General features: G+C 36.1%; 7 protein-coding genes and 1 non-coding gene across 24 annotated transcripts in view; 3 read left to right on the forward strand and 5 right to left on the reverse strand.

Annotated features, from left to right (window-relative positions):
* Window positions 1-1,413: 1,413 nt before the first annotated feature.
* On the reverse strand, window positions 1,414-16,517 carry exoc3 (exocyst complex component 3). The gene is given in 14 exon segments (XM_051911803.1): window positions 1,414-2,314; window positions 2,316-2,460; window positions 3,001-3,122; window positions 5,799-5,960; window positions 6,589-6,711; window positions 6,805-6,946; window positions 8,885-8,995; window positions 9,104-9,204; window positions 9,301-9,426; window positions 9,817-9,934; window positions 12,886-13,567; window positions 14,966-15,185; window positions 15,268-15,444; window positions 16,342-16,517. Coding segments are annotated over 13 exon segments (2,247 nt in total). The 5' UTR covers window positions 15,412-15,444; window positions 16,342-16,517; the 3' UTR covers window positions 1,414-2,263.
* A 739-nt stretch (window positions 16,518-17,256) lies between these two features.
* Window positions 17,257-39,892, reverse strand: ahrrb (aryl-hydrocarbon receptor repressor b). 3 transcript variants are annotated; one of them, XM_051911825.1, is made up of 9 exons: window positions 39,764-39,892; window positions 39,482-39,603; window positions 38,496-38,677; window positions 26,750-26,847; window positions 26,465-26,554; window positions 22,748-22,853; window positions 22,362-22,495; window positions 20,803-20,987; window positions 17,257-19,501 (listed from the first exon to the last, which is right to left on the reverse strand). In XM_051911825.1, the coding sequence occupies exons 2-9, from the start codon at window positions 39,541-39,543 to the stop codon at window positions 18,598-18,600; spliced, it is 1,761 nt and encodes a 586-aa protein (XP_051767785.1). In that variant the 5' UTR covers window positions 39,544-39,603; window positions 39,764-39,892; the 3' UTR covers window positions 17,257-18,597. The 3 variants fall into 3 exon arrangements, with proteins under 3 accessions (XP_051767785.1, XP_051767776.1, XP_051767794.1); XM_051911816.1 differs by having other exon boundaries at window positions 22,362-22,498; window positions 39,764-39,891; XM_051911834.1 differs by lacking the exons at window positions 38,496-38,677; window positions 39,482-39,603; window positions 39,764-39,892 and adding an exon at window positions 27,402-28,172 and having other exon boundaries at window positions 22,362-22,498.
* On the forward strand, window positions 25,764-25,837 carry trnam-cau (transfer RNA methionine (anticodon CAU)). The gene has a single exon. It is a non-coding gene; the product is annotated as a tRNA-Met (tRNA).
* Window positions 39,893-41,035: 1,143 nt separating the features above from the next.
* Window positions 41,036-52,398, reverse strand: mcm6l (MCM6 minichromosome maintenance deficient 6, like). Its single transcript, XM_051863503.1, has 17 exons — window positions 52,243-52,398; window positions 52,019-52,165; window positions 51,439-51,549; window positions 50,913-51,162; window positions 49,141-49,306; window positions 48,823-48,968; window positions 46,314-46,464; window positions 45,657-45,798; window positions 45,409-45,550; window positions 44,418-44,525; window positions 44,171-44,326; window positions 43,424-43,552; window positions 43,041-43,202; window positions 42,357-42,468; window positions 41,852-42,052; window positions 41,399-41,538; window positions 41,036-41,293 (listed from the first exon to the last, which is right to left on the reverse strand). The coding sequence occupies exons 1-17, from the start codon at window positions 52,335-52,337 to the stop codon at window positions 41,171-41,173; spliced, it is 2,481 nt and encodes an 826-aa protein (XP_051719463.1). The 5' UTR covers window positions 52,338-52,398; the 3' UTR covers window positions 41,036-41,170.
* A 1,100-nt stretch (window positions 52,399-53,498) lies between these two features.
* cul1a (cullin 1a) lies at window positions 53,499-70,767 on the reverse strand. Of its 3 annotated transcripts, none has more exons than XM_051863532.1 (22): window positions 70,513-70,767; window positions 68,023-68,325; window positions 67,757-67,934; window positions 65,678-65,845; window positions 65,516-65,566; window positions 65,041-65,131; window positions 62,878-63,041; window positions 61,919-62,081; window positions 61,703-61,833; window positions 61,155-61,262; window positions 60,199-60,305; window positions 60,068-60,116; window positions 59,847-59,978; window positions 58,139-58,256; window positions 57,983-58,059; window positions 57,761-57,892; window positions 57,050-57,142; window positions 56,895-56,942; window positions 56,508-56,590; window positions 56,276-56,381; window positions 54,264-54,377; window positions 53,499-54,179 (listed from the first exon to the last, which is right to left on the reverse strand). In XM_051863532.1, the coding sequence occupies exons 2-22, from the start codon at window positions 68,160-68,162 to the stop codon at window positions 54,099-54,101; spliced, it is 2,334 nt and encodes a 777-aa protein (XP_051719492.1). In that variant the 5' UTR covers window positions 68,163-68,325; window positions 70,513-70,767; the 3' UTR covers window positions 53,499-54,098. The 3 variants fall into 3 exon arrangements, with proteins under 3 accessions (XP_051719492.1, XP_051719474.1, XP_051719481.1); XM_051863514.1 differs by having other exon boundaries at window positions 65,516-65,575; window positions 65,675-65,845; XM_051863521.1 differs by lacking the exon at window positions 70,513-70,767 and adding an exon at window positions 69,858-70,480 and having other exon boundaries at window positions 65,516-65,575; window positions 65,675-65,845.
* A 645-nt stretch (window positions 70,768-71,412) lies between these two features.
* Window positions 71,413-113,978, reverse strand: cntnap2b (contactin associated protein 2b). The gene is made up of 25 exons (XM_051875118.1): window positions 113,598-113,978; window positions 100,159-100,269; window positions 98,785-98,978; window positions 97,470-97,617; window positions 96,858-97,061; window positions 95,810-95,994; window positions 94,591-94,734; window positions 92,530-92,788; window positions 90,974-91,123; window positions 90,403-90,565; window positions 88,529-88,635; window positions 87,929-88,048; window positions 85,562-85,665; window positions 85,370-85,454; window positions 85,123-85,279; window positions 84,679-84,806; window positions 83,107-83,277; window positions 82,473-82,691; window positions 81,518-81,754; window positions 81,094-81,321; window positions 80,446-80,579; window positions 80,237-80,330; window positions 78,007-78,237; window positions 76,000-76,074; window positions 71,413-73,962 (listed from the first exon to the last, which is right to left on the reverse strand). Exons 1-25 carry the CDS (start codon window positions 113,674-113,676, stop codon window positions 73,763-73,765), a joined length of 3,927 nt encoding a protein of 1,308 aa, XP_051731078.1. The 5' UTR covers window positions 113,677-113,978; the 3' UTR covers window positions 71,413-73,762.
* Window positions 113,979-123,543: 9,565 nt separating this feature from the next.
* Window positions 123,544-133,621, forward strand: viml (vimentin like). Its single transcript, XM_051875932.1, has 9 exons — window positions 123,544-124,135; window positions 126,794-126,854; window positions 129,844-129,939; window positions 130,678-130,839; window positions 131,144-131,269; window positions 132,421-132,641; window positions 132,747-132,790; window positions 132,877-132,962; window positions 133,331-133,621. Exons 1-9 carry the CDS (start codon window positions 123,633-123,635, stop codon window positions 133,370-133,372), a joined length of 1,341 nt encoding a protein of 446 aa, XP_051731892.1. The 5' UTR covers window positions 123,544-123,632; the 3' UTR covers window positions 133,373-133,621.
* A 1,844-nt stretch (window positions 133,622-135,465) lies between these two features.
* Window positions 135,466-144,179, forward strand: part of pde1cb (phosphodiesterase 1C, calmodulin-dependent b) — a 211,398-nt gene continuing 202,684 nt past the window's right edge. For 4 of the 13 annotated variants that reach the window (XM_051866002.1, XM_051865956.1, XM_051865962.1 and 1 more), the window contains exon 1: window positions 135,466-135,960. In XM_051866002.1, coding sequence (XP_051721962.1) covers window positions 135,762-135,960 — 199 coding nt within the window. In that variant the 5' untranslated portion in view covers window positions 135,466-135,761. The remainder of the gene's footprint in view (window positions 135,961-144,179) is intronic. The other 9 variants (XM_051865968.1, XM_051865949.1, XM_051866036.1 and 6 more) reach the window with 5 other exon arrangements.

Genomic DNA, 144,179 nt, shown 5'->3' on the forward strand with positions numbered 1-144,179 from the left:
CCGACCGTTGTTGAAATCTTATAACAGAACAAAATTGACCATCATTGAAATTTCATAACGGAACAAAACCGACCATTATTGAAACGTAGTAATGGAACAAAAGGTTGTCACTGAAATCTTGTAAAGTAACAAAACCAACAATCGTTGAGATCTCGTAACGAAACAAAACTGACTGTCTTTGAAATCTCATAGCAGAAGAAAACCGACAGTCATTAAAATCTTGTAAAGGAACAAACCTGACTGTCATTGAGATCTTGCAAAGGAACAAAACCGACCGTCATTTAAATCTTGTAATGAAACTAAACTGACAGTCATTAAGATCACGTAAAGGAACGAAACTGACTTCTATTGAGATCTTGTAAAGGAACAAATTGACATTGAAATCTCGTAGCAAAATGAAACCAACTGAGATCTGGCAACTGAACAAAATCGACCGTCACTAAAATGATATAATGAAACAAAACCGATCAGAAGATTAAAAAACACAACAATTATTCTAAGATGACACACAAAGACATCAAGAATCAGCACATGAATCTCAACAATGGTGACAATCAAAAGTGTCATGTCGCAATGCATGCTGGGAACAGTAGTTCAATACTCCCAGAAACTTCCAGCATCACAACTACCACATGCATAAATTGACTATCAAAATAAGGATGAAGTTGTGTCTTTTTTATTGGTTAAAATGGATGGAGAATATCTCGTGTTTTTCCGTGGCTGCTCGAGCCCTCAGGATCGGCGCTTATGGTTTTATAATCAAGGACCAGTTCTACACTGGATTTACAGATCTTTTGAGACTGAAAGATGGAGCGGTCACAGCGGTAATGATCCCGGTCATGAGTCGGAACCACAGGTGGTGAGTAAAACTGCTTCAAATGTCTGTTTTGTTGACAATAGGTGCCTAAGTGCATATAATGTAAACAACATGAATGCAGTTAATTCATAAATTCATTATTCATCATTCACTATATGCTATATTCATTATAGTATATTTCTGGAAACAACAACAATAGTGATTATGAACATTTTTACTGACAAACGTTGACATTTTTTAAACAAAACAAGGAAACACTTTACAGTATTTGTTACTATTAGTTAACTACATTACTTAACATGAACTAACAATGAACAGTACATATATAGCATTTATTAATCTTGATTAATGTTAATCTTATCATTTACTAATAGCCTACATAAAGAACAAAAGATGTATCTGTTAGTCGAAGGTACTGTGAACTTTTTACTGTATAAAAAAGGTTAATAAATGCTATAAAAAAATATTTTGTTCATTCATTGTTTACAATTAATGTTTACAAATGAGATCATATTGTAAAGTCTTGCCGATTTAAAATACAAAAAAATAATTTAACCGGGCACCACTGCCTTAATTAAACATACTTGACAGCAAAGTGGGTATTTGAACTGTTTATTGCATACTGCATAATGTGACAAATTCATTCTTAATGTAAAATAGGAAGCAGTATGCTACACAGTGTGTAATCAAAATTGTATTAATTACATGAAGATTTCAATAATTCATGTCATCCTGCACGTCTCTCCTCACCCATTAGGAACCCTCAGAGCTCCTCCCCCATCCTATACATGCATGAGCCCAGCCAATGAGAAGAGAGCGATGATTCAAAATTTGAATAGTCACGCAAGCTGCCTGCACGCTGCACCAGCACCTCATAAACTGACATATCCAGGTCATGTGTGTGTGTGTGTGTATAAACAGTTGACCTGTAGTTTAATCCAACATCATACATCATTCTGTGTGGATCACTTAGGATTAATCGAGATTTTATTGAAATGAAAACTGAAGTGATGAATTCAGTGGTTTGTTACAGTTCATGATAACACGCTTATAAAGTGTTGCACTCTAGTGAAAAAGAAATTAAACGGCGACTATACATTATCCATGAGAATGAATGAATGAGCTGAATGCATATGACACCTCTTAATTTGTTAGAACTTATTTTTTGGGTGATCTATTCCTTTAATTCATCTTTTAACCATTTACAAAGGGCAGTCTCAAAAAAAAAAAAAAAAATCCTGGAAATGTTTCTGTACATCAAGTAATCATAAATCATCAAAGCCGTCTGCAGAAACAGCAACCTCCTCATGAGCTGCTGCCATTCAAACACACAACATCATCTATTGTATTTCATCTAATGTATTTCCAAAGTGCATTAGTGGAGTCTCTTAGCCATTCTTTGGCCTGTTTGTGGCTTAGTAAAGGCTCCAGGGGTCAAAGGTCAGATTATTTCAGCAGTTTAGGTACAGTCATAGAGGTCATGGCGGTCATGGTCATAGGATGGCACAGTGATTTCTTTGAAGACCGGCTGATATGCAGGGGAAGAGGATGGTTTGTTCTGGTTCAGAGTCTCTATGATCATCTGTCTCATTTCTCGACTGGCATCACCACGGACAGCTAACAGGGCTACAATGTGGTCCTCTCTAATGAAAGAGGAAGAGAGAGAAAAGTGGTTTTGAGTTGAAGACCTTGTTTAAATGTAATACTCCATTCAAATTACTGGTAATGATAGAGTTACGTAAAGAGAAATTATTTGAGCTCTTCACATATTTTGACAGGTGAACTTGAAGACATTTCACCACAAAATCAAAAGAAAGAAATGAGTAACTATATTTTGCTGAAAGACAATGGGCATTACATTTTTTTTTTTTTTTTCACTGACATTTTCATGACAATTTAAGTCCATTTTCCCTCCAATTTCAAATTACTGCAATGTTTCTGAATTTTTATCATTATTTTTACATTTATTACTCTAATGCAGTAATGTAATTACAGTGCAGTAATAAATGGTAATGATTGATAATTGTCAAAGAAACATCATCCCAATGCTAAAAATCTTGGCTAACTTAATTAAAATAAAAAAACACAAAATAATTTCATTTTTTTCCCCTAGTAATTTTAGGGTGAAATATGATTATTTTTTTTTTTGCAATGTTTTAATGTGAAGAAGTCTGAAGTCTGACCTGATGTCAGGATATTTGGACACCAGGGTGGACACCTCCAGGTAGAGCAGCGCAGGATCGGTCAGTTTGAAGACCTCAGCGATCGCACTGATGGAATCACACAGCCGGTCTGAGTCCTCTCCCTGAGCACACACAAATATGCTTCAAAACAAGCTCTTTAAAAAGTTGCTGAGATCAGTAGCGGTTCTGGAAACCTTATTTGGTGCCCTAGGTGAAATCAAACATGTTGCCCCCCAAAAATATATGTAACAACATTACATCGGCTATGTTGATGTACTGTAGAACTATATATATACAAAAAAACACTTAAATAAAGTAGTTAAGAAATAGGCTACCTATTTACAATAAGTATTTAACTGAAATAACTATTAAATAAAAAAATAAACTAGATAAAGTTTGTCAAGATGAAATTTGATGTTGGCTTGAGAAAGCCTTACCAGAAAGTTTGAAAAAGTTTTAAAAGTATACAGGTTTTCGGTTTGAAGTAGTTTTAAGTTTAAAGTAGTTTTAAAGTTTGAAGGTTTTGAAGGCAATACAGTCTATCAGAAAACAGATAGATAGATAGATAGATAAAACTTATTTTAACATGTTTTAACACATTGCTAACATGATTTAACATGTTACTAGCATGTTTTAGCACATTGTTAACATGTTTTAGCATGTTGCTAGCATGAATTAGCACATTGATAACATGTTTTAGCAGGTTTTTTAGCATGAATTAGCACATTGCTAACATGTTTTAGCACATTACTAGCATGAATTAGCAAGTTGTTAACCTGAATTAGCACATTGCTGACATGTTTTAACACATTGCTAGTATGAATTAACGTTGCTACCATGTTTTAACATGGCAGTTAAATAGAGTTACTGTATAAAAGTTTTGAGCCCCTGAATGAAAGCAAAGACTATAGATATAGAAAGACAGTTCACTCCTATTAGTTATGAATCGGAGAAACTGCAATGCACAATATGGCGGAATACGTTTCGCCTTCTAAATAAACGAGCCAATCGCTGATTGATAAAGTCATTGCGTCACTGCAGCTGCCGTTAGAGGCTCTGGTTCCCCTGGAAACCTGAGACTCGCACATAGGACTGCACATGTATATGTATAATTATGTATAATTGTATTTTTTTCCACATTTATTTATGCATTTATTTACTTCCACATTTATTTATGTATATATGTATTTATTTCTACAATTATTTATTTCCACATTCTTTGTCTGTATGCTAATAAGGAGGGCGTGTTTTACCTCAGACATCAGTAATCGAGCCATAAGTCTGAAGGTCTGACCTGATTTTGGTGGTCTAGCTTGAAAGCCCAAAAGTTATGAGCCATTCACACAGAATGCGTTTTTCCATTCCACTGCACAACTTTTTCATTATTATTCAATGTAAATGTGCTAGACGGACGCCTTTAACCGTTGCGTCTTCTGCAGAGTCTCGCGCATGATACAGCATTCTAAAAATGCGCCTCACGATTTTTAACAGCAAAATCGCATTCTGTGTGAACCGGCCTTTAGACTTTTTAGTCTCAGAAGAAAAATATTAAGTTTAAATAGCATTTCAGTATGTTGGCTTTCTCAAGCCAACATCATAACGAGAATTGGCTAACTAAAATCAGCTTGAAAATGCTACTGAAATTTGTAGGCTACATGGAATTTTTTGACATTCAAAGATGAATCCTTAATTTCTTTAAAATTTAAAGGCTAAGCTATTTAATTGTCAACTGTGGAAGTCTATTCTGATAACTTCTGGCAACATTATCAGGAGAGAATAGAACTCTAGAGAAAAAGCACACATCCAACAAATTTATGAGGGAGAGCAGAGACAATTCATAAGAGAACATGGTATATGAGAGTGTGCGTCATTATTTGAGTGAGAGTGAATTTGAAGCGAATCTGCCTGTGTGCTGAGAAATTTGCACATTATTAACTATAAAGAAGAGAAGAAAGTGCTATAATGCTGTATCAGATATGTACAATAACAATTGTAGAAAACACATTACGATGTCCAGAAATCAATTTCAACAGTACATTGAGAACTCATGTTTAATGTGATAGTTTCATAATACAATATATTGTTAGTTCCGAGATTCTTCAATTTAGTGAATAAATAAATAGATCCACAATGAACAATTACATTTCCTAGTAGTCTAGTTGTAGACCTTTTGTTAACAGTATTAAAGGTTGCATGTTCTAATCCGCCCTCACATAGTTTTTTTTTTTTCTCATTAAAGATGTCCATTAATGGTTGTATATCAAGAGCAGGGACAGGTTTGTGTGCATTTGTTTTGTGATTTTACCAGAAAAATAGAACCTCCGCAACGACGTTAAGCGATCGATTGACGTGCTCATCTGTGTTGTGAAGACAGTGCATGAGCAAAAAGAGAACATAAACCCTGCCTACTTTTTATTTGATTGGCCATCTTAATCATTTTGACACTGACGAGCGTTCTTAGACTGCTGAGGCAGACCAGACTAAAAATGTAACTTTTAAACCTTTTTGTCATCCTAACAACATGCAGAGTGCTGTAATGAATTGCAGTAGAGCAGTGCAAGAATTTCAAATATTGTGGGGGACGATTTGACCATTTCTAATTATTGGGGGGGACTTGTCCCCCTCAATGTCTATGGTGGTTACGGCCCTGGCCTATATTGCCAGGATCCGCCACTGACAGTGATGCAAAAAAAAAAAAAAAAACACTTTGTGATACATTACAACACTGATTCACTTCTTGGATTATAGTAGAATGTTCTAGAGACATCGCTCAGTGTCTTTGTTGTAGTGAGACTTACAGCAGAAAGTTTCCTGAAAAGGAATTTGAACTGATCCGCTTCTTTCATCATCCGGTCTGCTCCCTCCTTCCTCTCTTCAGCATTCTTAAACGAGATGCGCTTCTGCATGATGGCTTTCAGATACTCCACCACCACCCGCCGATGAGCCTTACTCGTCATTTCCTGTTTAACACACACAGAAGTAAATCACAACAGTAAAATCACATTAATACTACTATATACGGTGTGTACCGCTCAAAAGTTTAGGTTTAGTAAGATTTTTAAAAAAATTAATTAACACTTTTATTCAGCAAGGATACATTAAATTGATCAAAAGTGACAGTAAAGACATTTATAATGTTAAAACAGATTTCAAATAAATTCTGTTCTTTTGAACTTTCTATTCATCAAAGAATCCTGAAAACAATTTACCATGGTTTCCACTAAAATGTTAAGCAGCACAACTGTTTTCAACATTGATAGTAACAAGAAATTTTTCATGAGCAGCAAATCAGCATATTAGAATGATTTCTGAAGGACCATGATTCAGCTTTGCATCACAAGAATTACATTTTAAAATATATTCAAATAGAAAACAGTTATTTTAAATCCTAATAATATTTCACAATATAATATTATTGATCAAATAAACAAGAGAATTCTTTCAAAAATATGAAAAATAATCCTCAAACTTTTGAACAGTAATGATACGTGATTGTACGGAACAGCTCTTTGATCTTATAAAAAACATTATAACAAAACTCATCTACTATAAGAGGACACATATTCTGATAAGTTTTAGTGTGCAAACCTTATTATACGGCTTTTTAATTTTGGCAAAGTCGTTAAAGTAGTCTTCCACGGTCACACAGATGGTGTCTACAGCATGAGAGCCCGTCAACCACTTCCGGGTCAGCAGCTCACTAAGATGATGCTGTCGAGAGACCAAGAAACAGTCAAAATTTAGTATGTTTATCCCAGTCACTAAACCTTAACAACTGACCGTACATGACATGAGCGCATTTACCTCCAAATCCAGGAAGACTTCATCTAGCAGGAACTGGCAGCCCTCTCCGGCCACATCATCCAGGAGCTTATCTATGGTGGCGTCGTTCTGAGTGGTTTCAGTTGACTGAGAGTACTTCCTTTTCAGGCTATTTATAGACTCCCTGACAACAAACATATTGACATTAATTAAAACATTACTTTGGTTCATTAGCAGTCCATTACTGATGGTAAAAATATGTAAGGAATTGACGACAGGCTGTTGAATACTTGAATTATTAGAAAATAATAGACACCCAAGGTGGTAATGAGGCCACAACACGAAGTGAAGGGTGTGCATTATTTTCTGTCATCGATAGCAGACTAATACAGTTATTAATGCAGTTATGAGATAGAGATATTAAGCGTGTGTGAATTACCTGAGTGTGAGCGTCTCTCAACAGTATTCGGCAGCAGAGTCTCTACTAATAGCAAAACTGTAAGTGTATCTGCTTCAATAACAGCGCCGCTATTACCTCGCTAGTGAGAAATGTTGTGTAGTTTTTAAGTTGTTAAACTATTGTACTTATGGAATCGCCAGAGAGGTGCTGACAACATGTTTCTGTGTGATTATGTGTCCATCCGTACTGTTTTGCTGATGTAGGCTGTAGGATCTTTAAAATAACTGAAATTAAGACCTGCGTGGAACTACTTTAGCTGTGCGTTTCCCTGAAAATAATTGCACACCTTAGAACGTTCGTCAACCAATCAGATTCAAGTATTCAACAGCCCTGTAGTATAAGCAAAAATAATGTATTACTTTCCAGAAAAAGTATATTGTAAAACAAACAGCAGGGTATCCGAAGATCTTAAAATCAAATTTAAAGGGGTCATGAATTGAGAAATCAACTTTTCCTTGAGCTTTTGATAAGAGGTCATCATACTATAAGAATATCCTGTAAGTTTCAGAACTGAAAACTTCCTTGTTAGTCCAATAAAAGCTTTTATTGACACCAGGCCCATTGAATAACTGATCCTGGAATGTGCAGCAACATCTAAGTAACTGTGTTAATTCTAATGCCTGATCTGATCTGTAATGATTCATGTACAGTCAGATGTTCTTTGTCTATGTGTCAGTAAATCAAACCAGTGACTAAATGGACATCGTTTCTCTTAGTAGGATGAAAATAATCTGTTATTTAAACGGTGATTTAATTATATAAAGAAAGCGATCAAAGAAAGCTCCCTTTGCAAGCGTTGGAGCTGTTAATCAAACCGCGCACGCTCGTTGGAGCTGTCAATCAAACAGCGCAAGTTTATCAGTGACTGGGTTTTGGACACGTGCCAAATCTCCCGTTTTATTCAACGAATCTCTTAGTTATATCTTGTTTGCACTGTTAGTGACAATTAAAGCATTAGTTAGTGTGTTGCAATCATGAGATCACTGCTTTCATGCTCTTCTGTTCATCACTGCAGCCTTTCATGCCACAATCTAAATATAATGCCATAGATGTAATGCAGCACTTTTCACGATTAGTTAACCTTGAGAGCTGTTACAGTAAAAACTCGCTAAAAGAGAGAGTAATACTTTCAAATGGAAATACGTCCCCAAATTTAAGACATCTTAAAATGATAATTAAGATATACCATTTAAAACACCATATTAAAGACTTTTTGGACCTTAAAGGGACAGTTCACCCAAAAATGAACTGTTCGTCTGCCGGAAGCTAGTTATTTTAGTTTTTAAAATTTTAAATATGAATATTTTTCTTACACAACACATCGCTTCACTTCAGAAGGCCTTTATTAACCCCCTGGAGCTGTGTGGATATCTTTTATGATGGATGGTTGCATTTTTTTGGGCTTCAAAATCTCATCCTCTTTTTACTGCCATTATAAAGCTTGGAAGAGCCAGGACATTATTTAATATAACTCTGATTGTATTCGTCTGAAAGAAGAAAGTCATATACACCTAGGATGGCTTGAGGGTGAGTAAATCATGGGGTAGTTTTCATTTTTGGGTGAACTAACCCTTTAAATTTGAATTTAAAACTTCTTAAGGACTCGCTGTGTCTGAATTGGGAGTATGGAATATGTAATGTTACTTAAAAAAAGACACTCACTTGAATGTTTGACAGTTGTTGATGATGGCAATCATGTACTGAACGTAGCACTGTGGAAGCTGACGATCTTTCATATGTTCCTCCTTATAGGCGATCGCCTCCTCTCTGTACCTGCATACACGTATGAAGGGTGAAAGTGTGCCTGTTACTGAGCTAACATCTTTAATAACGAATGGTGGGGAAAAACAAAAGGAAATGGGCAGTTTGAGATCACAATACCTTACTAGGAACGAGTTCATCTGCTTCAGACAGACTTTCAGCACCTGCTCTTTAAAGGTCTCGTTGATCTGCGCAGCCACCTGGAGATTCTGCTCAAACATCTGAGGATGAAGAGGGACATTTGAATTAAAGGAAGATCTCATATCGAATAAGATAAAGCATGCATAAAGTACGAGGCCAGATTGAAGTTGTTGTACCTGGAAGACAATAGCAGGTAAGGTGGTCTGGTAGTAGCCATCCTGGTCAGCCTCAGGCTCCGTCTCCTTCTGCCAGTCTTTCTTATCTGTTTCCAGAGCTTTGCGCAGCCAGCCTGTGATGTTTGACTGGAGAGAATTGGAAAACATTAAAGACTTGCTGAACTGACAATGCTTGTGCACACACAATATTCAGTGCTGGGTAGATTACTTACAAATTGTAGTCTATTAATGAATACAAGTAACGTAATCTATTACATTACACATTTTAGGTAATATAATCTGACTACTTTCTGATTACTTTTAGATTACTTTTTAGCCTTAACTTGTTTATCACATAGATTTTAATAGGATAATCTTTTACAAGTACATAATTTTTGGAATCTGGTTACGTACGTAATCCAGATTACATATAATCAATTACTACCCAGCACCAACTATATTTCAAAAGTAAACACTAAAATTAAAGGCTGATATATTTTTATTTTTAAGCCAGTGCTGCAGACTTGAGGGACTCACAGTGAACGTCTTGAGGTATTTGCCCAGCAAATCATCCACCACATTTTCGGGCAACAGCGGCTCCAACTTCTTGACGTCACACTCGGGCTGCAGATCAGGATGACCCATCATATCCACACTGACAGAGACAGAATCAGACGTCACACTCACACGAATACACAAGAATTACACCTGTTTCTGTTCTTTGTCAATACCAGAAAAATGTCTTTACCCCATTTCGGTGTTCGTGCGCTATCTGAAATGCGCCTCTCTGTGTGTGGTGCGCACTTTGAGCGTGTGCGGTTTTGCGCACAGATAACAGCGTGCGAATACCGAATTGAGTTCTCTTTCGCCTCTTCTTGCGCTGAAACAGTTTAAAATTGCTTGAATGTGTAAATTGCCAAGACAAAACACGTGCAAATGATAAACTTTGCAATTAATTTGCGTATCACATGCGACCTGGTCCGTATGGATCACAGATCAATTGTGATCCGTTCCACCCCTACTGCAAATAACTGTTGATTTTGGAATTGAAGTTAGGTGAGAATGTGCAGGGAAAATGTACTTCCAGTAATTGTCATGAAAATAATGTCACAATGCCCAACATTTCTGGTACTAAAATAAGCTTCATTTAAATATAGTTTCTTATTTCTTCCTTTTTTGGTGTGAAATATGATGAGGATAAGATCTTTATAGCATAAAATCACAACTATTCATATGGACGGACATTTTGTTATTGATAACTATTAAACTATTAATACTAAAAATCGTTAAAGCTGAAAAAAATTATAAATGACATGAAAAATAAACTAATTATTTAAAAACTAAACTAAACTAAAGACTAAACTGAAATAAAAATAATTAAAAAGCTAAACAGAAATACAAAAAAGTTATAGAAATAACAAAACCCCATAACATAATTACTAAAACTTAACTAACTCAACTAAAATTACAATGAAAACTGAAAATACAAAATTTAAGCTCATTCAAAATAATAGTAAATACTATATAGTATATAAATATAAAATAAAACTTAAGGATGCAAAGAAAAAAAAAAAAAAAATAAAAAATGCAATGCCTAGTCCATAATGCATCCCAACATGTCCTACTACCTTACTTTAGCATGTAAAACAGCACCAAAGGCAGAACTGCCTGCTGTCTGTCTCTCGCTCCTGCACATCAGTGCATTAATCTTCCTGACTCCAATCCTGTGAGCGCACGCAACGTGATGGTCTGTTTTGAGTCCATCAGTCAGATTAAGCACCCAAAGCTGTGCTGCTGCTCTGCTCTGCTTTAAACATTGAGCTAATTGCTCACTGCTGCGCTTTGACAGACTGATCTGCCACTGAAGAATGCAGTGTTGAGTTAGGACAGTAACTACTACAACATCATGAAGGGTAGCTTTCCATACAAATATTTTCTTTACAAGGAAAATCTACTAGGTTTATTATTTGCAACAGCTGGAAATAATACAGCTATACATTTATAAACATTTTTTGCTGGAAAATGATGGTATATAATGCAATTATCAAAGTCTTTCTTGCTATTACTGGTGACATTTAAATCAGCTTAATTTGCAACAACAATATTATATTACTATATAATATAAGCAGTATCAACAGAATAAAACACACTATCTTAGAAACATGATAATAATAATAATAATAATAATAATAAAATATTATTATTTATAATTATATTATTAATAGTTATCATTAGTAGTATTTTTATTATTATTATTATGTAAATAAAAATTGCTAAATTACAAAAAAATATTGTTTGGGAAAATAACCTGTGAATATGCAACAGATCTCATTTTTAATCAGGTATCTCTGCCAAATGACAGACTGATTGGTAAAACTCAATTAAGATATCATTTTGATCCTGTAAATTAATTGTGCAACTATGAGTTTACTTCACCTCATGAAGCATAAAGCCTCAATTTGCAACAACGATATTCAAAGTATAAAAAAAAAAACCATATTTAAGTTGTGTAATCTGTCACTGCCATAATACAATGTCCTTATACAGTTATAGTCTCAACTTTAAAGGGGTACTTCACTGCTGGCAAAATGGGCTTTCATTAAAACTTGCCTGCCAATACAGTAGAAAGCAAAGAATTTTGTTGAAATCGGTGCTACCTGACTAGAGAAAACACAGAAAAAAGGCTTTTGTGTTCCCTTTTGCTAAATAGGTAGGAAAACTTCAACACCCATAATGCACTGGGCATGATGCGGTCCAAGGCCACTCCCACCAGTCTGCTATGGATACGCTTGACAAGAGTCAAATACTGCCTTGCTTTAGTAGGAAATACTTCTTAGCAAACTTTTAGTCATAATGGTGTCGAGTTCTATTGTTCCCGGGTACAAGAATTCAAAGAGTAAACGTTTAGCGGGAGAGAGTTAATTACAGTTTCCAGTGATTGATCTAGCGCATTGTAGGCAGCTGCTAAAGGCTGCAGAGAATCATAAATACGGAGAGAATGTAGTGACGAAAATCTGGAAAAACCTCCATATTTAGTCAACATTTCAAACTGGATGACCATGAACACAGTGTTTTAGGCCATCAGTTCTGCCTGAAGCAAAACGCCGTCGCATACAGGTAATAAAGCTGTTGCCACAGTGTTCCATTTTTTACTATAACACTGTTTAAAGAGCAGACACAGTATGATACAATTCTCAGTGATAAACCTACTCTTACAATGATTGTTCTGTTAATAACCCTCTGTCAATCCGACTGTCCGTGGGCAGGGATACAAAAATGCAGAAGTACAATCTGTAGTTTTCTTTAAGGCCCTGGAGTGTTTTGTGTCATCCGGTGGACTTTGACTGATAAATAAATGGGAATTGTCAGTCCAGGTAATACTGAGAAAGAGTAAACATTATTCATTTACATAAACTGCCGACATTGTAACAATACAAAGTGGGTTGAAAATCGGCGAAGTTACACTTTAAATAATTGTACTGTAAGATATCACACAATGTGCCATTACAAATATTAATTTAAAAGTAATTATTAATTTTTCACAATGATTGCTGTCACTTCAGAGCACTCAAGTACTATGATAAATGCAGTCCACTTGTATCTTACCTTTTATACGTGTTGAGGACCCATGTGAGAAGAGACACGATCTCATTGGCTTCTAGATCCTCTGCTGCAAGCTCCTGCACCCGCGCTGACACCGACTTATGATAGAGGTCGAAGAACACCTGGAAGGTGTTGTAGTGTGGAGGGAAGCATTGTACCATCATGTTCTTCACCACGATCAGGTCGTCCAGTACATACTTCCTAGTGATCTCCAGCAACCTCACCAACCACATTTTGTCAGACTCACGTGTTTCTGACTGCGTGCTCTCGATGCGACCGCTCACGGTGCCCTCTAGGACTTCATTCATGCGGTTTTTCCAGCATTTGGGCCTCCCGGGTGGGATGAACCCAGTCTGCTTCTTACGGTCCAGCATCTTGCGGTCGATCTTCTCTTCACGCTCGATGATTCGAACCACAGACACCAGCATGGTGGGGTCGCGGCGGACGGTGACCATGGCACGTTGGAGGACCATCCAGAGTTGTTTGGAGAGTTCCTCCGACAGGCCCTGCACCTGGCCAAAATAGCTACGAATGAGGTTCATGTCATGGACGTTCTTGCTGTCCATGCGGTACTGCTCGTACATGAGGTCGTCGCGGGAGCACTCCAGGTCCATTAGCTTGCGGTGAGCTTGAAGCAGCTCACTCTGTTCGATCAGTTCATGGGTCTCTCGTACAATCTCAGGTACTGTGAAGAGAGATAAAATGTGGGTGCAGTGTCAACAAATGCAAATCATACCAATATAGCATCTAGCATCAATTCTAAAATAAAAATGTATCAAAAAATAAAATGCAGTAAAATAAAATATAAAATAAAATAAATAATTATTGGAGAAAGACATGCAAATGTGCAATCAACTGAAATCAGCTAATAAATATTTTTTAAAATAAATAAGTAAACAAATAAATATACATTCAAGTAGTAAATATGACTAAAATATTTGTTTTGAAAAACAACCTATAAATGTGCAATCACGAGAAAAGGGCTAATAAATAGTAAAAATAATCATAATAATAATAATAATAATAATAATAATTAACTAACTAAAAATAAAAATGTTTATATTTTTAAATATGTTTATATGTTAAATATGTTAGTCATATTTTCAAAAATATATTTAATATTTTTGGAAAAACAACATGTAAATGTGCAGTCAACTCAAAAATAAACGGCAAATAAATATATTTTTTAAAATTAACTAGCTAAATAAATACATTAGTAAAACTGACTAAAATATTGTTGGAGAAAACAACCTGTAAATGTGCAATCACCTGATAAATAGCTAAGAACTTTTTATTTTATATATTAAATAAATAATTATTTTATAAATAAAATGAAAATAAATACACAGTAATTATATATTAAAAATAGAAAAACAACATGTGAATGTACAATCAAACAAAACAGCTAACAAATATTAAAAATAAATAAATACAAATATTGTTGGAGAAAAATAATCTTAAAGTGTTATCTACATACAAAAACAGACACGATCTTAGACAAATAATAACAATATAATTAAGTAAAAAAAAAAATATGCTAAATGACTAAAAATTGTGGAAAACAAACTGTTAATTTGCAATTAAATAAAAAACAACCTGTAAATGTGCAATCACCTGATACATAGCTAATACATTTAATTTTTTATATTAAAATAAATAATTATTTAAATTATTTAAATAAAAAATAAATAAATACATATTAATTCATATATTAAAAACAGAAAAACAACATGTGAATGCATAATCACACAAAAAACAGCAAATACATTTTAAAAATAAATAAATACATACATACATAGTAGAAATAAATACAAATATTGTTGGAGAAAAATGAACTGTTGTCTACATTTAAAAAAACAGACACCATCTTAGAAAAATACCAATATTATTATTATTATTATTATTAAGTTAATAAATATGCTAAATTATTAAAAATTGGGAAAAACAAACTTGTTAATCTGCACTTAACTGAAAAACAGATCCTAGTTTTTTAATCTCTACTAAATGATCGACCAACTAGTGAAACCTAACTACTGATACTATTTTGATACTGTACATTAATTGTGCAAGCATAAGTCCTCACCTGAGAAAATGTTTTTGAGGTTCTCCACGGCTGAAGCCAGCTGACTGTGCTGAACCACAGCGTCTTTCACGTCCTTCAGATTCTCGATGGTGTTGATGCTCTGCCTCCAGTCTTTACTGACGTCTGCCAGAGAGTTCTGGATGTCTTTCACATCACACAGAGCATTATGGAGCTGCGTGAGGCCTGTTCGTACCCCATCCAACTGAGACTGAATGGCAGCCTGATGAAGAGCATGGTTTGGTTTAATGAACTGATAAAAGCATTCCTCAAATCAGCAGAGGGTTAAATAGAAATAGCGTCACCTTTAATCTTGCTTCCACAGAGGCTTTCTTCCGCGCCTCTCTCCGTCTGTACTGCTCCACTTTGTCCAGCTGGTCAGAGCGCTGCAGCATCCCAGCAACCCTCTGCACCGCCGTGGCAACGGCCTCTCTGTTCGTCTCCTCCATAGTAACCGATCCCAAATGGCAGGGTTGAAGGTACTAAAATAACAAAAACTGCAAGGGTTAAGAGTGCTGAAAATGACCCGACCCAAACAACAAAGGTTAACTGTACTCAAAGTGATTAAAATAGCAACTTAAATGACCCAGCAACAGCAAGTATAATAATATTTAATAACAATGCAGTGTTATTTTAGGATACTATTATAGCTTTTATTAACATTTAGAATTAGTTTTTATTTTATATTCCTTTTTATATATATTTTTCCATTATTTTCATTTCAATTTTAGCTGAAGATTTACTAATTGGGTTGTTTTTACCACGTTTTGTTTATTTGTTTGTCTATATAGTTTTAATAATTTTTGTTCAGTGTTAGTTTTAGTTATTTTAATACATCAAGTTAAACTGAATGACAACGGTAAAAAATAATATAAAAAATAAGACAAATAATAAGTTTAAGTTTTGTTATACTTTATGTTATTTCAGTTAACTTTAATTTATTTTAAATAACATTTTTTAATGATTTTATTTAACTATAATAACTCCAATGCACTGAAATTGTACTTGTTTTTTGAATACATGCGGTGTACGTATTTTAAATATTTGGTGTGTTTTGTTACTCATATTCATATATTTGTGCATTTGTATACCTGTGTTTGTATATGTTTGCAGCTGGTTAAACATGCAGTAACCAGGCTAACACAAACAGATAAAGATAGTTACGTACACCTGCTCGAAATGGGTATGGTTTAGGGAAAAGACCAATAAAACTGTAATCTGTTTAATTTATTGTAATAATCGCATACATCGCGCTGAATTTCTGTGCAGAAAGGCCAACAGTGACAGAAGCTACCTGGCTAACTACATTAGCATTCAGAGGTCTGCGCTTCGTCCATGTATATATCGTTAAATTCTCGAGGTCATGTGAATGTACTTACCCGGACGTGGTGTTCGTTTTGCGAGCTGTGAGATGTTATAATCCGTTCATTGATATTTTATTTTCATGTATGTTTATTTTGTTCATCTACTGTCATAACAGCTGCGTCTTCCTGGTGCCGCCCAACACTCACACATCAGTCAGATGACGGCCGCAGCTCACTGCGCCTGTGCCGAGAGCATCAACTGTGCGCAAGCTTTACGCAAATAACATTTCACAGATCATGAGGGGCAACACGAGCAGATGTAGACAATTTATTTATTTTCCCATTGTGTCTTTTTCTGCAATATTCAGTTGGTACAATATATATTTGAAAGTTATACATTTAAAATTCAAACATTTATTGTTTAGATTAGGAGCTGTATAAAATCAAACTAAAATATGAGCGAAATTTAGAGACAAAAGTATTTTTAAACGCAAACAGGGCATAAAAAATGCTGCCCAATAAATAAATTGCAATTAAAATATTAACAGGAGCTTTACATGCACAAATAAAGTGTTGAAACTGTGGAAACACTACAAGGAAATAATTTATTAGAATATTAAGATAAATTATTTCAACAATACAATGCTTTGATCAACAATAGTTTTGCAGTCTGATAGCAGATAAAGTGAATTTCCTCTGGGATAGATAAAGCATGTTTATCTATATCTATAAATCTATATACTCTGTAGGGGTTAGTTTAGCATAAAATTGTGTAACAAATTTTTAAACAATCGTAAAATTCGGTATGAGAATGTGACAACAGGCTGTACAAAACAAAGCTCCTTCCACGTAGCATGAATGCAATTTTTTTTTTTTTTTTTTTTTTTGTGGGAAAAAAAAACAAGATTAATATGAATGAATATTTCTATGATATAAATGAAAATGCATGTTTATTCACTTAGGGGGGGAAAAAAAACACAAAAAAAAATCTAAAATGCAATATGATCTTTATTTGTCTGTACACACTTTTACCACATGAATATGACATATGTAAGTCCAAAATCTGTACCTAAAAGTGACAAAATTCAAAACATCTTCTCAAAAATGTATCTGAAGACAACCCAAGTATTTTATTTGATTAAACAATCTGGTTAAATTGTCTAATAACTTTTCTAACTAGTTTTGTATGTCCTGAGGGAAATACCAGTGCTTGCAAAGCAGAAAAAGAACAGGTTTAGGTTCAGGATTTTGTATTAATAAAATGCTGCTATAGAGCTGCTTTGTTGTTGTCATGACACTTGTCTTGATTTCTGGTGAGAAATCACAGTTTGGCATGCAAATATGACAATGACATCATCCCTGCGGGTAGATTTTAAATGCAAAACATTCTTTCAAAAAAAAAAAAAAAAAGCAAGGAAGGAAGAGGCTATAAAAGAGTACAAAACAGACACACCTACTCGAACACACTTACACACACTTACACACACTTACACACACACACAAATGAACTGGTGTGGCTGTAACAATATGGTAAAATTGAGCCAAAAGACTCAAATAAGAGGTTGAAAGATCAGATCAGACCCAGATTTATTAAGCTGTAATAAAACACACCTGTTCATTTTTGTTACATTTTTATTTAATTGTGATGAGCAAAATGTCCTCCTCTGTGTTCAGGGTCGATTGTAGTAAAATTAATGCAAAAACAGACACTTCAAATCAACATAAAAAAAAAAAATACTTAAAAATAAGTATTTATGACTAAAAACCATTAGAGAATTTATAAGCCACTTTATATAAAACTATAGGAATCTACTGGTTACACCATGACATTACACAAGTTTTTCTTTTTTACTCCCACCAGATGGCACTAATCTACCTTCAAAAAATTGGATTTTAAATGCCTTGTCTCTATTTAACATGGAATACTGCTTTAATTGAAAAAATAATTTAAAAATATATTAGAAAACAATTGTGTATTATTTTCAATGGGGAAAAATAGCTAATAAAAATTGTATAAATATTGCATAGTATCATAAAATATCCTCAATTTTAAATAATAATTAAAAAATATTATTGAACAAAAATCACCGATCTGAGACTGCTGGCCTGGCACTGCTGTTACGTATGGTTCTGCGGTTCTACAGTTGGTTATTATTGGGTTTTGGATAAGAATAAAACTCATGCCTGCACCAAAGACTGAAATGATCTACAAAAAGTTAAGCAGTTTGGACTGAATGAATAGCAGAAATCTGTGGATAAGAAAAAAAAAATAGAAAAAAAGATATCTATACACCTTGCAAGCACTGTAACTGATAAGCAATGTTGACTTGATCACTGCATGTAAACATATGGGTTTGCTTTGTGTAGACTAGCATTCACAGTGCAAGTTGAAGTAATATTTTGTTGCACATGCTCTTGACTAACATCATGACACCAAGGTGGAGAGTCGTCGGGTTCCCGTTTTATCGTGTGCAGCAGGTTGCGACTCCTGAACTCATAAGTCAGCCGGATATCATGCTGCATGTAGCTTTTATGATCCGTGGAGGCATTTGCAAATGCATGTGTGTCCTGACTGCCGATCGGCACGTCAGAGTGATTCAGGTCTTTGTTCAGGACACACTTAAGAGGTCTGCTGACTCCTGCACACAGATACTTGTGTCCATTGATAGGAGCACTGATGGCAGCCTTGCCATTTTGATATGAAGTACAATATTCATTGTAATCAGCCTCGGTTTTCACCTGTGCATATTCAGGGCGCCAGAGCGTCCCGTATGGGTTACACCCATTTTCAGAGTCAGAATCTTGTTCGGTCTTAATTGCCACTTCAGGAAGCATATTAAAACATTCATTCTGCATCATGCACCTTCTCTCCACCTTCCCATCGATGCAATAACCTCCCACCTTCTGCAATTCTGTGTTGCAACCAATTCGTAATTTTCCAGAATGGCCCTGTTTATAGAAGCTTCCAGGTAGCAGGTAGTTTTCACTGGAGTCCGTGCGTAAGGCAACAGGAGAGCGGGTGTCCCAAGAAGCATCAACAGTCTGCAACCTACAGACACCCAGAGGGGAAACACAGTAGTTGAGCGGCTGATCTTGGGTTTTGCAGCCCTCTCCTCTGTACCTTTTGTTGGCCAGGGCTGACCATGAACCATCATGACCCGATGTGTTTGTCCAGTTAACACTGAGCACGTCTTCACTGTCAAATGAGCCACAGGAAACTCGTTGCCTTTTATCACTGAAGATGGTACAAGTTAAACTGATTAAAAGGCAGTTTATACTCACAAATTACATTTTGTGTACATCTTTATGTCCTTCACAAAGTACCATGTTTTTAGATATACTATGATTGAATACTGTGTAAAAACCATAGTACATCAATATGGTAATCATACAGTACCGCTGTACACTACCGTCCAAAAGTTTGGGGTCGGTAAGATTTTTTTGTTTTCGAAAGAAGTCTCTTATGCTAACCAAGACTGCATTTATTTGATCAAAAATACAGTAAAAACAGTAATATTGTGAAATATTATTACAATTTAAAAGAAGGGTTTTTTTATGTGAATATATTTTAAAATGTAATTTATTCCTGTGATCAAAGCTGAATTTTCAGCATCATTACTCCAGTCTTTAGTCACATGATCCTTCAGAAATCATTCTAATATGCTGATTTTCTGCTCAAGAAACATTTGTTATTATTATCAGTGTTGAAAACGGTCATGGTGCTATATTTTTGTGGAAACAGTGATACATTTTGATGAATAGAAAGTTCAAAAAAACAACATTTATTTGAAAAATAAATCTTTTGTAACATTATAAATGTCTGTCACTTTTCACATCTTTGCAGAATAAAAGTATTAATTTCTTACTGAGCCCAAACTCTTGAATGGTAAAAAGTATCATCTGTGACCATTACTTAACTATGGTACTAATATTGTACTTTTATAAAGTACCCTGGCACTATAAGTCAAAATTGACCCTATTTACTTTCTTACTGTGCACAATTCATTACAAAAATAATTGTTCTCAAAATCTTTCATCAAAATTTAATACTTCCAGGTGGATATAATATATAACAAGTTCTCTTGTTTAATATCCTGTTTTACCTGTTTTAATTAAAATGGGTTATGAATTCAGTTTCATATGGAAGCTTGTTTCCGCCACTAAATACAAAAATGTAAAAGGTGGTAATAGTGACTTTTTATCTCGCAATTCTGACTTTTTTCCCTCAGTTGCGAGTTTATATCTCCCAATTCTGAGGAAAAAAAAATTCAGAATTGTGAAATAAAAAGTCGCAATTACCTTTTTATTTTTATTTCATGGCGGAAACAAGCTTTCGTAGTTTTATCATCATTTTAATTTCTTCAATTTTTTTTCTGCATTAAAATTGTTTAAATTAAAAACAATCGAATGCAATTTAAATGCAGAAATTTACTTATTAGGAAAAAAATGACTAATTTAACCAGAAAAATAATAAAAAGTAAGTAATTCTATGCAAAAATGCAGATGCAAACAGCAGCAGACAGACAGAATGTGTACCTGCTGCCATAGCTTTTGTGTTTGCCTTTCATCATCATACTCTTCATCTTTAGCTCCGTGACAGAGGGGAGTACTAGAGGAACAGCCACACAAAACAGAGCAAGCTGGGGTGGCAGCAGAGCTCCAGCGTCCGTCTTCCTCCTCTGACCCTGCAGGAACCTCAGGCTGCCCTGAAACTGCATGTTCTACAGGAGACGAGAGCAAATCAGAGCGAGACAGACTGAGTGTATGGCAACATGTACATTTGGGAAGGTCTGATGCCTCTAATTAAAGCTTGGCAACCTTAAAGTTGGCATGAAACAGAAGTTGCAATTGGCTTTTGTGAAGTATATCCGAGTGAAACGGCTTCTTGAACAAGAAAAAAAAAAGTAGGGCGGGACTTGTTTTTGTCCATGGGGAATTGATTGGATGGTTATTGTTTGCTATTGGTCAATCTCATGTGAGTGACAGGTTGTCCTGCCCTCGCGCCAGTAAACATGTACTCAGAGAAGAGATGAGATGTCACTGTGAGAGGGAGGGGCAGATATTTTGAGTAAAGATTATGAGGGCACATTAATTAAAAAAAAAAACAGTGATGCGCACAGATATATAATGTATAATACTGCAATATTTCATAAAAAAAACAAGAATTGACAATTTTGATTTCATGCTGACTTCAGAATTAAAATGTCCTGATAATTTACTCACCCCCATGTCATCCAAGATGTTTATGTCTTTCTTTCTTCAGTTGAAAAGAAAGTAAGGTTTTTCAGGAAAACATTCCAGGATTTTCCTCCATATAGTGGACTTCAACAGTTACCAACGGGTTGAAGGTCCAAATGCCAGTTTCAGTGCAGCTTCAAAGGGCTCTATACGATCCCAGCCGAGGAATAAGGGTCTTATCTAGCGAAATGATTGGTCATTTTCTAAAAAATTTTTTTTTTAAAAATGATATACTTTTTAACCACAAATGCTCATCTTGCACTAGCACTGCGACGCGCCACGCATTACGTAATCATGCTGGAAAGGTCAAGCGTGACGTGGTGGAAGTACCGATCCAGTGTCTACAAAGTGAACGTGCAAAGACTAAGTCAAATGCCCTTTACCAAAAAAAAAGATAAAACAAAGATGTTGGACGATTTTGAGGTTTTTTTCCGCCCTACTGCGGTACTTCACGAGTGACCTTTCCAACGTGACTACGTAATGCGTGGCGCATTGCAGAGCTAGTGCAAGACGAGCATTTGTGGTTAAAAGATTAGATAAGACCCTTATTCCTCAGCTGGGATCGTATAGAGCCCTTTGAAGCTGCACTGAAACTGCAATTTGGACCTTCAACCCATTGGTAACTGTTGAAGTCCACTATATGGAGAAAAGTCCTGGAATGTTTTCCTCAAAAACCTTTATTTCTTTTCGACTGAAGACAGAAAGACCTTGGATGACATGCGGGTGAGTAAAATTATCAGGAAATTTTAATTCTGATGTAAACAAATCCTTTAATTAGACATTTCAGATCAGAGTTTAAACTAAAACAGGTCATTAAACCTCTGAGGTTGAATATTTTGAGTGATTTCATGACTGACCAGAAAGCCGGAGGTGCTGTCCAGCAGGCAGCGTACGCGAGCGATGAAGCACCGCGTAAGGAACGGAGACAGTTCAGGAAGAACACCGTCAGGCTCTTCAGCGCTATACAGATGACCCATCACAACATCCTCAACTACTAGAACACACACATACACAAGACATAGTTCAGAAACACATGACTCGAGCGAGTATTGACAGATGCATGCAGTGAAATTTACTGTAGTCTTTTCCATGCAATTATAATGAGACAGCTGGAGCTTATAAGCTTCAAAATAGATGCAAAAGCACCATAAAAATGTTATAAAAATAGTATTGTGCAATATTCCAGGTCTTCTAAAGTCATATGCAGTGTATTATATAGTGTTAATTGTAATTATACACACACCAGTGTCTTGCTGGCCAGGGTTCATCGCCCAGTGGAGCTGCCTCTGAAACTCCTGTCGCTCCGCCACATGGATATAATCAAAGACCTTCTGATGCATCACGTCTGTCTGCCAGAAAAGATCATGCACACCAACACAAAACCAGAACATTTTATTAAGAGTTTTAGCTCCCACATCAGTGTGTTTTCTGTTATTGACTGCTGCATTGACCTGTACACTTGTATGAGCCACACACAATGCAATGACCAAATGTCTCACAGTCAACACCAAAAGTCTAATTCAGTTTTATGTTAAACCACATTAGAAACATTACTCATCAAAATTTATTTTGTGGAGCCTTTTCTGTCCCTTCAACTGCTGGTAAAACATTTTTCATAAGCATTTTAGATCATGAGGTTCCTGGCAGATAGTCGAATGAGTTAATAATTCATGCAATTATTCTTGTGCATTTGCTTCGGTTACTATTAATAAGCAGTCAGATGTCAGAGCTGTGGACAGAGAGTAGTGTAAGAGCTGTTGTCCTTGTAGGAGTCCAACCTAGGTCATGTCGCCAGTAGCAGCCTTTGCTATGTTTCACCCACTTCACTTAAAATGGGCCTTGCAACAGAAGGTGCCTCCCTCCCCTTGCTCTCCCACCATCATGGAAATTAATGGGGGCTTGGGACAAAAATGGCCCCCAAAAATCAAGATATATGGGGCAAAAAATGTCCCTGTGTGAGTTCTTGTTTTTACCATTTATAACGAGACATAGAGTGCTGTTTTCCCAAATATCAGCACGATTGAGCCTATTGATTTTATACAACAGTTACTATCATATGACTTTTATTTTAGACTTGTCTGTTTTTGATCTATTTTGCAACAAATCCACAACAGAACCATTGCGCGTCTCTGAGCAACTGAATGAGTCTGCGTTTTGAAGGAATCATTTGACTGAATGACTGAATGACTCCCTCGTTAAGACAATGATTTGCTTCTAACTACTGGGAATTTTAGTTTCATTTCATTTTTTCCATTGTTTCATTTTCTATATTTAAATTTTGCGCCTGTGGCTGATAAAAATCATACCTGCGGTCCACCATGTCAACTGAACATGACGTTATGAGATTGCTGGATAAGGATAAACTTAAGCTTTTGCAGTAATATGTTATTGGGAAGTCAAAATCGGTGTAAAACATTTCCTCTTGATGTAGCTTATTTGTATTCATATTGTATTAAATCACTAATCTAATCCCTGTTCTCTGATTTTTATTTCTTTGCTCTCATGGTCTGGTCATTATGCTGCCCAAGGTACTTGCTGAGGGGCTGAGAGAGTGTCGAAGACTGAATGTTGATTTTGTTTTCAGTCATTATTGTAATGCATTTATAGTCGTACATAGAATGAACTATCCCTGTACTGCCCAATCAGTACATTATCCTATCTAATAAAGGCCAATAAAATGAAAAACTATAAAATAATAATAATAATTAAACATTTTTTAAATTAAATTAGCTCTCAGAATCTTCTAACTGCAAATCCCAAATTTCACAGCCCCATGTGTTTGTTGCGTGACACCAGGGCTGCTTGCATGCGGACAGACGTGTCTCTACACTGAAGAACAATAAAACAAATGCCTGAATTACCAGCCCACACGACCATACCCACTGTTCATAAACAACAAACTCTGCCTAAAATATTCAACCTTCCCTTTACTTTCCATTGTGGGACATGCATGGCTTTCAGCACACTTTGATGACTAACCATCTCATGACAAACTATCACAGTTTCAATGAGGATCCAATCAAATGTCCTTCTTGGAAATGAAGGTTTGTTTGCTGAAGAACCCTGACCCTTTGAAGGCTGTGAGAAAGTCTTAAATTAGCCAAGGAGTGAAAAAATCTTAACTATTTTTCCACATTCTGGTGGAGAAGGCCTATAACATGACATTTTTCTGCACAGATGGCGGGGTTATTTACGCAACCACACAAGATTTTTGTTTAGATTTCTCTGATGATACAGGAGAACTGTTTTTAAAAGGTAAAATGGATAACATACTGGATCGTCGTGCATGAAAGCTAAATACACATACAATTTACCCTCCCTTTTAAATAATAAATTAATGAAATCTTTTAAAAATATATTAGCATCACATCTAACATTTTAATATAATATAATATAATATAATATAATATAATATAATTAGTGCTGTAAATCGATTAAAAAAATGTAACTATTAAAAGCACATTTTTTTCTGTAATTAATCACAATTAAAAACATTGGACTTTTTAATATTTTTATATTATAATAATTTCAGTTACTCTCCAAATTTGTGTAGAAACAACTTAAAGACAGTATATTTTGCATATTTGTTTAATGGCATCTTTTTATGAATGAAGGCCACTGATCCTGATATCTTTATGAGATTAATTTTTGTACATTAAGTATAACTAAAAGCTATCAATTTCAACAATTTTTAGGCTTTAAAAAATAACTTTTAATTTAAGCAAACTTAAAACAATCTTCACATAATGGTGTGTCCTACAGGTAGGTAGGAAATATACAGAAATTGAATAAAGTTATCAAACACTTCACAGTCTTCACTGCATAAATTATAAATTAAATATAGATGAATCCTTATTAAAGCTACAATTTTCTCTGTTACCTTTGTTCTTTGTTTAACATTAATGGCTGACATCACAGCAACTGGTTTATTAGGCTGCTGTGACTTTAAGAGCTGCCGTTGCCGAACATGGCGCAGATCTAACGCGCATCTCATTTTTTCACAACTCTTTAAGTTAATTTAAGATGTTAATTAATACTAATGTGAACTGAAATGCCGTGCTTTGTCAACATGAATGTATTACTGGGTCAACTTGCCAGAGGGTTAAAGACTCTAGCTTGAGCCCACAACCAAAGGTTATGTTTGTCAGAAGTGGGATTCGAACCCACGCCTCCAGGGGAAACTGCGACCTGAACGCAGCTCCTTAGACGGCTCGGTTATCCTGATACAACAGCTGAGGGTGAGCGGTATTTTTGGACATGCCTCGTTGGCGCAGTTAGGCAGCGTGTCAGTCTCATAATCTGAAGGTCGTGAGTTCGAGCCTCACACGGGGCAGGGTGGTGCCTTTTGGGGAACGAGAGCGTTTAGACGAAAGAGCGGGGTTCTTTATTCCCTTTCATGTGACCATGTAAAGATCACATGATGCTGGTCAGTGTTACTGTAACATTTCATTAACTCATTTAAGTTAAGACAGTTCTTATGAGGATACGTGACAAAACGGGCATTTTGGCATAATTCTGTGTTAGTGTTTGTGCAAGCGCGAAACTTGATACTGGTGCGCGTCTTTATGTGCACATTCACAGACAGTGTGTTCTTTGTTTGTCTTGTGGCGCTTGAACAGTTTAAAAGCATATGCATGAATAAGAGCGTGATCATATAATGTAATGCTAGCCAAATTCTGACGGAAAAGCGGATTCTGTGTTAATTGCGTTTAATATTTTTAATGTGTTAAATTGAAAAAAATGAGCTGCATGTGTTAACATGCTAATTTTGACAGCACTAAATTAATATAATATAATAATAAAAAAATTATAAAATAAAAAATAAAAATAATACATAAAGAAAAAAGAAAAAATAAATTAAAAAAAATATATAAATGTGAGCATTTGGACAAGTTACATGCTATTTTAGATCATAACCATTTCATTATTTCTAGAGTATAGGTTTTCATTTGATGATTACCTGATGAAATCCCAGGTAGTCAACAATAGTGGAAGATGCATAGAAAATAACACCATCTGAGCTCACGACCAGTGCAAATCCAGAGAGAGACTACAAGACACAAAATAACTGATTATTGTGGGAAATGTGTAAATATGGAATGTCAATAATTTGCACAATGTTAGTTACATGACTAAACCTATGTAGAATTTTTAGGCTTCAGAAGACAAACAATATCTTTGACAATTAAACAATTTCTGAACTTTAGTGAAAGACGTTTAGAGTAGAACTAAACGGCTAACGCACCTGTAGGAGAAGGTCACTCTCTACAACATGGGACAGAATCTCTTTCGTGTGCTCGGGGATCGAGGCATCACTTCTGTGATTTTCTTTCTCTTGGACCGCTGTGAGGAACAAGAGCACATAAGACAAAGAACCATGGGGAAATATAAATATAAACCTGTGCATAAACATTTCTGATATCAAATCATGCTAATAAAGACATTAATTGAACATTTTACAGTGAATTTTTGAAATATTTTAAACAAAGATTGTTAATAGGAAACCCTTCTGTCTCACAAATAAAGAAAACCAAGACAATCACTGCTTCATAAAAACAAATCCCACTGTAACACTTACAATAAGGTCACATTTGTTAACATTAGTTAATGTATTAACTAACATGAACTAACAATGAGCAATATATATGTTACAGTATTTATTAATCTTTGTTAACATTAGTAAAAATTCAACTGTTCATCGTTTGTTCATGTTAGTACACAGTGCATTAACTAATGTTAACAAATACAACTCTTGATTTTAATAATGTATTAGTAAATGTTGAAATTAACATTAACCAAGATTAATAAATGCTATATAAGTGCAGTTCATTCTTAGCCCATGTTAACTAATGTAGTTAACTAATGTTAACAAATAAAACCTTATTGTAAAATTTTACCACTGATCATTCTCTGGATGCGCTTTCCCAATTTCACAACTGGTTGAGAATGTTTCCAAAGCAATGCAAAGAAAGTCTTTCTTGTGGAAACCCAAGTGCTCTTTGTTAGCTGTGCTAATCAAAAAATGTGCAAGATAAAAAATATTTTTTTCTTCTTCAGTTATTTTTGTGAGCACTTCATGCCAAACATCAGAACATCAAAGCAAAGAAGATAACCACAAACGGTCTGAGCCGTGATGTTTACACTGCTCAATCATCACCATTCATTCATTAACCATTTCAGTCATATCCGACTCTTGGTGATTCTGTGGGCAAACTCGCCATACGTGAGAGATTGTCCATGAATTTTCTTGGTGATGATTTTTCGCCGGGTCTTTCCAACTCTCCCATTACATGGCTTGGGACTCAACACACATGTATTTACAACTATGGACAATTAAGCATCTCCAATTCACCTATACTGCCTTTTTTAGATTGTGGGGGAAACCAGAGCACCCAGAGGAAACCCACGCTGACACCAGGAGCAAATGCAAACTCCACACAAAAAAGGACACCTGGCTCAACTGAGAACCGGGGACCTTCTGAAATGATTTGTTCATCTGAAAAGATTCAGTCTCTTCTAAACCCTTCCTTTCCACAAGCCTACTGTTCTCTCATTGGTCTACCGCTTACAGTGATTTTCGGGAAAGAATCATCCATTACAATTTCTGAATTTCAGCTCTGGGGGCTTCCTCAGCACTTGTATACACAGAGTGATAAGAACAGCAATGATGGCATCAGTTTTACCGTATCAATTGGAGCCTGAGTCCTCATCCTTTGGAAGCGCAGCAAAGTGATTTGCTTTCGCAGCACAGAAAACAGCATTTTCACGATATGTCGACAACATAAACCAAACTCTTCCAGGCCTCATCTACAACTACAGTGTTTGAGGGCGGGTCAAAGTAGATGTTGTTCGCTGGCAGCCAATAAAGACCTTCATAGGTTCATGCAGGAAGTATGACTGGAAATACAGACGACTCCTTTCAGGCAGTTCAGAAACGGTTCTTTCTTTGGGGAGACAATAACTCCACTTGTCTTGCGAGGTGATCTTTGAAACTTTGTAGACCTTATACATTGACATACAGTTACATTATACACATGAAAGGTAATATTTGAAAAAGAATAATAGGGGTGCTTTAAGAATGAGTATAACAAATGGGACAATAGAGGAAGAGGAAACTTTACATCTTCCATCATGAGTCCTATTCCTAAAGCAGTGTACCTTAACAAAGTTCAGGAAGGGGCTGACGGCACATGTAATGTTTCGAGTTGCTAAACCGTCACTCCATTTATGTCTGACTATCCACCAAACCTACATATTTTATCATTCAAACACTCCACGAAACCTGAGCTCACTTACATGAGGGAAATCTCCAGCATCTCTCTCTAAAGACTCATTCTCCATTCATTCACTTCACATCTGCTGCCAAACAAGCTAAAACCTGCAGGTGGATGAGCTACTTTTCACAAAATGGCAGAAATGGCTTTTAAAAGCAGCTCATTTCACTGCTGGATTGTTTTGATGAGGGGTTGGAAATAAAAAACAGATCTGCTCTTGACAATTGAGGTTAAATTTACGAGCAGATGTGTGTTTGTGCGCTAGCTATATTACGCAGCAAAGAATGGACTCACTCTGTAACTTTTTTCCCCTTTTACTTTTATTTTGTTCCTTGCTCAATGTCTCTCAAAAAAGCTCTCATGAAATTCAAGCACAGCACACTTAAGGGCATAGTTCACAGAAAAAAAGGATAATTCTGTCATTGTACGAATCCTGTTAACTATCATGGAGTGACAATAAATATTAATTAGGTTGTACAAAAATAATTTAAAACAATCTTTAACTGTTTGGATTAATAAACATTAATTAATGTGATGTATTGCTTTGGAGATAATGTATATTGTAGAGTATTTGCTCATCCCTAAGTCAAACAGAGCTGTAAATAATACTATTGAGTTGATATTTTTTGACAAACTAATTACAAATGCACTGATGACAACTGCAACAGCCACTCAGCAGTAATCCTTCTCATTATAGAATATGAAGCACAAAAGTACTAAAAATGTCCAATGACATTTCTTATATAAAACTTAGTATGTTTAAACAAAGACATTTTATCCTTATGTGAATGCAAAAATCAATCCAACCAGATATACTAAGCAACTACTACAAAAGCGAAACATGGTAGGTGAAAATGGTGCCCAGTTAATATAAGTTACTAGTTAATATAAGGTAACTACATGGGTTAAGGTTAGGTTTAGAGGTATGTTCAGGGTTAGTACCTAGTTATTACCCAGTTATTGTAATTACTATAATAAGTACACAGTATGTACATGGGGAACAGGACTGTAAAATAAAGTTCTAGCCATAGATGCAGTGTAAGGAATGTAGTAATGGAATTACATACACTTACTTCACCTTATATGTGTGTGTGTGTGTGCCTGAGGAAGAGCAGGGAATACAAAAGAAAGGAGGAGGATGGCTTATAGTAGACTCATTTGTGCATTGCTGGTCTCCTGAGCTCTGATGGACAGATAATTTCCACTGGCATCCCTCTGAGGTCAGGCTCTGGTGTACTACAGTCACGCAAACCCTGATATACTACAGGCTCTTAAAGGGCCAGTGCTCAATTTAAACATGAATGAAATCTCTCTCTGAGTAAGAATTTTTATAATGCTTTTTAAAGTCTCTAATGCTCCCTAAGGCAACATTTCTTTGAACAAAAATACACTTTTGATTAATTAAATGCATCCTTCCATGCTGAATTAAAGTATTAATTGCTTTCCAAGAACAACAGCTTACTGACCCCAAACATTTGAACAGTAGATTGTGTATCTATCTATCTGTCTTTCTATACACTTAGGAATTCAAAATTGTCTTCCAGTCAATTGGTCACATGACACAAACATAACAGACCACTGCAGAGGCACATGCACTCCGACGGCAGATTATTTCAACATCACTAGCACTAATGACAATAGCTTTCCAACTGAACTTGTGTTAACCTTACAAAAGGGGGGTCAACTTGTGCCTTTTGTGAACTAATGGCTGTGGCGTGAGAGAACCCGTGTTTGCAAACAGTCTTCACATGAGATCATGCTGCTGGCACACGGCTCTGTTTGCAGTATTATTCTTGTTTTACATGACTTATTACAAATTCTGTTTTATTGAGCATTGCATATTGATTCTAAAAGATGCTGGCATATATAATGAATAACACAAAGCACAGGGAACTGAAAAATGTCATTTATTTAGTAAATATTTTAAACATCTCTGATAGTCTGTCTCCAAGCTGCATAACAGGCGTGGATAAACAGTTTAAAATAAAGATGGGGCTGAATGTGTGCAAGGAGAAAATAAAGGATTTGCAAAAGGACTCACCATGTCATGCAGACATTATTGCAGTTGTAACGCAACAGAACAGGCTTAACGGCAAACTGCTTTATGACGTATCTGGGTCATTTTTACCAGTTGTTCGCACGACATCGTGTGCAGAGGAACCGCTTTCTGGTTGCCAACAAACACGGACACCATTAATGTTCTTACTGAGTGGTTTTGATGTTGACAATAAATATCTCTTCAGAAACAGTTTTTATGCTGCAGTTTTTTTTGGTGCAAACAATGAGCTGTTTGAATGGTCAGGGTGACCAATACATAATATTAACATTATGAGGGAATTAAACAACATTACATGCATTCATAAACAAAGATAAAAGATTGATTCAAGATATAACTAAGAACAGGGAATTCTCATGCAGGGGAGGGGGAAATCCTCAATCCCATGCTAAAACAGATGTTTGGAGACTCACGCACATGCATGATGCTGGACGCTCGGATCATTTATCAGCTTCTAGCACACATTCTCACATGATAAAAACAAACAAAGGAATGTTTCCAGGACAGAGACGCAAGATGGAATTTTCCTGATCTGCACGCAAGAAGAATTTGCCAAGGAGGGTCTGGCGGCTGCCAAACGCCTGCACAACTGTGAATTCTCTGGAAAAATTTGAACATGATACTGGATACTCCGTATGGAAGGGCACCAGAGCCAACATCATTCCCTCATGAAGACCAATCAGACATGATGCTGTCATCCCTGTGTTCAACTGATGACAAATTTGTCATAATATACTGATAAAAAAAAAAATATGAAAGAAAAATCACAAATGTTTTTTGCTCCTCTAGAGGTTCCGAATTTCACAATGTCTCAAACTGTGCTCAGATTTGCCAAGATATAAAATCTAAAAGTAAGATATCTCAAAAACTCAAACATTTCCCATCAAATTCTTCAAAGACTAAATTATTTGGTCCATGTTTTATACATTACCATTCAAAAGTAAGATTTATTTTCTAAGACTTATTTTCTAATTCATCCAAAAATATGTGGAAAATACAATCATAATGTCATTTACATTATATTATGTAAATGACAGTATATTATGACAAATTTGACTTGACATTTGATATTCAACAGTGCTTTGATCTGCCTGCATTGACACTATTCTTTAAGAGCTGCTGTGCAGCCAAACAATGTACCAGTTATCAATGTAAAGCTGCTTTGACACAATCTACATTGTAAAAAGCGCTATATAAATAAAGGTGACTTGACTTGACTTGATTATTTAAAACAACTGAGATGATGAGACATTCACAAATGAGAAGTACAAAAATGTAAATATTTTACACAATATTAATTTAATTAACTGAAAAAATGCAAAAAATATTAATTATGAAAAATACGAAAGAATAAACAGTGCTTTTTACATTCAAAATGTAAAAAGCATTTAATCAAGTGGTTATCAAATGGCCACTAAAAGTGGATTGTGTTGAATGATCTAAACAGAAGGACCAAAGCTGATCTGCATCTTCCCCCTCTTAGTGCTTCTCTCAGGATGGGGATTTTGCCAGGCTGCAGTCACGCAAACACTCCCTAGGAGCCAGTGGAGCATTCATTACCCATAACCCCCTTCTCTTCAACATCTTACACACACACACTCTTTCTCGCTCTATGGATCTCAATTACTCCCTCATGTGCAGTTTAAGATGTTATTCACACACTGCAGCGAACTTTCAAAGTAGATAAACATTTCCTGAAGGAAACAATAGTGCTTAAAATAGTGTTAAAAATTTAAGCTCACGCTTCAGACTCAAATTAAATGCCGCTTCGTTAAACACTGTCTTGTTTTCAGAGAATAAAGACCTAATAAGGCCTGACGTCGTCCAAGCGGTGTAAAACAGCTATTGATGGTCATATGAATTTATGAAAGACCAATAACAATTCAGTATGTAAATAAATGCAAAAAAAGATCTACCACAAATGTGTATTCATTTTAATTTACATTTTTTTTTTTATAAACCTTATTCTTTTTAAGAAATATAAAGGAATAATTCAACCAAAAATTAAAATTCATGTTGTTTCAAACCCAAAAATAAATGTATATCATTAGGTTTGCAATAACAAATTTAAATTGTGTGAACTATTCCTGTACAATTATTAAAGTTTATAAACAGCACCATATACACAGCACATCTATGGCTGAAATCTTGAATGGAGGCTGTTTGTTAATAAGTTCATGAATTAGCTGCATCTTATATATATTTACATTATTAAAAAAAAAAATCATGCACAGTTTGGTAAATCAGCTTGAACATTAAACCAATCAAGTGAACTATTAAGATCACGAATACCATTAGTCTCATTATCATTAGGCATTAGTGTAATGCAGCTCTCAATCCTCTTAGGACCCTCTGTGAGCCGGTTTAGAGCACGTGTGTCTAATGCAGTGTTGTCAGTAGCAAGAAGCTGCTGGAACTGGAAGCAGCGATGTGTGCAAACACTGCATGTGACAAATCTGTGCTATCATTAAACACTTTCCTTCAGGTGTCACTCTTAGTGACTTCACTTTGACAAAAATAAGAAAGGATATAAAACATGAACAAAATCCTATGCTCATGTTAATTAAAATGATGCAGGTTTTTGTTTATTTTGTTTAAATCACTAAGTTTGAGCAATAACGGTGATATTTGCATTAGCAAGCACTTAATGAGCAACAGTGTTATGGTAATGCTTTACAAGTAACGCAAGTTAAATAATCAGATTACTTTAAGTAACTAGTAAAGTAACGCATTTCTTTTAAATTTACAAAAAATATCTGAGTTACTTTTTTTAAATAAGTAACGCAACTTACTTTTTTCCCCATTTATTGATTGACAGCTCTCCTGTCCCCATATTGAGAAAAAGCAGGAGTCAGTGCAGATGCACTGTGTGAACAGGATGGTTATTGTAGTTCTATCCACCTTTTTCCTACACCCCATGACGCTTTGCGTGAATTATGTGTGTAACTTCCGTTAAGCTGTAAACAGTCAGTGAAAGGCTCGCTCTATGGATGCAATAATAGTTTTTTTTTTTTTTAAAAACTGGGTACAATGAGATGACATTATTCTACTCACCCTTCAACCAACGAACATTAAAAGGACATTTAAAAGTGTAAAAGCATCAACAAGGTAATTTCAACAGGCCATGAAAAAGCGCAATTCTTTCCACAGCAATAACGGACATGATATATATCCGTATTATGTAATATACGTTGCCTTAATAAAAAATGTTCAGCATTGCGTGATAATATTTCAAAGTGATTTCCATCATTTTTACAGATAATAAATTGTATTCACCTGTGAAAACAAACCTGGAAAGAGACGTGAGGCTTTGAGGAGAAAAATGAGAGATTCTTCATGCATTCCAGTGAATTATTAATGGGATATATCGTAAATTATATCGGGAGAACAGACCACAAATGTGCAGTATATGTTGTCCTTTTTCATACTATTACAGCGGTATGCAAAGGGACAAAAGAAAATAATCACAAGGATAGAAAGCAGTGACTGAAAAGAGCTCTTGCCATAGATATTCTTGTTATAACATGTTACGTTAAAATACCAAGCGTTATTCTCATGATGTCTGGGGAAAAAAAAAAAAACCACGAAAGAAAAATTGACAGCTCAGTCAAACTGACGGATAAGGTTGCCCTACAAATAAAGCTTATGATTCGAAACGATTCGTTTCAGTCTTTTTAAATGGAAGTTCCCCAAACCGGAAGTGCAACCCATAATTCGAAACGCAGTAGGCTAGTCAGGAATAAGGTGGATACTAAAAGTGAACATGCATTTACTCATCTCACCTGCACAAAAAAAACAGATTCAGTATTCCTCAAAATGAATAAACAAAAACAGTGAAATGCAAACTCGGAATATTACACCAACTTACACCAATAATTAAAAATGTTAAATTACACAAATATACTTTGTTTTTAATCTAACTTTATTAACCAATGTCTTTGCTGCTGACCTTCGTTGATCCAATTCAACCATACTAATAAGCAAAAATGACTTTAGATAAACATAACATTTATGTTTCTTTTTTTTTCTTCATGTTTTTATTGCATGAGTTGAACTTTCTTCTCCTGTGTCCGATACTTCTGCAATCCAGAATGGCAGCACAGCTGAAAGAAGGGTTGCCAGGTTTGTGTAACAAAACCAGCCCAATTGCTATTCAAAACCTGCCCAAAACTAGCCCAATCGTGTTCCGGGTTCCCCGGTAAAAATCACATTCCAGGCGGTAAAAAAAAAAGAAAAAAGAAAAATCCAGTTCCGGGGATTGTGGCACTTCAACCAAAAAACAACCCGCTGCAACAGTGTAAAAGTGGCCCAATTTCATGGGAAAACCCAGACTTGGCAACACTGGCTGAATGGTTTGTTTGAGCGGCGCCCTCTACTGTTCAGGTGTGAATTTGCATTTGATTGTATGGGTCAGCGTACAGTGTGCGTGACGCGAATTCCGTCATCAGAAAAGTATACATGTACTGTACGCGCACCACCATACTTTTGTAACCGTGCACAGGTCACACATGCGCATTTAATTTTTTTTTTTTTTTTTTTTTTTTTTTAAGTAATTAGTTTATCCACAAGATGGCAACCCTGCCCTGGGGGTATTGATTCACAAGATAGTCTAAGAAAACCTGCATGAACAGAACAGACTGGAACGCAAGTTACAGCGATAATGGAGGTCTACATAGACGAGAGATTGTGCGAAGAGGTTAGAAAGTACCCTCAATTGTACAACTCCAGCATGAAAGAATACAAAGTAAAAGTAAAGTATACTTTGCAAGGCTGTGTGTTCGACTGTATGCGTAAAAAACAAAATATACCCAGGGCTTAAGGCTTATTCATTTCACTTTTGGTGTGAAAGGGCCTTTATAATTGCCAAAAATGTAACTTTTTTTGGTATTAAAACAAACAAGCAAGTCCAGTACAGGTGAGAAAAAGTATGAAAAGTAATATAACATTACTTTACATAAAAAGTAACAATTAGTAATGCAAAATTGTAACATTACTTTTAAAAGTAACTTTCCCCAACACGGATTAGCAATACATTTATTCATCCTGAAAGGAAATAAAGTAAAGTTTGTGAGATCCGTTTATACCCTCCAGATCCCGAGAGGCCCGGAAATATGTTGGAATTCACCTGGCAGTGTGACAATCATGATTTGATTATAATTGTATGGAACAAGCCCCTAAAAATGCTGTTGGACCAACAAAGGCTTTCACAGTTTTCCGCTGTGTTTTAAGACTTGTGGTGGAAATTGAAAAGACAATGTGTCTGGACCAAACACTGCCTCAGTCATGCACAACCAATCTGCACAGTTATTCACACAAGACAGGCACAGGCTGAGAGGAGAGAAATTAAGAGAATTAGTTACTTAGGCAAACTTGAATTCACGTACAATATTAAATGGATAATTCACCCAGAACTGACAATTTACAAATGTGCATTTCTTCCGTGGAACATAAAATTAGATATTTTGAAGAATATTGTTGAGAAATTTTTGAAGAATTTACTTTTCGTTATATAGACGGAAACAAATAAGTCATTTTTCAAAATATCTCCTTTTGTTCCACAAAAGAAAGGGAGTCATAGTGGTTTGGAACAACATGAAACAAAGAGACAATATTGTTATCTTTCCAACAGACATTGATTGTACTACCCAACTCTACAAGAAAGTAAAAAAAAAACAACAGGAAAGTGTCGGATAAATATGAGGTTCTGCTAGATTCATGTTATAAAATTATTTTAATCATTAGCAAAATATTAAATTACTGTACATTAAATAAATAATTTCTACCTTTAGTTTTGCAAAGCAAATTCTTTAACTTGACTTTTTTTTTTTTTTTTTCATGTAACAATGAAAAAACATCCATGAAACCCTTTTTGACGACATTCCAGTTCATATTTTAACTTCAAACCTGACTAGAATTTCTGATATATTTCTACATTGTCAAGGCCTTGACTATAATTTATGGCTGGAATGAAGGTGACTGAAAATGAGAGCAGACCAAAAAATGCAAATGGCCTTAAGATGATGAATTTGTAAAAATGCTAATGTTTGAGCATAATACACACATCAATCTTATCTGAACTGAAAGATCAAGGTTGGCACAAACCGAGATCCGTGACGGTTCAAGTTCTTCAGGGTCGGATCATGCATTATAAATGACTACATTCATGACAGCTATGATTTTCACTATCTAAAGTAGGTACTGAAATTTACCCAAAATCCCAAATACACAAACCATGTGCAAATGCACCTGGAAACTCGGCCAGTTGCGTAAACTCATTAAACTAGTCATTAAGTTTTTTCTTCAAGACTGGTCATAACTCCAAGTCAGTTACATATAATGGTAGACTGGTCTAATATGAATCCGACTGATTAGCCCTAACTAATTCCTAGTTGGTCAGACTAGTTCTTAAGACATAGTATTAACTTAGCAACTGTTTATGCAACTGGCCCCAAAACTGCCCTCTCGCGACCTCAAAGCATCATTTAAATTCAGATTCCACTTAATGAATTGACAAACATTAACAGAGCTGAGGAGAAAATAAATATTAAAAACTAGTTAGTTTACAAGTGATATTATCGATTTAACTGCACTGACACTATCAGATGAGAACAAATTTTTAATTGAATTGGGTAACGCCACCAACTTTGCAAAATCAACACTTAATGAAATTAAATGAATCAACACTGAACTGACTCGATCTGATTAATGAAACTATTGTCTTCTGTAGAGCTGCTTTAGAGCTTAAATTGAATTTATTTTTCATAATTGATTAATTTTACAACATTAACACTTATTTTCCTAAATGTGAAGCTACTTTGAAACAATCTGTATTGTATAAAACTCCATGTAAATAAATGTAATATTACTTTAAATTATGAGTAGCCCTGGGCACACATCTTTCCTTCCTTTTAAGTTGATAAAGGTTACTTTTTTATTTCTCTCCATTACTTTATGAGTTTTATGCATTTGAGAGATGCAAACCTGCCAGCACACAGCCCAAATAATGCCAGCTCTCCACACGACATCACAACACTGATCCGTTGGCCATAAAACACTGTCACAACAAGAGGGCAATCTGTACATCACACTGAGCGCTCATTCATACAGCTGCACATGGACCTGTCCTTGTGTAGCACCTCCTGAAATAAATCCCATAACACACACGGCAGAAGAACTGCATTTCTATTTACCAGCACGTTTGGTCAGCATCACCACACAAACTACAATAAGTCTATTTTTAATTCCTACAGTTGTTCTTTTGTTTTATAAATTATTTAACATGCAAACTAAGAATATGAGCTAAAAATTAAAATAAAGGGACACATGGGAAGAAAGTTTCAGAAATGTTTTCCATAAACTTTTGCCATAGTTATATACACACACTACATATAAAAATGCAATTGCGACAAAACATACTACTATCATCCAAAAACATTAAAACACAAACACCATGCAATATCTGAAAATTGTGTAAAAATGTGCAAGGAGACAAGAGTCAGACCAATTTGAAACACAAAGATGAAGATCAGTTAACCAATACCAAACTAACTTGCATTTATTTTAAAGCATTCTAATAATGTTTGTGGGCCAGCAATGTATGATGTAATGTAGGAATTCATAGTTTTTAGCAGAGAAACTCACAAGTAAACTTTCCTTCTTACCTTGAAAGAAGCTCTTCACTCGCAGGAAGCTGACGCTGAGTCTCAGCACTGAGAGTTTGTCCAGTTTGGAGATGACCTCTGCACTAAAGGGCAGCATATTCGCCAACCGGTCCAGCTCTGCATTCAGACGGTCACGGTGACGCTTGGACGGATTTGATTTTTCACCTGCTTTCTCTGGTTTCCTGATGATGCAAACTATCATTTAATGTCACATTTCAAACCTGTGTGGCATCCACAGGACTAAATGGCACAAAAATTTCTTTAACTGCATTTATTATTTAATAATACACATTTATTGTTAATAGTGACTTTCTCATTGTTTTTATTTGCATTGACACTTTGTCAATAAAAGTCATATAAAGAGCCTTGAAACGAACATGAAACAACATTAAATAATTGTATTATTTTTATTACCACCACCACTACTACTATTACTACTACTACTACTACTACTACTACTACTACTACTACTAATAATAATTTACACATCTTTTTCTTGATTTTGTTATTTGTATTGATGATTTGTCAATTAAAAAAAAGTCATGTCAAGAAAGAGCCTTGAAATGAACAAGAAATGACATTAAATGAACATTAATAATCTTTGGTAACACTTTAGTTTAGGGTCCAATTCTAACTATTAACTAATTGCTTATTAGCATGCATATTACTAGGATACTGGCTGTTTATTAGTACATTTAAAGCACATATTAATGCATGACCATATTCTACATCCTTTAATCCTACAATACCTAACATATAATATTAACAACTACATTACTATTAATAAGCAGTAATTAGGAGTTTGAGGCAAAAGTCTTAGTTAATAGTTATTTAAGAGAGATTTGGACCCTAATCTAAAGTGTGACTACAATTTTACTACTACTACTAATAATTTAAATATTATAATCAGTGACACCTTTTTCTCTTATAGTTTTCGTTATTTGTATTGATGATGTGTCATTACAGTAAATTGATAAATACTCAACTGTTTCTGAACAGGTTTTCTCCTTTTCCTTCCAGCATACAGACAGTCCCCAGGTGGAATCATTGTTCACTTGTCCAGCTATCTCAACACTGAAAACGAGCCTTTTTACTTTCTGGAAAACCACTTTAAACATGTGGAAAAACCACAGGGAACAGAATAAGGAGGCGTGGAAGTGTAAACAAACTGATAGACACAATAAAAGCTTTTTTACAATATCACCTCACAGAAAATATAGATTGACAAGTTCTACACCAAATAGCGAACATATGAAGAGAAAACTCACCAAAATCCACATACAGCCGAAGATTGAACTGAATTAGACTATTTGAAACGAAGACAAATCATCCTGAATGTCAATAAGACGGAATAACCTCTTGACATGACGGCGACATCACGCGAGCGCTAATGTTTTATAGCCGCTCTTGCGGCGCGTGATTCAGGTGGCGGATCTCCGCACGCGCATCCTCACGAGAGCATTTACGCACGCACAGCGTTTACACTGTAAGCGACGCGAAAAAGCTAAACTCGTCCGGCTAAACTGGGCACGCGAATCTGTACAGCTAAGCCACCATTGTGGACAGAGAAACACATTTAGTCTTATTCGATGTATAATATTTTATTAAAAGTGTTGAAAAGTGTGAGAGAGTGTCGTTGAACGTACAGAGATTGTTTTAAAATAAAATATAACAATCATGAATATATTTAAAAAAAAAAAAAAAAAAAAAAAAAAAAAACGACTTTACATTATTTTTTACTAAAAACGTCTATAACTAAACATTCTTTACGACCCTCGTGTATGTGTATTACGTATGTATAAAAATTTTAAAATGCATGGAGAGCATGAAGTGCGTTTGAGTGTCTGTGCACATTTAAGGATTCTGCTTTCACACAGTGTACCTTTTTGTAAACTGAATTTAGTTTTGTAATATAATTTTAATTATTTTAATAAAGGAAACCAACAAAATGTGTGTCAGTTAATCATTTTATCTGACTGGTTACAAATTAAATGGGTCAGCAATTAAACTTAACTAAATATTTTAGAAGCATTTTGGTAGACTTTTTCAAATTTCTCAGCATTGTTTTCTTATAAAGGTCAATATATCACCTAATGTCTTCATGATGTTCAATAGTTTGTATATAAATACAAACAAATAAGTTACAGCTAGCATAACAGAAAACTCACCTTAAGCTTTTATGTTTTTGCATAACTAACAGTTTTTCCAAAGGGTTTACAGATCACCCAGATCATGCTACATTCCATTACTAGGAGACAAAACTTTGACTGAAATTCAACACAATTAATTATGCTTCAGCAGTTGTCACATATTTAGGTAAAGCGTAAATGATCTATTTTCTCTTCCCTAAAAATGTATAGGCTAACTTAAATGCTTTGTGTAACGTCCCAGCTGTATAACGGCTTGATACTCCTGACTACTGTTTAACCTATATTCTTTTTCTATTGCATTTTGTTTAATGCACTTGCCAATAATTAAAAGATACTGAGAACCACTGAGAATACCCTGCCACCTAGTGTTCAAAAAACAAATGGCACAAATGCAAAATATAAATCTATTTATTTTTCTGATTCACTTCATCAAAAATGTTGCATATTACATTAGTCATGATTAAAGATTATAGAGGTACCAAAATCAACAAGTAAAAATAATCAAGGTTGGTAAAGCCAGCTTTACTAGTCTTCCAGTATATAGTTGGGATTCACCACCAAGAACGGATCCTCCTCCATGACGGGCTCATCTCCATCCTCACTGATCTTTTTCAGCCCTGTTTTAGTCAGCTCTATGATGATATGATCCTTAAAAAGAAAGAGGCACTTTACACAGCTTCAGTTCAAGTAAACAACGCATTGTCAAGCTGAAGACTAATAAAACAGTGATAAAGAGTGATAATGCATACTGACATAATGGATGAGTCTGTACAGCACTCTTTCAATGAGGTTCTTCTTAGCGACGAGTTCAGCTTCTGAATCAATTTCACTCTCCATTTCTTTCAGGTACCAGTTAATGAGTTCACTTTTCTTCAGAGAGGACTCCTCATCCACTAAACGAGAAAGTTGGTGGTTTGGGTCACTTTTTAAGAATTGCACAGTAATGCATGGTTTACATAGCAAAGAATGACAGGCTGACCTACAATGTTAACCTGTTAATAATATTATTATAGTTATTATTATTATTATTATTATTATTATTAATAATAATATTATTATTAATAATAATATTATTATTATTATTATTATTATTATTAAGTAATGACAGAGAAATAAACAGTTATAATCATTGTCTATTGCACATCAAACCTCAATGGGAAAACAAAATGAACAAAAGAAACAATTATTTGGGGAATCAGGACTTGCGTTGTTCCATCTTTTGCATGTGCAGCACCAGCAGGTTGGAGACCCTCTTGTACTCTGCAAATGACATTCTGATAGCAGGTTTGGCTACCGCCGGCTTCTCCTGCTTTTCCGGCTCATCAGTGTCCATAGCCTCCACCGGATGACCGTTCACGTCACCTCCATTTTGACCTTCTGTCTCTTTACCAAACAGCTCATTCTGATCTGTGGAAGCACAACTGAAATCAGTCATTTCATTTTAGAAGTTCCTACTACACCGCATGACCTCTTATGTTAGATTTTATTGATGACATTGCTGAACATGATGAAATAACTGGTAATGATTGTTAAATGGATGGAAGTGATACATTCGTAACAAAATAGAGTGGCAAAAGGTATTTGCAAGTGGCATTTGCAAACAGCTTATTTTCTTACTGTTAGAGCAGAGAGTCATTATATTGGAGATATTTGACAAATGGTCCCTATTTCACAAAAAGGAAATGAATAGTATAAAAGATAGCCATCTCACCATTCACATTGTTATCATCCTGCTCCTGGTCAAAATTGATGTCGGGTGAGTCGACACGAATGATGGACTTATTTAGGAGTCTAAACGCTTCTTTCACATGTTTGGGTTGAACCTTACCAAAGAAAGAGAAAGATGACACATTTCAAACTCTACATAAGCAGTGTCTGATGCACATCAGTGTATGTAGAAGCAGTTTATGGGAAGAGCGCTGAAAAGTCAAGTCACATTTATTTTTATAGCGCTTTGTACAATACAGATTGTTTCAAAGCAGCTTTACAGTGATAAACAGGAAAATGACTCAATGGAAACAATTCAATTCTGCTGTAAAGCAGCTTTAAAAAAAAACAAAAAACAAACAAACAAACAAAAACAGTCCTTATTCTGTTAAAATCAGTTTAGTGTTGATTCAGTTCAGTTCAATAACTGTAAATGTAATCAACTATGAAATTAATACTTAATACTGAGCCTTGCGGTACTCCATACTGAACTTGTGATAGATATGAAACCTCTTCATTTACTGCTATAAACTGATACAATTGAACCATGCCAATGCAATTCCACTAATGCCAAAGTAATTTGAGCCTATTCAAAAGAAAGTTGTGGTCGATAATATCAAACGCAGCACTATTAGTCCAGTAACACTAAAAGTCATTTGTGACTCTAATGAGAGCAATCCTGACTGACCTCATCTGAGCAGTACAGTCTGGCCATGGCCTCAGACAGACGCAACATGCTCTCCAGCTGCCTCACTGTGATCCGCCAGGCTGACTTGGTGGTTCCTCCTCCATCCCGCTGCCGCAGACGCTTGTACTGGTCCACAACGAACTCCTGAGCCTCTGAGGTTATCTACAGATGAGGTTAATCACTCAAATATGAAAGATAAATAATACAATTAAAAGGAACAGTTTAACCAAAAATTGTCATTTTAATGTAATTCCAAAGCTTTATGACTTTCTTCAAATTGTCTAGCTCAAAAAAAAAAAAAAAAAAATTGATAAAAAGATTTGAGATCTACAGTGAAAGACTAGATTTCATTGAATGGCAACTTGAATAACGTAGTGTCTTGCCTTTGGTTGAAACTGGCGGGCGAACAGTATGTATCTCTGGATTTCATCAGTACTGTAAACTCTTTCTACAGACTCAACATTCCTGGCATGAAGATCTACAATCCGACGGGCGATGGCGTAGTCTGTAACCTAGCAGAAGAAAAATAAAAATAAAAAACAGCATGTGTCATTTTTGAAGTACTTTACACAATTTTGGGGGTCGGTAAGTTTTTTTAATGTTTGCGAAAGATGTCTCTTATGCTCAACAAGGCTGCATTTATTTGATCAAAAATACAGTAAATATTGTGGCAATATTGAGAGGAGGGAGAGGGGAGAAGAAAAAAAAAAAAAAAAAAAAACCCAAAAAGAACTTTTCTATTCGAATAGAATTTAAAATATAATTTATTCCCCTGATGCAAAGCTGAATTTTCAGCATCATTACTCCAGTCTTCAATGTCATATGATCCTTCAGAAATCATTTTAAAATGCTGATTTGCGGCTCAAGAAACATTTCTGATTATCAATGTTGAAAGCAGTTGTGCTGATTAATATTTTGTCGAAGCAATGATACGTTTTTCAGGATTCTTTGAAAAGAACAGCATTTATTTGAAATAGAAATCTTTTGTAATATTATATTATTATGTCTTTACTGTCACTTTTGATCAATTTAGTGCATCCTTGCTGAATGTAAAGAAAAATTATTTAATCTCAAAATCTTGTTATTAACAGCAGTGTACATCTAACATAAGAAAAGATATGTTATCTGACCTCATTGCATTCATCCACCAGTATGAAGAAAAGATCAAATCTGGACATGATAGGTGCCGACATGTTGACGTTCTGTTTCAGAGACTTGGCACGGTTATATCTGCCATCTATGGGGTTGGCAGCAGCCAGGATGGATGTGCGAGCATTCAGAGTGGCCTTGAACACAGAAAGGGTTAGATAAGGTGGATTACAGATTAAACGGACAATGCTTTTCGACAACAGACATGCCCAACAGAGGAACGCACACCTTAACGCCCGCCTTTGTGATGGAGATGGTCTGCTGCTCCATGGCTTCATGGATTGCCACCTGGTCCTTAAGGTCCATCTTATCAAATTCATCAATACAACAAACCCCCTATAAACACGACATTAAATAGTATTAGATTTTCTGAAGAGTTCTGAAGACTCTTTCTGGGAGGTTGTCTGATCATTGCTATAGAGCGCTGCAGGGATGATGTATTTTTGAAGGCCAAAACCTAGAAACGAACGAGCGTTTTATAACTTCAGGTTCAATCATCCTGAAGTCAATGAGTTTTTGGTTAAATGCCTGAAATAAGGTCTCAATATATTTTCACAGGTTTTATTCAACAACATAAAATACATCAGTAAAACCCTCTTGTGCTTTTTTTTTTTTTAAAGCATTTACTTGTCTTGAAAAAGGTTGTTGTTAACAAGTTGGCTAAATGGGACTATAGAGGTTGTTGGGGACATTAAACATCACACTGAACAGGTAAACTCATCTACTCACTAGTCCTCTTTCGCAGCCTCACTGTGTTTGTAATTGCACTCTAGCAAACTATTCTAACTCAAACTTTCAGAGAAAATGTCTAAATAAAGCCTGAAAGTTTTGGAAGCTTAATGGTGGTGATGTTGAAGTCATGTGACGTTTGTTTATAGCATACGTTTAGCTTTTACTTCTGGTGATTGTATATAGGCAACAATTCATAAAAGCTGTGATAATTTGTGAAGATTATCATGATGAACAAAACTTAAGAATCATAAGCTTTTGTTGGTGTCAGAGCTTATTTTCTACAATAATCTAAAAGCCAAATGTAAAAATCATATTGGGTTTTTGACGAGTGAACCAGGGTGATGCCAACTTCCGGGTTGGCCAACAAAAACACGTCATCACTGCAGCGCTTTATTCTGCCAAGATGTTAGAGGTGGTTGCTTACTGGTCAAAACAGCCATCCTCCAAGTATAAGCAATAGGAATTAATTTAAAATGGGCAAATATACATTATCAGCCAACATGAGGGCTCCTGCTTCAATGACAAACTCATGCGACTCCTCGTCTTTGACCACAGCAGCAGTCAGACCGGCGGCACTGCTGGCTTTACCACTGGTGTACACTGCTCTGGGGGCAAAATCCTCCACATGCCTGAGGGAAAAAACACAAATACATCCCCCCCATCCAGCCATTAGATACTCCAATGTATTTTAGGTTTAAACGGTCAGAGAAAGTGCTTCTCACACATCATATTTACTTGAGGAACTGGCTCTTAGATGTACTCGGGTCTCCAACTATACACACGTTGATGTCACCACGTAAAGACGTCCCCTCCATGGTCGTTTTGGCAACACCACCAAATAACATCAGCAGAATCCCACGTTTAATTTCATCATTACCTGCAAAAACCAAAAATGATTATTAATCAAGCTGTCTAGCAGATGGCAGTTCAACAGAAAGACATGAAGAAACTGGCGATAACTCTTTTAAAAAAAAAAAAAAAAAAAAAAAAAAGGTAGTAGAAGTGAGCAAGGAAATCAAGTTAACTAACTCAAGTTAATACTAATTGCCTCAACCTCTTAATATCTTTCCTTTTCAACTTATTTTTAATGTAAGAGTAGGTATGGCCATTTGTAACCATCATCCACTTACAGTTATTTTAGCTGTACAAAAATTCGTTATGCTGCAAACTGGTATTTGTTATCATACTTTAATTTATAACGTAATCATGAACACTGGTTTGCAGCACATCCTGTTCTAGTGTTTACTGCACTTTATTTACCTATAGTTGCCAATGAATCAGAAGTCTCGCACACTCACAGAAAATACCTTACAACTTAGTTGCAAAAAAGGTGAATACAACATCCTATAACCAATGAACAACACTGATCATTGAGAAATGACCGGCAAGCACCGTGAATGGTGGGGAAGAGACTTGTGCAGAGGTTGTGATAGAGATTCTTGTCTTGGCTCATTTCAAACACTTTCTCCCATTCCTGCACGGTCATCTGGTTCTTCACGCTCTCAGCTGTCTGATCCTCCTGACGAAGCTCCTTCCCTCCAAACTAAAAACATTGCAATAACAAACACGGAATCTATCACAAAACTGACAAGTGGTATACAGTAGATGGAAGGTTTAAAGAAAACAAGAAAAATATTAATATGGCTGCCAAAGTTAAAGAAATGTGACAAATTTGCGAAAAACTAAATCTGAAAATAAAGTCTGAGTAAATAATTTTGGGTAACAGAACTCAGTATGTTTTCAGGGTGTCGTGTTATCAGGTGAAAAGTTATACTAGTCCTAGTAAAGTTCTTCAGCAACGAGTATTTTTGCCAAATTTTACATATTGCTAATGATGAAATATTTTATCCATCCTATAGAAAACAATTGTAGAATTAGTCTGCTTACTATAAAAGCTAGAACTGTTTTGAGGCCTCTTGGCCTATGTGACTATAAGGGTCAGATGTGGCTGAGAAGTTAACTTAGCCACTAAGCATATTTTGTTGGTAATTTTCCACCAGACAACAGGTGGCTGTGAAATGAATAAGACCATTATTAAGGGTGTCACATGAAGGCTTCTTGCCTCCGGGGAGTGTTGACTGTTTTGATACAATGTTTCATTTGGCCAATGGGAAAAGGGTTGACCATCAATTGGCAGAAGGCCCATAAGAGATAAAGTCAAAAGATGTAGACTAGTTGGCAGTCGGCAACTCTTACAAAGAGAATTATCTCTTGCATAAGCAACACCTGCAGTTTAATTGGAAAAGTGACTGGTAAAAATGTTGGGGAGTACTTGGGAGACTCCAGGAAGAGAAAGGGAGGAGAGCACCTGTAAATGAGATCATGGAAGAGAATTGTATGGGTGGATCTTACACTGTTTTAACAGATAAGAAAAATGTATAAAAACTGTGCCCTTGCAAGAGATTCAGATGTGGAGCTGGCATCTCACTTTGTTGCTTGTCAATAACTCCTGGGACCTGGAACTTCGACTCAGAGTTTTTCTTTGAGACCAGAACTGAAGGGACACGGAGACATCAAATTTGCCACAACACTAACTTTAGCATACTTTTTGACCATGGTAAAGTGCGTCCACGCTCCTGACATCTTTACCTGTTGTAGCTTATCCAAATTATGTGCAGCAAATAGACACGGTTTCTGTCATTGTATTTTGGAAAATGTATTTTATTAGCTATTTTTGCTGAACATTTCCGGTAGCTGAAATTTTTGTGCATCACTATATAATGACCTTAAATTAATGACATTAGGGCTGTAGCAGGTGGACTGCTGTGGACTAGTGAGAATTGTTTTACATTTTTCTTTTAATTCACTAGATGCCCTTGACTTTTAAATAAAATGAAAATAAAATATATATTTTTTTTTAATTTAAGCTAAATGTGGGATGTATAATGTTAATCCCAAAAATTCAGAACTAATGGGTTTTTTTTTAAATCAGTTGGCAGCAAACATTTTAAAAAGGCAATATGCACAAATGAGCCAAAACATTATGACCAGCCACAGGTAAAGAGAATATCGTTTATCCATTCCTAACAAGGCCACATATTAAGGTCTGGGTAGATTAGATGGTAAGCAGACAATCAATTCAACCAAATGGGCAGGAATAAATCTGAGCGACTTTGACAAGGGCTAGATTGTTATGGCAAGGCGACAGAGTCAGAGTATCTCTGAAACGCCAAGGCTTGTGGATTGCTCCCAGGTCAGCAGTGGTGAATTTACAACCAGTGGTCCGAGGAGGGACAAATCACAAACCAGTGACAGGGTGTTGGGTGCCCATGGCTCATTGATGCCAACGAAGGCTATCCCGTCTGGTCCAAGCCAATAGAAGGTCTACTGTGGCACAAGTCACTCAAAATTTTAATGATGGTTATGGGAGGAATGAGTCACAACACACAATTCAGTGTGATGTTCTGGGCAATGTTCTGCTGGAATGGGTGCAGCCATTCATGTACATGTAAATTTGACACGTGCCACCTACCTAAACATTCAGGTACACCCCTTCATGACAATGGTGTTCACTGGTGGAAGTGGCCTCTTTAAACAGGACAATGCACCCTTTCACACTGCACACATTGTTCAGGAATGGTTTGAAGAACATGATGAAGAGTTCAAGGTGTTACCCTGGCCTCCAAATTCCCCAGATCTCAATCCAACTGAGCATCTGTGAGATGTGCTGGACCAACATGTTCAATCCACAGCAGCTCCACCTCACAATCTACAGGACTTGAAGGATCTGCTGCTATTGTCTTGGTTCCAGATACCACAGGACCACTTCAGCGATCTTGTAGAGGCCATGCCTCAGCGGGTGAGCGCTGTTCTGGCAACAGCATATTAGGCAGGTGGTCATAATGTTTTGGCTCATTGGTGTATACAAAGCAACGCATATCTGCTACAATGTGTGTCTTACCCGTGGGTTAGTTGGGGCCACATGGTTAGCCAGGAAGGCCAGTCTGTAGGAGAGTTCTCTGACACCCAAAGCCTTCAGCCCCTGAATGCCATCGGCCTCAAAGCCCTCCTTCCCCGTCACCCTGCTGCTGGTTTCTGCTCGTGTGCCTATAAAGATAAGAAATATTCCAACATGATTGAAAATACTACATGTGGGCAAATGGCTTCCCTTTTGTTTTGGTTTTTTCATACAGTAAAGACAGACCCATCAATTTTAGACATACTCTACACATTTTATAAAATCTGTATTGCATTAATAAAAAAAAAAATAGAACAGAACCAGCGAGTGCCATGGCGGACACATCAGGCACAACAATCAGTGTGCCGGTGAAGTCACAGCGATCTCCTGCTTGTGCGGTTTCCACGGCCTCCGCCCTCAGAATCACCTCCACACTGCGGGGAATGGAGCCTCTCGGCAGCTCTGCCTGCGTCTCCTGGATGCGCACCTGAAGAAGTCAAGCAGGTTCAGGATAAACTACCCATACATCAACATACAGCACACCAGCCCATTTAGAACAATTAGATAGTCAATGAAGATTATAATGTACCATTCAATATTTACACAGACAAAATTACATGTGAAAAGGCTAATGAAATGAATACTTGCAAATATGGCATATGAGAATTTGTCTAGAAAATTAAACTGAACTTTAACTATTTAACTCCTTCCCCACCAGTGTTTTTGAAAAAGTTGCCAGAATTTGATCATTTTCTTACAAAATCTTCATAGCCCCCAGAATATTTTGTTGGTTGAATATCTAAACATGCAATATATCGAAATATACCCTCTGCTTTTAACCTTTTAAAAGCAATATTTTGAGCAAAAAGCTGCGAAAATCGCATTTTGTCAAAGACTACTTCTGGATCGGATTCAGAATGATAATCAAAACATAGATGGAGTAGATCGAGTCCATCAACACCCCAAAGCTTCAGTCCTGTAGCTCATCCTGGGTCAACATCTCATTCAGTAACGTTAGACAGTTTTGATTTATATGCTGTTTAATGTTGATGATCGCGTTATTTTACATATGCATCTGCTTACATATGCTATCGCTTGTTTCTGCTTCTTCTTCGCCTGTGTTTTGATCAGGAGATTCAGTACTCTTTCAGAAAATGCGTAATGGCGTCCCGTACTGTGCATATAGCAATTTAAATTCGCATAAAGTGCTACTGACGTTTTTTGATCAGCAACTCAGTGGTTGGAAATTTTTAGATATACTAAAGGTTGATTAACAAAATATTTAAACTATTTAAAGTCACCATGAAATCAAAATGGAAAATTCTTTGCAGTTATTATAAATGATTTATCTGTACAAATTTTTTTTTTTAAATCACGTGCCCTCGTAATTTTTAAACAAAATAACTTCCCTCCCTCTCACAGTGACATCTCTTCTCTGATTACATTTTTACTGGGGCGAGGGTGGGGCAACCTGTCACTCACATGAGATCAACCAATATCAAACCACAACCACCCAATCAATTCCCCATGGACAAAATCAAGTCCCACCCTACATTTTTCTTTTTCGAGAAGCCATTTCATTTGGATATACATTAGAATATTCGCAACTTCCGTTTCATGCTGGTGTTGTGCCGAATTCCTACCCTCGCCAAATTATTACCCACCTAGTATTGGTAGGTTTAGTATTAGGGGTGGGGTTAGGATAAGGCAATAAGGTGGCGACTTCAAAGAGGGGGGTAATAATTTGGCAGGGAGTAGAAAATTTGGCAACACTACCAGCTTTAAGGAAACACATCATGCATGTAAATAAATATGCTTTGTGCCCTGTAAAATAAAACAACAATTATTAGCAACATCACTTAAGGAAAATGTAAAATTAGGAGACTATGAAACATGGCATCCTGCTGGATTTGCTTTAAGAGCAAAACCTCATTCAAAGAAAACGGCCACTAAAAGCTGCTAACTTCAATTTTTTTTATTAACACGTTATAATTAATTAAAAGTTTTCATTCTTTTATTTTGGATGTTTTCTGAAAGTTTGGTAGCTGTAACTGCAAACTGTAGGAAAGAGTCAAAACAGCCCTTATTCTTACTTTCTGGAAGTCAACAAAGCGTGACTTGTTGGTGTCGAGCATGAAGCGGCGGCGGTTGGCACACACAGGGTTCTTGCAGATAGTCGGCTGTGTGTATTTGAACTGCTGCTCCACATCTTTGATGACAGACTGACAGTCTAGACAGAGAAAGGTGCCGCTGACCAGCTCTGGATGAACGGGGTGGGTTCGCACCACCTGACCACTGATGCGTAACAGAGTGCCGATGCGGGCGGTGGAGAGCTCACGGATCCTGGAAAGCACAGAGCGAGTGACGTTACTCACTTCACATGCAAAGAGGTTAGCCAATAATAACAGAAGCAATTTACAGCACATACAGACATCTTCATACAGATGTATATTTTACTATATTACTGTAAGGGTCAAAAAGAGGGTGTAAAATTTAATTGAAATAAAAAAAAAAGTGCAAATGATAGAAATATATGGAACTATAAGCATGATATGAACACTTTAAAGTGGTAGGAGGGCTTTATTTAAAGGTCAAATCCTACAAAACAGAAATACTTACTTTTGCCTAGATGGAAATTCTGAAAAAGCCACATAAAACTCTTTGGATGGTGGAATATTTCCATGATCTCTGGCAAAGTGGCGAACTGCTCTGCAGAGAAACGGGTAAACCCTGAAAAAACATTAGGACAGATAATATGAGCTTAATATAAGACTGCAGCAAACTGATGACGGATTCATTCAACAAATGAACATTCCCCAATAATACAGCAATACGTTGATTTAACAAACATGGGAAAACATTTGTATTCCCAGTCAACTGAAGAATTTTTAAATATATGAAATTAAGAATGGATAAGGCAGTCTGTCTTGTAAAAACATTTGCTCCTAAAGCACACAAAGTACCATAGTACTACCATGATTATACCATGGTATATAATAATTAATAATACATGGTAATATCTGACATCACTGTTACATAGTACTGCCACATTACTTTTTTGTATAGGGTTGTTGTAAGTTATAAGTAATTTAATGCATGCATTTTTCGCATAGGCCTATCTAATGATTGTCTAATTTGCATATCAATGTTTTTTGGAGATAAATAATATTGTAATAAGACAGCTGTTGTTACTGTTCACCTGTAATATTCCTCTTGAATGGTGGTGGCGAGCTGCTGGTTGTAGTGCTCGATGTTACTGAAGCTCACGGTCAGCGTGTTTCTCTCAGGTCTGATCAGCTCTTGCGCGTCAGACAGATACAAAGCATCGCCGTTTTTATCCTGAAACCTGATCAAGTAGACACGTTTTATAAGTTAAGTTAATTTAGCTCTTCATATAAAAGTACTGCAACCAAATACACTCACTCTTCCAAGAACTCCAGAAATAACTTCTGACACTTCTCGGACAGCTCATCGCGCACTTGCACGCCCGCGGGCGCAGCTTCAGGTCCGGGCTCCATCAGGCACGCGCTCAGCTGACACACACCTGTACACGGTAATGAGCCGCCCAATCATATACATGCGCCATTACGTCGACTAAACGACGTGCCATACATGGATATTCATAGCGAATATCCTTTCTGTTGTACAGACATCTGTCCTCCTACAGGGGGCGTTAGTCGGTTTCAGTAGCCTAAATCACAGTACAGATACTTAAAAAAATGTTCTCTACAGAGTACTTCCATATAACTTTTACTTTACTTTTTACTCTACTAAGCTTCATAAAAAACATTTCGTTAGTTATTTTTAACAGAAGAAATCGAAACCGCCTCCAAAACACGTCCAATTCGTGAAGAATCATTAGTTTACGCATTTCACTGAACGATTTGCGCGCGAGTCAACAACTCACTGATTCGTCGGAGCGAGTCTCCAGTTAACTCAATTAATTGGTATGATAAAATTAACAAATAATTTAAAAAAAAATGCATTTTACCTATTTTTCTACTTCTGAGATCCTTTTTTGCACCCCTTAAAAGGATTATTCTTTGCCAGCAAACATGCTGCTGAAAGACAAATGAGTTGAAGCGAGTGAGCTAACTGAATCATTCAAACACGTTTTGTAAACACAATTCATTGAAAAGTTCTGTCATTGATGTATCGCTATTTTGCTGTCCCATTCCAATGTTTTGTTGTGATAATTTCATAAGGTGTCAGGCAAACTATTATCTAACATAAAATGTAGCTACAACACCAAATTTACTGTATCCCACCATTTCTAAAGCATATTTAAATCAACACCATAAATTTGGCAATATATTTAGTTCATATTAAACACATTGCAGTGAAAATATATTTTCAATTAACCAAGAAAAAAAAAAAAACCATTTGGCTCATCTTCATTGGCAGTTCTTTTTAAAAAATATTAAATGCATTATATATTGTGCTTTTTTTTTTTTTTTTGCTTGAAATAACTGTAGCCACTACAATCAAAAATGACAACCCTCATAAAATACTAATAGAAATATAACATGTCGTTTGATGTTGAAGATCTTTCATTTCATCTACTTTAGTGTCAGGCCATATGGAAAGATAAAAATGAAACATCCATAATTTATGAATAATCAGAACATGGTCTTATTTGCTTCACGCAGTGATTCCACAGCATCAGAAATACATACAGAAACTTTTAATTCTTTTATTTAACACACATTTAAAAAAGTGAACCACACTATACAAATGGTTTTTCAGGTAGCAGGTAACAATGCAGAGTACACGTCTACAAACCTGTCCAACTCGTTCCTCCTCGGGATGTGCAGCTAAAATTGCACCTTTTTCCTAAATGATTTCCTTTCTTCTCTTAAAACATTTCTGAAGCCCCTATTTGCTAAGATTTCAATGTATCTTTGTTCATTTTTTTCTTCATTTAAACGCTGATAGGCAATAGCATGCTTAATGTGTAGGGTTTATTTCTGATTGGGTTTTTAAAACCGGCAATGTTTTATTTTGCGAGATTAAAGCTCGAGGTCTCTGTTTGTATGTACATCTCGAATGCAGTCTGTCCGTATGCAGGGCAACAGTAAAGTCTATCTCTCGCACATTAACATTCACTGGCGTACACACACACTCCTCTTCTGTTAGTCCTTTTCCTTTTTAAACTCTCACATTCCCATCAACACAGGCCGAACATCAAGAGGAATGATATTTATTTCCGAGAGACAACTTAAAAAAAGTGAGAGTGAGAGAGAGACAGACAGTAAAGACATGGAGGAGTGAAGAAATGTTTAGGCCAAGTAGCTGTAGGTGTCCTTCTCTCCATCCACCCGCTCCAGATATTCTTTCTCTATGAGAATGTCAATGCACTTCTGCAAAAGACGAACCAAAGCAAGTATGAGTATGATATACATTTCTGATAACCAGACTAGATTTGTAGAAGAGGAATAACTGACCTTGATGACGGGGACTCTGGGTTTGAACCGCGATGAGAGCTGGTTCAGAACCTCCGCCAGAAGCTGTTGATGCTTCAGAACCTTCCTCATCTTCATGATTCTCACTATGGCCGCCTGCACAAAGAGGAACACATCTAAACTTAGCATGCGATTCAAACACACCTCACTATAATACTTAGACTTTTTTTGCAGTACACTTTCGGAATACCCAGAAAATCTACTAAAAGACCTACTACAATTGTCAAAACGTGTGATGCTGTATCCCACAATGCAATGCACTCAGTTTTGACCTTCCATTTTTATGGAAGATTGTTTCAGCCACTGAATAAAAAAAGGCAATTGCAACTTTTTATCTTGCAATTCCGACTTTTTCCCCCCCCTCGCAATTATGAGTTTGTCTTGCAATTCTGACTTTTTTTTTCCCCCTCACAAATGTGACTATTTCTCAGAATTGCACTTTATATCTCTCAATTCTGACTTTATAACTCACAATTGTGGAAAAAAAAAAGTCAGAATTGTGAGATGAAAAGTCGCAATCACCTTTTTTATTTAATTTTTTTTTTTTTATTCGGTGGCAGAAACAAGCTTTCATTCATTTTCAATAAGTCAAATGAACTGAAAATAATATCAGCTGAGATTTCTAAAAATCACTGTTGATTTATTAACTGATCAGACAGCAAAAAACAGACTGGAGAAATGGAGGAAAATGGTCATAAAAATTCAAATAAAGGCCCTTTCACACTGAGCACAACGCAATAAAGGTAAGCGAATCGTCAACGAATGGAGCTTTTCAGCAATTGATTGCCTTCAGCTAATTCACACCTGCACGATATGTGGTGCTGACCAAGAATACATTTTTCCTCATATATATATATATATATATATATATATATATATATCTCATAGGTTTTCCCATTTGGCTTTAACCTTGTCCGTTGCGTTGTGTGTGATAACTTCCAAATGTGACCTAAAGTGGATTTTGATGAAATAATGGGCAGACGTGCATTATTTGTAGTGTTTTATAATAAACTGAATGCTACCCCTGCTTAGCATTTCCCATTCTTTACTGTTATAAAAAAAATAAAAAATACCAGAGCCGCATGAAAAACACCTAAAGAACATATATCTTTGTAATCGGATATTTATTTGGCTTCATGTTTCATCTGTAGAAATGTTTCTCTCAGTTGCACTCAGAACAAGGAAATAAAGTTGTCATTCGCAAGTGCAAAAGTTATGAACACATAATATGATTGACACCTCTAGAGCAAATGAGCACTCTTAATTCAGTGGAAAATGAATGAAATGATAATCTGTATAAAGACCATTTAAATCTGTTTTCAGACACCAATGATAACACTCAACATCCATTCTCTACACGAAATTAAAAACCTAGCTAAATTTAAAATAAGCCAGACTAAATTATGCCTCTTTATGCCTAAGCTTCTTGTATAACAAAATGCAGTTAAAATTGGTGTGTAAATGCATTTATGCCACCTTTAAACAGCATTTAACAGTCATATAAATTTGTCATAAGTTAACCTAAACCAGGGGTGGTTCTAGACCCTTTTTAGAGGGCAGGGATGCAAACAAGTAAGGGGGAAAAAAGGAGAGAACATTGCACGGGGCGGGGACATGCTGTGCGCAGAATTTTTTTTAAAAAGTTATTTGCTTTACATGCTCATTTGTAGTAACTTTAAGGGATTTTTTCATTTATTTTTTATTACCCTATATGTCCAAAACCGTAATTTTTCATGAAAAAAAAAAAAATAACATTGTTGCAACATTTGACCAAAATCAACATTTGGTTAAAATCTCATGTTATGAAAGATGAAGTACTATGCAGGATATTTAAGACCATATTTGCTGATTAGACAGCAATATAGTTTGCCACATCTCAGACCTCAAATACATAAAATATTACCCATTATAGACATATAATGGATATAATGGGTATAATGGGTATTAAACTTTTGAACAGTAATATATTTAAGCAGTGTGGAAAACATGGATACCTGAATCAAGAGTTTCCTGTCCTCCTCGATGTTTTTATGGGTTGTTTCCTGTTCCTGTTTCTGCTCAGTCTTCATTGGCACATTAATGTTCACTCGCAGTTTTTTACTGGGGAGAAAAAGCATCAGCCATCAATATTCACAAATGCTTTTACTCTGCATGATTTGAAAAGCACAAAATGTAAAACACTAATTATAGATTTGTAGCTGTTGTTTGCAAGATGAGAGGACCTACTTTTTATAGCCCAGGAAGAGTTTTATGAGGGTGTCGGGTTTGAATTCCACTTCATCAACGTTTGCGTTCTCGTCCTCTAAAACCTGTATAGAGGCAGTGATTATTACAACTGAAAACATCTGCAAATATACTACTATCATAAATATTAGCTTGTGTTCAAGTCATCATGAAATGGCATTCACAACCCATTTTACATATGTGAAATGTAGCTTTTGAGAAAAAAAAAAAATGCAAGTCTTCCATCAGAAAGTCCAATGAAAATTATTTAAAAAGTGGCAGTTTAAATTAAAGAAAAAAATAAAATAAAAATAAAAATGGGTAAATTGTGATTTCATGTTGACTTTGCAAGCATCTAATTATTTTGAATCAAGTCCAAAAATTGCTTACCAGCAACTTGGATTTCAATAATATTTGCAAAACCTGCACCAGTATGTCCTAAAATATATATAAAAAAAGCTGTTAGTGCACCAATTAAAAAAATTTGACTAACATCTAGATTTGGTTTTAGGCTTATTGTACCAAGTCCTCTTTTGTTTACTTACTATTTTGATCTGCGTGCTGTCAGTCAGCTGCTGGACTGTATAAATGTCTTCTGTGTTATACTGCAGTAGAATGGCCATCTGGAACGTAGATGCCTGCATGGACACACACGAACAGTCTAATGAATAATCACGCACCATTTAAATAAATTATTCAAAAAATTGGGTTATTTAAATACAATTAATTTAATTGAACCAAATGAACCAATTCCACTATTCCACAAAACTACAGAAACACAACTCTGTTATGTTAGTGCAAATTTACACTACAGTTTTAATGTTGTTGTTTTTTTTAAAGAAATCATATGAAAGAAATAAATGCTTTTTTTGAACTTTCTATTAATCAAAGAATCCTGAAAAAAAATGTATCATGGATTCCAGAAAAATATTAAGCAACTGTTTTCAACATTGATAATAATAATAAAATGTTTCTTGAGCAGCAAATCAGCATATTAGAATGATTTCTGAAGGATCATGTGACACTGAAGACTGGAGTAATGATGCTGAAAATTCAACTTTTCATTAAAACGTTCAAATAAAAAATATATATTTTAAATTTTAATAATAATTCACTGTATGACTGTTTTTACTGTATTTTTGAACAAATAAATGCATCTTGGTGAGCATAAGAGACTTCTTTCAAAAGTACAAACAACAAACCCAAACTTTTGAATGGTAGTGTATGGAGCTTTCAAGTGACATATCGTGTTGTACCTGTAAGGTGTAGCGGTTTTTGAAGCAGTTGGTGACCAGTTCTCCTTTGGACAGGTGGTAAAGCCAGGTGAGCTTGCGGCCGCTGTGTCTGCTGGCGTAGAAGGCTGTGAACCTTTGGTAGCTCCTCTCCAACTGCATCAGAAAAGACAGATAATTGATTTAGAAAAACCATGAAAAGACCAAAACCAATTCATTTACATACAAACACAATCGTATTTTTACCTCAGACGGCAGAGCAAAAGTGCAGGACTGCTGGAAGGGCCATGAACCTGAGCTCAACACCTGGATGCTGAAGTCCACTAGAAAACAACACAAAATTCATAACCACAAATGACAGTATCTGATACTGCAGCAGAACAGAGAGAAGCTCATCCTTACAGTCTAAAGGCTCGGAGTTTGTGAGGTGCTTCTTGAACTGTTCGTTGAGGTCTTTGCTGACTCCGATGTCCTGGAACATCCGCTGGAGTTTTGATGTGTATTCAAAGCCACACGCTTGCTAAACATGACAAACCAAACAGTGTTAGACACTAACACTGATGATGGCATATGCAGTGAACTAAATTACAAGAACATTAACCCCTGGTTTCACAGACAGGGCTTAAGCTAGTCCTAGACTAAAATACATGTTTGAGCCGTTTTAACTTAAAGCAACTTGCACTGACGTATCTTAAAATATGTCAGTGCCATTTTTTTTTTTTTGCACATCAGTATTGTTTTTTTCTAAAGTACATTCATAAAAGACACTTAAATGTCCTAATTGAACAAAGGCCTAATTCTGGCTTAGTCTAAGCCCTGTCTGTGAAACCGGGCCTAAAAAGCACAATGACACCACTAGGGCTTAAGTCAGTTTGGATGAGAGTTGGTATTGTTAACTAAAATTAAAACTATTACAAACTGTTTTTGTTAATTGAAACGATGCTGAAATAAAGCATAAAACCACCAAATGAAATAAATTACTAAAACTTAAATAAATTAAAGCTAAATAGAAAATTAAAATAATATTAAAAAAAAAGCACCAAAACTAAACTAAAATTACAATAAGAAATGTTAATATGAAAATAAAAGCTATTATTTAAAAATATTATTATAACAAAATACTGAAAAAAAAAAAAAACTATAATAGTATATAAATAATAGTAAAATAACACTGCTTTGGATAAAAGCATCCACCAAATGCATAAATAGTCATAAACAGTCAGCACTGCCCAAAAAAAGGCAAATAGTAAAAAAAAAAAATCCAGTTAAAATACATAATCAAAACCTGTTTTTATACAAATTTATATATATATGATATTTAATCATTTTCAGTGTTCAGTAATATAACAATATATAGGCTAATAATAAATGGGCAATATTTACCTACATATTTTTACTAAATTTAAATTATGTAAATGCAGCACATGGACTTAAGTGAACACTTCTGATGACACATGAATTGTTGAATCAGACAATGAAATGATTAATTGAAACAGTTTCAATGAATAATTCACGGAAATTAATCCAACTCTGTTCTGCATTTTTGCAACTGAAGTTTAAAATCTGAGATGCTGTAAATCAAAGAGCAATAATACAATATCTGGTGCTGATTTTAGGAAATTTAAAGGGTTAGTTCACCAAAAAAAAATTTAATTCTGTAATTATATTACTCACCCTCAAGTCGTTCCAAACCCGTAAGACTTTCGTTCATCTTCGGAACACAAATGAAGATCTTTCTAATGAAATCTCTGTCCCTCCACTGACAGCCTACACAACTGACACTTGGTTTTGTAAAAAGTTGTAAATTATGTTTTTTTTTTTAATGAGGTTAAACCACTGTAGTCACATGGATTGCTTTTATGATGTCTTTACTACCTTTCTGGGGCTTGAAAGTGGTAGTTGTGATAGTGGTAGTTGTGTTGACAGAAAGATTTCATTTAAAAGATCTTCATTTGTGTTCCGAAGGTGAACGAAAGTTTTACAGGTGTGGAATGACGTAAGAGTGAGTAATTAATGACAGAATTTTCATTTTTGGGTGAACTAACCCTTTAAGCTTTATAGATCATTTTAACTGTTTGTATTATCATAAGCTGTGGAAGAACTCTTGCACCTTTAGTTTGGAGATCATGCTGGCCTCTGCGTCATCGCTGGCGCTGTTCTGATGGACCAGACGCTTGGCCAGCATCTTCGCATAGAACTTCTGGAACACGTCCTTGTCCTCAATGTACTTGAACACCACCATCTACAAATGAGAAAAAAAGATCAATACAGACAAAACAGATATGGAGAATGTTTTGGCAATCACAAATCATCTGATAACATAAAACGGACCACTTGATTCAGAGTGTCTTCAAGTTCTGCCTCCTCTGGGTTTTTGGAGCTGCAATATCAGACAGAGGTTTGATTAGATCCAGCACAGAGATGTAAACTCATTTACAACAGAGAGACAACTAAAAACGCACCTCTTCTTGAGCAGAGAGTCGCAGTATCTGGCCAGTAGTTCAGGAGATTTGCTGGAGGACTGAACCATCTTGGTAACAGCATTATTATTGATGAAGCGCCCACAAGCCTAAACACAGAGAAAATACATGCTTGAATGCTTTCAATATCCAAAAGCTATTAGCAACAAATAGTGCTAAATACAGGCTTAATTTCTATATGCAAAATGTTCATTTATTATTCCTTTTTTCTTTTAGATGGATGGGTTAGTTTTGTAAGATTCAACCATTTAAGGCCCTGATATACTTTAAGCAAACTCGAAGAACGAACAGGTATGAGGCCACAACTAAGTTTGTTTGGAGTTTGAAACAGCTTGCCAAAGCGAACTTGCTGGTAAACACCTTCGAACTACCACTGGTCCAAGGCAATTATTGTAATAGGTGAGTGTGGTTCTCTTCTTTGACATGGAAATCTTCTCTGGTTCATTTGTTCTGTTCAGTCCGTTGAGGTGAGACACGAGTGAATACATGAACACACTGGAGAGTTGCTTTATAGTAGAAAGTTGTCATTCTAATTGAAAGCAACACTGACAGTTTTTTCATGTGTAATACTGTAAAGCTGCCTGCTTTAAAGTGATCTGTTGTATAAAGTGCTATATGAATAAACGTGACTGAGTGGAGTGCCGATTGCTGAGGTCTTGCAAACATATCCACATTGCTTTGATCAGATGGTTTCTTAAAGATGTAGTAAGTGATTTCTGAGAAATGCTGTTTAAAGTGAATAGGACCAAGCAGCACAACACTTATAGTTAATCAGCAGTAGGGGGCGTGTTCACTCATGATGGGGAGGAGAGTGAGTGAGCAAGAGATTTGAAGAAAGAGTGTAGAAAGAGAGATGGCTGAGAGACATTACAAAAGAGAAAAGTTCAGAGGAATATCACTGGAAAAATATTAGTCAATATAAGACAGTATGGTAATACCTTGTCAAGAGCAGCCACAAAACCAGCATCATTGTTGAATGCTGACATCACCAAGGCATTGTACTTCTTGTGGACATCCAAAATAGTCTGGACGTACATTTTGGGGTCCTATAAGAAAAGAAAAAAAAAAAAAAAAAGCAGTTGACTTGTCAGTTGTATTGTCAGAAACATCAGGTCTAAAGCATGATGGTTGGTTGGTGTTTTAAAATCATGCCAGTTTCCTTGGCTATTTTCATGCTGAGTAACAAGTTAAAATACTATAAAAGTGCAATTAAAAAATGTAAAATTTGCTTTAGACAAATGGACTCAGGGCTGACTGTGTTAATTTTCTTCTAAAGCGTTTGCTGAGAAACATTATTTCCTAAGAGTTTTAAACAAACAATTAAACAAAATATGTTTAAGAGATACCAGAGCATAGCGGTGGATCTTCATTTGATATTAAGATTTTTTTGTGTTAAAAACTCATGATGGAGAACTCATGATGATCTCAGCATCAGATGGCATGATGTACACTGCAAACAAAGATGGCGATTTACATTCAGACTCACATTGAGAGCAGCCTCCCCACATTTCTCAATGGCTGCCAAGCCTTGATTATAAATGTGCGTTTCCAAAAGTTTCTTCAGTTCTCCCAATCCATCTGTGATCCGTGACACGAGATTGTACATGCGACCAAGATCTACAGGGAGACAAAGAATAAATAATGGTTGAGAATTTTAATTTGAAGGACTCATGTACATTCAGTTTTCACTGTGGTTCATTACCTTCATTTTTGTCTGCGTCCAGAAGGTTCTGGAACTCCGTGTGGAAGATCTCCAGGTGTTTCTCGATGAGAACCTGCTCACACTTCCTGGCCAGCTCATCCTGTGTGCTCTCATGGAGGTAGACCTGCACCCTCCTCTGCTCCTCCAGCAAACGAGCCTCGGCCTACAACAAATACAGCTCAACACTTCAGCTTCAATCTAAGACTGGACAATACAGCCAAACAAAAGTATAATAAACATATTTTTCAACTTTTTGAAGGAAGAAAATAAATAAAATATATATATTAAAAAAAAAAAAAAAAAAACACAAATAAACAAAAAAATCTAATTTTTTTTTTTTTTTTACCAAAATCAGTTTTGTATCAGTTTTTATAAAAATATTAAACAGTTTGTTAACACTAATAATAATAAAAAAATGCTTTAGAGCAGATTAAAAGTTGCATATTAAAATACTGTAAAAAATCTAGTTAAAAATAAGGTATTTTTTTCCTTGTCATGTGTTTAAATTAAACAAACAAGTGGAAGAATTCTATTTATTGATATTTATATACCAGTATTAATACATAACAGTAAACAGTAATATTTACATTTCATTTGTGCTAAAAAAGAAATAAATAAAAAATTAAGAACTGGAAACGAACTGGACTTTCTGAACTATCCGATATCCTATCAAAAATATAATTTAAAAATCGATCAATTACCAAAAACGTATATCAAAATCCCACAATACTATCATACACGGAACGCAAGTCACAAGATGGAGGGGGTCCAAATCTAACCCACTGGTACTCGCCAAATAAAAAAGGTCTTAAAGTCAGTTTAACAATGCTACTACTAAATTTCACACAACAAAATAATTGCAAATATACTATCCAGCCCTACTTGACACCAACTACACATTTAAGTACACAAGCACTTAAAAAAAAAAAAAAAAAAAAGTCAAGCTACTTGTGCCTCACCTTCTTCATGTACTCAGTGACAGGATTCTGTTGCAGGAACTCGGTGCTTTCCCTCGTGTAAAACCGTTCGGTGTCGGCCAGGAACTGTGTCTCAAAGTATTCCTTGTAGACAGACAGAGTCGGACCTTTAGCGAAGGCGTCGTCCTCATTGAGACCCAACTCCACTGTGAGAGACAGAAAGAGCCATGAACTAAACAACACTGATTCTAAACATCCTTTATCACAAACAAGCAATGAAATCCATCATGATGTAAACTAGGGCTGCAACAACTAAACAATAATTGATTATTATCAATAATGAAAATAATCAACATTTGAATGAATTTGATTATCGATTAGTCGCGTCTGTGTGCTGTGCCCTGGAAACCATCAGCCAGTCACGTCGCTTTACAGTAGTGAATAACCCCTTTCTAAGGACCAAAAACGCATATAGAGAATAGTGGAGGACACAGAGTGAGCTGCTGCATCTTGTCCTGTCATGCTTTGACAGATGCGTGAGCTGTTTAATGCCTCTGACATGTGTTTTCCTCAGCACATAACTTACCTTCTATGGTTATATCTTTATCTGTAAATGTGAGAAAGTCCTACGAGTATTTCCATTTTGCATATTCTTACAATCAGCATCTTGCTAACCTTCACAGACTTCAATGAACGGTTGCCGGTGGGCACATGCGCATCAAACAGACAGAGTGCAGTAGAATAGGAGCACAATAATTCTGACTAAAATACACACATTGCTAAATTTTTTTTTTTTTTTTTTTTTTTTTTAGAAATTAAGCATAACACAAGTAATTATATTTAAGAGAGCAGTAACAGTAAAAGCACTATTGTTGGTATAGCCCATTATTGTATTATAATTACCATGTTCAGATGAGTGAATGTGAGGTTTTCCCCTCATACAAGTTAACATTCTGTGCTTTTGTTTTTGTTTATTTTTAATTGTTGTTTTAATTTCTGCTTTAAAATGGTAAGCAGTCAGTTGTTTTTAGGTTTAGAATGTAATTTAATGTATAATAATTTTTAGTTTTTTCATCTGATTAACTGAAAAATAAATCAACAGATTAATCGATTGTGACCCGTACTGGCAAAATGAGTCGGAATGTGCACGGGCTAATTTCGAGCTAAAGGCAAACCAAGTTAAAAATGTCACTTTTGGTCGAATTTGAGGTTCACACAAAAATTAGTTAATTAAGCCCCTGTCTAGCGATCCCAATGCTCTAAATAGCAATTAAACACCCAAAAGTATCTTTATTTGTACGTTTTCTGAGAGGAGTACCCTTGCTTTGTCCATGAAAAATGACGTTTTTTTTTTCTGCTCGCTTCTGGATGACTGGCACTTCCTCTCAGGACGTTTGGTATCGTTTTAAAGCGCAGTATTCCAACTCTGCGAATATTCATAGCGAATTCTCAATGGCATGGGTCTGAACCAATGAAATGTGATTTTCAAACTCACGCTGATGTAAACAAAATGATATAACTCATGCTGACCGATAGATCCGAAGCACGCACGCACAAAGACGCCTCAGACAGCACGCGATCCCAATATACACATATACACAGAATTACAGTATTTCAAAATATCTGTCTTGGTGAGTATTCACGCAAACATTATCTGTTATGTCTTAAATGAACGGTTAACTGTTGGGGAAAAAAAAAAACATCTGATGTGTAACATTATTAGATCTGTGCGATATAGTAGGTCTTAACATATTGTCTGTCTCAATGTTATCAAACAATTGAGATATCATGTAAAAAAGTTGAATATATATTTTTCCTATAGATATGGGTTTTGACTTGGAGTGTGCCAAATTTGGTGTTATTATCAGGGATTTTGAAGGTATGGATGCTAGATGATTTTGTTTCGGAACCTTCAGAAAACTTTTGACTCGATTTTTCTCAAAATTGACTTTGCTGACTATCTACTTCAAACAGGTATAGTTCTTTCTTTTTTCTGATTCCAACAAATCATATCATTTTGAAGGTTTAAATAAAAATTTATATAATTTAATAAAATAATATATATATATATATATATATATATATATTTATTTATTTTTTTTTTAATAAAAAAAATAACTAAATTTTGAAAATTGTGACTCATTTTGCCAGCACAGGTCACAAATAATCGTTAGTTGCAGCCCTAATGTAAAAACGATGCCGCACCATAAGACTGGACCACTCCACTGATGAGTCTAGTGTTGATGGTTTCTCCATTCCTCTCCTTCTCAATCAGCTTCAATACAGCATTTGTGACCTAAGAACAAAGGTACCAAAAAAATAAATGGTAACACTTTACAATAAGGTTCATTAGTTGAACATTAGTTAATGTATTAAACTAACCATGAGCAATACATTTGTTACTGTATTTACTAATCTTCATTAACGTTAGTTAATGAAAATACAGTTGTTCATTGTTCATGTTAGTTCACAGTGCATTAACTAATGTTAACAAGATTTTAATAATGTATTAGTAAATGTTGAAATTAAACTTAACAAGATTAACAAATGCTGTATAAGTGCATTATTAGTTCACGTTAACTAATGTAGTTAACTAATGAACCTTATTGTAAAGTGGTACCAAATACATTAGAATTAAGCACTTTTCCTACTATAACGTGTTTCCTGTTTCCAATCTTACCTGCTTATTCAGAGGCCGAAACAAACATTCCCTCCACGTCACCAGAGCGAGCTGGAAAAACACCCACACACACACAAAACATTCACATGACATACATATAATGACAAGACATCAAATAGATTGAAATTTTTCTGTAATGCAGAAGAAAAGCAAGAAACTCACAGAGTAGATTTCATAGATCCCTTTCCGGCCCTCGTCACACTCCCGGCGCACCCAGTGGCGGTTGAGATAAGCACAGATCCCATTGAGCACTTTACTGGAAAACCTGTAATCCTCCCACTGCTGTGTGTAGAACTTCAGAACGCTCTCGTCCATCAGATCCTCTCCATCCTGAGGGCAACAGTCAAATAAATGCATATTTACTGGGAGTTTAAGGGTGCTTTCACGCTTAGTTCGACTGCCTGTTCAAACCAGAGTTCGACTGCTCCCCCTACCTCAGCTGGATTGTGTTTAGGGCTGCACGATATTTGGAAAGCATCAGCACATATTGGCACTTATGTCTATCTGCTGCAAATGTACTGCAAATGTTTTAAAGAACTCCATTTGTGCTGAAGGCAAGCAGAAATGAGGCATACATTCTCTCTGCTTGAAAGTGAAAGTGAGTGAGAACACACACAAACACAGTTTTACAGAATCATACGTCATCAATTCAGCAGTTCATTCGATTTTGATTTAGTACAATTGTGTTCGTATCAGAAGCAAACCGTACCGGAGTTCACATGAACCGTACCCCGGACCGCCCTTTTTATGCGGACTCTGGTATGGTTCATGGGTGCGCACCCAAGTTCAAAACAGAGTTCACATCATCCAACCGAACCGAACTCTTGACGTCAATCAAACCTGGGTGCGCACCAAAAGTGCTAGTGTGAAAGCACCCTAAATTAATCCAGTGTTTTTGAATGAATCTTTTAAGCGAAAGATTCTTTACCTTGGCTAACTTTGTTTTTTTTGAGGACAAAATGTTTATGGTACTTAATATATATTTATTTTTTTTTTTTAAGAATCGTTTAGATTTGTAGGCTTTTTACAGGCAAATTTTATTAAATAAATATGAATAATAATCATTTAGACTTACTTTGGTCATAAACAACTGTGTTTTGAACACACCTGCCCAGTGAATAGTACCATAACTGAATCTTTTGGGCTAAATGCTGTGAATTTGACTTAAGTTAAAAATGTACAAGTAAATGTTGAAATAACATTAACATTAATAAAGGCTGCAAAAGTATTGTTCATCGACAGACCATGCTAACTAAACTACTGTAGTTAATAAACTACTGTAGTTAATAATCTTGAACTAATGAAACCTTATTGTAAAGTGTTAGCAAAATGTTGACAGTCTATAAAATACATTCTCTCTCAATGCAAACCAATAAGAATTGATTACTTTTGTTGAAGTACCATTTAATATTACAAAAGCTCTACTATATAGACTACCAGGGCTTGACATTTTGACTTTTTTGTGTCAACTCGCTGTCGGAGAGATGAGAGAGAGAGAGAAAGCGCAGCTGGTGTCATGTATCTACTCTGTGGAAATGAGTATTTGAAGCGTTTCAGATATTTCAGTATCGATATGTATCGAAAAATCGATATTTTTGACAACATTGCTCTTAGTTTATTATTTCAGATGACTTTTTAAAATGCTACAATTGAAAAATGTTGAAAAATATTTAGGCTGTATATAAAATTTAACCCGCCAAAGTGGCTAGTAGGAGTGACTGCGTTACACGCCACTGCTAAAATCCACCGTATTTGGCGAGTGTTAATGTCAAGCCCTGTAGACTACCATTCAAAAGTTTGGTGTTAATGCTATTTTTTTCTAAAGAAATTAATACTTTAATGTAAATAAATTAATGATCAGAAGTAACAGTAAAGACATCTATAATGTTACAAAATAATTCAAGCAAAAATTATATTTCAAACAAATGCTGTTCTTTTGAATCCTAGAAAACAATTCATCACAGTTTTCACAAAAATAATACGATAATTATAGTGAATGTTTCTTGAGCAGCTAATCAGCATATTAGAATGATTTCTGAAGGATCATGTGACACTGAAGACTGGAGTAATGATGCTGAAAATTCAGCTTTGACATCACAGAAACAAATTACATTTTAAAATATAAATTAATAAAAAAGTTTTTTTTTTTAAATAAAATTTCACAATATTACTGTTTTTACTGTATATTAATCAAATAAATGCAGCCTTGCTATTAAAAACGCGTCTATTCTTGTAATGTACCTTTAGTAAGTTGGTAAGGTAATTCTTCAGAAATTCCTTCAATCTCTTGTAGAGTTCCAGCCCCACGAACTGAGCTCCTCCGGGTGTGGGGGTCTTCTTCGATGGTTTGGACGGGGGGGCACCTGCACCGCGGGCCTGATTCGACTGATGCACACTAGTGCAATAATTATACACATGACTGAAAAGCAAGAGGTTAAGGGCACAACAGACACAGAACGAGTTTTCCAAACAAAATAGAAATGACATTAAATCGCAATTGAGGATACGTGTAGAGCTCCATGTAGCGTGACTTGGCCATGCTCTGGCGGGTGTACACCTGCTGTATTCCCGCCCGCAGATCATCCCAGATCTGGTCCAGCCCGATCTGCTTCAGACCGTGAGGGGTCTGGGTCCGGTTAGACGACATCCTCTCTTCCTCTCGGCTCTGCCGCTGCGAGTCTGACGCTCCTCCTGATGTTTGATTGGGTCTTGTGCCTGTCACTCAAGAGCTACTCCTCCATAGGGTCAAGCGGTGAGGGAGGATGAAGAGGGTCGGACCCTCAGGGTACAGCGACAGACAGGAAAGAAACCTGCGAAGAACACAAGAGAGAGAGATACACAGTGCGATGGAATCACGTAGGACTAAACACATTTCGCCAAACTAATCTCTTGAGTGTAGTCCAAAAATCAGAGAAAACCAAGCAACCTGCAGCAGATGAAGAATCTGCTGATATATCTCAAAAAGACACAGCATCAGTTTTTCCTGGGATAAACATTCCTTGTATGGAATCTACTGTTCATTATATCCTGGGGTTCCCTTCTTGTATCCATGGCAACAACTCAAGGAACAGAAAATATTCCACTAGGAGCTCTGAGATGCAGCCGGTGCTGTAACCAAGCAAATTAACAGCGTTCTGCCATTAGATCATGACTTACAGTGATTTACTCAGGCAGAACACCACAGCTGTGGGACAGCAGAACATCTGGAGTGGACTCAAAATGAATTTCAATAACTTAATTACAAAACAAGAGCAGAACTGCTGAACATGGTAATTATGTTATACTTCCACTCTAATTGTTTTTGTAGCACAAACATTAAATAGATATCTTATCTATTATATATAATACTAATAGATTACCTTTTTTTTTATTATTTCATCTATTAGAGATATAATGGATAAATTAGATAATTGTTATATATAATCAATTATATATACATACATATATATATATATATATATATATATATATACATACATACATACACACACACACACACACACACACACACACACACAGTCAAACCAAAAATTATTCAGACATTTTTTATATTTTTACTAGTGGGTGCAGGACACTGTAGTTCATTTATGTAAGTGAGGACTACCAGTAAAATTGATAAAAAAATTGGAACCAAAAATTATTCAGACATTTTGACCTGACCATGTTTTGTTTCAGTGTTATAATTAAGATTATTTTTTTCTGACAGTTTAACTCTGAGATTGTGTCATATTTTATTACCATTTTTAAAACTATACTGAATAAATTGTATTAATGAATGAAATGTTCAAGGTGTCTGAATAAATTTTGGTTTGACTGTACGTACATACATACACACACACATACTGTGTGTGTGTGTGTGTGTGATATTTATATATATATATACACACACATATACATACATATATACACACACACATATATATACACACATATATACATATATACACACATATATATATATATACACACACACACACACACATATACACACACGAATATATATATATATACATATATATATATATACACACACACATACACACACACACACACACACATATATATATATATATAAAAACATGATTATTTTATCTATTATATCTATAGTATAAATACATATATAATATACATATACTATCGATATATGTGTATGTATATACATATGATATTAAATAGTTAATTGATGCAAAAAGGGTGGTTAAACTAATTTTTCCATTCATGAAAAAAATTAAAAATTGTATATGTATATACATAAAATTGTGTGTATTTATATAAATGCGTGTGTATATTATGTGTGTGTGTGTTATATATATATATATATATATAACGTTGCAATTGTTACCTGTTCATGAAACTCAGTCAAAAAAAAAAAAAAAAAAGCAAAACACATTTGTTCTGTCCTGATTTTCCATCTCTGAACACTTCTGATGACTGCTAAACTCGTCAGATTTCTGATCTCTCCACATCTCTGCTGATCTATAACAGCCCTCTCATTTGATTGACCCTCACCTCATGATGTTTTTGAGACCCTTTGTCTTCACTGAGAGTGAGCGACATGTCAAAATTAGAGAACTAGCTTCATTTCAATGTGACTGATCTAGTTTTGTCGGGTCGCTCAAAGTGCATCATATACAAGCACATCAGCAGAGCTAGTGAGGGCGACTCATTTGTTTCCAATTACCGCTGTGCTCGTGCTTTAAAGTAGTGCTGACGTTTCTGTATACCGGTCTCACCCTCCATCCAAAAATGCCACACAGAATTAAAAGTTGCTTAAATGTGTGTGCTTCAGGCAAACACAATCTGACTGATGAGGCCTCACTTCAAAACACCCCACAAATACTCTCTAAACACGTAGAGATCCATTAATACAACTCATGAGAAGATAAGTACATAATGCAATAGGAATTGTGATATTAATATATTATTTATCGCCTATAACTGTGTGTGTTTGTGTTCAAGATTAGAGCTAAAGCTAACGGCTAATCTCGCGCTCTTACCATCATCCAGAAAGAACGACAAACGTACACATGAATCTCCAACACCACTCCGGATCCTGATTAACAATATCCCCTTTTATATATCAGACGCGTATGTGGCGATCCTTATTTTTTACTTAGAAAATAAAAAGAACAACGCCGAAACAACGAACACAGAAAAAAACTCCGTCAGCGCGTGCTCACGGAAACAAGGTCCCTCCGGAAACAGAGACACACTCCGTCAGCGTGCACGCCGCTCGAAAACAGCGGCTGTGCTCGAAGGTTCCGCGCCAGTTTTTTAACGTGAATAACAGTTTATTATGGACTTTGACCGCACATGTGGACACACATGTTCTCTGTTTACCGAGTAGCCGAATCTCACTGGACAGCATTTAGTGCAACTCGAATGTTAACACGCAAACATGTATTAGACCAGAACATTATTAAAAATGTTGTTTGTCATCCAATGGTCAGTATAACTTTAATTTGAAAATTGCATCTAATTTTCACTGGCTGCTTTTTCACTAAAATGTGTCATGCGTCATGAATGGCATATAGCCTGTATGGTAATCATATCTTATTTTGTATATATCCATCAACGTACCATTGTAATGCTATCTGAGACCATATGTTTACCATGGTACTGTCACAGTAAAAAAGTGTTAAAGGATCCAAATAAAGAGTTTGATGCAGACATACTCAAATTTTGTGAAATTGAAACTTTCACCTAGACCATTTACTGAAAATATTTGGTGAAAAAAATCTTGACTAAAATTATAAGCAGACTTTAGATGGAAAGTATTTGTCCCCTTTAAGATTAACATGAACTATAATGATCAGAATCATTAACAACACAATAAAGTCATAATGAGAGGACTATATTAAAAAGTTTGTCACTCATTCCCTAAAAAAAATCATGACTTTTTTTGTTACAAAAACAATCCAGTAGTTTATTGAGATTTGCAATGTGTTCATTATTGGAGAGTCAGTTTCTTTACAACTCTCAACATGAAATGACATTTCATCTTAAGAGCATCATCTTATTAGCATTTTCAAAAAAGAACAACAGAACAAATGATTGCATTACATTATAATCACATAAAGTAATGTGACAGTGACAAACCTTAATAAATATACAATTTTGATCATTTAAGTGTTCAAACAATGTACTGGTAATGCATGGAGACAATTTCAAACACATTAAAGGATTAGTTCAGAATTCAAGTTTCCTGATAATTTACTCACCCCCGTGATGTTTATGTCTTTCTTTCTTCAGTCAAAAAGAAAAAAGGAAAAAAAAAAATATATATATATATATATGTATATTTATTTATTTTTTTAACCACAAATGCTCATCTTGCACTGCTCTGTGATGCGGCACGCATTACGTAATCATGTTGGAAAGGTCACGCGTGACGTAGGCGGAAGTACCGAGCAAGTGTTTAAAAAGTGAATGTGCAAAGACTAAGTCAAATGGCCTTTACAAAAAAAAAAAAAAAAAAAAAAAGTAAAAGAATGATGTTGGACGATTTTGAAGTTGGAGGAGAAAATGAGATGGCGTTTTTCGCCTTACCGCGGTACTTCCGCCTACGTCACGCGTGACCTTTCCAACGTGATTACGTAATGCGTGGCATCGCAGAGCAGTGCAAGGTGAACATTTGTACACTGTAAAAGAACTGTTTCAACTTAAAAAAGTAAGTGTTTGTGCTGCCTTAAAATTTCAAGTTTAGTCAACTTGAAATGTGAAGTTGTACTAAGCGAAAACATGGATATTTGAGTTGACTAAACTTAAAATTTTAAGGCAGCACGAACACTTACTTTAAGTTGAAACTTTTTTTTTTTTTTTACAGTGGTTAAAAATTATATATATATATTTTTTTTAAGAAAATGACAGATTGTTTCGCTTGATAAGACCCTTATTCCTCGGCTAGGATCGTGTAGAGCCCTTTGAAGCTGCAATTTGGACCTTCAACTTGTTGGTAACTACTGAAGTCCACTATATGGTGAAAAATCCTGAAATGTTTTCATAAAAAACCCTAATGTCTTTTTGACTGCAGAAAGAAAGACATAAACATCTTGGATGACATGGGGGTGAGTAAATTATCAGGAAACTTGAATTAATCCTTTAATTACCGAAACAACTCAAAACATACAGAACGCAACATTATTGTAGTGCTTTATTATAAACCAGGTTTTGTAATCTATCTGATGGTTGAATAATACTCTTGTTAGTGGATTCACATGAGCAGAGAGGGCAAACTCTTATGAGACCATGTTAATAAACTGCCAGAAATACAGAAATGCTCCTTTGCGTAATTCAGACATAGTTAAGAAATTAAAATATGACTTAACCAAGCACAATCAAGACAATAGTAAAAATGGTTTGTACATAAATTTGTGTTGCTGCGGCTGATTTCAGATAAGCAGTGCATTAAACTGCGAACACACACACAAAAGTAATCTTTCTCCTATATTAACATGTAAGGGCCATCAAATCTATCACAAAATCCATGCTTGGCCAGAAGAAACCTTGAACCTTTGAGGCACATTAAAAGAGATTGGAGCAAATGGACCATTCGTGATCTTTTACTACTGAACACATCTGAACTAAAATCTCTATCTAGAGTTTTCGTGTTTTAAAGAGCATTCTCCTTATAAAAACCCTCCAAACTGCCTATCATGTTTTCCAGAGAGGTTGAACAAGCACTTATGGAGAGACAGATAAATAACACTGAATTCTGATAACTGTAAAGAACATTTACCATGAGATACAAAAGTGCTGCATTAACATTGATGAATGATTCAGAAATGCAATTGGCTGATTACCATGCTACAATATATTATTGTCCTGAAGATGCTGACAACAAAATGTTAAATACAATCAAATGTCATTATCGGAAACATAATTGTGCATTCTGTACACATTCCGTTGTGCTATTGGAGTATTTGGTGCATTCATGTTTGCTGAACACACATCAAATGCATTTGTTAACAGACCAGTATTGCAATGATAAAAATGCATCAGTTGTTGTTGTTTTTTTACCGTCGTCCATTGAATATTCCTGTCATGTGTGCATGAAATGAATTTGATCTTACAGAAGTCCTAGTGCTGTACTCGCTTACATACAAAATAATTACAGAACAGACATGCCAGTCAGTGCACAGAACAGGACCTGCCAAGTGTCCATTTCACATCGGCTACTCAAAAAACTCTTTACGTATCCCTCAGGGTATCCATGTCAGAGAATGAAGCCCCTCCCAAGGGGCATGGCTAAATAAACCACTCCTTCTTGCTCTCGTCGATGGTCTCTGTGAAGGCGGGGTCATTCACGATGATTGCTGCATCTGCGCAGTCAGCAGACTCCGCCCCCTTGGCCTCGTTTGTGTGGTAGGAGCCCTTGTGACGGAACATATGGCGCACCAGAAACACCAGCGTGCAGAGGATGGAGAAAATCACCACTGCGATGATGCCTACGTGAGAGAGAACGATATTAAACTCATGATTGTTATGATGAAGGATTAGTTCACTTTAAAATGAAAATGACCCCGAGCTTTACTCTCAAGCCATCCTAGGTGTATATGACTTTCTTCTTTCTGATGAACACAATCGGAGATATATTAATAAATATCCTGACGCATCCAAGCTTTATAATGGCAGTGAACAGGACCAATGAGTATGAAGCTCAAGAAAGTGCTTCCATCCATCATACACGTACTCCACACGGCTCCGGGGGGGCCTTCTGAAGTGAAGCGATGCGTTTGTGTAAGAAAAATATCCAAGTTATAAAGTAAAATATCTAGCTTCCACCAGACCACCTTCCATATTCAACTTATGAAAAAAACTTACGTATTTAACTTACTTTTTTCGTAAGTTGAATAGGGAAGGCATAGGACATAGTGTAAGTGTTTTGAACTGCGAGAGTTTTACACTTTCTTCATAACTTGAATATGGAAGGTGGTCTGGCAGAAGCTAGATATTTACTTTATAACTTGTTAAATATGGATATTTTTCTTACACAAATGCATCACTTCACTTCAGAAGGCCTTTATTAACCCCCCGGAGATGTATGGAATATGTTTATGATGGATGGATGCACTTTCTTCAGCTTCATACTTGTTGGTCCTGTTCACTGCCATTATAAAGCTCGGATGCGTCAGGATATTTATTAATATATCCCAGATTTTGTTCATCAGAAAGAAGAAAGTCATATACACCTCGGATGGCTTGAGGGTGAGTAAAGCTTGGGGTCATTTTCATTTTAAAGTGAACTAATCCTTTAATAAATCGTCATTAAAATATATTTAGAAATATTCTACACCAATGATAAGATGTCAGATCCTAAGAAATATAATCTACACATGTATGCAAATACAGTCACATTGGGTAACACACATTGGTTGGATGTAGTTGTATTTAAATTTATTGCCATCATCTTCACAGGCTAGTACTATTCAACAAACAATACAATAAATACAAGTGTTTTATAATATCCAAAAATAAATAAATAAACACTAAGCAATTCTGTTTATACTTTTCTATAAAAGATTTTTTTGAATGTACTTGTTTTTCTAAGTCCATATTACAAAATAAGTCTTTCAAAGTCTCATGAGATTAGAAAAATTAGACAGACCAAAAACATGTTTTACAGACCCAGCAAGTTCCCAGCTAACAAAAATATGTTCTAAGAATGTTTTGCAAATGTTCCCATTAAAGGGTTAGCTCACCCAAAAATGAAAATTCTGGCATTAATTACTCACCCTCATGTTGTTCCAAATCCGTAAGACATTTGTTCATCTTCGGAACAAAAATGAAGACATCAATTTTATGAAGCGAAGCAAGTGCTTTGTTTGCACAAAAAACATAATTTATCACTTTATTTACAAATATTAATCTCCAACGTGCTTTCCCGTAACAACACCTGCTCTCGCATTAACATAACACACATGCGTCATGGTGCTCTCGTGAACGTGCGTTGGAGATTAATATTTCGTAAATAAAGTGGTAAATTATGTTTTTTGCGCAAACAAAACACTTGTGTCACTTCATAAATTGAGGTCAAACCACAGTAGTCACATGGAGTACTTTAATGATGTCTTTACTACCTTTCTGGATCTTGAAAGTAGTAGTTGCATAGGCTGTTAATTGATGGACAGAAAGCTCTCAGATTTCATTAAAAAGATTTTCATTTGTTTTCCGAAGATGAACGCAAGGCTTATGGGTTTGGAACGACATGAGGGTGAGTAATTAATGATAGAATTTTCAATTTTCATTTTTGGGTGAACTATCCCTTTAAGTTTCTGAATGTTCTCTGAACCTTCTCAATGTCCAGTTTTTTAAATGTTCTACAAGCGTTTTGTTCTTGGTTATGTGAACATTAAGAGAACTTTCAATTTTGCAAACATTGTGAAATTGGAATACACATTGCAAGTGCCCTGTATTGTTGTGAATACTTAATGTAAGCATATTAAAAGTGTGTGAGAGTATTACACTACAACAGGATATTTCACCTCCAATTATTGCAGAGTCTCTGTTGACACCATCACGGCTGACCTGTTCCTCGTTGAATGGGAACTGGGCACCGGCTTGAAACAAAGAGAAAAAACTTTTGTGAAAAGAGCAGTTTTCTGACTCTAAACGTTTACAATCCCTTTCAAATTATTTCTTGGCATACATGAAGTACAGAAGGCCAGTGTGTTAATCTGGTGGGCAGATGAGCGAATCTTTGCACACACTCAGGAGGAGTCAGGGGGCTGGTGTTGGCAGGGGAGCGGATCTGAGACGAACCGTCTGCTCTTTTCATCTGCCGTCTCCACAGGCTCCAAACTACATATTCCACAAATATCCATGAAAGCTCAAGCTACTCAATGTCATGGGTGTAAGTGTACAAACACCAAAAAAGTATGCTCTATCTAAAACTAATTATTACTTTAAAAATACAAGATTGCTCATCGCCTCTCTCACCATTGCAATCTCAGTTTAGTTCTGTCATGACAAAAACTGTGAATTCATATTGCCATGGATTTGAGGATTAGCTGTGTATACTGAGCTATAAAATGCTAAATAAATCAAGTAAAATAGTGCCAATTGAATACAAAATATTTGCATAATTAAAACAAAATGAGAACTAAAAATATGTTATTAGATTATATTTAAATAACTAATTTCTAATATTTTACTAATATTTATTTTATTGATTATTTTAATATTAATTATATCACCCAATAAAAATATTAATATTACATTATTAATATTAAAATTACAGTTATAAACTGATTAATTTAAATTATGTTTAAGTATATATTTATTATTTCAATGTAATAATACTAATAATTTACTATAATTTATTATAATAATTTATTTTATTATTTCTTAAATTTTAACTACACTGTAAAAAAATATTTTCATGATTTGTTATCACAATTTTTTTTCTTTTGTCAGATCAACTTCAATAATTAATGTGGTACAGATAACATAATATTTTGAATTGCCTTCATTGTATTAACTTTTTAATTTCAATGAACTGAAATTTTAAGGCAATCAGGTAACTTACTTTTTTAAGTTAAACCAACAATTCTTTTTTTTACAGCGTAGGGGTACTAATAATAAAAACTATGCAATTATAACTAAAAATTAACTATAACTAACTAAGAAAATAATAAACAAATGTTATAAAAAGGAATACATTTGGGATGTAACACCGATTATACAAAAATATCAGAATTATGAACTCAAGATGAAAGAAAAATACCACTAAAGACTAAAATCTTTCTTTCATACTCCATTTTGTGAATCCACACACATTTGTTTCTCCATTATGGAGGACACTTTCCATTATCTTTATTGTTTTTTTTTTTATACTGAGCTAATGATATTTCCTATTAGCTAACCCTAACCCTACCCATCACAGAAAACTTTCTGCATTTTACATTTAAAAAAAACAACAACAACAAAACATAATTTTGTATGATTTATAAACTGTGAAAAATGTCCCCACAAGTTAAAAAATGACTAGTATTACTATCCTTATGGGGATATTTGGTCCTCACAACATAGGTTTTACCAGGTACACACACACACACACACACACAGACACAGACACAGACACAGACACACACACACACACGCACACACACACACACACACACACACACACACACACAGACACAGACACAGACACACACACACACAGACACACACACACACACACACACACACACACACACACACACACACACACACACACACACACACACACACAGCAGTAATCCTCTTCACGGGGAAGAGATCACAGATTTCTTTTACTAAAAATCTAATTTCTTCCAGGCAACCAGGAAAGATCTCATAACAGAGAAATTCTATAATAGAAATTATTTTCCTGCTCAAGAGTAAAACATGATGTGGAACTTTTTCCTCAATAACTCCCCTGCCAATACAATGTTTCATAGTAATGTTAAAAAGATGTAGGAGCAAAAATAACACCAATAAAGAGTTATTTTCAATCATCATTCGGTTACCTGAATCTGGGTGCCAGGGGTCAAAGGCTGCAGACATGGGCGGCACTGTGAGTGGAGACGCCCCGCAGTTGGACTCCACCAGGACTCCCTGTATGGAGGCTGTGGAGGGCAGTACGGTCCTCAGGGCAGCCTTCAGTGGGGCGATACGGTTGAACTGCACTCTGGAGAGACAGCCCACGAATCCTGGGGTGTTATATCGCTCTATCAACACCGGATCAATCTGACCTGTTTCTGAAAGACAACAGCAGAAAACAGCAGCATTTTTATGTATGTGAAGAGAGAAAAGCTGTTCTGTCCTTTATTATCCTCAGCTTTTCTTCCAATATTACTACACATCACAACCAAACATCCAGCTACAGAAAGAAAAAAACATCCCACCTGAAGTCTTCATCTCAACGCAGAGTAAAAACAATGTTATTACAATGCAGATAAATAAAAAAAACATATGCTAATATTTTGAATATAACGCATTTTATCAGCTTGGTACCTGTTTGCGATCACAGATGCGGAACTGCGTATATCTTCCCAGCCTGTAGCAGGTCTTGCAACTCTAAGCTAAATGCCTGATTTCTCCTTTCTGTCCGTCTCTTTCTCAATCTACCTATGCGTAAACTTGTCTAGAAAATTCTAGATTTCCTTCTGTTTAACCTGAAAGCGACAAATAGCTATCTGTCCGAGAGCTATCTGTAGATATCGACCCATCACACTTTCAGCTGCTCTCTCTCTCTATGTGTAATGCAGCTCAGAGAGTTCCAGCTCATTTCTGCTAGAAATGTCTGAAGGGAAACCTGGAGACTGGATTGAGATCAGGAGTGAAACCTGGAGCTTCACATGATGATCCAGTGAAAGGAAAAACAGAAAACTGAGACATAGACTCTGTGGGTTATGACATTGTTTTATACTATGTGACAAGAGTGTTAATTCGAAATCAAATTTTATTCCTAATCAAAAATACTAAATCCTAAATGAATGAATGAATGAATTTCTCAATATAGACAGAAAAATAGGTCTCTTTGAAATGCCATTTCTAGAGTATATCACTATATTTAATTATGTTATACTTTCATTTTATGGACCAGTGTTGAAGACTTTGTTTCCCAGAATATCAAAATCTTTGTTGAATTAGTTTGAGCTGCAGAGTTGTCCTTCATTAGCTGCATTAACATGGACCCTAATAATCCGATTGTAATCGGACTACTAGCACAGTTGGACTAAAAATGTCACATGTAACCACATCAATCGGAATGATTTAAAATTTTATTCGGATTGTAAGGGGTGTTTTAAACTGTTTCTAATCCGATCGAAAGGACATGTAAACACTTGATCGGGTTTAAAACCGAAACTAGAAAGTACTGCGCATGTGCAGTGATGTAGAAATGGCACGTATGACACGGGGAATGAGATGTTGTTGTTGAATATAGTGTCATAAATGACTGTCGTGTCATTCTAAAATTCTCCTTCCACTCATCGTCTGTGAAGTGGAGCAGGACAAATTCCCATCAGTCCTTGCTTCAGACTCTCATTCACAGACGCCTTGTTTTGTTATTCATTTATTAAAAAAAAAAAAATCTTACTGACTTAGCGTAGGGTGAATTCAGGGTGATTGGGACACTTTTTGCCATTGAGATGACTGGGAAAAAGTGTCCCAATCAACCTGAATTCACCCTACATGTTACATTTATGCATTTGGTAGACACTTTTATCCAAAGTGACTAATATTGGATTCAAGGTATACATTTTATTAGTTCATGCATTTCCTGGGAATCAAAGCTATGACCTTGGCATTATGATCAATCATGTGCTGCTTTGTGAGTTACAGGAGTGCAAAAATGCACATATGCACACATTCCAAATGCACACTTAAAGGGATAGTTCACCCAAAAATGGAAATTCTGTCATCATTTACTCACCCTCAAGTTGTTCCAAATCTGTATAAATTTCTTTGTTCTGCTGAACACAAAGGAAGATATTTGGAAGAATGTTTATAACCAGGCCGCTTTGGGGCACCATTGACTTCCATAGTAGGAAAAAAAAAATACTATGGAAGTCAATGGTGCCCCAAAAATGTTTAGTTTCCCACATTCTTCAAAATATCTTCCTTTGTGTTCAACAGAACAAAGAAATGTATACAGGTTTGGAACTTGAGGGTGAGTAAATGATGACAGAATTTTCATTTTTGGGTGAACTATCCCTTTAAAACAACAAATAACTCCATTTAAATAATGCTTACCAAAAACTTTTCCTAGGAATATTGTCTTCACAAGGTTAAATTCAGCATCTGAGGCTTCAGGAAGAGTGTAGCCTACTGTGGGATAATGATCCACCTTCAACACATATTAAGACTCATAAATCTAGTGAATTTTAACAGTCATTATCTAATAGATTCATCAGAACTGTAAACCATCTTTCTCGATTGGCTCCACTGAGACGATACAGTACCTGGAGCTGAATGAGTCTGTCCTGTCGGGTGATGTTGATGTTATGGGGCTGACCGTTCGCCATGTTACGATGATTCAGGCTGATGGTGAACGGCTCCCTCAATCCCCCCAGGTTATAGCGGATCTGTAGAGTACCTGAGGGAAAACACAATCAATGTTTCATCAATGTCAAATGCTTCTAAGCTGGGTTATTATCATTAACTAAAACTAAAAACCATTAAAAAATCTTCTTTACAGGAAATAAAAAATAACTGAAATAAAATAAAATATAAAAAAACCTGGGTTTTCCGTTACCGGAAGCTAGTGATTATAGTTTGCAAAGTTATAAATATGGATATTTTTCTATCAAAAATGCATCTCTTCACTTCAGAAGGCCTTTATTAACCCCCTGGAGTTGTATGGACTACTTTTATGATGGATAGATGTGCTTTTTTGGGCTTCAAAATCTAGGGTACCATTCACTCCCATTATAAAGCTTGGAAGAGCCAGGATATTTTTAATAAAACTCTGATTGTGTTTGGCTGAAAAAACAAAGTCATATACACCTAGGACGGCTTGAGGGTGAGTAAATTATGGGATCAATTTCATTTTTGGGTGAACTAACCCTTTAAGCATTAAATCTGAGCTCTAAACAAGCAAACAGTCTCACCATTTTGCCGCAGCACCACGGCCAGGTAGTCCTGCGTCTTGGAGCTAATGTAGATGAGAACGGCGGGCGTGTGGGACGTACTGAAACTAAAGCTCAGCTCCTCACGGGTCAGATTACCCACTGAGCTTAGGAATCCAGAGTCACCTTCTTTAACTGCAGGAGAAGAGCTGCTCTCTGACATGAGGTCGTACCGCACCAGGGTCCCACTCTCAAAGTACCCACCAACATCTATAATGGAAGCAGACGACGATAAGAACAAAGCAAAACTGGTTTAAATCGGCTTGTAGTCCATGTCTGTTAGCTTTGATGTCACCTATATACAGTACTATTGTATGAGATTTGTGGATTTAAATATTTTTGTCACTTATTATGTTACAGTCAAAACAAAACTGAATTATCTGTTTACTAAAATAAGGGCCCATACCATCATTGCAGAAAGGCCCGTCGAAGGCGGTCAGACTGCAGTCGCACGAGTATCCGTTGTATTTCTCAATACATTTCCCTCCATTTTGGCAATGCATTCCATAGCTGCTGCAGTGACCCGAGCATCCAGGCTTCACCCCTGGTGTGACCTTTGCCCTGCCCTCAAGGTCAAGTGACACCCCGTTGACCTTGAGGGAACGAATGCAACCCAGAAATCCTCTCTGCCCCCCTGAGGCTCCTAAAGTGTAACAGCAACACAGATATAACAAGATATTAGCCATAATAATAAAAAACTTTTTTTAATTTAAAAATGTACAAAGATTTGATTATTTCTGATTGATAAGTACAATTAAAATAAACAATAACTACAAGACATTTTTAAATTCTTATAATAAGATATCATGGAGCCAAATTTACTTTTATTATTATTGATATTTTTTTTAATATTATTATTATTTTGTTAATTTATTTATAATTATTAATTATCTTTAATAAAGATAATAAAAGATAATTAATTATTTTTTTATCTGAAGCCAAACTTCTTCTTCTTCTTCTTATTATATTATTGATTTTTTCCTTCATTTTTCCATATTTGTCATTAGTTTGAGTATCAGTTTCTAAATCTTTATTTCTATTTCCCCAAAGAACGTTAATATTAATTTTTTGTACGCCATATATTATACAATTTTCAGCACAAAATTCAATAATTTTTTTATGTTTTAATAGAAAATTGTTTTTTATTGATTGATTGATTAATTGATTGATTGATTGTCATAGCAACCTGGTTGTGTGGAATTTTTCCTGGTGAGCTCATCAAACAATAATAACATACATAAAAGACACATGCAAATACAAAAATGTTTTACAACTGATAAAATTTCATCATAAAATCAGGACATTACTCGATAGGCTGTGTGTGAAATTAATCTTGGAAGCCTATTTTATTGAGATCTTACCTACAAACAGCTGACTGAAGAGCTGCAGGCGGGTGTGGCCCTGATGCGGGGCTGACCGCACCTCCCTATGCAGCTTGTCCAATCGCAAAACAGCCTCCTTAATATTCCGTTCCGCCTCCACCCTGTGCCACTGGTCATCATTGAGGGGTGTAGATGAGCGTACCATTAACTCCACAGGCCCATTGCCCACATCAAATGAGAACGACACCACTGTAGCAGCTGTGGAAAGCAGGGTCGTTTTCGTTAACTAAACTAAAGCTATTAAAAATGGTTTTCGGTAATTGTAATAAAATATAATATAAATTTTAGATGAAGAACAATCTTAAAACAAAAATTAGAAATGTTGCGTTGGCAGCTAACTGAAATATATAAGTTGAAGTACTAAAATCACTAAAACTAAAACAAAAAAAAATTCAATTAATAAAAATAATAAAAATGACAAAAGTTTAAAAAAAATTACTGAAACTTAAACCAATATTAAAATGGAAAATGAAAATATAAAAATAAAAGCTAATTCGAAATATTAATAAATACTATAATAGTATAATATCTTATTTTCTCTGGAGGGAAGATAACAGTGATTTACCTCAAGATGAGGTGCTAAAAATATGTGGTAGTCTACATGTAAGCTTACATTTGAGTTCTAAGCGAATGAAATCTGGATTGCCCAGGTTTTCCAGAAAGACGCCATGTGAGGCTGAAGTCTTAAAATAGAAGGAAACGTCTGCGCTGGTCTCGGCTTGGAAGGTGGGAAAATGAAGATAAGATGCAGGTGTGTTGAAGGACGCTGCGTTCCAGTAGTGACCTATAAAAGAAACACACTGACAACTCAGTAGACATTTGTTTTGGTAAAATTTAAAGAGGACATATTATGCCCTATTTTCAAAGTCTTGATTTTGTTTTTGGGCTCTACTGAATAGTTTTTCATGATTGAATGTTCAAAATACACATTATTTTTTATATTTTTTACATTGTTGCAGCTCCTCTCTTCCCAGTCTGTCAGTAACGCTCTGGGGTGTGTTTCCCGTACAACTACATAATTCGCTGCTTCACTACCATAGTATGATGCATCCTTGAAGAAATCAACTAGCTAGTTTCCCGAAACCGTATTGTCGCAAACCTGTCGTTCAGCCACGTCACTGGTGAATGACGTCACGCAGGTGGTGAGTAATAACTTCTTTAAATGAATCCGTTTGAGATCAAATTAATGCTAGATTTTTTGCTATAAATTACAGACATGGCATCAGAGGAGTAATTCTTATTTTTCTCAGTTATTTTGCTTTATTTCCAGATTCAATCATAGGCTCGTTCTTACGTACTAGAGCACGTACGCACATGTGCACTCTTCAAAAACTAAAATATGTAAATGACATTTGCATATACTCGAAATAAAAGATACACATTGTACTTAATGTCAGCTTGTTTATTTTGCTCAAAATAACGATTTATCGTTCACATGTCATAAAAACAAGAAACTATGCTTCTAACCAAAGGTCGCTAGCTGTCGTTCCAACCACACAAGCTTGCAATGCAGTTTGTGAATGTTCGTTTGAACTATGGTTTTGCGAAACACCAAATCGTTGAACTATGTTAGTAATGACGGAACTTGCGAAGCCCCTCCTTCTGAAAAGCACAATGTGCTCTGATTGGCCAGCTGGACCAGTGTGTTGTGATTGGTCAACTGTTTTGAGCATGTTTCGGAAATGTCATGCACCTTACCATAACCACAAGTTTCAGCACACTACTAATGCAACTTAAACAGGCCTCACCGCCCCATATGCCTTGGGCGGGAGTTATTTAAATTAGGAATATTGTGAAGTGTACGTTCACAGAAGAAAACTCAAGACTACAGTCGAGGCGTTTCAGGTAGTTCAGAAACAGTAGTGACACTGATATATAGAAAAACTCTTGCTGGAGTGACTTTGTGCTTTGTAACTTTCTTGCAGACCATTTTGCTCAAACAGCAACATTACACACTAAAGAAATAACAGGATAACAGGATAATTTTAAAGCAACAGTGTGCAATTTTGATGTTATTTAACCTATCATTTGTCATCGATTTTAAAGGTACTTCATAGTTAGTGTTGTGGATAGGCCTGTGATTGTTTCTGTGATCGGACCAAGAATAGGTATTGATCTAAGAACATGTCCTACTTGGCTACAACTACGCTGCATGTTGTAGCTTTGAGAGCATGACTGCACTTACGATCTCCTTGGCAGCGGAGTGGCCCAACGGTGAGTTTGGCTTCGGATCCAGAGCGGTGTATATCGCCAACCACTACCTGATTGACAGGCAGATGATCCTTATACATCAACATACCAGCATCCTCTTTCCTGGAGAAACAAACACGATGCAGAGGAAGAATTATGGACCACAAGGGGGCAATATAGCATTGTACAATACAGCAGACATGGGATATGTTCAAACTGGAATTTTGTAGTGACAAATTCAAAAAAAAAAGAGAAAAAAAGTTGTATGGTAGTATGCATTTCCAACAAACTCTAGAAGATCAATCCTTACAATTTAACAGTAAGAAGCCACCAAATTTGTGTACAGCTGGCTTGTCTCTATGTCTCCTATGCCTGCTGCTTCTTCTACTAGTCCTACTATAGTTTCCTTGATCAAAACAAGAAGAGACTGAGATCTCACCATTGCCTCAGATCCGCATCACAGTTGCAGTAGTATCTGGGATCTGTGCAGTTGCGTTCAATGCCACAGGCACATTTCTGCACGCCTGGTCCTGAGCCGCCCCAGTAGAAGTGCTTCTCGTTCCCCCTGCCGACCCACCACGTGGACGGAGAACCGTCTAAAACAAAGAGAAAAGATCTTAATACCTCAAACTTTGAGCAATTAAACTTTCTTCTTGGAGATGTTAGTTTTTACCACATCTATTTACCTGGTGAGTTGAGCAGGTGTGATTTGTAGCACATGTACCCCACATGCTGCTCACAGAGCTCAGCGCTGCTGGTGATGGCATTCACCTGAACCACAAAAACATGAGCAGTTCTGCAGGTGAGCACCATATTTAGCATCTGTTGTTCAGATATAACAGCGTTAATTGTTAAATTCACACTGTTTTAAGCGTCACCTGTTCAGCAGACATGCTGTAATTGAGTGTGAGCACAGTCTTGTCTGCTGCCACAGAACTCTGAGCTGGAAGGTCATTCACAATGGTGGTCCACACTTTATCTTCTGAAATACACACATACACAGGTGTACCACTCAGTGAGTATTCAAGTATGGATATATTTGTATGATGTTTGTTAATTTAAAATAAATGTGTTAGGAGAACTAACTGGATGAATTTAATGCTTAAATGAGTAATATCATATTTTATAATGTTAAGTTAAGGTTTTTTGCATCAAAAAACATTCATAATTCAGTCATTAGTCATTTTTTTGGTACCAAAGGGGTCACTGATGTGTAAATGTGGGTGATTGTGTTAATTTATTCATTGTTATGACAATGAATATAATTAACACATGATATAAATATATTAACTGAACTTAAGATGTGTGTGCTTCACATGATCCTGCTGATATTCTCTGTCTTGTTTTAAATGTAGTTAAATATATTTGTATTTAAATGTATTATATATACAATATATACACTTTGATATGTTTACACACACACACACTTGGTATCGAAGTCAGTGCTTTTGACAACACTAATACAGGTGCATCTCAATAGATTAGAATGTCATGGAAAAGTTCATTTATTTCAGTAATTCTACTCAAATTGTGGAACTCGTGTATTAAATAAATTCAATGCACACAGACTGAAGTACTTTAAGTCTTTGGTTCTTTTAATTGTGATGTTGTTGGCTCACATTTAACAAAAACCCACCAATTCACTATCTCAATAAATTAGAATACTTCATAAGACCAATAAAAAAAACATTTTTAGTGAATTGTTGGCCTTCTGGAAAGTATGTTCATTTACTGTATATGTACTCAATACTTGGTAGGGGCTCCTTTTGCTTTAATTACTACCTCAATTCGGCGTGGCATGGAGGCGATTAGTCTGTGGCACTACTGAGGTGGTATGGAAGCCCAGGTTTCTTTGACAGTGGCCTTCAGCTCATCTGCATTTTTTGGTCTCTTGTTTCTCATTTTCCTCTTGACAATACCCCATAGATTCTCTATGGGGTTCAGGTCTGGTGAGTTTGCTGGTCAGTCAAGCACACCAAAACCACGGTCATTTAACCAACTTTTGGTGCTTTTGGCGGTGTGGGCAGGTGCCAAATCCTGCTGGAAAATGAAATCAGCATCTTTAAAAAGCTGGTCAGCAGAAGGAAGCATGAAGTGCTCTAAAATTTCTTGTTAAACAGGTGCAGTGACTTTGGTTTTCAAAAAACACAGTGGACCAACACCAGCAGATGACATTGCACCCCAAATCATCACAGACTATGGAAACTTCACACTGGACTTTAAGCAACTTGGGCTATGAGCTTCTCCACCCTTCCTCCAGACTCTAGGACCTTGGTTTCCAAATGAAATTTGCTCTCATCTGAAAAGAGGACTTTGGACCACTGAGCAACAGTCCAGATCTTTTTCTCCTTAGCCCAGGTAAGACGCTTCTGACGTTGTCTTTGATTCAGAAGTGGCTTGGTACGTGGAATGTGACAGTTGTAGCCCATTTCCTGAAGACGTCTGTGTGTGGTGGCTCTTGATGCACTGACTCCAGCTTCAGTCCACTCCTTTTGAAGCTCTCCTAAGTTCTTAAATTGGCTTCGCCTGACAATCTTCTCAAGCCTGCGGTCATTCTTTTCACTTGTACACCTTTTCCTACCAGACTTTTTCCTTCCAGTCAACTTTCCATGAATATGCTTTGGCACAGCACTCTGCGAACAGCCAGCTCTTTCAGCAGTGACCCTCTGTGGCTTACCCTCATTGTAGAGGGTCTTGATGATCGTCTTCTGGACAACTGTCAAGTCAGCAGACTTCCCCATGACTGCTGTTGGGATTACTGACCTAAACCCAGTATTTATACCCTGAGAATGGTAATTTAATAGAACTTGAAATTAAATATTCTAATAATTTGAGATACTGATTTTTTGATTTTGATGAGCAGCAAGCTGTAATCATCAAAATGAAAAAAAAAAAGTCTGGAATAAAGTCTAATAAAGTCTAATATAATTTACATGATATTCTAATTTATTGAGATGCACTTGTATATATATTTATATATATATATATATATATATATATATTACACACACACACACACACATTTCGGCTGTCAAAGTTAACGAATTAACGCATGCTATTAATCTATTAATCTATCTATCTATCTATCTATCTATCTATCTATCTATCTATCATATGACCCTTTTAGATGCTGTTTGTCTGGGAGAGCCTAATCCAGTTGAATACAAACAAACTAAAATGCTAGTCTAGCCACCCGCTAGCTTGTGTTTACACAGTGAATTTCATATGTGTCTGGTGGTTCTGACCCATCATATTGCAGGTGACTCTGAATGGCTCAAGGGGTCCGCTGCCGTCTGGATCGATCCAGTATGTGTCTGAGCTTCGGCCCAAGTGTTTGTACTCCTCACATGACTGCTCGTACACAGCTGCAGAAACACACAGTGTAAGCATCAAAACAGCCACCAATGCAAGAAAATCTACAATGTTTCATTTCTAAGAACCAGTCAGCTAAATAAATACAAAAAATATATATATCCTAGCATCTGACAATTCCAAAGCAAAAATGTCTATTCTTTAAAGGTTCTTTGCATGCAAGGTTCAACAAAGTCTCAGAGTTGCCATATGTTTTTGTGGAGATTATAAAGGATCTTGATGATTCATTACAGGTTCTTCAGATCAGTTTATTAGTTTCTGTGTTCTTTAGAACACCAGTACACTGATGGTTTTCTAAGGAACTAGAGAACACAAAGTTCTTTGTGGAGCTCAAAATGGTCTCCTACACCATCAGACACTGCTTTTATAACACTTTATAGCATTGCTTGATCTAACTCTGTTTTGTCCTGTGTACAACATAGCAGCAGTTTAAGCTCAAATAAAAGTGGGCAATATGATTATAGATGGCTTACAGTTGTGGCAGGTGGCACCAGAGTATCCAGTGCCTTCACAGGCACATTTAAACGTGTTTCCAGTTTGAGAGCACTTGCCTCCATGTTCACAGTGGTTTGGCACACATCTTGAGAAAAAGAGAGAGGAATATTAAAGCCACTAGAAAGGACCCTTCGAGCCATTCACTTGAAAGGAATTGTGATATAAATAAGAATATTTATATCTTTGTGGAAAGTTTTGTGCGCACACATCCAAAGCGCGTCCAAAAAAGCCACGTCTCAAACAGCGTGTGAATGCTGAACTGAGCTCTTTCAAGTCTTCTTGCACTTAGCAGACAAAATTATGTCACAAAATAGCAATTAGTAAACACAGTCAGTTATGTCTTAAGTGAACGTAACAAGTCGAGAAAGACAACGTGTAACAGACATAGGCTAGTAAGAGCTGTGCGTGTAAACCTCACTCCCTTGAACTCAAGAGGCGCTCTAGCGACTGATGCTAGAGACTGCGGTCTTCAGCCTCCTTGTTAGAGTGCCTGACTCCCATGCGCACTTAGAGTCCCACTTAGAGTGGGCAGTTTGAACCGGAGGGGCTACAAACGCATGTGTACAGTATCAGTATATTAGATCTGTGCATTCGCTCTTAAAGTGACAGCAGCCTAATATTCCTGCTGCTGTCTGTGTTTTTAATGTTAATCAAACAACAAAGGACAAAGAAAAAATCACTCTGCTCTTGACTGAATAACTTTTGTAACTTATATTATATTAACATATTAATTAATAAGGATGTTTAATTTATACAGTGAAGACTATGCAGTGTTATTTTACATTTGCTTACTTTATTAAATTTCTGTACCTGAAAACTACCTGAAAAGCACTGTTTATTTAATTTGTATCTTTGTTATATTGTATTTATTTGTGTTTTTTCTTGTAATTTGATTATTTGTTAATAATGATTTAAATTTATATTAGTTAGGCCAGTAGTTTTAGCTGTGATATCAAAATTGGAATAGAGAATTGTGAATTTTCACTTGTATCTAAGATTTTGGTGTCATTATTGCCTGTTTTTGCAAAAGCAGTTTCATGGCCGGTACAAAATATTTATGGACAGTAAATTTTCTTAAGCCACTGGCCTTGTAGGCCTTGTATATTTATATATTTACCAGTGATTCAAAAAACAATGAAAGATGAGTTTTGACAATTTAATATAGACATTTATTTACTTTTGTACGATAAAACAATTTTGGGTTGCCACTTCCTGAAGCAATACTATTTGAAAGGCACTGCTTCTCACAGTCAGTCTCTGTTCTTTGTAGCTCTATAAAGCCTTATTTCACAGTCTTTAAGTCCTGTCTGCAGAAGATCCTGATCCTGCATGTTAACACAGTCGGCCTGATCAAATGGGGCAGGACACGTGACAGAGCTTTGAGGAACTCCTGCTGAAGTGAGTCAGATATGGCTTACATAAGCTTCTCGAAGCGGCTTCACAGCTCTGAAAGTCCTCATGACTCTAATAAAGCAATCAGTGGTACAGCTTGAGAAACGTCTTATTGCTTTTGGAGAGATTGAACAAAAAAAAAAAAAGACAATCAAAATACAGCAGAGGCTTTGATCAGAACATTGCGATCAAAGGCAAACATCTGTTCTTCATTAGTTTGCAGAGTCATCTGTGAGAGTGCAGTGCAGCGTGTTCATGAATGAATATGGATGGGTACGGGGGATTGACTTTAACTCAAAGGGACGTGACATTATCATATGAAAAGCAAAGCTGAAAGGAGAGTGCATGTTGACTTTTACAAAGCAGAATATGCATAAATCTGTAAAATAATTTGAGTGGTTGTATGCAAATTTACATCGGGTCTCTCCATCAGTGCAAGTTTATACTTAGAATGAATTACCTGTCTATGATGGCACACATATCCAAGCTGACGTTCTCAAAGCTACCCAGCATGCCTTGCTCCACAGATTGCAAGTCGACCAACTGGTCATCGACATGTATGAGCTGCATGCAGCCCTGAAAGGAGCGCTGGGATGGAGAAAGGTCTGTCCGCGGGAAGTATCCTGCACATGGCAACAAGGAAATTAAAACCTGTAATCTCAGATGTGCAGTCATGCAAAGCAGATCAAGTGTACATAATAAGGTGCTGACAATAAGTATCCATCATAATTAAATTTAATAATATACGATTAGAATGATTTCTGAAGGATCATGTGACAGTGAAAATTGGAGTAATGATGCTGAAAATTCAGCTTTGCCATTTTAGGAATAAATCAAACTTTAAAATCTATTCAAATAGAAAAGTTATTTAAATTTTCTGTCAATACTGCCACAATACTTATTGTATTTTTGATCACATAAGAGACTTTTTTCAACAACATTAAAAATCTTAATTATTACAAACTTTTAACTGGTTGTGTTTATATTATAAAGTTTGATATACAAAAAAGAGAGGTGGTTCCTACATTTACCTCCGAAAAAATAATCTCCTCCAGTCCTGATTTGAATGGGGAGGGCAGCTCTCACTGTGGACATCTCGTCTCCATTAATGGTCAACATGGCAATGCTCTCCAGTGCCAGGAAGTGAACGCTGTGCCATTGTCCGTCATTAAGACCAGAACCTGCACAGCGAAATGGTTTACCTCCATGAGCAAAAGGGAAATCAGGCTCTTCTAGCTGTATTTTAGTTGTTTTTTTTTGTGTGTGTGTGTGTGTGTGTATGTGTGTGTGTGTGTGTGTGTGTGTTTTTGTCCATGTTTCACTGGTCAATATACTGAAGGGGTTGGTATAATGATTTTAAGTTCTTAGTGTTTTAAATGTATTGCTATGTGGTTGTGGGTTGTGGGTGTTGCTACAGGGATACTAAGAAGTTCTGATTGTTTTGGGTGGCTGCCAAGGTGTTGCTATGCTGATATGCTACGGTGTTTTAAAAAGCTGCTAGGGTGTTGCTACAGGGATGCCAGAGGTTCTAAGTGTTTTAGTGTGTTGCTATGTTGTTTTGAATGGTTGCTATCATGCTGCTATGCAGTTTCTAGGGTGTTCTGGTTGGTTGCCAAGGTGTTGCTATGCAGATGCTAAGGTGTTTTAAATGGCTACTAGGGTGTTGCTACAGGGATGCCAGAGATTCTGAGTGTTTTTAGTCTGTTGATACGTTGTTTTGAATGGTTGCTATCATGCTGCTATGTAGTTTCTAGGATGTTCTGGGTGGTTGTTAAGGTGTTGCTATGCAGATGCTAAGGTGTTTTAAATGGCTGCTATGGTGTTGCTACAAAGATGTCAGAGGTTCCGAGTGTTTTTAGTGTGTTGATATTATGTTTTGAATGGATGCTATCATGCTGCTATGCAGATTCTATGGTGTTCTGTGTGGTTGCCAAGGTGTTACTATGCAGATGCTAAGTTGTTTTAAATGGCTGTTATTGTGTTGCTACAGGGATGCAAGAGGTTCTGAGTGTTTTAGTATGTTGCTATTGGGTTCTGAGTGGTTACTATCATACTGCTCTGCAATTTCTAGGGTGTTCTGGGTGGTTGCCAAGGTGTTGCTATGAGGATACTAAGATGTTCTAAATGGCTGCTAGGGTGTTTCTACAGGAATGTTGAGGTGTTCTTAGTGTTTTAAATGTGTTGCTATGTGGTTGCTACAATGTTCTGGATGGTTGCTAGAGTGTTGCTATAGGGATGCTAAAGATTTCTATTTTAATGCGTTGCTATGTGGTTCTAAGTGGTTGCTTTCATGTTGCTCATGCAGTTTCTAGAGTGTTTTGTGAGGTTGCCATGGTGTTGATTTGTGGATGCTAAGGTGTTCTAAATGGCTGTTCTGAGTGTTTTAAGTGCTTCTATGTGTTTGCTAGGGTGTTTTGGATGGTTGCCAAGGTGTTGTTATGAGGTATGAGAATCTATCAGGATATTTAAACTTTTTAGATTCATTTATTCCAATAAAAACAGAAATAAAATACCAGTGGAAGCTGAAACTAAAGAAAGTCTAGAAACTGAGAGAGCTCTCAGTGTGTGTTTTCAGGTGTAATGTTACCTGAGGATATGTCCACACGTGTATTCTTGCCCAGTGCGACGTAGATGTGGACAGTAACTTTACCCTCCACCAGGCTGACCTCCACCCCTCCAGGCATGAGTGGAGTAAAGAACAGCAGACCGCTGGGATTCCATGTCCGAAACTGAAGTCTGACCGACACTGTGTCTGCGTCAGTCCGACCCGGAAGCTGCAAGGAGCCGGTGGAGTTAAAGAAGGCAGGGTACGTGCGTGATTCCGTGCAAGAGAACGTCAGGTTATGCTGGAATGGGAACAACACACATAAAAATGAACATTTCTAATGATTACAAACTTTGCAGCAGAATTTCAGAGGACAGATTCATTTGGTCATAGTAAGAGGGAGTTTTATTCAGTTCACATCAGGACCATACTGGAAAATCCAGCTAAAACCAGCTTAAGGTGGTAGCTGGTTTTGTGATGTTTCTAGCTAGTCCACACTGGTCTAGATGGTGGATCAGCTGAAATACCAGCCAGTGGACCTGGTTGGTCAAGTCAAGCTGTTTAAGATTGGCAGACCACCTTGGACCAGGAAAAGTAGCCACCATTTTTCAAAACTCCACTTAATCACCTTAAATTGGCACGACCTGGATTTTCCAGCATAGAAAGGGACTGTGGACAATAACCGGCAGTCATTATGTAGTCATTGTGAATAATCACAGAACACACACAGTGACAGCACTTCTCACTTCACGTCTGTCCTCACACACAGAGCAATGTGGGAAAGGGAAGGACATCTCTGTTTATGACTGAGGTTAGTGCAGGGAGAGGAACTGTATCTATTGAATTTTAATGTGAGATATAAAAGCCGCAAACCTTTGGGAGCTGAGATTACTGTAAACAATACAAAGAATCAAATTAGAACAATCACTGAAAAAACAACAGAATGCCTAAAATCTGTATTAAGAAAGTAAATGGGGTCGTTTCTTATTTCTTGTAACCAGAAGTAATTCAATCTTTTAGAGCAGTGGTTCTTAGGGGCTTGGGTTTAAAATGATTTAAACAGCTAAAACAAAACAGCTAAAATTTAAGAACCTTTCAGTGAACAGTTCTTTAAAAAAAAAACATTTTAGTGTTAAGAACATTTTTTATTTTAAAAACTTTTTTTCACTATAAAGAACCTTTTGTGCAATGGAAAGGTTCCATGAATGTTACAGTTTCTTCACAGAACCATAGATGCCAATAAAGAACCTTTTTTAAAGGATGAGTTCACTTCAGAATTCACCCTTAATTCACCCCCATGTCATCCAAGATGTTTATGTCTTTCTTTCTTCAGTCGAAAAGAAATTAAGGTTTTTGAGGAAAACATTCCAGGATTTTTCTCCATATAGTGGACTTAAACAGGGTTCAACGGATTGAAGGTCCAAATTGCAGTTTCAATGCAGCTTCAAAAGGGCTCTACACGATCCCAGACGAGGAATTATTTATTTATAAATTCACTTACTGCTCTTAACTGAGTGACTTCTGTAGCTTTAATAAAAACGAATCTCTATTTTAATCTAAATTATGCAGTGAAGACTGTGAAGTGTTTGATAGCTTTATTCAATTTCTGGATATTTCCTACCTGTTAGATCAAATATTTAAAATATACTGTCTTTATGTTGTTTCTACATTAATTTGGAGATTAGATGTGAAATTATTACAATATAAAAATATATTAAAAACTTTAATGTTAGGTGCGATTAATTGCAATTAATTACAGAAAAATGTGCAATTAATTGGTTATTTTTTAATCAATTGACAGCACTAATTTTTATATAATTTAATATATTTTTATATAATTATTTTAATTACTTAATTATTAAAAATATTTATTTATTTATTAATAAATTAATTCATATATTGACAGTCCTGGATTCTATAAATAAAAATAAAAATACATTTTGACAATAGTGGAGTCAAAAAGGTTGAGGATTGCTGTTTTAGAGTAACGTAATACCCAACAACAGCAATTCCTCTGTACAGCTACTGAATTATCTCCACAAGGCATTGGAGAGCCCTGCAGTGTTCATTTGATAAAAATAGACATGTAAATTTGGCACGTACAAAGCTGGAGGTGTCTACTTTTCTCCTGCGTGCGAGGTTAGTGATATTGTCCCCGTTGTAATGAATGGCCTCCATGCAGCCGATGTAGTTCTCTCTGGCCCCTGAGCTGGGTTTGGCAGACACTGGCATCCCTCCAAATGTAATCTGGGAATAGACACCGAAGTACAGTGAAAGTGATAGAAACATTTACCATCTATAATACCAACAGCAAAACATTAATCTTATTTAATCTTATCTACGCTATCTATCTGTTTGAATAAATGCCACCCAGTGAACGAAATCATATGTGTGCTAAAGACCCAGTTCCCGGTAGCATTGGGGTAAGATGATTAAACAGAGTGGGGGAGAGGCGTAAATGGAACATGAGAGAGAAAATGAGAGAGGACTGAGGCATTATTACATAATATGCAAATATATAATTGTCTTAATGGCTTTTATGTGATATTAAAGCGATAGTTTACTGCAAAATCTTGACATGTTTTCAATTCAGAAATTCACCATGAAATCAAAATTGACATTGACAATTCTTGTTTTTTATGGAATATTGCAGTATTCATTATAAATGATTTATCCATGCACATCATTATTTTTTTTTTGTTAAATTCACATGCCCTCCTAATCTTTAATCAGATGCCATTTTGTTTTTGGGATCTACTAGAATAGGTTTTCATGCTTGAATCTTCAAAAAAAAAAAAAAAAAAAATTTCATATTTTTCTACATTGTTGCAGCACCTCTCTTCCCAGTCTGTCAGTAACGCTCTGTTTAGTTTCTGTCTCGATGAAGCCCCTCCTTCTGAAAAGCACAATGTGCTCTGATTGGTCGACTGGATCAGTGTGTTTTTCAACCACTTCGAGTGTATTTCAGAAATGTTACCCCCCTTACCATAACTGCAAGTTATAACACACTACTAATGCAACTCAACCAGGCAACTTTATTTTGCATATGCCTTGGACGGGAATTATTTAAATGAGGAACATTGTGATGTGTTCGTTTCCAGAAGAAAACTCAAGACTACAATGGAGGTGTTTTAGGGAGTTCAGAAACAGTGACACTGATATAGAGAATAACTCCCGCTGGAGTGACTATGTGCTTTGTAACTTTACAGACCTTTTTCATTCTCAAACAGCAAAATTACATACTAAAGAAAGTTGAAAATGTAAAAAAATATATTTATTTTAACACATAACAAAACAGATTTATTTGAAATCGGTCATTTACTTCGTAGTCCAGATCCAGGTGGTCAAACTCTCCATTTGTGCGGAAGCTCTGTGTGTGCTGGTCGAGTGTGAAGTTGACGCTGCGTCTGTAGCGTTCGATCAGAACAGAGTGCCAGTGGTCGTCATCCAACAGGCTGCCGCTAGACACTGATGTGTGACCCTGAATGGAGCCGTACTGATTACTGCCTGAAATAGACACAAGCATCAAAAGCTATTAGTGAAACGGGTCAGATGGGTCAAACCAGGATCCATCCAAATTGGCTAAGGAGACAAAAAAAATATTTATAATAATATTGAAAATAGCAGTATTCATATATAGTTTTATATAAAGTGGCTTATAAATTCTCTTGTAGTTTTTAGACATAAATACTTATTTTTATTAAGTTTTGTATTTGGATTTATACTTAGACATTCTCAAAGACTACTTTTTGTCAAGGTTTAGATTTTTTGTTTGTTTGTTTGTTCGAAATGTTGATTTGAAGTGTCAGTTTTTGCATTAATTTTACTACAGTCAAACCTGAACACAGAGGAGGACATTTTGTTACACATAACATGAAAATTCATCATCAAAAATTAACAGTTATGTTTTATCACAGCTTAATAAATCTGGGTTTGATCTGATTTCAACCTTATATTTGAGTCTTTTGGCTCAATTTTACCATATTTTTACAGCCACACCAGTTCATGAATTAAGTAATGTGCACTTTTTTCTGCACATTACCACCAAAGGATTCTCTGAGTTTTTGTATGTTTTTGTATTTGCCCATTTTTTTCCTGTCGGTCATTTTTGACCACGAAGGAGCCAAGTGTGACTATTTCTTTTTGGATCCTTTAACATATCCAAATCATGTCCATGATTTTTTTATGTGTTCACATAGCTAATGCGACAAAAGTCACCAAGTGTCATCCCATTCTGATGAAGCAAAAAAGCGTAAAATTTCAAAACGTAAATAATTTTACCGAAGAGGACCAGAGGGTTAAAAAAAACCGTACTAACCCCTAACTTGAATGGTATTGTATCACCATCACTCTTTAGTTAAAAACATTACCCAGGTTGATCTGCAGCAGTAGTTTGGCTCGCTGTAGCTCTAGAGTGATATAATCGCCCTGTTGTCCCTCTCCGTGCAGCAGAATGCCGTCTCCTTTAGTGGTCTTAAACTTCAATGATATCACATCCTTCAAGATCTTCATCTTTTTCTGTCTGAACCGATAGGAAATCACTCCCTGGCCGTCAAAGCTGATCATGTCCGCCCCTGAATGCAAGAATATGGGTCAGTCTCAAACAAACATTTGAAGTCTTTTCTCATGTTTTTTTCCAATCAACCAACTGATGATGCAACAGTGGTGAAACTGAACATATTTGCTTTTAAAGGGACCATATCATGAATGATTATGCAGAATATTCCTTGATCTTCAAATAAACATTCAGTGTGTATTATATATACTCTGACTTTGAAAACTTGACACTCCGTCCACAGCCCAAGAAGACCAAACACAATATGCTAAAGAGCCTGTTTTTGAAGAATGATGCAACTATACTGGTCCCGACAACAAAGTAAGCAAGCAATGCCTAAAGTAAGAATTGCACAAAGAGGTTAGGTAATGAAAGGGTTAAAATATTATTAAAATGTTTAAAAAAGACCACTTTAACATCTACTCACAGTAAGCGCAGCCATAGATCTCCACTCTCAGACCAATTTTCCCCTCCTCACTCCAGTCCAGCGGGATGAAACGCACGTATCGAGCCACGAAAGGGTGCTGCAGTTCATTCCGCACGGCCCGTTCTGAGTCCCAGTTACCTGAAAATGTCTGAGGCAGAAAAGAGTGAAACACTTTATAAAGGCATTGAGAAAACCTCCTTCTGTGAGTGAGACACTCCATTACTACTCATTCTGTGTACACAGATCAATACGACAGGCTCTCGGCACGTATCTCCAGGAGAACTGGCTTTGCATCTTAATTTATTTTCATAAGCACTGTTATTGAGCATTTCAGCAAGGAGGGAATTATGTGTGCCGTAATGTGTCGTGGGAAATTAATGGAAGCTTGTTTCTGCCATGAAATAAAAATAAAAAAAGGTAATTGCGACTTTTTATCTTACAATTCTGACTTTTTTCGTGCAATTGCAAGTTTATATCATACAATGTTGACTTTTTTCTCAGAATTGCGAGATCTAAACTCACAATTGCGAGTTATAAAGTCAGAATTGCGTGATATAAAATCCGAATTGCAAATTATAAAGTCAGAATTGTGTGATATAAAATCAGAATTGCAAATTATAAAGTCAGAATTGCAAATTATAAAGTCAGAATTGCGTGATAACTCGCAATTGTGACAAAAAAAAGTCAGAATTGTGACTTTGTATTTTGTAATTCTGACTTTATAACTCAAAAAAGTCAGAATTGTGAGATAAAAAGTTTTTATTTTTTTATTTAGGGGTGGAAACAAGCTTCCATAGAAATCAGTGTAATTGCATTTGCAATCTTGAGACAAAAATATGCATGTTAGCATTTGAAAATCAGAAATAATAAATGAGATCTCCTTAATATCTCAAATGCTTCTCCTAGAGAGCAATAATAGTAAATAGAGAGCAAATATTGACTTCTTAATTAATTCTTATGCAGGTTTTCTCAGATTAAAACAAGAGACTTTTGCAAAAGTCTTCAGCTTATCAGATTTTTATAGAAAAACACAGTTTTATGTCTCAGAGTTTCAGAAGAAATCTCAAAAATGATTTAAATTGTGCTTAGATAGTCAGCAATAAAATTAATGATTTCAATATATAACTTTCTCATTTTAAAAGAAAAAGATTTACTGTCCAGAATATATAGAGGAAAAGTTTCACTTTTTTTCTAAACCTTTGTGGGTCATGTGAATTTTGCACGACACAGCAGCAGCTGTTATTCTCAGATTTGGTAACCCAAAAACAATATTTACTCCCTGAGCTATAAATCACAGTGTTCCCTGTAAACTCACCCATATGTTGCTGTCCTGCCGATACGGCTTCCAGTTGCTTCCCGTGTCACTGTAGAGAAGCCTGTAATGTTTCGTCCAATCAGAGCTGCTGTATCTGCCCTGTGTTGCTATGGCAGTGATCTGTTTCCTGGCCCTGAGGTCCACCTGTAGCCACTGGTACCTGTCGGAGTCTAACGGTGACCATCCTCCATTGCCTATCAAAGACAAAGTACAAGTCAAATCGGATGTGAGGAAACAGCACATGCTGCCAAGCTTGAATTACGATCCACATCGCAGCTCCATAATGCTCCATTAGCACTATACTTCCTTAACGGTAGCCAGAATGTGCATTAAAATTCATTATGACCTACAGAGATGTTTTCTCTATTATGCAATCTAAGCAAATCCTAAAGTATACTTTATCTGCATTGAATCGCACCGCATCTCTGTCTAAATGTCAACCAATGAGGAAAGAGACACAGCGGACATGAGAGTGACATTCATGCTGTGAATAGCCATACTACTCTTACATTTTCTGCAGTATGCAAATTTTCTTTATGCATGGTTGACCCAGATGACCTACTACTATACAATACAGGATGTGTATCCTACAGCGCAATGCTATTGAGTAGACCTTACATTTCCAGTGTGATGAATGAACCTGGAAGTGATTGCAGCCGAGGTTTTTAACATTGTGCCTCATTATTTATACTGACCCGTTTATACAAATTTGGATCAAAATGCAAATTTATGCCAACATTTTGCATGCAAATTAACTGTATTTAATTGGACACCTCTTACAGCCAAATAAGGTAATGTGCTAACAATGGAGCATACTACATCACTGCATTAAGTATACTTCACATACTATTTTTTTTTTAGTAGGCAGTATTCAATGTACACTCCCATTCACAAGTTTATCAGTAAGATTTTTATTTTTTGAAAGAAATTAATAATTTTACTGAGCAAGGACACATTAAATTTCATCAAAGGTTACAGTAAAGACCTTTATAATGTTACAAAAGATTTCTATTTCATACAAATGCTGATCTTTTGATCTTTCTATTAATCAAAGAATCCTAAAAAACACAAAATAATTTGAAAAATATGAAGCAGCACAATTGTTTTCAACATAATAAGAAATGTTTCTTGAGCATCAAATCAGCATATTAGAATGATTTCTGAAGGATCATGCGACACTGAAGACTGGAGTAATGATGCTGAAAATTCAGCTTTGCATCACAGGAATAAATTACATTTTAATGGATATTCATATAGAAAACAGTTATTTCAAATGGTAATAATAATGATTGAATAAATGCGGCCTTGATGAGCATGAGGCTTCTCTGTACGCTAGTAATCCATTCTGAACACAGCCGTAAAGCTCATCCTCACCTACTCTCCTGTTGAGTTTTGCATAGCCAGCGCCAAAATCAGCTGCCAACACGGAGGAGCTGGTGAAGGCGCTGTAGGGAAGGGGTGAAGCCAACACCTCATCACACCTCTCTGAAAAAAACAGAAACAGAAAAACATATGTTTGAAATATCTCTAAACAGATTGTATATCACAATTATAGAAAAATGCAGCCATTCAGATAGAACACTCCTTTAATATCAAGTTTCTTTAAAATTCAGTGGCAATAGTGCATACATGTCAACATTATGTTGCAAATCTCCTCTTTAGTACAATCTGACAAATAAATGCAGTTTTTATATGGTGTTCTAATACATTACTGATGCATTTTTCCACATTTAGAACAGTCAGAATTAATCTTGTAATGATTTCTATCCTAGTGCATTATACATGAAAACACCATCCGAAAGTAACTCAACACCTCTCAGCTTAGCAAAGTCAAGGTTTGTTAGAAAGTCAACACAAAATTCAGAAGCTTTCAGAAGTGGAACATGTGTCTCACTGAAAGCCCCTTCATGTTTCTGGCCACTGTGGGTGCGGTCAGTCTGCAGAGTTTAAATAGGCTCCTCGTAACCCAATTTCTCTGACCAGAGGAGGACAGATTCAAGGCCAGAGTCTGAGTACTCCTCTCTCACCAACATGAGTCTCTATTTATGGGCCTCATGATTTACAGTGTTAATACAAATCATTTTTAAGACAGTGCAGCAGTGGCGTGCACAGACCTCCGCGAAGGCAGGGGTGCAATCGCGTTCTGGGGTGGTGATTGTTCTCCCGCGGTAGAGACTTCTCCCCGGGGGGGGAGAAGTAGGAACGCAGGGGCACCGCGATGCGACCGCAAAGGGCACTTTCACTTTTGCGATCAATGTGCACGCCACTGCAGTGCAGTAAAAAGACATCTTAAAACTTTACCAGATAAATTCAAACTTCTTTTCAAATGCATTCAATTCATCTTAGTGTCATGAGATGGTTGCTACAATGAGGCACACGACAAGAATAATTCAAGGAAACAGTCTTTTATGCAAAAACCCAGAAAAACTCGGGAAACAGATTTAACAACCACTTAATATAGACAACACCACACAATGAACTGAATGAAGACAGGACTTAAATACAAGAGGAACTAATAAGTTAATTAATTGGAAAGCAGGTGATCAGGATAATTAATCAAAGGAACAAAAGTGACACACACTGGGTCAAATGACAGGGCACACAGGCAAACAGGAACAGGGAAAACAGAACCAAAACACGTTGAATCTAAACCAAAACAGAACAAAATATAACCATTAAACTTAGTCACATGAATTTTTTAGATCATTCACCATATTTATGGCCATCAGTGGGGAAAAGTAATGGTGATGAATACAAAAAGATAAAAAAAAAAAAAAAACATGTACAAAGATACCAAGAAAAAACAATAAACTAAAACTATTCAATCATTTTCAGTAGCCGAAATAAAGCTGAAACAAAATAAAATATAAATATTACATGAAAATGTTGCCCTATGCCTGTTTTGTAAGTTGACTTTCATTGAATTTCTTTGTATGGCAAAAAGGAACTGAAGAAAAACATTTATACATATTCTCATGTTGATCAAAACATATAACTTTTTGGGTGAACTGTGATAAATGTTCACATTATTCAACCAGCATATATGTTAACTACACACAAAAAAAAAAATAACGTGTTGGCTCAACGATAATAATTAACCCAACAGTTTGCAGTTATGACAGCTTCAAATGAAATTATGTTCAACCAACAAATTATACTGAGTTAAATGAACTTAATAATTTGTAACATAAACTAATTTTTAAGTTGGTTACTCAGAAAAATCCAACATGTCCTCCAACCAATACGCCCATGTAGGTCGTTTGTCCCTTCCCTGAAATACATCCCATAGGAGCGTTTACTAAAGTTGCACCACTACCGACAACAGGACACGTTCATTTTAATGCATTGTTCCCTTTTATCTGCATCATATTTCGGGTTTCGTGTGGCTCAGTTGGTAGAGCATTGCAATATACAACAATATGCAGTCATGCGATCGTGGGTTTGATCCCAGGGAACTCATGTGCTCATAAAGTATATATGCACTATAAATCACTAAGGGTAGGTTTAGGGTTGGGTAGGGGTAGGTGTAGGTGTAGTCGTTAATAAAAAGAAATGAGTTTTGCTAAATGGAAATAGGACAAATGGTGGGTAAGGGACAGTGTAAAAAGTCCACATATTGATTTAAATGAACACGCATTTTGATTGGTAACGACGGTCATACGTCATTTCATGACGGCAGACTTAGCACAACACTGTCATTATTTTTACGCCAGCTAGAGGGCGCATGACTTTAAAATGTAAATATAGATCAAAAAAAGGTGCTTGAAAAAATGACCTATAGGGTCGTTTTTTGGAGGAGGACAGTCTCAAAAAATCAGTCTCTTCAACTACTATTTCAGTTCAAATCCACAGCTATCATAGCACAATGCTTAATGTAACTTATTAAGCATGTATTTTTAATGAACAAGTAGCGCAGTCATTGCTTATAGAGTCAATTTACCTTCATGTCATCTTCAGCACAGGTAACCACAAAAACTTCATTACAGAAACTCTATTGAATGTCAAACATAACAGCATTAAACACTAACAGGTCTTTCTCTTCACAAATAAAATAACACTTAAAGTGACAGTTCACCCAAAAATGAAAATTCTGTCATCAATTACTCACCTTCAAGTTGTTCCAAACCTGTATGAATTTCTTTCTTCAGCTGAAGAATTTAGGTTTTTGGTTCCCGTTGATGTTATTTTGTCCATACTATAGAAGTCAATAGGGGCCAGTCAACTGTTTGGTAACCAATATTCTTTTTAAAATATCTTTTTTTGTCTTCAGCAGAAGAAAGAAATTCATACAGGTTTGGAACAACTTGAGGGTGAGTAAATGATGACAGAATTTTCATTTTTAGGTGAACTATCCCTTTAATTTCAACATAATTAATTTATTCTCTTTATCCAGTCCAATGCAAAGCATGCTGGGAACTAGAAATCTACTACCAAAATTTCAAAGTTATCAAACAATTTCATTAAGTTACTACAACTTAAGTTTTTTAAAAATTCGATTTGAGTTTAAATTATACACAGCGTTAAGTTAATGTAATGATCAAAAATATTATGTCAACAGAACTCAATAAAATAATGTTTGCAACTTAAAAGGTTTAACTAAATCAATAAATTAGAATTTTTAACTTGCAACCATGCATTTATTTAAGCTGTGGTATCAGGCTGAATTACTTTTTAGAGTGTAGTTTCAGAGGTAAGGCACAACAAAAGTGACTTTAAATCAGTTAAATACACACATGGATGTCTACATGGAAAATGCTGCATGAACAAAAACAAAACATTTCAATGAGTCATCATGCAGCAGATGGATTTCACATACAGACATGAGTGATTATTTCCCGCTGTGAGAGGATGTGTCGATGTTCTTATAACATGGATGCATTTTCTCTGACACGTTCTGCATCTAGTGAACCCTCCAGAGATCACATAAATGTCAGCAAGCACATTTGCAATGTTGACCTTCAACCAGATGTGATGAGGTTGAGTCCTCAAAGATGGCTATTTCCCATCATACGGAAATATGCTTACTAATTTGATCAGCAAGAGACACGTTGTACACTATGCTCATGTCAATAAATGCCCAGAGCAGACATTTTATGGAGTCATTTCCATCTTGAAAACATCATTTTGCTACTAATAATGTTTTTTCAAAAGCTAATGTACCGGTTACCAAGTAGACATCAGTGTCATAAGCAGCGTGTCCACCGCAGGAAGTTTTCCCAAGAACTAGAGACTAAATTTTCCCCTCAGAAAGTCCTTGCTCGCAAGTTAGTACTTTTCAAAGTTCAGGAACTTTCGGGGGTGGGACTTGGGCGCTGAACATGCTGATTGGTTCAGTTCACAAAGCATTTTATTTCAACCACCATTTTTAAAACTCTGTTGCGGTGAGTGCCGTGCAGTAAGAGTTGTTTGCTATTTGAATCCAGTCATAAGTTAGTCTTGTTAGTTAGTGACATGTAGTTGCACTTAGTAATAATGTCTAAAGTGGGCCATTGAAATAAAATGTAACCAATAAAGGAGTTGATCATCATTATATTCCAAAAAATAAATGCTTAAAATGTGTTTTTTTTAATTTATTTATTTATTTATTTTATCCACAGAATGTTATCAATCACATCATTTGAGATTTGGTAGAAATGACAGAAATTTTAGAAAAATGAAACATAACAGAATTCTCCTTTGATGCATGTATATAAACTTTTTTCTTCTTTTTAGGGGTCAAACACCAAAGATGCGTTGTATCCGGGTTTTTTTTTTTTTTTGTATCCTGTTGTTCTTATTTTTTCTTCTTCTTCCGCTCGAGTCTAGGCAGCCCATAGATGGCAAAGAGTATAGTAAAAAGTTGTGAAATTTGGCACACAGATAGAGGAAAGTCCCAACATTAACCACAGCAAATTTAGAATCTCTAACTCAATCCCTTTAGCGCCACCAACTGGAGTCGCCCGAAGCACAACCATGTCTCATTTCGGAGCACTGCTCACAAGGCTATCGGCTCCAAAAAAGAAACGCCCTTCCACGTACAACTAAACACTTCAGTACAGTGATCGTGAATTCCTTTGAGCTCTAGAATTAGAGCGAGAGCGCGATTGCTCAGAGGATATTCTTTGATCGAACACCAGAGTGCTCATATATTGATCGTGATCTTCTCCTGGGATAAACCTTTCATTTACCCAGAGAGCCCATGAATCTCATGGATTCAACACTGATCTCTCTCTTCAGCCTCAGGTGCTGTGTAATATGACTCAGATTACTGATATCAGCTCTACAGCAGGTCAATGAGAAATTACAAATTTACAGCCAATGAGAACATTTTTGAGAACTTTGGAAAAGATTATATATATATATATATATATATGGCTTTGGACTCATTGGAATACATTATATTTTAAAATGTATTCAAATAGAGAGCAGTTATTTTATTGTTTTTACTGTATTTTTAATCAAATAAATGCAGCCTTGGTCAAAAACATAAAAAAAAGAAAAACATTAAAAACTGTTGGGCCCTAAAAGATCCCAGTAATCTCAATAAGGTCTAAAATTGTGCCCAGATTTGCCATGATACAAAAGTCTACAATCAAATGTCAGAGATCTCAATTTGAACTCAAACATTTCTCATTAAATTGATGATCAAATCACTAGAATCACCAAACAGAGTTGCTGAAAAATGTTTCGAACACTATATTGAACTATCTACTTTTTAAAAGTACCAATCACCCCTCTATGATCCACCAAAGAAAAACATTTCCCAGCAGTCTGTTCCACTCTCTGAGATCTGTCCTTATTCTGCCTCTCACCTCATTACACACAGCTCTAAAACAACAGGTTTAAATTGACTTTGAGTCTGCTGAGTCGAGGTTGTGTCAAAAATAACCCTTGTGTCCTCTAAAAAAAGATAATGATATTCTCAGGCTCCTGTTGTAGGAGATACACACTCATCCTCAGTTTGAGCAGTGTGAAGACTCTTACATATTTTTTCTGTGTGTGTTTGGGGAAGACGTGAAAAAGCTAAGAATGCTGTGTAATGAAATCAGTCCATGCTGTTCACAGCCATGAAATTTACTTTTTCTAGGGTTAGTGACTCTGTTCCAAAACCTAGTGTGCTGCCATTTTAAGGCGTAATGTTGATTACACAAAATTTAATTTCCACTTTTTAAAAAAAGAGAGAAAAAAAGAAGAGAAAACAAAAATAAACTAGTATTTCACAGTGCAATCAGTCTAGTGCTTCTATATGAGTTGCAGCACTAGACAAGAGTGAAGCGAACCACATGAGAGATTGAAACTGATACCACAGATTCACTTTCCCGTTCTAGTTTGGCACAGGTTCCAACTTAGAGAGACAAGGCAGCTCACCAGTTTATGGAGCATAATGTGTGTTCTCCAATATTTATGCAGCGGTCTTAAGGAAAGATAGATAAACAGAGAGCGAATAAGACAAGAAAAACATGAAGGCATATTGGTCTCACTGAAATACAGATACCTCAGTTGCCAAATATTTTGGCTCTGAATCAGCATTTGTATGGATCCTTCACAGTGTGTAGTGAACAAACAGTCCATTAGTCTGCCAGACAAACATCTCTCTCACTGAGCCAGCAATGTACAGTCAATGCCCATAGAACGAGTCTCGCAAAGCCGGACTTTTGACTATCGGCATGAATCTGGCCAAGAACCACCCACTTAGACTGGAAGGGGCTGTCTGAATGACATGCTTTAGGAGCTGGTGAATCTGAAATCGATGATACCACAATAATACAGCAGCCTGCAACACGCTGTGAGCTCAATCAAAATGCTGTACAGAGAACACTGAAGAAATCAGTGGAAAAAAATGTGTGGCCAGAATTTCTAAGCAGCCAAAAGAAGAAAGTAACTATAAAGAAATTGTCAAGATGAACTTTGTTGATAATATGGCAAACATAAAACGAAAGGATGGATGGACAGACAGACAGAGAGACAGACAGACAGACAGATAGATAGATAGATAGATAGATAGATAGATAGATAGATAGATAAACCTCTGACGTTCAGCAGCTTCATTTAAACTGCAGGCTCAAAGAGAAATCAGTAATGTTTAGAGGCACGGTGGCCTAGACAAAATAGCTTTCTCGTCGGTAAATGACTCAAAATGATGCGCACATCTCTCAAAGAGCTTCTGTTGTTGTGTTCATGGTTCTCTTTCTGCCTCTGTGGCCTTCATGTGCTTCGAGATGCAGCAATCCAGGCAGTAGTGTTTACAGTTGTTTTTTTTTACGATCACTAGAACCCATTTCTCAATACTTAGGTCACTTTTTTAAAACTCTTCCCACTTTGAGCAACAAAGCAGTCTATGTACGCTAAACTGTGGATCATTTATCATTGCTTTGAGACAATATACATTCAACGACTACTTTTTTCGAATTACATGAATTTTACACAACCATCACAAAAACTTTATGTACCTACAGGTTCATCTTCATGCCTCAAATTGTGCAGCTAGCCTCCCCAAAGGCAACTGAATAGCAATGTCCTAGCAGCCACAGTGGTGAGTTTAGGTCACCTTAATGAAAATGTGTCCTTTTCCTATTGGTGAATACATTAGTGAGGTTCGCATTCATCAATCTATCTAATTATCTGTCAAACCATGTGAGAACACAACATGGTCATGCCTTCAAACATGTATGTATAGTTGACAAATCCTGAACAAACAGTATCTGCTACCAAACACTATTAGTAATCAGAGATATAGACACTATTTGCCTCATGTATTGTTATATAATTGCATATTGATAATCTTAAAAACAATATCTTCTTTCAATGATTTCCTCTGCTTGCTGATACCTGCAGTAACAGAAGCATACAGAATACAGAGAAAATTTAATTATGAAATTACTTCGAGGAACCGATCAATGTCAAAAGGAGACAAGTGCTGCATGTCTTAATGAATACTGACATATCTATTCAAGCATTAGCCACATTAATGAAAATCCACCGGAGTAAAAGGCATTATGAGTTGAATACATGGAAACTGCAACATAAGAGAGATGTTTGTCATGCATATGAATGCTACTGATTGATCAGTCGTCAGCGCAGCAGCTCTCAGATCAAATATGGAGCAGGTTTGACATCATGATGTTTGATTAAAAGATACTTGAGAACCTATGACGTTATATTATCAACATCCAAACCTCCACTGTGCTTCTGTCTTTCAAAGAAAATAATAGCAGCCTAAAGGTTTGGAACAACATTATAACTTCCTGATACTCGCTTACTGCTTATCGGCGAAAGTAGAGAGTTTACATATCAGCAAATTTCAAAATGAATAATTCCTGCCTGCTTTTAAAGCCATGCAGCACAACACCCATGAGAGTAGGACATAATCAACATAAGAATGCAAAATGATCAAATTATTAAAGTACCTTTAATATTTCATGATTAACTCTGCTATAGCCTTGCAGAGACTTTTGCAAACCTTGCCAGACTAGTAGTTCCTCTGAAGCGCTCTGTTGGAGCCTGTTACCTTCAAGTCAACTTTCCATCTCAGAGGACAGATAAAAAGCTTGTGATTTTGAAAAGCTCTCACCATTTTTGTGAGCAGTATGTATCAGACAGTCCATAGGCAGCCTGTGAATGCGCTAGAATACTGCAGTATCTTGAATGAATGAACTTGACAAGAAGCTGGTTGAGTATGTTAAATCTAACCTATAGCTTCTACATTTAAAGGTAGGGTAGGCAATTTTTTGTTTTACTGGTTAAAACTCTCTTCACATCCTGACAGCAATCAATAATAGAAGTGGTCTAAATATTAAAAAAAATGTACATATATCTTCCATGGAAATCTCAGGACCAAAAAATGACAATGATGTGATGATAGGATGTCCTACCTGTCTGTCAATATATGTATTTCCATACCTCCACGCACCTGCTCGCGCAGACATCACACGTCATCAGCGTGGTCTGTAAGGCTATGCAGAGTTGTAGACAGACAGTCACTGAGCACCACAAACAAAGAGCAGCCGCCTTTTACAGCTCCTCCTGAACCAAAACAACAAGTTTATGCTGCGTTCACACCGTGTTGTAACCGTAATTACGAGATGGCAACCCGTAACGTTCTACGCATGGCTGTTCACGTCCTCAGACTCAGATATATGCGTATAGCAACACTATCAACGTCGAAATGAATCTGCAGCAATCAGGTGGTACAAGTAAGAGCTCTGTAAGTTGTTTACGTTCATTATTATTGTAATGTTATGTGCTTTGGTCGTTTAAAGCTTTGCAGACTCTGCTGTGCGCGTTCATGTGTTTTGGAGGAGGCGTGGCTTTGGAAATGCTCTGAAGAGAGGGTGGGATCTCATGCTTTCAAAGCTAGCTTGCTATTGCTAGCCTCTCCGAAATTGCCTACCCTACCTTTAAGATTTAAAAGTATGCCATTTTATGCACTACAAAAATCATATTCTTAATGAGCATTTTTGTTTTATTTCCCAGTTATAATATCTGAGATCAGGATAAGCTTACTTGAGAAACATCACTAAGATGACAAAAAGATTTTGGTTTGTATAAGAATTCAATCTTTACGCTATGTATTTAAGTGAAAAAAAAAACCCATACTGTATACAAAAAGTCTTTTCAAAAATAGTCTCAAGTCAGATTCAAAAATATATAATAAAGTATTAAAAGCCTCTTTAATAAAAGTCTTATGGAAATTTTGCTTGGAATTTATGGTCATAAAACAAGAAAAAAAAAAAAGAGTCAACACTTTCCCTGGAATGATAATCCCATTGAAACTCCATAAAGTGAGTATTAAGACACTAAAATCTGTTTTACTCATGGCTGAATCCTGCTCATGTGAGCCAGCATCTGCTCTAAGTCAACATGTTTAATTACCTTTGTGGTGTAGATGTCAATTATGAAGCTACAGTCAACAGCCACATCTTGAATTAATGAGTTGACAGGTCATCGCAATTGGCCTTTGTTTGCCTCCTCTTGCTCTCCAAACCACATCTGTTCATGGGGGATAGTTCATAAATTGGGATTTGATTGAAAACATGAGCTCTCAAAGCCTGGATGGGGAGGAGGGCCTGCCGGAAGGCTTTGTGTCGTTCACGTCTCCCTGGGTGAATCTGTGATTCAGATTCATGGAGCATGTTGGGACTGTGCGTGATAATCAGAGAGGGGGAGTAAATGAAGGCCTAGAGGCATAATAGGGGGAATCTCACAAAACACGCCAATGTCACATTTCCTCCCAAAATTAAAAGGAAAAAATTACATTTTTTAAAATTAAAATAAAATTTTAGAAAATTAACAGGACCAGTAAAGGGTTTTTTTTTTTTTTTTGTATTGTGATATTATTTTTATGACAACTAAGCACATTTTGCCATAAAAATTAGTTTTAATTTAGATTTTTTTTAATCACTTGCTAGATTCTATTACTGTAATTTCCATATTCTTTACTGTATTGCAGTAGAAAAATTACAATAATACAACTATTTTATTTAAATCTGCATAGAATGTCCCCACAAGGATAGTAATACTGGGACATTTTTTGGTCGCCAGGAGGAAAACAGCTTATAATTCACACTAAATTATGTTTTTTGAACATGTAAAAAAAATGCAGAAGGTTTTCTGTAAGGGTATCATCTATGATATCTGTAAACACAATCCATCTATCCATAGTTTCTGTTGTTTTAAACACTTCTAATGTCTTAGAAACTGCTCTACAGCTCCCACGATGTCCACCTTGTTTATGAACGACCAGCTAACCAAAATAACCACCAACCTTACCAACCCCTGCAGGTGTGACAGTACAGAGACGGAGCGTGAAGTGCTTAGGGAGTGTGTGCTTTTTATCCTCATTGCTTGGAACATGCGGAGGCTTTTGTTCACTCGTGTCCATCTCTGGTGGACAAAGGGAGGTGCCTGGTGAATGGGGGAGGGGTGATATGAAGGGGGGCGGCACGCGCTACGACAAATCAAGATGGCAGGTGCCCGAATCTAAATGAGCTTCCTCATTAGCATCACAAAACACAAGCGGTACTGATCTAGAGTCGCTGCAACAACCAATAGGAGAGCTGAATCGGATCATATTTATCTCTGTCTGTATTGCAGATCAGAATCAGGCTATTTCATAAATGTTTTATTGCCACAGTCAGAATAAGGAGAAATTATATCAGAAACAGCCATGTTTTAATTGCAAATATAACTCATGCTACATGTCATTCCAAACCTGTATGACTTTTTCTCTTCTATGGAACATAAAAAAAACATAAAAGATAAAATTTTGTGCATACAATGAAAGTCAATGGGGTCCAACATTGTTTGGACCACAATGTTTAAAATATCTTCTTTTGCTTCCTGAAGATAAAAGAAAGTCATACAGATTAGGAACAACATGATGGTGAGTAAATGAAGATTTGGTTTAATTTTCCCAATAACATATTTTTACAGATAGACTTTTTAACTTGCCATCAAAAAATAAAAAAAATACTATATTAGAGCCACAAGTATGGAGAAAGGCTTGGCCTAAAAATCAAAATATAATAAAAATCAAAAACTCACCCTCTAATACACTGTTTGATGTCTAAATGTCTTGTCTCATGCTGAGTCTTTAGTTTAATGGATTTCCATGTTCAAAAGTTGTATGTTCGGCTTCTATAAGTAGTCTATGAGTGAGTGATCACTCTCATTTCACATGAAAATGTTGCCACAGTGGTTATCTAAGATGTTTTTGACCTGATTTTGCTGATTTTATGAAAAAACTGGGTTATTCCATTACACTTTATTTACAACACTGTAAAATAACGTTGTAAACGAAACAAAAATTATTGGAGTACTGTATGGTAATACTACCAACTTTTATACCAAGTCGGTACTGAAATTTTAAAAATGTGACGCTTTGAGTGCTGTTGAGTGGATTTGTAAACACCTCTGATTGGTCATTGTGTTCACATGCTCAACATATATTTCTGTGACTGGCTACAATGATCAACGTACGGGAGCGTTTGAAAGCACATGGAAGTGTTTGAATTTGAAAGTGTTTTGAAAGCAGGAGTGTTTGAAAGCAGGCGTCCGCTGATAGACACCTGCACTCAAACGCTCCTGTGTGTATCTGTGTAAGAGCTCAGTGAAGAGCGTCATTGATCTCTATTTACAACATGTTTTTGAAGTGTTGATCATTGTAGCCAATCATAGACATATCTGTTGAGCTCGTGAACACAATGGCCAATCAGAGGTGTTTATGAATCGGCTCAACAGCGCTCAAAGCATCACATTTTTTAAATTTCAGTACTGACTTTCTACTTCAAAATATTCATGTTTAATGTGTTACTTGCCATTTCTTTCACTAGAAACAATTTTCACTAGAAATTTCTGAGTGAAAATTGTTTCAAAGTACACAATTTTTTTCCCTAGAGCCTTACAATGTCTGCAGATAAATCTTATATAATCAGAATTTAATGAATTTACACAAAAATTGATGCACCTCTTGATGGAAATAACATCACAACATTTATTTCCATCAATAGATGCATACATTTTTGGTCAAGATCTTGTGTTGACAATGCAAGAGGTGAGCACTCTGTAAAGTCTCCTCCAGCACATCCCAAAGACTTACACTGAATTTAAGGTCTGGACTTCCTACATGGTTGTTTAAGAAATAAAAAGCTACACGCTCCATCAATTAGGGTTGAAAAACTTTTCCCAAACATGCTAGAAACATAATAATCACAGCAATAATGATCTAGTCATAGACTCTAAAGTATTTGCCTATTTAAATCCAAAAAGTGACTTTTTTTGGGCCGGGCAGTGCAAATTTTACATAATAATCCAAGATGAATGAATTAACAGTAAACTAATCCACCGTAGGAGGCACACCACACGTGCAGCTCCACATTTTCTCCTAGTGCATCTCTGGTTTCTGTGATGCAGCTTTGGGTTTTAGTTATCCTCTCAATCACCCCTTTATCTTTCTTTCTTCTTTTGTTTGTGTGTGTTTCTTTTGTATGTACTATATTAAAGGGTGCCAACATGTCCACATATCTCTTTTAAGTATTTTTTATTCATGTGTTACCCCACGTGGAAAATGAGGCTACATGTTACTGCTGCAGAACAATTTCTTCAGAGAGCTTTGACCTGTATTTTCCATTAGCATATGACACTGATCTATAATAGCCAGAGGAAAACTGACAACATCAACTACAGCATCAATACTTGACTCAGAAAGAAAGACACTACAGTTAACACCAGTAGCACTGGGTAAAAACTGCCAGCTATCCGAAATAAATGTGCTTCATAAATCTGAATCAAATCAACAATTATTTAATCTGAATCAACTTAAATACAGAGATTACATAAGAACAGTAATTTAAATTTAAAATAATTCTTTAAGGTTCAACTTTGCATTTTTTACAGTGATGCAATCATGGTGCATTTAAAAAGGTGCATATGCTCTTATCTATTTTTTTAATCCAAAACTTTTTGAGAGCCACCTACTACAGCAACTGAGCACCATATTTCATAATCATAAACAAAGCTTATGAAACACCCACATAGACGGATAACTAAACAGCAAAACGCTGATATTCCCAAGATGCTCCCATGCAACCAGAAGAGCATTAATGCATGAAATCTCATACGACCATATGGCATGTATAAATCAACTTCTGAGGTCTTTTTTTATTAATAAACCTGTGCGCATGATTTAAATGGTATCATTTTACTCTATTTCAACCAGGCATTTAAAAGTGCAACCTAATAAAGTGTTGATGTTGAATAGATGAAGAGTCACATGCTGACGCATAATAAGAACATTGAACACACACATATACACACGCACACATTCATGTACTTACGGGCTCCTGCGCTGAGCTTCACATAAACACTCCATATCCACAATATCAGCGGCACCTCCAGTCCGACAATCCGTCGCATTCTCACTTTTTTTCCGATGTAAACAAAGAGAACCGCGGCGTTTTGTCCTTCCTTCACTCGCACCCTCCCTGCACGGAAGGGAAGCCTCAGGACTGGCGCTGTTTCTGCGAGATATACGTGCGCAATACAGCCAGCTTTCTGTTTATCCCAGCAAGAAAGGGTCTCGGAAATCGCATTGTTTGTCAAAGCATGTCTTGGAGGAATATCGTTCCACTGAATGCTCGCATTGTTACACCAGAGGAGGGTTTCCGCGACGGTCGCTGTCCAGGTGCTGAAGTTAATGAGGTCTCGCGTTTCCCCCCTCTGCAGGTGAAAGTGGTACAGTCCACCTGCACAGTGAGACTCAATGAGCCGCTGAAAGATATGAAGAGAGGGGTGGACGGTTCTTAAAGGGCTAGTACAAGCAAAAATGAAAATCTTTATGATACTTACCGTCATGTGGTTCCAAACATGAATGTTTTATTCTTGAACGGAACACAAAACAAGAGGTTTTGAAGAGTGTTCATGCTGTGAATGTAGAAAAAGTGTCATAAATATATGTGCACTCCACTCCAAGTCTTCTGAAGCCATATAGCTTAATGTGAGAAATAGACTAAGCTTTAAATCTTTATACACTGATAATCTCAATTAAAAAAAAAAAAAAATCTTATTTGCACTTGTGAGAGCAAATGTGAGAGCTATAGGTGGAGGGACAGGATGCTATCGGGTGGACTTAGAATTAAAAGACTTGCCTTTTGTGATTTTTGGAGCCCTTGGTGAGTTACATTTACATTATATTCATTTAGCACTACTAATTTTGTCACTATATGCTTTTGGTGTATTTAAAAGAGCAGTTTGGATGTTCTGCATAACTCCCGGTGTGTTCAACAGAAATGTTGTTCTGGTGCAACTTCACAAGATCAACAAGGTGTGTGGAAGAAAAGCAAATGAATTTTGTGACAATACCAGCAACAAAATGGAGAGATCAAAATAGTCAGAAAATGGAGCTGAAAAGATGTTATTCTTTATTTTGCCAACACATTTCAGCGCACAGTCCTACATTAGGGCTCAAAGATTATTACAGGTGTACAAAAGCTCATTTGTGTTCTACTAAGTTATATAGGTGTGACATGAGTGTGTAAATGATGACAAAATTGTAATTTTTGAGTAAATATCCATTTAATATAGCATTTTAGATAACTTTTTCAAAAGTATGATGGAAGCGTGAAAATGTTGATTGGTTTCAATCACTGTCAAAAACTGTCACTCTGCCATACAATTTGTTAAAGGGATAGTTCACCCAAAAATAAAAAAAATGTCATAATTTAATCACCCTCATGTCGTTTCAAACCCAAAAGACTTCCATTCATCTTCGAAACACAGATGCATATATTCTGAATGATATCTGAGAGATTTCTGTCCCTCCAGTGATGGTCCACGCAACTACCAATTTGACGATTCAAAAGGATCATAAAGAGATCGTAAACCTAATTCATATGAATTGAGCAGATTAGTCCAAATTTTCTGAAGAGACTCGATCGTTTTATATGATGAACAGATTGAATTTAGGCTTTTCTTCGCATATAAACATTGATCAGCGAACATAAGCAGAAGCTCAATCATACATGCTTGACGTACAAGAACAAACCTAACTTGTTTCTTGCGGAAGCTCAAACATGATGCGTAACACGAGAATGAACCTCATTGGTTCTCACACGTCAAGTGAACATGCTTGAGCTTCCGTTTACCACAACCGATGTGTGAGTTGATGAATGTTTATATGTGAATATAAGCCTAAATTAAATCTGTTTATCATATAAAGTGATCATGTCTCTTCAGTAAATTTGGACTAAACCGCTCAATTCATATGGATTAGTTTTACAATCTCTTTATGAACTTTTCAAAGTGTCAAAGTGGTAGTTGCATGGACTGTCAATGGAAGGACTATATATATATATATATATATATATATCTTCATTTGTGTTTCGAAGATGAACGAAAGTCTTATGGGTTTGGAGCAACATGAGGGTGAGTAAATGATGACAGACTTTTCATTGTTGGGTGAATTAACCCTTTAAGAAAAGGCATTCATCAAATGAAACTGATAAAAAAAAAAAAAGAATAAAAATAAATAAAAAAAGAGAAATGCTTTATTAGAATACATCTTTTTTTTTTTTTTTTAAGTTTAATAATTTTTATAAAGTGAACTAAAGAATAACAGCTTGAATATAAATGTGAAATCTACATGATTTCATTGAATACTAATTATACCCTGGGGCAATTAGCAGAGGCCTTTGGTAATCAAGAACAAAACTGTTTCCAAGTAACTAATGATGAAACAAATGGTGACTACTAGTGTGACGTGCTACAGTTCAGCCTTTCCCTTAAACTGTCTTCAGAAAGCAGCTGCTTCCAAAACAAGGGAATTTGATTAAGCACCTGCAATAGGAGTCAAAAGAGCTTGATCTGACACCAAACTAAAGACTACATAGTAAAGAGTAAACAGCTGATTGTTGAATGTTTTGCTCTATGACATGCATGCTTTAGTCAACAGAAATAAATGAGTAACCACTAAGGGGCGACAAAACACCATCTAGTAAAAACCTGCAGCAAGCTCTATATTTTTGCATCACTGTCTGAGGTGCATAGAAATCATGGCCATTTTTTATTTTTACAGTAAAAACAATGTTTTGCTATTAAACAAAACAGATGGGCTGCACAGATTCAATAAAATATGATCATAACACAACAACAGACATAAAAGCTTTCTGGAGTCAAGCTAAAAAGTTTTCCACATTCCACTCTGTTATTTGAGCTGTAAATGCATGGAAAACAATTCAAGCTAATCTGATTTACAGTAATATACAGTAAAGGCATGCACTTTTAAGATGTTTGACCACAACTGAAGTGGAATTAAAAACAGGAAAGCTATAGGTGATCCATGTTTGGCATGCAAGCTGCTTGTCTGAGTGTGTATTTGTGCTGTGCAGTGTCTGCCTTGTCCTGTAGTATGCTAAAGCTAGTGAATTCTGAGTCTCTTCTGCCTGGATAACCCCATTCAGCCCTGCAGTGTACCTCAGCATTTCAGAGCCACAGCTGAAGACACTTCCACCTCTCATGCAATGACCTCTCCGTAGAAAACATTATAAATTGAGTGATCTACTGACCCCAAAACAGATAGACGTTTGTGTCTGGGGTTAATCAGATGATGCCATTCAGCTTATCTGACTTGTATAAAACAATTCAAACTCTGTTTAGTATAAAAGTAATAATTTATCTGTTTTTGCTTAATTGTCTTTTTTTATTATTGTGGTTTAACACATTAAGATGCATCTGTGTGCATCTTAAAATTCAAACAAATAAACATTCATGCTGCCTCCTCTCATTTCAAGCCTCTCTCTCCAGCATACTTCTCTTTCTATTTATGCACAATAGAGTATGTTTGCTATGTTGAAACATGTTCTGTATTGATGAATAACTGGTTGACTTGCTGTATGCAGCAGAGCACACTGTATGCATCACTGTTTCCCATAACGCCATGCACCTGGCCTTCCATTTCCAGCTTGATGAATGAACTACACTCTTAAAATTCACTTTTACATGGTGTTTGAACATAAATGTGTGTCGGCAGTGTGTGTACACAACCGTGCTATAATGGTAAAAATCCACCCACTCCTTTTATTAATCGCCACAAATTATAAGCAGTGTCTCAGAACAAGCGTTTGCAGATTGTAGCTTTTGTGACGTCACAAATGCTTAGGCCCCGCCCACAACTGCTGACTGACTTTGCCCTATTAGCATAGACTCCACCCTCAGTGAGCTGTACAGTCTGCCATCTTCTCTTCAGAGCATTTAACAGCAGCATTCAAGATGTATTCTTACTAAAGCAACTAAAGTTAATTCAGTCAAGAGCAGTGAGTGATTTTCTGTTTTCATTTTGTTGTTTGATTCATATAAACAGCATACAGCAGTACGTACTGTATATTATGCTGCTTTCACTTTAAAACATAGATCAAATATACACATGCGATTTCTTTACTTGCTTTTTACATTCACAGACATAACCGACTGTGTTTATGTGAACTCTGTGTTTTTGTCATAACCTTGTGTGTATTTGACAGTTTAAGCGCAATAATACGTGAAAGAGAACTTAGTTTAGTACTCACAGGATGCGCCGTCTGACAGCCAGCTTTCTGTGCGTGTGCTTCGGATGTGTGCGCTCAGAAAACCAGACAGAGTATCCAAGGTAAGAGCTGTAAAGGCTCCGCCCTCTTATGGAAAGTGGGGCAGGGAGCAGCATCTCATTTGCATTTGCATTTACTTATATTACATCTTGTAAAAATGGGCATAGTAGGTCACCTTTAATAATGAAGGATTCCCAGAAGTTCCCAGAAGAACCTTTCAGTGAAAATTTCTTAAAAAGAACATTTTTTGTTTAGTTTAAGAACATTTTAATAGTCTAAAGAACCTTTTTCCACTGTAAAGAACCTCTAGTCAAGTTAAAGCAAAGACTATAGAATAACAGAAGACGTGTCTCTCGTATTGTTTTGAATGGAAGAAAGTGCAACGCGCAATATGGCGGAATAAGTCCCGCCTTCTAAATAAGAGCCAATCGCCGACTGGTAAAGTCATCGCGTCACTGCAGCGGCCGTTAGAAGCTCCGGTTTCTATAGAAACAGTCAGACGCGCGCCTCCGAAATTAGGCGCAAGAGACGCGCATTTAGGTTTGCGCATGCGCATTAGCTTTATCCAGCCTAAAAAATACCGTTTTTTTGTCATGATTCGAGCGTTTAGAAAACAAATTATGAGACAGTTGTTGTCAGAATTCATTGGTGATTACAAATATGAAATTTAATCGAAAGCTTGGCAAACAGCTTTAGAGAATTTGATGTTTCCCCATTCAAAAAGATAGGAGCTGCATTTGGATGCCCGAGAGGCGTTTCAAAGATGGCCGCCGAGTGAAATGACTTGTATTAAAGGGACTTTGGTTAAAGGTTCTTGGAACCATAGATGCCAATAAAGAACCTTTATTTTTAAGAACAATAGAAAAGGAAGAGGCTTAACCCTCAATAAAAATGTTCTCAGAATGAATAGCCTTCATGAAAATAAATAAAAGTCACTATTGAAAACATATAGAGAAAAAGCAAACAAAGCGAGAGCATTTATCTCATCATATGTGTTCAGGTTAGATGTACTGTATGAGAAAACCATCTGCTCCTGGCATGTGAAAGCATAAAACACAGCTGTCACTGACAGATATTCAATCATTGTGCAAATCATGGTCAGTGATATAAGGATACAGCCAAAATATATTGATACAAATTGTCATTGTTCAAATGTATATGGCATATTTCCATAATCTTCATGTAAATATTGTGCATAATAGCATATAACATTTACAAATCAAAGCATACCTTGGTATTATAATGTTAAATGTCCAAAAAATAGAAAAGAAGAAGAAGAAGAAGAAGAAGAAAGAAAAAAAAAACACCATATGGCACATAATTTTTAGACCTTTTATTCAACTGTAACCTGAGCTTTAAAATATCCACCCTCTACTTGGCAACAGATTTACACAAACACAGTGCTAAACAAAAAGGACCACAGGTGGCTAGAGAAACACGAAGGATAGAGGCGGACAGAATGGAGTGATTTCTGGTGTTGTAAGTTTAAGGTTGCTTTTTACAATAAACACACACATGCAGACACAAATCTCCTGCTCTTTTATAGGTTATTCAACCCCGGTTTAGCCCTCTGCGGTCCTGGAACCCTTCCATCGCCCTCCTGGGTCGCCATGGCGACCTGAACAAAGACCTCTCAGCCTCATTATTCCTCAGTGGTGCTTTTGAGAGTAAAGGAAAGTGTGCCAAACTCATTCTCTACATGGAATATATGAGAACACTGTAAGAAGGTATTACTGGAACTAACACTTCTCTCAGCTCCCTAACAAACTCATGAAACACCCACATCTCAGACATGTTTCTTACCCAGTTTTCTAACCCCTTTGTTTTCTGGAAAAATGTAGCTATCAATCATGTTGCTAATAATCATCAACATAAAGCTATTAAAATATTTACCAGAAATTTTGCAGAATTTTTTTTTTAAGATTTACAAATATAGCCAGTGGTACATAGAAAAATAAATAAAATCAAAATATAGGAATAAATATAATAAGTTAAGTAAAGCATTAAAATGTTTACAAATATTAACACATTTTACGTTATAATTACACAAAATAAGAAAAAGATGTGTGATCATTTCACTATGTGAGAATTTTCAACAAAAATGTTTTTGAAATTTATACATAATAAAATATTTTTTGAGATGTCCAGTAGCCTAGTTTCCTGTGCTCTGCTCTCTATAGATGTGTTTTAATTGAACGTTTCAAACCGGTTCCTCATGTGCCTTTACGAAAGACTCAGTCATTTGTTCATGGATCAGACTACACTGGTGTGTTTTTGATTCACTGAGTTGGTCCATAAGAGTCATTTGTTTGTGAATTGGACTACACTGGTGTGTTTTTGATTCACTGAATCGGTCCATAATAGTCATTTGTTTGTGAACCTGACTACACTTGTGTGTTTTTGATTCACTGAATCGGTCCATAAGAGTCATTTGTTCGTGAATCGGACTACACTGGTGTGTTTTTGATTAACTGAATAGGTACATAAGAGTCATTTGTTCGTGAATCGGACTACACTGCTGTGTTTTTGATTCACTGAATCAGTCCATAAGAGTCATTTGTTCGTGAATCGGACTACATTGGTGTGTTTTTGATTCACAGAGTCGGTCAATAAAAGTCATTTGTTCATGAATCGGCTACACTGGTGTGTTTTTGATTAACTGAATCGGTACATAAGAGTCATTTGTTCATGAATCGGACTACACTGCTGTGTTTCTGACTCACTGAATCGGTCCATAATAGTCATTTGTTTGTAAACCGGACTACACTTGTGTGTTTTTAATTCACTGAATTGGTCCATAAGAGTCATTTGTTCATGAATCGGACTATACTGGTGTGTTTTTGACTCACTGAATCGGTCCACAATAGTCATTTGTTCGTGAATCGGACTACACTGCTGTGTTTTTGACTCACTGAATCGGTCCATAATAGTCATTTGTTCGAGAATCGGACTACATTAGTGTGTTTTTGATTCAGTGAGTCAGTCAATAAAAGTCATTTGTTCGTGAATCGGACTACACTGGTGTGTTTTTGATTCATTGAATCGGTCCATAATAGTCATTTGTTCGTGAATCGGGCTACACTGGTGTGTTTTTGATTAACTGAATTGGTACATAAGAGTCATTTGTTTGTGAATCGGACTACACTTGTGTGTTTTTGATTCACTGAGTCGGTCCATAATAGTCATTTGTTCGTGAATCGGACTACATTGGTGTGTTTTTGATTCACTGAGTCAGTCAATAAAAGTCATTTGTTCGTGAATCGGGCTACACTGGTGTGTTTTTGATTAACTGAATTGGTACATAAGAGTCATTTGTTTGTGAATCGGACTACACTTGTGTGTTTTTGACTCACTGAATTAGCACTTTGCACTCCTTTAACAGGAAAAAAACTGTTTACTTGAGACATGTTTATTTGAGTTTCTACAGCAACAGGACATGATGATCAGTATCATCACAAGCGGTAAAACAAACAAGCTTTTCAGCCAAGATAGGCCGGAGGTTAAGAACCAAGGGCTCATCAAAAAATAACACCTTCTGTAAAGCATCTGTCTCTCAGTCTGGCTACAGACTGAATACCTTACTAATATATGAAGTATAAAATTACGTAATTTAATATGGAAGTGTAAGGCCTAAGAAAAGATCAGTGTTAACAGACAAACATGTTCCCTGAAAAGTAATATTGAATTAACTCTCCAAATGAAGGAATTTCAGCTTCCAAAAAAGCTCAAGGGTCTTTTCATCTCTTAACGTGATTAATCTGATGAAGTAAACAACTGCGTGATCTCTCTTGTCTTCTAATGCAGCCTCACTTTACAGGTTAAAATATTTCTTGAAATGGCAGGAAAAAATTCCAGTGACTCACCAAATGGCCTGTTGAGGTTGTGAATGAAATTTAGTAGGTTGGTGGTTTGTGAAATAGATTTCTGGTGGAATTTGATCTAGATCAGCTCAGCATATAAAGATTTGTTTGAATAGTGATCACAGTTGAATATACTGACACAGCATATTTACAGTATGTGTTTTACAGATGGGTGTGTAATTTGTGAAACAACTTTTTAAGCTATTAGTGTTTAGTGCACAAAAACAAATGGACCCCGTTTATCACAGAGACCTTTAACTGGACCTTGGATAGTTTAGACATGACAAAGCTAAATATAAGATAATGAGTCAGAGTCATGCACTGGATAACAAGTTCAACAATCCTCTCGATAACATTCAAGGTAATAATAATAAAAAAAAGTGCTCGGTTCTAAATATGTGTCTTTGGTAAAACAGGGTAAGTAAACTCAATTACCAAACAAAACCACAGCTTTGTTTGAGAACATGTTCTATGTACATAATTCTATGTGTTTGTGAATCACCATCCAGAGGATTTTGGAAAAGATCTCTTGATTTGACAACAAGCTTAAGGCATATGCATAATGGATAACACTACATAAAAAGGTTCTATGGGGTGCTATATGGGTTCTTGACTCAAAGAAACCAAAAAGGTTATATGGAGAAATGTATTAAAGGGTTAGTTCACCCAAAAATGAAAATTCTGTCATCATTTACTCACCCTCATGTCATTCCAAACCCGTAAGACTTTGGAATAAAAATGAATATATATTTTAATGAAATCTGAGAGATTTCTGTCCCTCCATTGACAGTCTATGCAACAGTAGCCCCTCCAGTTCGCACCGCCCGCTCCAAGTGGGACACGATGCTTGCTTGATGTGCGAGAACCAATGAGGTTCATTCTCGTGTGACGCAGCACGTTTGAACTTCACAAGAACCAATGAGGTTCATTCTCGTGTGACGCAGAAAAAAAGATCTCTTTATGAACTTTTTGAAGTGTCAAAGTGGTAGTTAGCTGTCAATGGACGGACAGAAATCGCTCAGATTTTATTGAAAATATCTTCATTTGTGTTCCGAGGATGAACGAAAATCGTACGGGTTTGGAACAACATGAGAACCACATGTCCTTTGTGGCATTTTATGGATTTGAAACTATCACACTTATTTCACTAATTGCTATTTAACTAATTTAATATATTTCATTATTCTATTGTTATTAATGGAATAATAATGTATAACTATTTTCTTTATTATCAATTTTTATTTTTGTTTATTCATTTATTTTGTTTGCGATATAGGGCTAACTGGATTTAGTTTTAATTAATTAATTTTGTTTTGATCCATTAAAAATTGAAACGACATGAGGGTGAGTAAATGATGACAGAAGTTTAATTTTTCGGTGAACTAACCCTTTAAATGTTGACATGATACTTTTAGGTTCAACGGGTTTTTAATATTTAATGGATCAAAACAAAATCAATCAATTAAAGCTAAATCCAGTCACATCGAAAACAAACTAAATAGTTCTATTATAATAAATTAATAACATCAGAATAATATAAAATATATTATAATAAAAAATATATTAAAATAATTAAATAGCAATTAAAATAAAAACACATAATAAATAAATACATAGGACATATTTGGCTTTGGTGAAATAAGTGCTAGTTTCAAATCCATAATAAAATGCCACATGTCGTATCTGATGGCCTTTAATTCTATTAGTTTATTTCCTCAGTAGGCGGAGAAAAGTAAAATAACTCTTGAAATTCTCTCGGCCAGGAACTCAATAGGGTTCTGTTTGTGTCACTCAAATCCTCCAGCAGCGTTATGTGATTTGCATAATGACTTGACTATAAATGATGCTTCCTCTCACACTGTCGCTCCCCGTTTGGGACAGTTCCTGAAGAGAGAAACGGTGCGCAGAGCTACAACAGATAATAAAGTTCACGATGTCTACCTCCTCCTACAGAAAACGATTTGGAGATGTGAGCCGGAGCAGCGCGTTCTCCAGCCGCCAGACGTCCAGTCTCATGCGCTCGCAGGTGTCTTTCGGCGTCTCCTCGGCTCCGGTTATTTACGCGTCGAAGGGCTCCAGAGTCCGAAGTAGCGCGGCGATGCCACGATTGAGCTCTGAGACTGTTGACTTTAATCTCTCGGACGCCTTAAATAAGGAATTCAAGGTGAATCGGCTCAATGAAAAGGCGCAGATGCAGTCACTAAACGACCGCTTCGCCAGTTACATCGAGAAGGTGCGTTTCCTGGAGCAGCAGAACAAGATCCTATGCGCGGAGCTGGAGCAGCAGCGGGGTCAGAGATCTTCCAGCATCGCGGATCTGTATGAGAAGGAGATGCAAGACTTGAGGCGACAGGTGGACCAGCTCACCACGGAGAAAACACGCGCGGAAGTGGCGCGAGACAACATGGCAGAAGATATAGAGCGACTCAGAGAGAAGTATGACAAACATTCACAAAACTGCATAAAATGTTTGGACACGTTAATGTGTGAATGTCATTGCATTAGATCATACAGAATACCAAGTGGTATCGACAGCAGTGTAACGCATTACAAGTAACGCGAGTAATGTAATCAGATTAGGCTACATTTTCAAGTAAGTAAGTAAAGCGATGACTGAGGAAGACCCAGATACAATGAGATAAGCTTGAGGTAATAAAAGCGTCTAAGCGCGAGGTAATATAAGCATGAATAACCTTCTCCATGTCTTGGAATGACAAAAATTATTTAAGTTTGGAAATAATCTGCAATTGATATTCTTAACAAAAGAATTATTTGTTTAGATAAACATAGTCCAGGATGACACCAAGGTTCCTAACCTGGGAGGAAACTGGGGGGAAATGTTTACCCAGCTCCTTAATGAGACTACTCCTTAATTTTGGGGGAACAAAGACAAATATTTCTGTTTTGTCGTCATTAAGTTGGAGAAATTATTTGATAACCATTTCTTAATGTCCCAGATGCATTCCAACAAAGGTTGAACGGAATCGCCAGCTTTCAACGGCAGGTACAGCTGTGTATAAAATCAGCATAAAAATTAAATGAAACATTGTGCTTCTTAGTAATATCCACCAGTGGACATATATATAAGTTAAAATGAGGCGGACCCAAAATAGAGCCCTGAGGTACTCCACTAATAATAGGAGCAGATGATGAAGAGAACGTACCTAACTCTACAGAAAAAGACCTGTTTTTCTAACTAGTAATGTGATGCATTACTTATAAAATTACAAAAAAAATATCAGTTACTTTTTTCAGATAAGTAATGAAAGTTAGGCTACTTTTTTCCCCATTTATTAACTGACATCTGTCCCCATGTTGAGAGAAATCAGGAGTAAGTGCAGAGGTGTATTGTTCTAATCTAGAATAAATGTGAACATGCATTTAGTCATTTCACTTGCACAAAAACAGATTCAGTATTCCTCAAAATGAATAAAAACAGTGAAATGCAAACTCAGAAAATCATGCAAACTTGCAGTAATTAAATGTTAAATATATTTAATAAAATATATATATAAAAAATACTTTATGTATTTAATTTCACTTTATTAACCACTATTTGGTTAAAACATCCCATTCTAAGTTTTTTACCCTGATTATAATATGCAAAATATCATTGATAGATAGCAAGATTCTTTTCTGGGTAACAAATTAAGGAAATTCTCATTAAAAATAACAAAATTACATAATATTGGCATAAAGGAGTTTGTGTACTATAACAAAACCCTTCTTTTTTTAAGTAAGTGTGCAATCCTTTGCAACAAATCAACATTTAAAAATGATTAAAGGGTTAGTTCACCCAAAAATGAAAATTCTGTCATTAATTACTCACCCTCATGTCATTCCACCTCTGTAAGACCTTCATTCATCTTCAGAACACAACTGAAGATATTTTTGATAAAATCCAATGGCTCAGTGAGACAAGAAATTGACAGCAAGAAAATTTGCACTTTCAAATGTCCAGAAAGCTACTAAAGACATATTTAAAACAGTTCATGTGAGTACAGTGGTTCAATCTTAATGTTATGAAGCGACAAGAATACTTTTTGTGTGCCAAAAAGACAAAATGACAACTTTATTCAACAATATCTAGTGATGGCCGATTTCAAAACACTGCTTCATGAAGCTTCAAAGCTTTACGAATCCTTTGTTTCGAATCAGTGGTTCGGAGCGTGTATCAAACTGCTTTTTGAAATCGCCCATCACTAGATATTGTTGAATAAAGTCGTTCTTTTTTTTTTTGTGCACAAAAAGTATTCTCATTGCTTCATAACATTAAGGTTGAACCACTGTAGTCACATGAACTGTTTTAAATATGCCTTTAGTAGCTTTCTGGGCATCTGAAAGTGTTAATTATCTTGCTGTCAATAGAGCCCTCACTGAGCCATCGGATTTTATCAAAAATATCTTCATTTGTTCTGAAGATGAACGAAGGTCTTATGGGTGTGGAACGACATGATTGTGAGTAATTAATGACAGGATTTTAATTTTTGGGTGAACTAACCCTTTAAATATTAAATCAATTAGTTAACCTTAAATATCATTTGTAATTGCACACAGTGAGTGACCTCATACATCAGGGATATTGTGCAGTGAATAGTGACAGACCAGTGTTCAGGAAAGTGCTCTGGTGGTGTTTGCATTTTAGTGTTTTGGAAAATATAAAATCAATTGTCCCTTTTACCTCGGAGGGCCTTTAGCCTTGCGGTACCCTGTGCAGAATGAAGACAAAACCTATTTGGAAACTTTCCAAAAAAAAAGTTTCCAAATAGGTTTTGTCTTCATCCTGTTTGCATATGCTACTGTTTATATTATTTTGTGGTCTAATGCAATGAAAATCATTTCAAGTGAGTAGTGTGTAAATACTTTTTTGAGCCAGAATATAATTGCTTATATTCAAACATTCAAAGTCATTATTGAGAAGCATATGTCTACTAAATGCTGTGATTGACCGATAAGCTGTGTAATAAATAAAATAAATAAACTACACAGAGTGAAACTAATTTTAAAATGTCAGATCAGGCAGAAAATATTTTGCAATGGTAAATATTTTTAAATAAACCAAGGTGTTTTCTTATTGATGTCTGTCATTTACAGACTGGAGAATGAGATTCTTCAGCGAGAAGATGCAGAGAACAGCATGAGGAGTTTCAGACAGGTAAAATATGATTGTGTTTAAAACTAAAGGTTTTGAGAAACATAACTATTGCTACTTATATTATTTCAAAGGGCAGTGTATCTGCAATATTTGTTCTAAGAAGAATCTGCAATTGTGCAGGAAATTAATTCATGAGGCTTTTGCTGATGTATATAGATGAAGATGTTATCACTACTGCTGTTAGAGTTTCAGAAGTACGGCAACACTTGTTGCAACATTTAAAGGGATAGTTCACCCAAAAATGAAAATTCTATCATCATTTACTCACCCTCAAGTTGAATGAATTTCTTTCTTCTGTTGAACACAAAAGAAGATATTTTGAAGAATGTCGTAACCAAACAGTTGATGGACCCTGTTGACTTCCATAGTATTTTTTTTTTATAATATGATATGAACACTAATGATGACAGAGTTTTAATTTTTGGGTGAACTATTCCTTTAAGTGTAGCAAGGCACAGCAAGTTTTCATTACATAGATGTAAAAAATTGAGCAACACAGGAGGAGATGAATTGATAAAATTGTGTAATTTCTGCGTCTGGGTGGATGACAGACATCCACCCAGACAAGAATCTACAATTCTATTCAAGAGTTTGGGGCCAGTATGATTATTATTATTATTTTTTTTTTTAAAGAAATGAAAACATTTATTCAGCAAGGATGCATTGAACTGATCAAAAGTGACAGTAAAGGCATTTATAATGTTACAAATAATTGAATTTCAAATAAATGCTGTTCTTTGGAACTTTCTATTCATCAAAAAATCCTGACAAAATGACATGGTTTCCACAAAAATATTAAGCAACACAAGTGTTTTCAACATTGATAATAATCATAAATATTTCTTGAGCAGCAAATCACCATATTAGAATGATTTCTGAAGGATCATGTGACACTGAAGACTGGAGTGATGATGCTGAAAATTCATCTTTGATCACAGGAATAAATTACATTTGAAAATATATTAAAATAGAAATAAGATGTTTTGTAATTATATTTCACAATATTAGTGTTTTTACTTTATTTTGATCAAATAAATGCAGCCTTGGTGAACAGAAGAGGCTCAAAGAACAATGTATTGAAGAACGGTAACGCTAGATGAGAGCCTGGAAAGTACTGCGTAATTACAACGAATTTACAGAATAACTTTCAATAATTATAGTGTACCTATAAAGTAAGTACATGTAAGTATAGGGGAACAATATGTAAAGTCTTGGGAATAAAGGGGTAACAACCAGGAAAATAACAAATTATTTATACTGTAAGTATTTTAGAACTAAGGGATACTTATAATATTATGATAGACAACAATCTTACGTTTGGGAGCAATTTAGTGAGAACATACACTGATTAAGTTGTTTCAAGGCAAGAAGAAAGAACTACTGCAATCTTTTTTAATACATGGGGAAATATAGGGTGAATTCAGGATGATTGGGACACTTTTTGCCATTGAGATGACTGGGTGTCCCAATCAGCCTGAATTCACCCTACTTTTGTTTCATGTAGTTACAGGGTAAGTATGACATTGAGGGCTGTAAATTAAAGTGGTGCTTGTTACACTTGTCTCATGTAGTTACAGGGTAAGTAATTAAAAAAACGCACGCAATCTGTTATCACTTGGAAACCTTTATTTGAAAAACAACTTATTTCAAAACAGGTTTAAAGTTACAACACTTCTCATTCATTTCTCTTGCTTGGCTTCCTCCTCCTCTTGTTCCTCTTCTTCTTTTTCTTTCTTTCCACTGATGAAGCTTAAGAGGGAATCCCATGTCATTTGCTATTCTGTATTAAAAGAAAATACAGTAGGCCTACACCCGGAAATGTGCTCACCGTTTACTCATCTTTTACCCTCATGCCATCTGAGATGTATACGACTTTCCTTCTTCAGATGAACACAAACAAAGGTTTTTAGAAAAATAAATAATCTCTGGGAATGCTTTATAATGCAAGCTCATGTGTTCCTAAAAGTCGAAGCATCAAACAGCACATACAGCAATAACTACAGTAATCCATACGACCCCAATGGATGAATCAATGTCTTCTGAAGTGAAACGACTTCAGAAGACTTCAGAACAACTTTTGAACAACTTAATCAGTGCACTTTCTCACTAAATTTCTCCCAAATGTAAGATTGTTGTCCATCATAATAGTATAAGTACCCCTTAGTTCTAAAATATTTACAGTATAAATAATTTGTTATTTTCCTGGTTGTTACCCCTTTATTCCCAATACTTTACATATTGTTCCCCTATACTTACACGTACTTACTTTATAGGTACACTATAATTATCGAAAGTTACGCTGTAAATTCGTTGTAATTACGCAGTACTTTCCGGGCTGTAATCTAAAGCGTTACAGAACAAACGTATAAAGTAATAAATAGTTGTGAATCTACTCATAATCTTTGAGCTAAATTTCACCACAAGGTGCGCTATGACCATCTAATGTACACTATTGCTGCTTGCAGGAAATTTTCTCTATTTAAACACAGAAACAAACAAGTCTGGGTTTAATTTGGAACTGTGATAGAGATTCTGGTTTGGGTCTGTGTTTGAGGAATGGCTCTGTGTGGGATGTCAGGCTCGGAGCTGAATGTCTTTGTCTCTGGCATTAGCGCTGGGAAATCTCCATCGCTGCTGATTGCTCTTCCAGCAGACCAGCAGACCCTGACAAAGCAAACTGTTGTGGCTGAACTGGCTGCCAAGGGCAGGAATGTCTGGATGTGTGTGTGTGTGTGTGTGTGAGAGAGAGAGCATGTGTCAAGCATAAAAACGGTGTGAGTGTGTTAAAGCCCTGTTTATTCATGGTTTTAATTCAGGATGTGGTAGTCCTGTCAGCAGACATCCGAATGGTGCCACACAGACTGCAGGGCATTGTGCCCGACCCAGATACTCATTAAAACACAAAGACCTCTTCACTGTGTGCTTGCTGTGCATCTGTGCTCAATACAGTAGTGCTGCTGTGTCATATAATGTTGTTAATGTTGTGCAGGACGTGGATAGCGCTGCTCTTGCTCGAGTGGATCTGGAAAGGAAGGTGGAGTCTCTCCAGGAGGAACTCGCCTTCCGGAAAAAGATCCATGATGAGGTGAGACACACTGTCACAGTTTTTATTTCTTCAGATTGTAGCAAACTTCTGCTTTAACTCAAAGTACAGGGCATTAAAGGGATAGTTCACCCAAAAATTATTATATTAAATTATATTATATTATATTATATTATATTATATTATATTATATTATAAACTTAGTGATCAGGCAGTTAGGAATCGAGTATTATTTTATGATTCTTTTTTTTTCTTAAATCCTTTTTATCTAAAGCACTTTGATTTACCAGTGTGTATGAAATGTGCTATATAAATAAACTTGCCTATATTATATTATATTATATTATAATTTATGTTTCTAACAAAAAGTCCAGGGATTTACATTAAGCCACATTCAAATCTCTGGATGGAAGCAGCAGTTTTTTTTGTCTTTGTGACTTTTGTGTACTGAAACGTTGTTTTAATCTATTAACTCCAAAGATTTATACTTGTCATACAAATGTAAATCCATTCCAGCATTCTCTATAAAATGAAATAAATAATAAAATGTTTGTGTTTGAATGAGCAGTTAAAAAAGTAACAAGTACCACATGACAAAACCATCTACAGTATGTGTGCTGTTTCCACTGCATAGCAACACCCTAGCATTATGGCAACAAGTTTTGCACAAGCAAAAGCTACTCAAAATGTCAAAATTTGGCTCTGTTTGTATGATTACAACACAAGAAAAGGAGGTATGACAGATGTTATTCAGAACGCACTACATCTCTCTCTCTGTAGGAGCTGGCTGAACTGCAGGCACAGATCCAGGGCCAGCAGGTGCAGGTGGATATGGACATGGCTAAACCTGATCTGACAGCTGCTCTGAGAGACGTCAGACTGCAGTATGAGAACCTGGCAACCAAAAACATCCAGGAGTCAGAGGATTGGTACAAATCCAAGGTATTTAACATGAGCCTTTTCACCATTAATGGGGGTTTCAACATCTTAGCCTCTTCTTTGGGTTCTTTGTAATCTCTATCTTGCTTCTGCTTTTTTTCCTGCAAGTCATAACTGTCAGATGAGCTTCTTCTGCTTTTAACACTGCAATTAAGCCCATGTTCACTAAAATATATATTTTTAGTCGCCTTTTTTACCATCTTTTTAAATTAATTTTTCAGTATTTTCACCTTTTCAGCATTTAAGTTTTACTTCTGTTTCCATACTCTGCCCACCTTTGCTAACGCGTGTCTTCATTCACTGTCAGTTTGCTGACCTGACAGAAGCGGCTAACAAGAATAATGAAGCTCTACGAATGGCCAAGCAGGAGGCCAATGAATACCGCCGTCAGGTGCAGGCGCTCACCTGCGAGGTGGAAGCCCTCAAGGGAACAGTAAGCATCTTACATTTACACATATTCTTTTACCCGAAATCTGATAATTGTGACCGTAACAACAAACCTCAGTACTCAAGGGGCCATTAAACCAGATGTTTTACTATTCACTCAGCTAGCTATAAACATGAGTTTATACTTAATACTTAACTTTTCTCTTTAAACTGATGCTTTGCCATGACTGTAGTCAATTTGAAAGAGAAAACTGACTGTAGAAAAAAAAGACAATTTGCATTGATGTCTGCTATAGAGCCTCTTTACAGCAAAATCTCCAGAATTAAATCAACTCTGCTTAGAGTACATACGGTCCCTCTCTAAATAGTGTTAAAATAACACTGAAGCAGAGTTGAAGTTAATGAGATAATTAAGCAATTAATTAATGATTGCACATTAGTGATAAACACCTGCTGTTAACAAGCAGAATCACTGAAGAAAAGAGAAACACAAGAACTACAACTGACTTCAGTCACAGCCTTATTAATTGCTTAATTATCTCATTAACTTTAACTCTGCTTCAGTGTTACTTTAACACTATTTAGAGAGGGACCATATGTACTCTGAGCAGAGTTGATTTAACTCTGGGGATTTTACTGTGTTGTGGCAATGCTGAGAATGCACGCAGTCTTTACAAAAAACAGTTACAACACAAATATTTAGGTCTTAAAGGGTTAGTTCACCCAAAAATGAAAATTCTGTCATTAATTACTCACCCTTATGTCGTTCCACACCCGTGAGACCTTCGTTCATCTTCGGAACACAAATTAAGATATTTTTGATAAAATCCGATGGCTCAGTGAGGCCTCCGTTGCCAGGAAAATAATTAACACTTTCAATGCCCAGAAAACTACTAAAGACATATTTAGAACAGTTCATGTGACTACAGTGGTTCAACCTTAATGTTAAGAAGCGACGAGAATACTTTTGTGCTCCAAAAAGAAAAAAAAAAAAAGACTTTATTCAAAAATATCTAGTGATGGGCGATTTCAAAACACTGCTTCATGAAGCTTAACAAATCTTTTGTTTCGAATTAGTGGTTCGGAGCGTGTATCACACCCAAGACTGAACCTTGGTGTAGAAAAACCTGTTATTCCATGACTACCATAAAATTAAGTCCACAGTCAATAAATCTTTTATTAATGTAAATAATGCAGAATGAATCTCTGGAGCGTCAGTTGAGGGAGATGGAGGAGAACTTTGGAATGGAGTCATCCAATAACCAGGATAACATCGTTCGGCTGGAAGAGGACATACGGAACATGAAGGACGAGATGGCAAGACATCTGCGTGAGTATCAGGATTTGCTCAATGTCAAGATGGCCCTGGACATCGAGATCGCCACCTACAGGAAACTTCTAGAGGGGGAGGAGAGCAGGTGAACACTTCTTTAATGAGATACGGAATATGGTTTATTTTGGGTTGAAACAACATGTTATTATGTTTTATAAAATAATTTTACATTTTATTCTCTTCTATGTAGAATTGCAACCCCTCTTCCAAACTTCTCCTCCATCAGTTTGAGAGGTAAGACATCAAGTCACCAATTAATAACGTAAGGAAACATACAAAAATATGCTTGTGCAGTTTAATTGAAGATTGCATTTTTACAGAAGCGATGCTCGAGTCCAAGCCTGTTACTGAAAATATAATTACTAAGAAAGTTCTTATTAAGACCATTGAGACCAGAGATGGCCAGGTACGTGCTTAACTTATCACTGCATTTTCACACATTTTCAAATGAAATTTAATTAAAGTTGACTGTCCTAAAATATGCTTCTATGTATATATTTAAATATGTTAAATATTTTATTTTTTTCATTCAGTAAATGAACCATATAATAGGGTTTAGTTTTTGCATTGTGACATTATTTTATTAATAATTTAGCACTTTTCCTCCAAAATGTCGTTATGTTTTGTAATTCACATTAACCTCTAATAATCTCTCTAATTTACAATATTACATTTCTGTACTTAAAATAAACCTGAAATCAGTTTAATCTAATTTTACGTCAGTGATATCAATTCTCTCTCTCATGAACGCTTCCGCTCTTCTCTTCCATTAAGGTGATCAATGAGTCCACTCAGAACCACGATGATCTGGAGTGATGGAGGGAAATCTCCTACCATTATCATCCACTGCAAACAGTATGAACAGCCCACAATAACCTGCTTCAAAGTGCCTTTTTATCTGCCAAAAATATACCTTACAAGTATTTGAGCCTGTAGAGGACCTGTAGTTCTGTGAGAACACATGACCTTTAGCGTACTGTGAATCTTTTCATTGTCTGAACCTGTATTTATCTTCCACATAGCATTTCTGAGCCAACATGCTTCAATAAAAATAATCAAAGAAGAGTTTGTATTCTTAAGAACTTCATTATTTGTCTGATTCTTCTTCCATGGAAATTACAATTTTGAAAGTAAAAGAGTTAGACACAACCTTAATAACAATAAAAATCCAAAAAGACTGTTTACAAGATTCCAAATGGGATTTTTATTTGATCCTAATCCTATTAGGCTCATGTTGGATTGGTTCAAAATGACAGGAATCCATTTTGGATTAGTGAGCAGACAAAATAAAATCGAAAGTTTTAAGCTGAAAAATAATTGTGTAAATTATTAGAGCATATTTTAAATTATTATTAATGTTGATATAAATAAATAAAAAGGCCTTATAATTACTCTTGAGAAGTGTTTTGAGATCTTGATTGTTCCTGAACTGGTTCTGGATCTGAAGCCCATCACTGCCATCGTGTGGACATTTATAAGAACAGAAAACAAGTCAAAGTTGTCTCAAGTCTCTGTTTTTAAAGGACCTTTTCAAAAACAGGGTGTTTCTCTCACTGAGGAGCCTCCATGTTCTCTATTAGCGGTTCATGTGGGATAGGATGTGTGTTCCTGTCTGTTTGTTCCAGTGATGGAGACTTGTACTCCCTGGACATGAGTGTTCAAGTTCCTGTTCGCTCCCGGGGAGGCACATCAAGCTCATGTGGATGGTGTCATAACTGAACATGGTGTCATAACTAAACATAACTCCCATGTCATTCCAATCCAAACCCATGTGATTTCCTTTCTTCCATGGAACACAAAATAAGGAATTTTAAAGAATTTTCATGCTTCTTTTTAATTTATGGACAGATGACAGTGACCAAAGGGCGGTCAAGCTCTATAAGGAACAAGAAACATATCATAAAAGTAGTCCATACAACTCGTGCAATATATTTTTCCCCAAAGCCATACGATTGTTTTGTGCAATGGGAAAAAAGGCCTAAAATTGAAGTTGCTATTAGCTACATTAGCTGTATACACAGAGACATATATATATATATATATATATATATATATATACACATATATGTAAACACAAACTTTTATGTTAGATGTGATTAATCGCGATTAATCAGCCCTACTTTAATGTTTATTTATAATGTAAGTTGCTAACAAATTGCTATATAAGGATCACACACACACGTTTATTTTGCTATCTTAGTGAGGACATTGCATAAACTTCCATTGATTTTATATCAGGTCAATGATCAATGATATTTTCTATCACCTAACCAAACCCCTACTCCTAAACCTACCCATCACTGAAACGTGCAAAACACTAGATTTAAATAAAAACTTCTTTTGTCTGATTTATAAGCCTTTTTAACTAGTGAGGACCAGTCAAATGTCACTAGTGGGTTGTGAAAGTATTTCACAATATAAGTGAGGACATTTGGTATAGTCAAAACAAGTACACACACATACACACACATATATATAAATTCATATTAGTGCATTACGGGGGCAGAAACAAACTAGCTATCAGCTGGTCACACCAGTTTAATTGGTCATCTTGGTTTGGAACATATTGGTCAACCAGCTACTGACCAGTAAATGACCAGCTTTGACCAGCTAGACTAGCTAAACCGGCTATACCAAGCTGGATTTTGCATCAGGGATGAGAAAGAAAATAATATTCATATATACATTTCACTAAAAACAATAAATTAAAGTGACCACACGGGAGAACAAATGTAGGCTACAAACTGAGTTGCTTACCAATGTCGATTTCCCCTTTATAAATATTATTTCTTATTTTAATTGTGAATGTAATTGCATATTCGTAGCTAGACAGTGTCGGATTTCATTAATGTAATACACTTGACAGACTAATTACAGATGCTTGTTTTCAACGCTCGTGACCCCAGAGACTCGTGTTTGCCAAACTAACTTTATTCGTGTGACGACCGCGCGCTTCTCTCGGGAAAGCGCACAGGAGATTTCCGCTGGCTTCATCGCTTCTGTTTGACAAAATGACTCGCAAATAGATTGAACCAAATAGAAGAAGGTGGTTCAGCACATTATCTGCGCTCAGAGGACACAGTGTGCTTTGTATCATAGTTTTATGAGGACGAGACAGCAATGACAGTGCCTGAATCAAAGTCATGGAGCGTGTAACTGTCTTTCCAAAGCAGACGTTCAGTCAGCTGAAGGTTGTTCGGCAGAGATGGGCTCAGTGACCTCAGTTTTCACCAAGTCGCGCAACACGTTGGTCAAAGTGGGTTCGGAGCCGCAGAAAGAGCCGGACGGGAAGCATCGGACCGGGTCTCGTGTGATTGCAAAGCAGACTAGCAAAGAACCACTGGTGCAGAAAACAACCGGCACATCCAGAGCAAACACACCACAAGTTACTGCATCTGCTACAGGTGAGTTTAAGTTTGGTCATGTTTCATATTCTTGTGGAGCACGATCTAGGGAGTGGATTAAAGCATATAAAGCTGAAATTGATGGATTTCTATTTGGCAGAATTGTTTTTGTTTTGTTTATGTACACAGTAGTCTCAAAAGTAGCATTTGGAGTCGTACACTCTTAACAGTAGCTAAAGGTCATTACATTAAATACCAAAATATCAACCAAAACAAAGGGGCATCCTTCCAGGCCTTTTTTTCCTTCAGATTTTGCAATTACATTTTTGGGTCATGTGACAGTCATTTTTATTCAGAATACCGTTCATATCAAAATGACTAGTGTTCTTCTTTGATTAACATGTTTTAAATTTCTGAATTACAATTAATTTTTATTTACAATGGCTAGGTGGTAGATCTTTTAAAGGCTGAATTGATTTTTTTTGTTTTAAACTATTAATACAGTTCATACTAAAATGACTTAAATACACTCTTACACTAATACATGTTTTCAATTTCTGAATTTAAATTAATTTTTATATTTTTGTGGTGCTTTGTCAAAAATAGCTCGGAGATGTAACTTTTTTGGACTATATATATGTAAACTGAGGAGCATGTCTGAATTCATAGTGTTCATAGTAGGTGAAAAGTACCTGGATGACCTACTACTTCTGGCGAGATTCTGAAGTACAAATCCGATGGACACTTTCTATCCCATGAGGCCACGGGAGAAAAGTTGTGGATGGCAGTGAAGCGACGCGACTGTTGTAGGTCATGTGACGGTGACAACATGGCAGATGTAGTACGTTTAAGGCCCTGGCCATGATGGCACACTTCATGTGCACTTTCAGTCTTGTGGACGTACAATGGCCACCATGTGCGTATCCATTAAGTCCACAAGACAGGGCCTACATTTCATTCATACTATACACCTTCATACTATACAGCACATACTTTTTTAACGGTCGTGAAGTTTCAAACCAATTGTACTACCTTCTAGGGGTGTAACAGTACATGTATTCGTCCCGAACCATCACAGTACAGACGTCATGGTTCAGTGCATACAGTCAGACAACGAATACAGTCAGTAGCAGGTGATCCACATTATAATCCAGAAGGGGGCGCGTGCTGTAATGCAACGCTGTTTGCTAACTGCCACAACAAGAGCAGAAGAAGAAGAGACGATTTATGCAGCAACCCAAAACAAGAGTTCAGATGGCACGCAAGAGTTTGCTAGTAGTTTCGATTAATTTTGTGACATGCTCCATAAGCTTCACGGAAAGGAAACTGGGACGACAGAAAGTGGCATCCTGTTTGTTTTCTTTATTTTACAGTTTCAAATAATGTCTTACACTTTATGTCTGTATGTCATCTGTATGACCATAAATGTAAGTATTTTAAGGTGTTTCCGCTATTATAATGAGACAAAATCATCTGGCATTGTGCCGATTTGTGTTGTAAGTCTCACTACTACAGTCCAGTGATAAAATATGCTCGCCTGGAAATGGGAGCCTCAGGTGGCACTTCACTCGCTTTCTCCTCGTGGAAAGGTGGAGTAGGCTGTTTTTCTCCTTCTCCCTCATCTTTCTGTGATTTCTTGAAAAAGCGTAATATTAAACTTTGTGCATTCGCCATTGTCACCGCATGTTAATGAACTCTCATGTGCACAGAAAATGACAGCGTAGGCTACGCACAACACGTTACTCAAACCAATAAGTTTGAAAACAGCTGTTGCATTTTACCACACAGCATTGGTCAGTCTATCAATTAGAGTAACAAATCAACAATTCCTTTTTTATTTTTAGTGTTTAATACACTAAAGGAGGCTGTACTGTACCAACTACCTCAGGGGGGATGAAATGCTGCTAGATTGAACAAAATGTAATTTGCACTTCTGTCTCTTCAAAATAAATGAAAAGAAACCTAGCATTGGGGACTTGATGCTTTTTTCTGTTGTACTAAACTCGTATCGAACCTTGACCCCAAAACCTAGGTACGTACTGAACCATGACTTCTGTGTACTGTTACACCCCTACTACCTACTATACAGTATGTGACTTTGGATGCATTAGTCATGTCATATCAGTAGCATATCTGAGAGCCCATACACATGGAGACGCATTTAGCTGTATATGTAAAAATTTTGTATCATATCGGCGCTTCGTCCAGATGGATCTGGCGTTTTAGGAGCCTGAAACCGCTATTTTTTTTTTTAAAAAAACCAGGTCCCAGAGTGGATAAAACGACAACATACTGGTCTGGCATGTATACTACATCGTTTTGAGTCAGTTTCAGTGGTTTTGTGTGTATGCAGATATTTCTTGAGACGACGCCATGTTTATGGAATTTTTTGTAGAATGAGGAAAAAAAGATCGGATAGGGAAAGCGCTGGCTTCGTGTAGATGTGGCATAAATAGCAACATCGCTGAAACATAAGGCACGTGACAAGTTAAACATAGTGTATGTAGTATGTCCTGATTGTATTCATACTACACAAGTGCATACTTGCAAAACTTTATTAACAGATGAGAAATAAGTTCCTCAACTGTAGTACATACTCTGGTACACAATTTTAGACACAAGGTCTTTTTGACATTTACATTTATGTATTTAGCAGACTTACAAAGCAACTTACAAAACAGGAACAACTCTGACCTTTTTGATTTGACCAAATAGGGTAATCTAATCCTATAAAAATGTGTTGATATTCATGACTAAATACATCCTGATTCATGTTTGTAAAAAAAATATATATATATTTTAAAAAAATAAATAATTATTAATAGTTATGTTTTGATATTTTATTTTTAATGTAGCTGAAGTGTCCAAATACTCTTTTGGGAGCCTCTGTTTTCATCTGCCTCTATTAGGTGATTGTGGAATTTCAGCACATGCCTTTATGAGACGGGTGGGAAACAGGTGTCTGCTCATTTTGGGTCAAAAACACGGGTGATAGCGGCCATTTATCTGCACATTAGAGAGTTCAGGCACTTCTGTGGAACAGATGAGAAAAACGCTCCATAATGGGATGATCAATGATGTGCCGCTGCACTTCTTTTGAAGGGTGCAGATCCGTGTTTTTTATGTTTGAACTCTTTGATGTTAGAATAACAGCACCTCCTGATGCTTTATATAGCACACGTGTTTTTCAGAGACGGATTTTTACACAAATCTAGAATGGACATTCAAGCTTTATTTTTATGATTGCTGTCTATTATTGAAAATGCCAGATAAACTTTGATTTAGTAGATTTATTAGAAACACTAGCATTCTAATGTTTGTGGTCAGTAAGATTTTAGTTCATAAAAATAATTTATTTGATCAAAAATACAGTAAAACATTGTGAATTACAGTAAAACATATTGTGAAATATTATTACAGTTTAAAATAACTGTTTTCTATTCTAATATATTTTAAAATGTAAATTATTCTTGTGATGGCAAAGCCAAATTTTCAGCTGCCACATGATTATTATCAAAGTTAAAAACAGTTGTGCTGCTTAATATTTTTGTGGAAACTCTGATAAATTTTTTTCAGGATTTTTATGTATAGAATAGAAAGTTCAAAAGTTTAAAGAACAGTGTTTATTTAAAATAGAAATCTTTTATAACATTAAAACTGTCTTTACTGTCACTTTTGATCAATCCAGTGCTTCCTCGCTGCATAAAAGTATTCATTTCTTAAAGGGGTCATGATATGAGAAATCAAATTTGCCTTGATCTTTTGACATATAAAAGGTCTTTGTCACATAGGCAAAAATACATTTGCATATGACTGCCTCCAGAGCAAGACATTAGGTGTGTTCGACATTGGCTGCGGCTGGATGCAACTGATCGGCGAGAGTAGCCGTGTGCAGGCGGGAAGGAGCTGAAAACGGAGACGTAAAGTCGGACACGTTCTGCTTCCCGCTGCATCAAGTCGAACAAGCCTATTAAATAATAGTTATACATCATTGCAGGCCCCATCCACTAGCATTCAATTGGTTAAAGGATTAGTTTGCTTCAGAATTAAAATTTCCTGATAATTTACTCACCCCCATGTCATCCAAGATGTTTATGTCTTTCTTTCTTCACTCGAAAAGAAATTACGGTTTTTGAGGAAAAAATTCCAGGATTTTTCTCCATATAGTGGACTTCACTAGGGTTCAACGGGTTGAAGGTCCAAAATGCAGTTTCAGTGCAGCTTCAACAGGCTCTACATGATCCCAGACAAGGAATAAGGGTCTTATCTAGCAAAACGATCTGTCATTTTCTAAAAAAAAAAAAAAAAAAAATTCTATACTTTTTAACCACAAATGCTCGTCTCGCTCTAGCTCTGCGAATGCGCCACACATTACGTAATCACGTTGGAAAGGTCACGTCTGACATAGGTGGAAGTACCAATCCGGTGTCTACAAAGCGAACGTGCAAAGACAGTCAAAACGCCCTTTACAAAAAAATATAAAACACGATTTTGGACGATTTTAAAGTTGGAAGAGAAAATGAGATGGAGTTTTTTGCCCTACCGCGGTACTTCTGCCTACATCACGAGTGATCTTTCCTATTTTTTTTTTACAAGATGACCGATCGTTTCGCTAGACAAGACATTTATTCGTCGACTGGGATCGTGTCCTTTGAAGCTGCATTGAAACTGTAATTTGAACCTTCAACCCGTTGATAACTGTTGAAGTCCACTATATGTAGAAAAATCCTGGAATTTTTTCCTCAAAAACTTTAATTTCTTTTTGACTGAAGAAAGAAAGACATAAACATCTTGGATGACATGGGGGTGAGTAAATTATCAGGAAATTTTAATGCTGAAGTGAACTAATCCTTTAATGGCTGACATTTGCCTACACCGGATGCGAGCGTGACGTCAAAAGCAAATAGAAGCCATTATAATCACTGATGCTGTCTACACTGGATACAGTATACAGATGCGTGTTCAGCTTCTGACATACTCCATAGATTTGAGTCTGTCGACAACAGGACAAATGGAAGAGTAAATGGAAGGTTAAAGGAACATTCGCTTTCACGCGTCCTGTTTAAACAGCTCATTTGCTCATTTCTCTAGAGATTTTAGAAGGATGCCATCCTCAGGAACATGTGGATGGTTTATTTTTAATGGCGTCATGGATCGTGTTGGAGGATTAAATGTTTGTTCGGAAAATTTGACCACATTTTGTTTTGTAAACTTAAATTACAATTTTATATGGATAATGTTTTCAAAATACTTACTCATATGCAATAGTGAGTGGCCATCGATACTGTTTCCTATGCAGTGATGTTTGCCAATCACAACAGCAGCCATTTACTGATAAGCCTTAAAGGAGCCGCCCCTTAAAGGGATAGTTCACCCAAAAATGAAAATTTGATGTTTATCTGTTTACCCCAGGGCATCCAAGATGTAGGTGACTTTGTTTTTTCAGTAGAACACAAATGATGATTTTTAACTCAAACCGTTGCGGTCTGTCAGTCATATAATGCGTGTAAATGGGAACTCCATCTATAAGAGTCAAATAAACACGACAGACAAATCCAAATTAAACCCTGCGGCTCGTGACGACGCATTGATGTCCTAAGACACGAAGCGATCGGTTTGTGCGAGAAACCAAACAGTATTTATATCATTTTTTACCTCTAAAACACCACTATGTCCAACTCCGTTTAGCATCCGGTTAGTGAGGTCAAAAAAAAACGCGCTCTGATGACGGAACTGATGTCTCGCGCTTTGCTTCAATGAGTGCAAGACATCACTTCCGTTGTCAGAGCGCTTTCAGACCTCACTAACCGGATGCTAAACGGAGTTGGACATAGTGGTGTTTTAGAGGTAAAAAATGATATAAATACTGTTCGTTTTCTTGCACAAACCGATCGTTTCGTGTCTTAGGACATCAATGGGTCGTCACGAGCCGCAGGGTTTAATTTGGATTTGTCTGTCGTGTTTATTTCACTCTTATAGATGGAGTTCCCATTTACACGCATTATTTGACTGACAGACCGCAACGGTTTGAGTTAAAAATCATCATTTGTGTTCTACTGAAGAAACAAAGTCATCTTGGATGCCCTGGGGTAAACAGATAAACATCAAATTTTCATTTTTGGGTGAACTATCCCTTTAAAAACTGATCATTTCAGACAGAGGGTGAGAATGAGGGTTGAAAAAAATTTCCACACACACACACACACACTCTGTTCACATACATTTCTTTTGTGCAAACAACTTTAAGAAAACATTAACTTTAAAAAATACATGTCATGACCCATTTAATAATCTTACCACGAACTTGATGGTAGTATACAGTATATGCAAAGTTGAAGACATCATCCTAACAGAATATGAAAATGGGTATGATACATAAAGAAAATAATGTCTTTAAAATCCTCTTTAAGTCTTTAAAAGTGACTTTTCTGCCCTGTTCCATGTTTAAAGGATTCCTTTTTCAATATGCCACTTCTCTGTCCCCTTTTCACCTGACCATTAACGGAAGAAGCGACCCTCGAGGGTGACTAAAATATCTCAAGTAGCTCTATGTTTCATGGTTACCATGAAGCGGTGACAGTAAAGTCTCCTGCTGAGGTCCCTGTTGATTGTTTAGGTTTTTCTCCCTCTACAGCGTTGCATCTCTAGAGAGCCACAGGTGGGGAGACACCAACCAACACAGTGACTGAATGTTACGTTTAGATCAAAACAAAACACAATCAGCTCTAGGTTGTATGGTAAGAGTTCGGTTAGATGTGCAGTTTGGAGTAAGGAGTGTTGTAAGGTGTCCAGAGTCCTTTATGGTAGCTGCATTATTAATAGCCTGTCAAACTGAGTCGTCCCTGCATGTCTGAGGACGAGACAGGCACCTGCTATGAATAATTAGGGCTTTGTTATTTAAATAATGAGTGATTTGTGTGAACAGATGGAGTAGATTGTGATTTGCAGCAGTACTAGAGACATCTTAGGTTAGTGGTTCTCAACTTTTTTGACAGACAATATTGGAAAGCCCTTGAAGATATTTCTAGTACATCTACTATAATGGCAAAGCAAAGCTGCTTATTTTCTAAATTGTTTATTTACGAAAACTGTGAGTGGCAATATATTTAAATTATTTGATACATTTTAATTTATATATTATTAATATATTTATATATATATATATTATTTTATATATTTTAATTATTAAATAAAAGCTATAATAATTAAAATAATGAAATTCCATAATTCTGTAGAAGTTTCAAAAACTAAATGTTCTTCAGGGTTAAAACTTTTCATTACAAATTATTTTTAATGTTTTTCATAGTCGTTCTTGATTGCTGGAATTTTTACAAAAAGTTTTGCAAATAGCAATTTCTACTGGAATAAAATATTTTCGAGATTGACATAACTATAAAAATGTATATTTATTATAAAAATTCCATGACTGTTTAAGATTTTATTAATTTCCATGTGATTGTCTTTCAGTTATTTCACAAGTTTTGACGCATATCTTCTTATCTTGTATTCACGACTAGCAGTCCATAATTTCCTTTGTCATGCTTTATTTTCCAGTTAAACAAATAATCACATTTTGTTCAGTCTTCTCATATCATCATCCTCTTGTGCAACAACGTCTTCTCTTAACAACTTGTTTGTTGAGATACTATACTTAACAACCAGTTCTGCTAGCTTACAAAACTATACACGGTCAAAAGCTTTGTGTTCTCCCACTGTGCGTCTGAACTTATTGCACATGCGTCAATAACTTTTCATGTGTGTTACAAAAATGACTTCACTGAACAGTGTAACTGTCGTAGGCCAGTAAGAGCTGCCCGACTCCCATGCCAGAGACCACGGTTCGAATCCCGCTCGGAGCGGGTCAGTAGAACCGGTTACATTTGGTGCCGTGACTCTGCATCGGGGCAAAAAACTGCACGTGAACACATCGAGAGAACTACAGCCGACTGTTGGCCAGCATGTGCGTTCTGCGCCTGCCTGTAAGGAAAAAGTATTTTTTCATATATATTTGTCTATATTCGTAATTCAGAAAGGGAGCCTGGCACTGCAGGCTGCAGATACACAAACTGTAAACAAAGCAGCACGTGCTTAACGTTTTGAATATCATTCATGCTACTTTCTATATTCCACTTGGCTCACGTTAAAATTAAACATTCGCCCAGGAACACTCAGGTACATGACGTAAAATTAGAACAGCCTTCTGTCTGTACCGCCTTGACTTGTTTGCTCACTGTTTTGCTATTATTCTCGCGCTTCGACATTCAACAGTTCTCTCTCAT

The sequence above is a fragment of the Ctenopharyngodon idella genome, chromosome 2 (assembly GCF_019924925.1).
Source record: "Ctenopharyngodon idella isolate HZGC_01 chromosome 2, HZGC01, whole genome shotgun sequence".
NCBI classification, from domain to species: Eukaryota; Metazoa; Chordata; class Actinopteri; order Cypriniformes; family Xenocyprididae; genus Ctenopharyngodon; species Ctenopharyngodon idella.

Excerpts from the sequence above, each read along its gene's own strand:
- cntnap2b (XM_051875118.1), bottom strand. The coding sequence starts at position 113,676 with ATGCGACGGATTGTCGGACTGGAGGTGCCGCTGATATTGTGGATATGG. Across the intron at positions 85,280-85,369 it reads ACACCTGCTCAACTCACCAG|ACGGTTCTCCGTCCACGTGG; the intron begins GTAAATAGATGT and ends TCTTTGTTTTAG. Across the intron at positions 81,755-82,472 it reads CTTCAGTCAGCTGTTTGTAG|GAGCCTCAGGGGGGCAGAGA; the intron begins GTAAGATCTCAA and ends GTTACACTTTAG.
- ahrrb (XM_051911816.1), bottom strand. The coding sequence starts at position 39,543 with ATGATTCCACCTGGGGACTGTCTGTATGCTGGAAGGAAAAGGAGAAAA. Across the intron at positions 26,848-38,495 it reads AGTGAAGAGCTTCTTTCAAG|CGGTCCAAGAGAAAGAAAAT; the intron begins GTAAGAAGGAAA and ends TGTTCCTCACAG. Across the intron at positions 26,555-26,749 it reads AGAGTGACCTTCTCCTACAG|TCTCTCTCTGGATTTGCACT; the intron begins GTGCGTTAGCCG and ends TGTGTCTTGTAG.
- mcm6l (XM_051863503.1), bottom strand. The coding sequence starts at position 52,337 with ATGGAGCCCGGACCTGAAGCTGCGCCCGCGGGCGTGCAAGTGCGCGAT. Across the intron at positions 42,469-43,040 it reads GACTGTACTGCTCAGATGAG|GTTCAACCCAAACATGTGAA; the intron begins GTCAGTCAGGAT and ends TTCTTTGGTAAG. Across the intron at positions 41,294-41,398 it reads TGTACAGACTCATCCATTAT|GATCATATCATCATAGAGCT; the intron begins GTCAGTATGCAT and ends TTTCTTTTTAAG.
- viml (XM_051875932.1), top strand. The coding sequence starts at position 123,633 with ATGTCTACCTCCTCCTACAGAAAACGATTTGGAGATGTGAGCCGGAGC. Across the intron at positions 124,136-126,793 it reads ATAGAGCGACTCAGAGAGAA|ACTGGAGAATGAGATTCTTC; the intron begins GTATGACAAACA and ends TGTCATTTACAG. Across the intron at positions 131,270-132,420 it reads TGGAAGCCCTCAAGGGAACA|AATGAATCTCTGGAGCGTCA; the intron begins GTAAGCATCTTA and ends TAAATAATGCAG.
- cul1a (XM_051863514.1), bottom strand. The coding sequence starts at position 68,162 with ATGTCGTCTAACCGGACCCAGACCCCTCACGGTCTGAAGCAGATCGGG. Across the intron at positions 61,834-61,918 it reads GGACGCAGACAAAAATGAAG|ATCTTGGTCGCATGTACAAT; the intron begins GTAATGAACCAC and ends GTCTCCCTGTAG. Across the intron at positions 56,943-57,049 it reads ACAGCACGCAGATCAAAATA|GACATACTGGTGCAGGTTTT; the intron begins GTAAGTAAACAA and ends TATATATTTTAG.